A 144,179-nucleotide genomic window follows, 5' to 3' on the forward strand; every position below is an offset into this window, starting at 1 on the left:
TCTTCTAGGTTAAACCGTTCGTTGGCAGTAACTGTTTTAAATTTAGGTTTCACTCTGTTTTCTCCTATAGGGATACATGTAGTTGGAACACAAAATAAAACAAGGTTTGTGCTAGCTCTTTGAAACTTGACACTGTAAATTAGTTCCAAGTCCTGTATCTGTGGTGTGTTTCCTATTGATGTAGCCATAAGCAGAGACTGGTGCAAATCACTTTCATGGAAAGGGGTTGCCAAGCTTCCAAAAACTACGAGTTTCCTGAAATCTCAGCACACATTTTTTCACCCAATCTTGATGACAATTTCAGGTAATGATCAGTACAACAATCCCACTTGGCTCTCCAAATTTCGTTCTTCTAGGTTAAACCGTTCGTTGGCAGTAACAGTTTTAATTTTTAGGTTACACTCTGTTTTCTCCTATAGGGATACATGTATTTGGAACTCTAAATGAAACACAGTTTGTGCTAGCTCTTTGAAACTAGACGCAATAAAGTAGTTCCAAGTTCTATCTCTATGGTTTCTTTCCTATTGATATAGCCCTAAGCAGAGACTGGCGCAAATCACTTTCATGGAAAGGGGTTGCCAAGCTTCCAAAAAACTACGAGTTTCCTGAAATCTCAGCACACATTTTTTCACCCAATCTTGATGACACTTTCAGGAAATGATCAGTACCCCAATCCCACTTGGCTTACCAAATTTCGTTCTTCAACATTAAACCGTTCGTTGGCAGTAACAGTTTTAATTTTTAGGTTTCACTCTGTTTTCTCCTATAGGGATACATGTAGTTGGAACTCTAAATCAAACACGGTTTGTGCTAGCTCTTTGAAACTTGACACAATAAATTAATTCCAAGTTCTATCACTATGATTTGTTTCCTATTGCTGTAGCCCTAAGCAGAGACTGGCGCAAATCACTTTCATGGAAAGGGGTTGCCAAGCTTCCAAAAAACTACGAGTTTCCTGAAATCTCAGCACACATTTTTTCACTCAATCTTGATGACACTTTCAGGTGATGATCAGTACCCCAATCCCACTTGGCTCACCAAATTCCGTTCTTCTAGGTTAAACCGTTCGTTGGCAGTAACTGTTTTAATTTTTAGGTTTCACTCTGTTTTCTCCTATAGTGATACATGTAGTTGGAACTCTAAATCAAACACGGTTTGTGCTAGCTTTTTGAAACTTGACACAATAAAGAAGTTCCAAGATCTATCTCTATGGTTTGTTTCCTATTGATGTAGTGCTAAGCAGAGACTGGCGCAAATCACTTTCATGGAAAGGGGTTGCCAAGCTTCCAAAAAACTACGAGTTTCCTGAAATTTCAGCACACATTTTTTTCACCCAATCTTGATGACACTTTGAGGTAATGTCAGTACCCCAATCCCACTTGGCTAACCAAATTTCCTTCTTCTAGGTTAAACCGTTCGTTTGCAGTAACAGTTTTAAATTTAGCTTTCACTCTGTTTTCTCCTATATGGATACATGTAGTTGGAACTCTAAATCAAGCACGGTTTGTGCTAGCTCTTTGAAACTTGACACAATAAAGTAGTTCCAAGTTCTATCTCTATGGTTTGTTTCCTATTCATGTAGCCCTAAGCAGAGACTGGCGCAAATCACTTTCATGGAAAGGGGTTGCCAAGCTTCCAAAAAACTACGAGTTTCCTGAAATCTCAGCACACATTTTTTCACCCAATCTTGATGACACTTTCAGGAAATGATCAGTACCCCAATCCCACTTGGCTCACCAAATTTCGTTCTTCAAGTTTAAACCGTTCGTTGGCAGTAACAGTTTTAATTTTTAGGTTACACTCTGTTTTCTCCTATAGGGATACATGTAGTTGGAACTCTAAATCAAACACGGTTTGTGCTAGCTCTTTGAAACTTGACACAATAATTTAATTCCAAGTTCTGTCACTATGATTTGTTTCCTATTGCTGTAGCCCTAAGCAGAGACTGGCGCAAATCACTTTCATGGAAAGGGGTTGCCAAGCTTCCAAAAACTACGAGTTTCCTGAAATCTCAGCACACATTTTTTCACCCAATCTTGATGACACTTTCAGGTAATGATCAGTACCCCAATCTCACTTGGCTCACCAAATTTCGTTCTTCTAGGTTAAACCGTTCGTTGGCAGTAACAGTATTAATTTTTAGGTTTCACTCTGTTGTCTCCTATATGGATACATGTAGTTGGAACACTAAATCAAACACGGTTTGTGCTAGCTCTTGGAAACTTGACACAATAAAGTAGTTCCAAGTTCTATCTCTATGTTGTGTTTCCTATTGCTGTAGCCCTAAGCAGAGACTGGCACAAGTCACTTTCATGGAAAGGGTTTGCCAACCTTCCAAAAAACTACGTGTTTCCTGAAATCTCAGCCCACATTTTTTCAACCAAACTTGATGACACGTTCAGGTAATGATCAGTACCCCAATCCCACTTGGCTCACCAAATTTTGTTCTTCTACGTTAAACCGTTCGTTGGCAATAACAGTATTAATTTTTAGGTTTCACTCTGTTGTCTCCTATATGGATACATGTAGTTGGAACTCTAAATCAAACACGGTGTGTGCTAGCTCTCTGAAACTTGACACAATAAAGTAGTTCCAAGTTCTATCTCTATGGTATGTTTCCTATTGATGTAGCCCGAAGCAGAGACTGGCGCAAATCACTTTCATGGAAAGGGTTTGCCAACTTCCAAAAAACTACGTTTTCCTGAAATCTCAGCACACATTTTTTCACCCAATCTTGATGACACTTTCAGGTAATGATCAGTAACCCAATCCCACTTGGATCACCAAATTTCATTCTTATAAGTTAAACCGTTCATTGGCAGTAACTGTTTTAATTTTTAGATTTCACTCTGTTTTCTCCTATATGGATACATGTAGATGGAACTGTAAATCAAACACGTTGTGTGCTAGCTCTGTGAAACTTGACACAATAAAGTAGTTCCAAGTTATATCTCTATGGTTTGTTTCCTATTGATGTAGCCCGAAGCAGAGACTGGCGCAAATCACATTCATGAAAAGGGGTTGCCAAGCTTCCAAAAAACTACGAGTTTCCGGTAATCTCAGCACACATTTTTTCACCCAATCTTGATGACACTTTCAGATAATGATCAGTACCCCAATCCCACTTGGCTCACCAAATTTCGTTCTTCTAAGTTAAACCGTTCGTTGGCAGTAACTGTTTTAATTTTTAGGTTTCACTCTGTTTTCTCCTATAGGGATACATGTAGTTGGAACTCTAAATCAAACACGGTTTGTGCTAGCTTTTTGAAACTTGCACAATAAAGAAGTTCCAAGTCCTATATCTATGGTGTGTTTCCTATTGATGTAGCCATAAGCAGAGACTGGTGCAAATCACTTTCATGGAAAGGGGTTGCCAAGCTTCCAAAAAACTACGAGTTTCCTGAAATCTCAGCACACATTTTTTCACCCAATCTTGATGACACTTTCAGGTAATGATCAGTACCCCAGTCACACTTGGTGCACAAAATTTCGTTCTTCTAGGTTAAACTGTTTGTTGGCAGTAACAGTTTTAATTTTTAGGTTTCACTCTGTTTTCTCCTATAGGGATACATGTAGTTGGAACTCTAAATCAAACACGGTTTGTGCTAGCTTTTCGAAACTTGACACAAAAGAAGTTCCAAGTCCTGTATCTATGGTGTGTTTCCTATTGATGTAGCCCTAAGCAGAGAATGGCGCAAATCACTTTCATGGTAAGGTGTTGCCAAGCTTCTAAAAAACTACGAGTTTCCTGAAATCTTAGCACTCATTTTTTCACCCCATCTTGATGACACTTTCAGATAATGATCAGTACCCGAATCCCACTTGGCTCACCAAATTTCGTTCTTCTAGGTTAAACCGTTCGTTGGCAGTAACTGTTTTAATTTTTAGGTTTCACTCTGTTTTCTCCTATATGGATACATGTAGTTGGAACTCTAAATCAAACACGGTTTGTGCTAGCTTTTTGAAACTTGACACAATAAAGAAGTTCCAAGATCTATCTCTATGGTTTCTTTCCTATTGATGTAGCCCTAAGCAGAGACTGGCGCAAATCACTTTCATGGAAATGGGTTGCCAAGCTTCGAAAAACTACGAGTTTCCTGAAATCTCAGCACACATTTTTTCACCCAATCTTGATGACACTTTCAGGTAATGATCAGTACCTCAATCTCACTTGGCTCACCAATTTTCCTTCTTCTAGGTTAAACCGTTCGTTTGCAGTAACAGTTTTAATTTTTAGCTTTCACTCTGTTTTCTCCTATATCGATACATGTAGTTGGAACTCTAAATCAAACACGGTGTGTGCCTGCTCTGTGAAACTTGACACAATAAAGTAGTTCCTTGTTCTATCTCTATGGTTTGTTTCCTATTGATGTAGCCCTAATCAGAGACTGGCGCAAATCACTTTCATGGAAAGGGGTTGCCAAGCTTCCAAAAAACTAGCAGTTTCCTGAAATCTCAGCACACATTTTTTCACCCAATCTTGATGACACTTTCAGGTAATGATCAGTACCCCCATCCCACTTGGCTCACCAAATTTCCTTGTTCTAGGTTAAACCGTTCGTTGGAAGTAACAGTTTTAATTTTTAGGTTTCACTCTGTTTTCTCCTATAGGGATACATGTAGATGGAACTCTAAATCAAACACGGTTTGTGCTAGCTCTTTGAAACTTGACACAATACAGTAGTTCCAAGTTCTATCTCTATGGTTTGTTTTCTATTGATGTAGCCCTAAGCAGAGACTGGCGCAAATCACTTTCATGGAAAGGGTTTGCCAAGCTTCCAAAAAACTACGAGTTTCCTGAAATCTCAGCACACATTTTTTCACCCAATCTTGATGACACTTTCAGATAATGATCAGTACCCCAATCCCACTTGGCTCACCAAAATTCGTTCTTCTAGGTTAAACCGTTCGTTGGCAGTAACAGTATTAATTTTTAGGTTTCACTCTGTTTTCTCCTATATGTATACATGTAGTTGGAACACTAAATCAAACACGGTTTATGCTAGCTCTTGGAAACTTGACACAATAAAGTAGTTCCAAGTTCTATCTCTATGGTTTGTTTCCTATTGCTGTAGCCCTAAGCAGAGACTGGCGCAAATCACTTTCATGGAAAGGGTTTGCCAACCTTCCAAAAAACTACGTGTTTCCTGAAATCTCAGCACACATTTTTTCAACCAATCTTGATGACACTTTCAGGTAATGATCAGTACCCCAATCCCACTTGGCTCACCAAATTATGTTCTTCTAGGTTAAACTGTTTGTTGGCAGTAACAGTTTTAATTTTTAGGTTTCACTCTGTTTTCTCCTATAGGGATACATGTAGTTGGAACTCTAAATCAAACACGGTTTGTGCTAGCTTTTCGAAACTTGACACAAAAGAAGTTCCAAGTCCTGTATCTATGGTGTGTTTCCTATTGATGTAGCCCTAAGCAGAGAATGGCGCAAATCACTTTCATGGTAAGGTGTTGCCAAGCTTCTAAAAAACTACGAGTTTCCTGAAATCTTAGCACTCATTTTTTCACCCCATCTTGATGACACTTTCAGATAATGATCAGTACCCGAATCCCACTTGGCTCACCAAATTTCATTCTTCTAGGTTAAACCGTTCGTTGGCAGTAACTGTTTTAATTTTTAGGTTTCACTCTGTTTTCTCCTATATGGATACATGTAGTTGGAACTCTAAATCAAACACGGTTTGTGCTAGCTTTTTGAAACTTGACACAATAAAGAAGTTCCAAGATCTATCTCTATGGTTTGTTTCCTATTGATGTAGCCCTAAGCAGAGACTGGCACAAATCAGTTTCATGGAAATGGGTTGCCAAGCTTCGAAAAACTACGAGTTTCCTGAAATCTCAGCACACAGTTTTTTCACCCAATCTTGATGACACTTTGAGGTAATGATCAATACACCAATCCCACTTGGCTCACCAAATTTCCTTCTTCTAGGTTAAACCGTTCTTTTGCAGTAACAGTTTAAATTTTTAGCTTTCACTCTGTTTTCTCCTATAAGGATACATGTAGTTGGAACTCTAAATCAAACACGGTTTGTGCTAGCTCTGTGAAACTTGACACAATAAAGTAGTTCCAAGTTCTATCTCTATGGTTTGTTTCGTATTGATGTAGCCCGAAGCAGAGACTGGCGCAAATCACATTCATGGAAAGGGGTTGCCAAGCTTCCAAAAAACTATGAGTTTCCTGAAATCTCAGCACACATTTTTTCACCCAATCTTGATGACACTTTCAGGTAATGATCAGTACCCCAATCCCACTTGGCTCACCAAATTTCATTCTTCAAGTTTAAACCGTTCGTTGGCAGTAACAGTTTTAATTTTTAGGTTTCACTCTGTTTTCTCCTATAGGGATACATGTATTTGGAACTCTAAATCAAACACGGTTTGTGCTAGCTCTTTGAAACTTGACACAATAAATTAATTCCAAGTTCTGTCACTATGATTTGTTTCCTATTGCTGTAGCCCTAAAAAGAGACTGGCGCAAATCACTTTCATGGAAATCGGTTGCCAAGCTTCCAAAAAACTAGGAGTTTCCTGAAATCTCAGCACACATTTTTTCACCCAATCTTGATGACACTTTCAGGTAATGATCAGTACCCCAATCCCACTTGGCTCACCAAATTTCCTTGTTCTAGGTTAAACCGTTCGTTGGAAGTAACAGTTTTAATTTTTAGGTTTCACTCTGTTTTCTCCTATAGGGATACATGCAGATGGAACTCTAAATCAAACACGGTTTGTGCTAGCTCTTTGAAACTTGACACAATACAGTAGTTCCAAGTTCCATCTCTATGGTTTGTTTCCTATTGATGTAGCCCTAAGCAGAGACTGGCGCAAATCACTTTCATGGAAAGGGTTTGCCAAGCTTCCAAAAAACTACGAGTTTCCTGAAATCTCAGCACACATTTTTTCACCCTATCTTGATGACACTTTCAGATAATGATCAGTACCCCAATCCCACTTAGCTCACCAAATTTCGTTCTTCTAGGTTAAACCGTTCGTTGGCAGTAACAGTATTAATTTTTAGGTTTCACTCTGTTTTCTCCTATATGTATACATGTAGTTGGAACACTAAATCAAACACGGTTTGTGCTAGCTCTTGGAAACTTGACACAATAAAGTAGTTCCAAGTTCTATCTCTATGGTTTGTTTCCTATTGCTGTAGCCCTAAGCAGAGACTGGCGCAAATCACTTTCATGGAAAGGGTTTGCCAACCTTCCAAAAAACTACGTGTTTCCTGAAATCTCAGCACACATTTTTTCAACCAATCTTGATCACACTTTCAGGTAATGATCAGTTCCCCAATCCCACTTGGCTCACCAAATTATGTTCTTCTAGGTTAAACTGTTTGTTGGCAGTAACAGTTTTAATTTTTAGGTTTCACTCTGTTTTCTCCTATAGGGATTCATGTAGTTGGAACTCTAAATCAAACACGATTTGTGCTAGCTTTTTAAAACTTGACACAAAAGAAGTTCCAAGTCCTGTATCTATGGTGTGTTTCCTATTGATGTAGCCCTAAGCAGAGAATGGCGCAAATCACTTTCATGGTAAGGGGTTGCCAAGCTTCCAAAAAACTACGAGTTTCCTGAAATCTTAGCACTCATTTTTTCACCCCATCTTGATGACACTTTCAGATAATGATCAGTACCCGAATCCCACTTGGCTCACCAAATTTCGTTCTTCTAGGTTAAACCGTTCGTTGGCAGTAACTGTTTTAATTTTTAGGTTTCACTCTGTTTTCTCCTATATGGATACATGTAGTTGGAACTCTAAATCAAACACGGTTTGTGCTAGCATTTTGAAACATGACACAATAAAGAAGTTCCAAGTCCTGTATCTATGGTGTGTTTCCTATTGATGTAGCCATAAGCAGAGACTGGCGCATATCACTTTAATTGAAAGGGGATGACAAGCTTCCAAAAAACTACGAGTTTCTTGAAATCTCAGCACACATTTTTTCACCCAATCTTGATGACACTTTCAGATAATGATCAGTACCCCAATTGCACTTGGCTCACCAAATTTCGTTCTTCTAGTTTAAACCGTTCATTGGCAGTAACAGTTTTAATTTTTAGGTTTCACTCTGTTTTCTCCTATAGGGATACATGTAGTTGGAACACAAAATCAAACAAGGTTTGTGCTAGCTCTTTGAAACTTGACACTGTAAATTAGTTCCAAGTCCTGTATCTGTGGTGTGTTTCCTATTGATGTAGCCATAAGCAGAGACTGGCGCAAATCACTTTCATGGAAAGGGGTTGCCAAGCTTCCAAAAAACTACGAGTTTCCTGAAATCTCAGCACACATTTTTTCACCCAATCTTGATGACACTTTCAGATAATGATCAGTACCCCAGTCACACTTGGTGCACCAAATTTCCTTCTTCTAGGTTAAACCGTTCGTTGGCATTAACAGTTTTAATTTTTTGGTTACACTCTGTTTTCTCCTATATGGATACATGTAGTTGGAACTCTAAATCAAACACGGTGTGTGCTAGCTCTCTGAAACTTGACACAATAAAGTAGTTCCAAGTTCTATCTCTATGGATTGTTTCCTATTGATGTAGCCCGAAGCAGAGACTGGCGCAAATCACTTTCATGGAAAGGGTTTGCCAAGCTTCCAAAAAACTACGTTTTCCTGAAATCTCAGCACACATTTTTTCACCCAATCTTGATGACACTTTCAGGTAATGATCAGTAGCCCAATCCCACTTGGCTCACCAAATTTCCGTTCTTCCAGGTTAAACCATTCGTTGGCAGTAACAGTATTAATTTTTAGTTTTCACTCTGTTTTCTCCTATATGGATACATGTAGTTGGAACACTAAATCAAACACGGTTTGTGCTAGCTCTTGGAAACTTGACACAATAAAGTAGTTCCAAGTTCTATCTCTATGGTTTGTTTCCTATTGCTGTAGCCCTAAGCAGAGACTGGCGCAAATCACTTTCATGGAAAGGGTTTGCCAACCTTCCAAAAAACTACGTGTTTCCTGAAATCTCAGCACACATTTTTTCAACCGATCTTGATCACACTTTCAGGTAATGATCAGTACCCCAATCCCACTTGGCTCACCAAATTATGTTCTTCTAGGTTAAACTGTTTGTTGGCAGTAACAGTTTTAATTTTTAGGTTTCACTCTGTTTTCTCCTATAGGGATACATGTAGTTGGAACTCTAAATCAAACACGGTTTGTGCTAGCTCTTTGAAACTTGACACAATAAAGTAGTTCCAAGTCCTGTATCTATGGTGTGTTTCCTATTGATGTAGCCCTAAGCAGAGAATGGCGCAAATCACTTTCATGGTAAGGGGTTGCCAAGCTTCCAAAAAACTACGAGTTTCCTGAAATCTTAGCACTCATTTTTTCACCCCATCTTGATGACACTTTCAGATAATGATCAGTACCCGAATCCCACTTGGCTCACCAAATTTCGTTCTTCTAGGTTAAACCGTTCGTTGGCAGTAACTGTTTTAATTTTTAGGTTTCACTCTGTTTTCTCCTATATGGATACATGTAGTTGGAACTCTAAATCAAACACGGTTTGTGCTAGCATTTTGAAACTTGACACAATAAAGAAGTTCCAAGTCCTGTATCTATGGTGTGTTTCCTATTGATGTAGCCATAAGCAGAGACTGGCGCAAATCACTTTCATGGAAAGGGGTTGCCAAGCTTCCAAAAAACTACGAGTCTCCTGAAATCTCAGCACACATTTTTTCACCCAATCTTGATGACACTTTCAGATAATGATCAGTACCCCAATCCCACTTGGCTCACCAAATTTCGTTCTTCTAGTTTAAACCGTTCATTGGCAGTAACAGTTTTAATTTTTAGGTTTCACTCTGTTTTCTCCTATAGGGATACATGTAGTTGGAACACAAAATCAAACAAGGTTTGTGCTAGCTCTTTGAAACTTGACACTGTAAATTAGTTCCAAGTCCTGTATCTGTGGTGTGTTTCCTATCTATGTAGCCATAAGCAGAGACTGGCGCAAATCACTTTCATGGAAAGGGGTTGCCAAGCTTCCAAAAAAGTACGAGTTTCCTGAAATCTCAGCACACATTTTTTCACCCAATCTTGATGACACTTTCAGATAATGATCAGTACACCAGTCACACTTGGTGCACCAAATTTCGTTCTTCTAGGTTAAACCATTCGTTGGCAGTAACAGTTTTAATTTTTAGGTTACACTCTGTTTTCTCCTATAGAAATACATGTAGTTGGAACTCTAAATCAAACACGGTTTGTGCTGGCTCTTTGAAACTAGGCGCAATAAAGTAGTGGCAAGTTCTATCTCTATGGTTTCTTTCCTATTGATGTAGCCCTAAGCAGAGACTGGCGCAAAATACTTTCATGGAAATGGGTTGCCAAGCTTCCAAAAACTACGAGTTTCCTGAAATCTCAGCACACATTTTTTCACCCAATCTTGATGACACTTTCAGGTAATTATCAGTACCCCAATCCCACTTGGCTCACCAAATTTCGTTCTTCAAGTTTAAACCATTCGTTGGAAGTAACAGTTTTAATTTTTAGGTTTCACTCTGTTTTCTCCTATATCGATACATGTAGTTGGAACTCTAAATCAAACACGGTTTGTGCTAGCTCTTTGAAACTTGACACAATAAATTAATTCCAAGTTCTATCACTATGATTTGTTTCCTATTGCTGTAGCCCTAAGCAGAGACTGGCGCAAATCACTTTCATGGAAAGGGGTTGCCATGCTTCCAAAAAACTACGAGTTTCCCGAAATCTCAGCACACATTTTTTCACCCAATCTTGATGACACTTTCAGGTAATGATCAGTACCCCAATCCCACTTGGCTCACCAAATTTCCTTCCTCTAGGTTAAACCGTTCGTTGGAAGTAACAGTTTTAATTTTTAGGTTTCACTCTGTTTTCTCCTATAGGGATTCATGTAGTTGGAACTCTAAATCAAACACGGTTTGTGCTAGCTTTTTGAAACTTGACACAAAAAAGAAGTTACAAGTCCTTTATCTATGGTGTGTTTCCTATTGATATAGCCCTAAGCAGAGACTGGCGCAAATCACTTTCATGGAAAGGGGTTGCCAAGCTTCCAAAAAACTACGAGTTTCCTGAAATCTCAGCACTCATTTTTTCACCCCATCTTGATGACACTTTCAGATAATGATCAGTACCCCAATCCCACTTGGCTCACCAAATTTCGTTCTTCTAGGTTAAACCGTTCGTTGGAAGTAACAGTTTTAATTTTTAGGTTTCACTCTGTTTTCTCCTATAGGGATACATGTAGATGGAACTCTAAATCAAACACGGTTTGTGCTAGCTCTTTGAAACTTGACACAATACAGTAGTTCCAAGTTCCATCTCTATGGTTTGTTTCCTATTGATGTAGCCCTAAGCAGAGACTGGCGCAAATCACTTTCATGGAAAGGGTTTGCCAAGCTTCCAAAAAACTGCGAGTTTCCTGAAATCTCAGCACACATTTTTTCACCCTATCTTGATGACACTTTCAGATAATGATCAGTACCCCAATCCCACTTAGCTCACCAAATTTCGTTCTTCTAGGTTAAACCGTTCGTTGGCAGTAACAGTATTAATTTTTAGGTTTCACTCTGTTTTCTCCTATATGTATACATGTAGTTGGAACACTAAATCAAACACGGTTTGTGCTAGCTCTTGGAAACTTGACACAATAAAGTAGTTCCAAGTTCTATCTCTATGGTTTGTTTCCTATTGCTGTAGCCCTAAGCAGAGACTGGCGCAAATCACTTTCATGGAAAGGGTTTGCCAACCTTCCAAAAAACTACGTGTTTCCTGAAATCTCAGCACACATTTTTTCAACCAATCTTGATCACACTTTCAGGTAATGATCAGTACCCCAATCCCACTTGGCTCACCAAATTATGTTCTTCTAGGTTAAACTGTTTGTTGGCAGTAACAGTTTTAATTTTTAGGTTTCACTCTGTTTTCTCCTATAGGGATTCATGTAGTTGGAACTCTAAATCAAACACGATTTGTGCTAGCTTTTTAAAACTTGACACAAAAGAAGTTCCAAGTCCTGTATCTATGGTGTGTTTCCTATTGATGTAGCCCTAAGCAGAGAATGGCGCAAATCACTTTCATGGTAAGGGGTTGCCAAGCTTCCAAAAAACTACGAGTTTCCTGAAATCTTAGCACTCATTTTTTCACCCCATCTTGATGACACTTTCAGATAATGATCAGTACCCGAATCCCACTTGGCTCACCAAATTTCGTTCTTCTAGGTTAAACCGTTCGTTGGCAGTAACTGTTTTAATTTTTAGGTTTCACTCTGTTTTCTCCTATATGGATACATGTAGTTGGAACTCTAAATCAAACACGGTTTGTGCTAGCATTTTGAAACATGACACAATAAAGAAGTTCCAAGTCCTGTATCTATGGTGTGTTTCCTATTGATGTAGCCATAAGCAGAGACTGGCGCATATCACTTTAATTGAAAGGGGATGACAAGCTTCCAAAAAACTACGAGTTTCTTGAAATCTCAGCACACATTTTTTCACCCAATCTTGATGACACTTTCAGATAATGATCAGTACCCCAATCCCACTTGGCTCACCAAATTTCGTTCTTCTAGTTTAAACCGTTCATTGGCAGTAACAGTTTTAATTTTTAGGTTTCACTCTGTTTTCTCCTATAGGGATACATGTAGTTGGAACACAAAATCAAACAAGGTTTGTGCTAGCTCTTTGAAACTTGACACTGTAAATTAGTTCCAAGTCCTGTATCTGTGGTGTGTTTCCTATTGATGTAGCCATAAGCAGAGACTGGCGCAAATCACTTTCATGGAAAGGGGTTGCCAAGCTTCCAAAAAACTACGAGTTTCCTGAAATCTCAGCACACATTTTTTCACCCAATCTTGATGACACTTTCAGATAATGATCAGTACCCCAGTCACACTTGGTGCACCAAATTTCCTTCTTCTAGGTTAAACCGTTCGTTGGCATTAACAGTTTTAATTTTTTGGTTACACTCTGTTTTCTCCTATATGGATACATGTAGTTGGAACTCTAAATCAAACACGGTGTGTGCTAGCTCTCTGAAACTTGACACAATAAAGTAGTTCCAAGTTCTATCTCTATGGATTGTTTCCTATTGATGTAGCCCGAAGCAGAGACTGGCGCAAATCACTTTCATGGAAAGGGTTTGCCAAGCTTCCAAAAAACTACGTTTTCCTGAAATCTCAGCACACATTTTTTCACCCAATCTTGATGACACTTTCAGGTAATGATCAGTAGCCCAATCCCACTTGGCCACCAAATTTCCGTTCTTCCAGGTTAAACCATTCGTTGGCAGTAACAGTATTAATTTTTAGTTTTCACTCTGTTTTCTCCTATATGGATACATGTAGTTGGAACACTAAATCAAACACGGTTTGTGCTAGCTCTTGGAAACTTGACACAATAAAGTAGTTCCAAGTTCTATCTCTATGGTTTGTTTCCTATTGCTGTAGCCCTAAGCAGAGACTGGCGCAAATCACTTTCATGGAAAGGGTTTGCCAACCTTCCAAAAAACTACGTGTTTCCTGAAATCTCAGCACACATTTTTTCAACCGATCTTGATCACACTTTCAGGTAATGATCAGTACCCCAATCCCACTTGGCTCACCAAATTATGTTCTTCTAGGTTAAACTGTTCGTTGGCAGTAACAGTTTTAATTTTTAGGTTTCACTCTGTTTTCTCCTATAGGGATACATGTAGTTGGAACTCTAAATCAAACACGGTTTGTGCTAGCTCTTTGAAACTTGACACAATAAAGTAGTTCCAAGTCCTGTATCTATGGTGTGTTTCCTATTGATGTAGCCCTAAGCAGAGAATGGCGCAAATCACTTTCATGGTAAGGGGTTGCCAAGCTTCCAAAAAACTACGAGTTTCCTGAAATCTTAGCACTCATTTTTTCACCCCATCTTGATGACACTTTCAGATAATGATCAGTACCCGAATCCCACTTGGCTCACCAAATTTCGTTCTTCTAGGTTAAACCGTTCGTTGGCAGTAACTGTTTTAATTTTTAGGTTTCACTCTGTTTTCTCCTATATGGATACATGTAGTTGGAACTCTAAATCAAACACGGTTTGTGCTAGCATTTTGAAACTTGACACAATAAAGAAGTTCCAAGTCCTGTATCTATGGTGTGTTTCCTATTGATGTAGCCATAAGCAGAGACTGGCGCAAATCACTTTCATGGAAAGGGGTTGCCAAGCTTCCAAAAAACTACGAGTCTCCTGAAATCTCAGCACACATTTTTTCACCCAATCTTGATGACACTTTCAGATAATGATCAGTACCCCAATCCCACTTGGCTCACCAAATTTCGTTCTTCTAGTTTAAACCGTTCATTGGCAGTAACAGTTTTAATTTTTAGGTTTCACTCTGTTTTCTCCTATAGGGATACATGTAGTTGGAACACAAAATCAAACAAGGTTTGTGCTAGCTCTTTGAAACTTGACACTGTAAATTAGTTCCAAGTCCTGTATCTGTGGTGTGTTTCCTATCTATGTAGCCATAAGCAGAGACTGGCGCAAATCACTTTCATGGAAAGGGGTTGCCAAGCTTCCAAAAAAGTACGAGTTTCCTGAAATCTCAGCACACATTTTTTCACCCAATCTTGATGACACTTTCAGATAATGATCAGTACACCAGTCACACTTGGTGCACCAAATTTCGTTCTTCTAGGTTAAACCGTTCGTTGGCAGTAACAGTTTTAATTTTTAGGTTACACTCTGTTTTCTCCTATAGAAATACATGTAGTTGGAACTCTAAATCAAACACGGTTTGTGCTGGCTCTTTGAAACTAGGCGCAATAAAGTAGTGGCAAGTTCTATCTCTATGGTTTCTTTCCTATTGATGTAGCCCTAAGCAGAGACTGGCGCAAAATACTTTCATGGAAATGGGTTGCCAAGCTTCCAAAAACTACGAGTTTCCTGAAATCTCAGCACACATTTTTTCACCCAATCTTGATGACACTTTCAGGTAATTATCAGTACCCCAATCCCACTTGGCTCACCAAATTTCGTTCTTCAAGTTTAAACCATTCGTTGGAAGTAACAGTTTTAATTTTTAGGTTTCACTCTGTTTTCTCCTATATCGATACATGTAGTTGGAACTCTAAATCAAACACGGTTTGTGCTAGCTCTTTGAAACTTGACACAATAAATTAATTCCAAGTTCTATCACTATGATTTGTTTCCTATTGCTGTAGCCCTAAGCAGAGACTGGCGCAAATCACTTTCATGGAAAGGGGTTGCCATGCTTCCAAAAAACTACGAGTTTCCCGAAATCTCAGCACACATTTTTTCACCCAATCTTGATGACACTTTCAGGTAATGATCAGTACCCCAATCCCACTTGGCTCACCAAATTTCCTTCCTCTAGGTTAAACCGTTCGTTGGAAGTAACAGTTTTAATTTTTAGGTTTCACTCTGTTTTCTCCTATAGGGATTCATGTAGTTGGAACTCTAAATCAAACACGGTTTGTGCTAGCTTTTTGAAACTTGACACAAAAAAGAAGTTACAAGTCCTTTATCTATGGTGTGTTTCCTATTGATATAGCCCTAAGCAGAGACTGGCGCAAATCACTTTCATGGAAAGGGGTTGCCAAGCTTCCAAAAAACTACGAGTTTCCTGAAACCTCAGCACTCATTTTTTCACCCCATCTTGATGACACTTTCAGATAATGATCAGTACCCCAATCCCACTTGGCTCACCAAATTTCGTTCTTCTAGGTTAAACCGTTTGTTGGCAGTAACAGTTTTAATTTTTAGCTTTCACTCTGTTTTCTCCTATATGGATACATGTAGTTGGAACTCTAAAACAAACACGGTGTGTGCTAGCTCTCTGAAACTTGACACAATAAAGTAGTTCCAAGTTCTATCTCTATGGTTTGTTTCCTATTGATGTAGCCCGAAGCAGAGACTGGCGCAAATCACTTTCATTGAAAGGGTTTGCCAAGCTTCCAAAAAACTACGAGTTTCCTGAAATCTCAGCACACATTTTTTCACCCAATCTTGATGACACTTTCAGGTAATGATCAGTAGCCCAATCCCACTTGGCTCACCAAATTTCCGTTCTTGTAGGTTAAACCTTTCGTTGGCAGTAACAGTATTAATTTTTAGGTTTCACTCTGTTTTCTCCTATATGGATACATGTAGTTGGAACACTAAATCAAACACGGTTTGTGCTAGCTCTTGGATACTTGACACAATAAAGTAGTTCCAAGTTCTATCTCTATGGTTTGTTTCCTATTGATGTAGACCTAAGCAGAGACTGGCGCAAATCATTTTCATGGAAAGGGGTTGCCAAGCTTCCAAAAAACTACGAGTTTCCTGAAATCTCAGCACACATTTTTTCACCCAATCTTGATGACACTTTCAGGTAATGATCAGTACCCCATTCCCACTTGGCTCACCAAATTTCGTTCTTCTAGGTTAAACCGTTCGTTGGCAGTAACCGTTTTAATTTTCAGGTTTCACTCTGTTTTCTCCTATACGGATACATGTAGTTGGAACTCTAAATCAAACAGGGTTTGTGCTAGCTTTTTGAAACTTGACACAAAAAGATGTTCCAAGTCCTGTATCTATGGTGTGTTTCCTATTGATGTAGCCATAAGCAGAGACTGGCGCAAATCACTTTAATTGAAAGGGGTTGACAAGCTTCCAAAAAACTACGAGTTTCCTGAAATCTCAGCACACATTTTTTCTCCCAATCTTGATGACACTTTCAGATAATGATCAGTACCCCAATCCCACTTGGCTCACCAAATTTCGTTCTTCTAGGTTAAACCGTTCGTTGGCAGTAACAGTTTTAATTTTTAGGTTTCACTCTGTTTTCTCCTATAGTGATACATGTAGTTGGAACACAAAATCAAACAAGGTTTGTGCTAGCTCTTTGAAACTTGACACAATAAATTAGTTCCAAGTTCTATCTCTATGGTTCGTTTCCTATTGCTGTAGCCCTAAGCAGAGACTGGCGCAAATCACTTTCATGGAAAGGATTTGCCAAGCTTCCAAAAAACTACGTGGTTCCTAAAATCTTAGCACACATTTTTTCACCCAATCTTGATGACACTTTCAGGTAATGATCAGTACCCCAATCCCACTTAGCTCACCAAATTTCGTTCTTCTAGGTTAAACCGTTCGTTGGCAGTAACAGTATTAATTTTTAGGTTTCACTCTGTTTTCTCCTATATGTATACATGTAGTTGGAACACTAAATCAAACACGGTTTGTGCTAGCTCTTGGAAACTTGACACAATAAAGTAGTTCCAAGTTCTATCTCTATGGTTTGTTTCCTATTGCTGTAGCCCTAAGCAGAGACTGGCGCAAATCACTTTCATGGAAAGGGTTTGCCAACCTTCCAAAAAACTACGTGTTTCCTGAAATCTCAGCACACATTTTTTCAACCAATCTTGATCACACTTTCAGGTAATGATCAGTACCCCAATCCCACTTGGCTCACCAAATTATGTTCTTCTAGGTTAAACTGTTTGTTGGCAGTAACAGTTTTAATTTTTAGGTTTCACTCTGTTTTCTCCTATAGGGATTCATGTAGTTGGAACTCTAAATCAAACACGATTTGTGCTAGCTTTTTAAAACTTGACACAAAAGAAGTTCCAAGTCCTGTATCTATGGTGTGTTTCCTATTGATGTAGCCCTAAGCAGAGAATGGCGCAAATCACTTTCATGGTAAGGGGTTGCCAAGCTTCCAAAAAACTACGAGTTTCCTGAAATCTTAGCACTCATTTTTTCACCCCATCTTGATGACACTTTCAGATAATGATCAGTACCCGAATCCCACTTGGCTCACCAAATTTCGTTCTTCTAGGTTAAACCGTTCGTTGGCAGTAACTGTTTTAATTTTTAGGTTTCACTCTGTTTTCTCCTATATGGATACATGTAGTTGGAACTCTAAATCAAACACGGTTTGTGCTAGCATTTTGAAACATGACACAATAAAGAAGTTCCAAGTCCTGTATCTATGGTGTGTTTCCTATTGATGTAGCCATAAGCAGAGACTGGCGCATATCACTTTAATTGAAAGGGGATGACAAGCTTCCAAAAAACTACGAGTTTCTTGAAATCTCAGCACACATTTTTTCACCCAATCTTGATGACACTTTCAGATAATGATCAGTACCCCAATCCCACTTGGCTCACCAAATTTCGTTCTTCTAGTTTAAACCGTTCATTGGCAGTAACAGTTTTAATTTTTAGGTTTCACTCTGTTTTCTCCTATAGGGATACATGTAGTTGGAACACAAAATCAAACAAGGTTTGTGCTAGCTCTTTGAAACTTGACACTGTAAATTAGTTCCAAGTCCTGTATCTGTGGTGTGTTTCCTATCTATGTAGCCATAAGCAGAGACTGGCGCAAATCACTTTCATGGAAAGGGGTTGCCAAGCTTCCAAAAAACTACGAGTTTCCTGAAATCTCAGCACACATTTTTTCACCCAATCTTGATGACACTTTCAGATAATGATCAGTACCCCAGTCACACTTGGTGCACCAAATTTCCTTCTTCTAGGTTAAACCGTTCGTTGGCATTAACAGTTTTAATTTTTTGGTTACACTCTGTTTTCTCCTATATGGATACATGTAGTTGGAACTCTAAATCAAACACGGTGTGTGCTAGCTCTCTGAAACTTGACACAATAAAGTAGTTCCAAGTTCTATCTCTATGGATTGTTTCCTATTGATGTAGCCCGAAGCAGAGACTGGCGCAAATCACTTTCATGGAAAGGGTTTGCCAAGCTTCCAAAAAACTACGTTTTCCTGAAATCTCAGCACACATTTTTTCACCCAATCTTGATGACACTTTCAGGTAATGATCAGTAGCCCAATCCCACTTGGCTCACCAAATTTCCGTTCTTCCAGGTTAAACCATTCGTTGGCAGTAACAGTATTAATTTTTAGTTTTCACTCTGTTTTCTCCTATATGGATACATGTAGTTGGAACACTAAATCAAACACGGTTTGTGCTAGCTCTTGGAAACTTGACACAATAAAGTAGTTCCAAGTTCTATCTCTATGGTTTGTTTCCTATTGCTGTAGCCCTAAGCAGAGACTGGCGCAAATCACTTTCATGGAAAGGGTTTGCCAACCTTCCAAAAAACTACGTGTTTCCTGAAATCTCAGCACACATTTTTTCAACCGATCTTGATCACACTTTCAGGTAATGATCAGTACCCCAATCCCACTTGGCTCACCAAATTATGTTCTTCTAGGTTAAACTGTTTGTTGGCAGTAACAGTTTTAATTTTTAGGTTTCACTCTCTTTTCTCCTATAGGGATACATGTAGTTGGAACTCTAAATCAAACACGGTTTGTGCTAGCTCTTTGAAACTTGACACAATAAAGTAGTTCCAAGTCCTGTATCTATGGTGTGTTTCCTATTGATGTAGCCCTAAGCAGAGAATGGCGCAAATCACTTTCATGGTAAGGGGTTGCCAAGCTTCCAAAAAACTACGAGTTTCCTGAAATCTTAGCACTCATTTTTTCACCCCATCTTGATGACACTTTCAGATAATGATCAGTACCCGAATCCCACTTGGCTCACCAAATTTCGTTCTTCTAGGTTAAACCGTTCGTTGGCAGTAACTGTTTTAATTTTTAGGTTTCACTCTGTTTTCTCCTATATGGATACATGTAGTTGGAACTCTAAATCAAACACGGTTTGTGCTAGCATTTTGAAACTTGACACAATAAAGAAGTTCCAAGTCCTGTATCTATGGTGTGTTTCCTATTGATGTAGCCATAAGCAGAGACTGGCGCAAATCACTTTCATGGAAAGGGGTTGCCAAGCTTCCAAAAAACTACGAGTCTCCTGAAATCTCAGCACACATTTTTTCACCCAATCTTGATGACACTTTCAGATAATGATCAGTACCCCAATCCCACTTGGCTCACCAAATTTCGTTCTTCTAGTTTAAACCGTTCATTGGCAGTAACAGTTTTAATTTTTAGGTTTCACTCTGTTTTCTCCTATAGGGATACATGTAGTTGGAACACAAAATCAAACAAGGTTTGTGCTAGCTCTTTGAAACTTGACACTGTAAATTAGTTCCAAGTCCTGTATCTGTGGTGTGTTTCCTATCTATGTAGCCATAAGCAGAGACTGGCGCAAATCACTTTCATGGAAAGGGGTTGCCAAGCTTCCAAAAAAGTACGAGTTTCCTGAAATCTCAGCACACATTTTTTCACCCAATCTTGATGACACTTTCAGATAATGATCAGTACACCAGTCACACTTGGTGCACCAAATTTCGTTCTTCTAGGTTAAACCGTTCGTTGGCAGTAACAGTTTTAATTTTTAGGTTACACTCTGTTTTCTCCTATAGAAATACATGTAGTTGGAACTCTAAATCAAACACGGTTTGTGCTGGCTCTTTGAAACTAGGCGCAATAAAGTAGTGGCAAGTTCTATCTCTATGGTTTCTTTCCTATTGATGTAGCCCTAAGCAGAGACTGGCGCAAAATACTTTCATGGAAATGGGTTGCCAAGCTTCCAAAAACTACGAGTTTCCTGAAATCTCAGCACACATTTTTTCACCCAATCTTGATGACACTTTCAGGTAATTATCAGTACCCCAATCCCACTTGGCTCACCAAATTTCGTTCTTCAAGTTTAAACCGTTCGTTGGAAGTAACAGTTTTAATTTTTAGGTTTCACTCTGTTTTCTCCTATATCGATACATGTAGTTGGAACTCTAAATCAAACACGGTTTGTGCTAGCTCTTTGAAACTTGACACAATAAATTAATTCCAAGTTCTATCACTATGATTTGTTTCCTATTGCTGTAGCCCTAAGCAGAGACTGGCGCAAATCACTTTCATGGAAAGGGGTTGCCATGCTTCCAAAAAACTACGAGTTTCCCGAAATCTCAGCACACATTTTTTCACCCAATCTTGATGACACTTTCAGGTAATGATCAGTACCCCAATCCCACTTGGCTCACCAAATTTCCTTCCTCTAGGTTAAACCGTTCGTTGGAAGTAACAGTTTTAATTTTTAGGTTTCACTCTGTTTTCTCCTATAGGGATTCATGTAGTTGGAACTCTAAATCAAACACGGTTTGTGCTAGGTTTTTGAAACTTGACACAAAAAAGAAGTTACAAGTCCTTTATCTATGGTGTGTTTCCTATTGATATAGCCCTAAGCAGAGACTGGCGCAAATCACTTTCATGGAAAGGGGTTGCCAAGCTTCCAAAAAACTACGAGTTTCCTGAAATCTCAGCACTCATTTTTTCACCCCATCTTGATGACACTTTCAGATAATGATCAGTACCCCAATCCCACTTGGCTCACCAAATTTCGTTCTTCTAGGTTAAACCGTTTGTTGGCAGTAACAGTTTTAATTTTTAGCTTTCACTCTGTTTTCTCCTATATGGATACATGTAGTTGGAACTCTAAAACAAACACGGTGTGTGCTAGCTCTCTGAAACTTGACACAATAAAGTAGTTCCAAGTTCTATCTCTATGGTTTGTTTCCTATTGATGTAGCCCGAAGCAGAGACTGGCGCAAATCACTTTCATTGAAAGGGTTTGCCAAGCTTCCAAAAAACTACGAGTTTCCTGAAATCTCAGCACACATTTTTTCACCCAATCTTGATGACACTTTCAGGTAATGATCAGTAGCCCAATCCCACTTGGCTCACCAAATTTCCGTTCTTGTAGGTTAAACCTTTCGTTGGCAGTAACAGTATTAATTTTTAGGTTTCACTCTGTTTTCTCCTATATGGATACATGTAGTTGGAACACTAAATCAAACACGGTTTGTGCTAGCTCTTGGATACTTGACACAATAAAGTAGTTCCAAGTTCTATCTCTATGGTTTGTTTCCTATTGATGTAGACCTAAGCAGAGACTGGCGCAAATCATTTTCATGGAAAGGGGTTGCCAAGCTTCCAAAAAACTACGAGTTTCCTGAAATCTCAGCACACATTTTTTCACCCAATCTTGATGACACTTTCAGGTAATGATCAGTACCCCATTCCCACTAGGCTCACCAAATTTCGTTCTTCTAGGTTAAACCGTTCGTTGGCAGTAACTGTTTTAATTTTCAGGTTTCACTCTGTTTTCTCCTATACGGATACATGTAGTTGGAACTCTAAATCAAACACGGTTTGTGCTCGCTTTTTGAAACTTGACACAAAAAGATGTTCCAAGTCCTGTATCTATGGTGTGTTTCCTATTGATGTAGCCATAAGCAGAGACTGGCGCAAATCACTTTAATTGAAAGGGGTTGACAAGCTTCCAAAAAACTACGAGTTTCCTGAAATCTCAGCACACATTTTTTCTCCCAATCTTGATGACACTTTCAGATAATGATCAGTACCCCAATCCCACTTGGCTCACCAAATTTCGTTCTTCTAGGTTAAACCGTTCGTTGGCAGTAACAGTTTTAATTTTTAGGTTTCACTCTGTTTTCTCCTATAGTGATACATGTAGTTGGAACACAAAATCAAACAAGGTTTGTGCTAGCTCTTTGAAACTTGACACAATAAATTAGTTCCAAGTTCTATCTCTATGGTTCGTTTCCTATTGCTGTAGCCCTAAGCAGAGACTGGCGCAAATCACTTTCATGGAAAGGATTTGCCAAGCTTCCAAAAAACTACGTGGTTCCTAAAATCTTAGCACACATTTTTTCACCCAATCTTGATGACACTTTCAGGTAATGATCAGTACCCCAATCCCACTTATCTCACCAAATTTTTTTCTTCTAGGTTAAACCGTTCGTTGGCAGTAACAGTTTTAATTTTTAGGTTTCACTCTGTTTTCTCCTATAGGGATACATGTAGTTGGAACTCTAAATCAAACACGGTTTGTGCTAGCTCTTTGAAACTTGACACAATAAAGTAATTCCAAGTTCTATCTCTATGGTTTGTTTCCTATTGATGTAGCCCTAAGCAGAGACTGGTGCAAATCACTTTCATGGAAAGGGGTTGCCAAGCTTCCAAAAAACTACGAGTTTCCTGAAATCTCAGCACACATTTTTTCACCCAATCTTGATGACACTTTCAGGTAATGATCAGTACCCCAATCCCACTTGGCTCACCAAATTTCGTTCTTCTAGGACAAACTGTTCGTTTGCAGTAACAGTTTTAATTTTAGCTTTCACTCTGTTTTCTCCAATATGGATACATGTAGTTGGAACTGTAAATCAAACACGGTTTGTGCTAGCTCTGTGAAACTTCACACAATAAAGTAGTTCCAAGTTCTATCTCTATGGTTTGTTTCCTATTGATGTAGGCCGAAGCAGAGACTGGCGCAAATCACTTTCATGGAAAGGGGTTGCCCAGCTTCCAAAAAACTACGAGTTTCCTGAAATATCAGCACACATTTTTTCACCCAATCTTGATGACACTTTCTGATAATGATCAGTACCCCAATCCCACTTGGCTCACCAAATTTCGTTCTTCTAGGTTAAACCGTTCCTTGGCAGTAACTGTTTTAATTTTTAGGTTTCACTCTGTTTTCTCCTATAGGGATACATGTAGTTGGAACTCTAAATCAAACACGGTTTGTGCTAGCTTTTTGAAACTTGACAGAAAAAGATGTTCCAAGTCCTGTATCTATGGTGTGTTTCCTATTGATGTAGCTGTAAGCAGAGACTGGCGCAAAACACTTTAATTGAAAGGGGTTGACAAGCTTCCAAAAAACTACGAGTTTCTTGAAAACTCAGCGCACATTTTTTCACCCAATCTTGATGACACTTTCAGATAATGATCAGTACCCCATTCCCACTTGGCTCACCAAATTTCGTTCTTCTAGGTTAAACCGTTCGTTGGAAGTAACAGTTTTAATTTTTACGTTTCACTCTGTTTTCTCCTATAGGGATAAATGTAGTTGGAACACAAAATCAAACAAGGTTTGTGCTAGCTCTTTGAAACTTGACACAATAAATTAGTTCCAAGTCCTGTATCTGTGGTGTGTTTCCTATTGATGTAGCCATAAGCAGAGACTGGCGCAAATCACTTTCATGGAAAGGGGTTGCCAAGCTTCCAAAAAACTACGAGTTTCCTGAAATCTAAGGACATATTTTTTCACCCAATCTTGATGACACTTTCAGGTAATGATCAGTACCCCATTCCAACTTGGTGCACCAAATTTCGTTCTTCTAAGTTAAACCGTTCGTTGGCAGTAACAGTTTAAATTTTTAGGTTACACTCTGTTTTCTCCTATAGGGATACATGTATTTGGAACTCTAAATGAAACACGGTTTGTGCTAGCTCTTTGAAACTTGACACAATAAAGTAGTTCCAAGTTCTATCTCTATGGCTTTTTTCCTATTGATGTAGCCCCAAGCATAGACTGGCACAAATCACTTTCATGGAAAGGGGTTGCCAAGCTTCCAAATAACTACGTGTTTCCTGAAATCTCAGCACACATTTTTTCACCCAATCTTGATGACACTTTCAGGTAATGATCAGTACCCCAATCCCACTTGTCTCACCAAATTTTGTTCTTCTAGTTTAAACAATTCGTTGGCAGTAAGAGTTTTAATTTTTAGTTTTCACTCTGTTTTCTCTTATAAGGATACATGTAGTTGAACTCTAAATCAAACACGGTTTGTGCAAGCTCTTTGAAATTGACACAATAAATTAGTTCCAAGTTCTATCTCTATGGTTTGTTTCCTATTGATGTAGCCCTAAACAGAGACTGGCACAAATCACTTTCATGGAAAGGGGTTGCCAAGCTTCCAAAAAACTACGAGTTCACTGAAATCTCAGCACACATTTTTTCACCCAATCTTGATGACACTTTCAGGTAATGATCAGTACCCCAATCCCACTTGGCTCACCAAATTTCGTTCTTCTAGGACAAACCGTTCGTTTGCAGTAACAGTTTTAATTTTAGCTTTCACTCTGTTTTCTCCAATATGGATACATGTAGTTGGAACTCTAAATCAAACACGGTTTGTGCTAGCTCTGTGAATCTTGACACAATAAAGTAGTTCCAAGTTCTATCTCTATGGTTTGTTTCCTATTGCTGTAGCCCTAAGCAGAGACTGGCGCAAATCACTTTCATGGAAAGGGTTTGCCAAGCTTCCAAAAAACTATGTGTTTCCTGAAATCTCAGCACACATTTTTTCACCCAATCTTGATGATACTTTCAGGTAATGATCAGTACCCCAATCCCACTTGGCTCACCAAATTTTTTTCTTCTAGGTTAAACAGTTCGTTGGCAGTAACAGTTTTAATTTTTAGGTTTCACTCTGTTTTGTCCTATAGGGATACATGTAGTTGGAACTCTAAATCAAACACGGTTTGTGCTAGCTCTTTGAAACTTGACACAATAAAGTAGTTCCAAGTTCTATCTCTATGGTTTGTTTCCTATTGATGTAGCCCTAAGCAGAGACTGGCGCAAATCACTTTAATGGAAAGGGGTTGCCAAGCTTCCAAAAAACTACGAGTTTCCTGAAATCTCAGCACACATTTTTTCACCCAATCTTGATGACACTTTCAGGTAATGATCAGTACCCCAATCCCACTTGGCTCACCAAATTTCGTTCTTCTAGGACAAACCGTTCGTTTGCAGTAACAGTTTTAATTTTAGCTTTCACTCTGTTTTCTCCAATATGGATACATATATTTGGAACTCTAAATCAAATACGGTTTGTGCTAGCTCTGTGAAACTTGACACAATAAATTAGTTCCAATTTCTATGTCTATGGTTTGTTTCCTATTAATGTAGCCCTAAGCAGAGACTGGCGCAAATCACTTTCATGGAAAGGGGTTGCCAAGCTTCCAAAAAACTACGAGTTTCCTGAAATACCAGCACACATTTTTTCACCCAATCTTGATGACACTTTCAGATAATGATCAGTACCCCAATCCCACTTGGCTCACCAAATTTTGTTCTTGTAGGTTAAACCGTTCGTTGGCAGTAACTGTTTTAATTTTTAGGTTTCACTCTGTTTTCTGCTATAGGGATACATGTAGTTGGAACTCTAAATCAAACACGGTTTGTGCTAGCTTTTTGTAACTTGACACAAAAAGAAGTTCCAAGTCCTGTATCTATGGTGTTTTTCCGATTGATGTAGCCATAAGCAGAGACTGGCGCAAACCACTTTCATGGAAAGGGGTTGCCAAGCTTCCAAAAAACTACGAGTTTCCTGAAATCTAAGCACACATTTTTTCACCCAATTTTGATGACACTTTCAGGTAATGATCAGTATCCCATTCCCACTTGGTGCACCAAATTTCGTTCTTCTAGGTTAAACCGTTCGTTGGCAGTAATAGTTTAAATTTTTAGGTTACACTCTGTTTTCTCCTATAGGGATACATGTATTTGGAACTCTAAATGAAACACGGTTTGTGCTAGCTCTTTGAAACTTGACACAATAAAGTAGTTCCAAGTTCTATCTCTATGGCTTTTTTCCTATTGATGTAGCCCTAAGCATAGACTGGCGCAAATCACTTTCATGGAAAGGGGTTGCCAAGCTTCCAAAAAACTACGAGTTTCTGAAATCTCAGCACACATTTTTTCACCCAATCTTGATGACACTTTCAGATAAGGATCAGTACCCCAGTTCCACTTGTCTCACCAAACTTTGTTTTTCTGGGTTAAACCGTTCGTTGGCAGTAACAGTTTTAATTTTTAGGTTTCACTCTGTTTTCTCCTATATGGATACATGTAGTTGGAACTCTAAATAAAACACGGTTTGTGCTAGCTCTTTGAAACTTGACACAATAAAGTAGTTCCAAGTTCTATCTCTATGGTTTGTTTCCTATTGATGTAGGCCTTAGCAGAGACTGGCGCAAATCACTTTCATGGAAAGGGGTTGCCAAGCTTCCAAAAATCTACGAGTTTCTGAAATCTCAGCACACATTTTTTCACCCAATCTTGATGACACTTTCAGATAAGGATCATTACCCCAATTCCACTTGTCTCACCAAATTTCGTTCTTCTAGGTTAAACCGTTCGTTGGCAATAACTGTTTTAATTTTTAGGTTTCACTCTGTTTTCTCTTATAGGGATACATGTAGTTGGAACTCTAAAACAAACACGGTTTGTGCTAGCTTTTTGAAACTTGACACAAAAAGATGTTCCAAGTCCTGTATCTATGGTGTGTTTCCTATTGATGTAACCGTAAGCAAAGACTGGCGCAAATCCCTTTAATTGAAAGGGGTTGACAAGCTTCCAAAAAACTACGAGTTTCCTGAAATCTCAGCACACATTTTATCACCCAATCTTGATGACACTTTTAGATAATGATCAGTACCCCAATCCCACTTGGCTCACCAAATTTCGTTCTTCTAGGTGAAACCGTTCGTTGGCAGTAACAGTTTTAATTTTTAGGTTTCACTCTGTTTTCTCCTATAGGGATACATGTAGTTGGAACACAAAATAAAACAAGGTTTGTGCTAGCTCTTTGAAACTTGAAACAATAAATTAGTTCCAAGTCCTGTATCTATGGTGTGTTTCCTATTGATGTAGCCATAAGCAGAGACTGGCGCAAATCACTTTCATGGAAAGGGGTTGCCAAGCTTCCAAAAAACTACGAGTTTCCTGAAATCTAAGCACACATTTTTTCACACAATCTTGATGACACTTTCAGGTAATGATCAGTACCCCATTCCCACTTGGTGCACCAAATTTCGTTCTTCTAGGTTAAACCGTTCGTTGGCAGTAACAGTTTAAATTTTTAGGTTACACTTTGTTTTCTCCTATAGTGATACATGTATTTGGAACTCTAAATGAAACACGGTTTGTGCTAGCTCTTTGACTTGACACAATAAAGTAGTTCCAAGTTCTATCTCTATGGCTTTTTTCCAATTGATGTAGAGCTAAGCATAGACTGGCGCAAATCACTTTCATGGAAAAGGGTTGCCAAGCTTCCAAAAAACTACGAGTTTCCTGAATTCTCAGCACATGTTTTTTCACCCAATCTTGATGACACTTTCAGATAAGGATCAGTACCCCAATACGACTTGTCTCACCAAATTTCGTTCTTCTAGTTTAAACCGTTCGTTTGCAGTAACAGTTTTAATTTTTAGCATTCACTCTGTTTTCTCCTATATGGTTACATGTAGTTGGAACTCTAAATCAAACACGGTGTGTGCTAGCTCTGTGAAACTTGACACAATAAAGTAGTTCCAAGTTCTATCTCTATGGCTTTTTTCCTATTGATGTAGCCCTAAGCATAGACTGGCGCAAATCACTTTCATGGAAATGGGTTGCCAAGCTTCCAAAAAACTACGAGTTTCTGAAATCTCAGCACACATTTATTCACCCAATCTTGATGACACTTTCAGGTAATGATCAGTACCCCAATCCCACTTGGCTCACCAAATTTTGTTCTTCTAGTTTAAACCGTTCGTTGGCAGTAAGAGTTTTAATTTTAGCTTTCACTCTGTTTTCTCCAATATGGATACATGTAGTTGGAACTCTAAATCAAACACGATTTGTGCTAGCTCTTTGAAACTTGACACAATAAATTAGTTCCAAGTTCTATCTCTATGGTTTGTTTCCTATTGCTGTACCCCTAAGCAGAGACTGGCGCAAATCACTTTCATGGAAAGGGTTTGCCAAGCTTCCAAAAACTATGTGTTTCCTGAAATCTCAGCACACATTTTTTCACCCAATCTTGATGACACTTTCAGGAAATGATCAGTACCCCAATCCCACTTGGCTCACCAAATTTTGTTCTTCTAGTTTAATCCGTTCGTTGGCAGTAAGAGTTTTAATTTTTAGGTTTCACTCTGTTTTCTCCTTTAAGGATACATGTAGTTGAACACTAAATCAAACAAGGTTTGTGCTAGCTCTTTGAAACTTGACACAATAAAGTAGTTCCAAGTTCTATCTTTATGGTTTTTTTCCTATTGATGTAGCCCTAAGCAGAGACTGGCGCAAATCACTTTCATGGAAAGGGGTTGCCAAGCTTCCAAAAAACTACGAGTTTCCTGAAATCTCAGCACACATTTTTTCACCCAATCTTGATGACACATTCAGGTAATAATCAGTACCCCAATCCCACTTGGCTCACCAAATTTCCTTCTTCTTGGTTAAACCCTTCGTTTGCAATAACAGTTTTAATTTTTAGCTTTCACTCTGTTTTCTCCTATATAGATAAATGTAGTTGGAACTCTAAATCAAACACAGTGTGTGCTAGCTCTGTGAAACTTGACACAATAAAGTAGTTCCAAGTTCTATCTCTATGGCTTTTTTCCTATTGATGTAGCCCTAAGCATAGACTGGCGCAAATCACTTTCATGGAAAGGGGTTGCCAAGCTTCCAAAAAACTACGAGTTTCTGAAATCTCAGCACACATTTTTTCACCCAATCTTGATGACCATTTCAGGTAATGATCAGTACCCCAATCCCACTTGGCTCACCAAATATCGTTCTTCTAGGCTAAACCGTTCGTTGGCAGTAACAGTTTTAATTTTTAGGTTTCACTCTGTTTTCTCCTATATGGATACATGTAGTTGGAACTCTAAATCAAACATGGTTTGTGCTAGCTCTTTGAAACTTGACACAATAAATTAGTTCCAAGTTCTATCTCTATGGTTTGTTTCCTATTGCTGTAGCCCTAAGCAGAGACTGGTGCAAATCACTTTCATGGAAAGGGTTTGCCAAGCTTCCAAAAAACTACGTGTTTCCTGACATCTCAGCACACATTTTTTCACCCAATCTTGATGACACACTCAGATAATGATCAGTAACCCAATCCCACTTGGATCACCAAATTTCGTTCTTCTAATTTAAACTGTTCGTTGGCAGTAACTGTTTTAATTTTTAGGTTTCACCCTGTTTTCTCCTATATGGATACATGTAGTTGGAACTCTAAATCAAACACGGTTTCTGCTAGCTTTTTGAAACTTGACACAATAAAGAAGTTCCAAGTCCTGTATCTATGGTTTGTTTTTTATTGATGTAGCCCGAAGCAGAGACTGGCGCAAATCACTTTCATGGAAAGGTGTTGCCAAGCTTCCAAAAAACTACGAGTTTCCTGAAATCTCAGCACACATTTTTTCACCCAATCTTGATGACACTTTCAGGTAATGATCAGTAAGCCAATCCCACTTGGATCACCAAATTTCATTCTTGTAAGTTAAACCGTTCGTTCGCAGTAACTGTTTTAATTTTTAGGTTTCACCCTGTTTTCTCCTATACGGATACATGTAGTTGGAACTCTAAATCAATCTCGGTTTGTGCTAGCTCTTTGAAACTAGACGCAATAAAGTAGTTCCAAGTTCTATCTCTATGATTTGTTTCCTATTGATGTAGCCCTAAGCAGAGACTGGCGCAAATCACTTTCATGAAAATGGGTTGCCAAGCTTCCAAAAACTACGAGTTTCCTGAAATCTCAGCACACATTTTTTCACCCAATCTTGATGACACTTTCAGGTAATGATCACTACCCCAATCCCACTTGGCTCACCAAATTTCCTTCTTCTATGTTAAACCGTTCGTTTGCAGTAACAGTTTTAATTTTTAGATTTCACTATGTTATCTCCTATATGGATACATGTAGTTGGAACTCTAAATCAAACACGGTGTGTGCTAGCTCTGTGAAACTTGACACAATAAAGTAGTTCCAAGTTCTATCTCTATGGTTTTTTCCTATTGATGTAGCCCGAAGCAGAGACTGGCGCAAATCCCTTTCATGGAAAGGGGTTGCCAAGCTTCCAAAAAAATACGAGTTTCCTGAAATATCAGCACACATTTTTTCACCCAATCTTGATGACACTTTCAGATAAGGATCAGTACCCCAATCCCACTTGGCTCACCAAATTTCGTTCTTCTAAGTTAAAAAATTCGTTGGCAGTAGCTGTTTTAATTTTTAGGTTTCACGCTCTTTTCTCCTATATGGATACATGTAGTTGGAACTCTAAATCAAACACGGTGTGTGCTAGCTCTCTGAAACTTGACACAATAAAGTAGTTCCAAGTTCTATCTCTATGGTTTGTTTCCTATTGATGTAGCCCGAAGCAGAGACTGGCGAAAATCACTTTCATGGAAAGGGTTTGCCAATCTTCCAAAAAACTAAGTTTTCCTGAAATCTCGGCACACATTTTTTCACCCAATCTTGATGACACTCTCAGGTAATGATTAGTATCCCTATCCCACTTGGATAACCAAATTTCATTCCTGTAAGTTAAACCGTTCGTTGGCAGTAACTGTTTTAATTTTTAGGTTTCACCCTGTTTTCTCCTATATGGATACATGTAGTTGGAACTCTAAATCAATCTCGGTTTGTGCTAGCTCTTTGAAACTTGACACAATAAAGTAGTTCCAAGTTCTATGTCTATGGTTTGTTTCCTATTGATGTAGCCCTAAGAAGAGACTGGCGCAAATCACTTTCATGGAAATGGGTTGTCAAGCTTCCAAAAACGACGAGTTTCCTGAAATCTCAGCACACATTTTTTCACCCAATCTTGATGACACTTTCAGGTAATGATCACTACCCCAATCCCACTTGGCTCACCAAATTTCCTTCTTCTAGGTTAAACCGTTCGTTTGCAGTAACAGTTTTAATTTTTAGCTTTCACTCTGTTTTCTCCTATATGGATACATGTAGTTGGAACTCTAAATCAAACACGGTGTGTGCTAGCTCTGTGAAACATGACACAATAAAGTAGTTCCAAGTTCTATCTCTATGGTTTGTTTCATATTGATGTAGCCCAAAGCAGAGACAGGCGCAAATCACTTTCATGGAAAGGGGTTGCCAAGCTTCCAAAAAACTACGAGTTTCCTGAAATATCAGCACACTATTTTTCACAAAATCTTGATGACACTTTCAGATAATGATCAGTACCCCAATCCCACTTGGCTCACCAAATTTCGTTCTTCTAAGTTAAACCATTCGTTCGCAGTAACTGTTTTAATTTTTAGGTTTCACCCTGTTTTCTCCTATATGGATACATGTAGTTGGAACTCTAAATCAAACTCGGTTTGTGCTAGCTCTTTGAAACTTGACACAATAAATAGTTCCAAGTTCTATCTCTATGGTTTGTTTCCTATTGATGTAGCCCTAAGCAGAGACTGGCGCAAATCACTTTCATGGAAAGGGGTTGCCAAGCTTCCAAAAAACTACGAGTTTCCTGAAATCTCAGCACACATTTTTTCACCCAATCTTGATGACACTTTCAGGTAATGATCAGTACCCCAATCCCACTTGGCTCACCAAATTTCGTTCTTCAAGTTTAAACCGTTCGTTGGCAGTAACAGTTTTAATTTTTAGGTTTCACTCTGTTTTCTCCAATAGGGATGTATGTATTTGGAACTCTAAATCAAACACGGTTTGTGCTAGCTCTTTGAAACTTGACACAATAAATTAATTCCAAGTTCTATCTCTATGGTTTGTTTCCTATTGATGTAGCCCAAAGCAGAGACTGGCGCAAATCACTTTCATGGAAAGGGGTTGCCAAGCTTCCAAAAAACTACGAGTTTCCTGAAATCTCAGCACACATTTTTTCACCCAATCTTGATGACACTTTCAGATAATGATCAGTACCCCAATCCCACTTGGCGCACTAAATTTCGTTCTTCTAGGTTAAACCGTTCCTTGGCAGTAACAGTTTTAATTTTTAGCTTTCACTCTGTTTTCTCCTATATGGATACATGTAGTTGGAACTCTAAATCAAACACGGTTTGTGCTAGCTCTTTGAAACTTGACACAATAAAGTAGTTCCAAGTCCTATTTCTATGGTTTGTTTCCTACTGATGTAGCCCAAGCAGAGACTGGAGCAAATCACTTTCATGGAAAGGGGGTGCCAAGCTTCCAAAAAACTACGAGTTTCCTGAAATCTCAGCACACATTTTTTCACCCAATATTGATGACACTTTCAGGTAATGATCAGTACCCCAATCCCACTTGGCTCACCAAATTTCGTTCTTCTAGGTTTAACCGATCGTTGGCAGAAACTGTTTTAATTTTTAGGTTTCACTCTGTTTTCTCCTATAGGGATACATGTATTTGGAACTCTAAATCAAACAAGGTTTGTGCTAGCTCTTTGAAACTAGACGCAATAAAGTAGTTCCAAGTTCTATCTCTATGGTTTGTTTCCTATTGATGTAGCCCTAAGCAGAGACTGGCGCAAATCACTTCCATGAAAATGGGTTGCCAAGCTTCCAAAAACTACGAGTTTCCTGAAATCTCGCACACATTTTTTCACCCAATCTTGATGACACTTTCAGGTAATGATCAGTACCCCAATCCCACTTGGCTCACCAAATTTCCATCTTCCAGGTTAAACCGTTCGTTTGCAGTAACAGTTTTAATTTTTAGCTTTCACTCTGTTTTCTCCTATATGGATACATGTAGTTGGAAATCTAAATCAAACACGGTGTGTGCTAGCTCTGTGAAACTTGACACAATAAAGTAGTTCCAAGTCCTGTATCTGTGGTGTGTTTCCTATTGATGTAGCCCTAAGCAGAGACTGGCGCAAATCACTTTCATGGAAAGGGGTTGCCAAGCTTCCAAATAACTACGAGTTTCCTGAAATATCAGCACACATTTTTTCACCCAAACTTGATGACACTTTCAGATAATGATCAGTACCCCAATCCCACTTGGCTCACCAAATTTCGTTCTTCTAGGTTAAACCATTCGTTGGCAGTAACTGTTTTAATTTTTAGGTTTCACTCTGTTTTCTCCTATAGGGATACATGTAGTTGGAACTCTAAATCAAACACGGTTTGTGTTAGCTTTTTGAAACTTAACACAAAAAGAAGTTCCAAGTCCTGTATCTATGGTGTGTTTCCTAATGATGTAGCCGTAAGAAGAGACTGGCGCAAATCACTTTAATTGAAAGGGGTTGACAAGCTTCCAAAAAACTACGAGTTTCCTGAAATCTCAGCACACATTTTTTCACCCAATCTTGATGACACTTTCAGGTAATGATCAGTACCCCAATCCCACTTGGCTCACCAAATTTCGTTCTTCTAGGGTAAACCGTTCGTTGGCAGTAACAGTTTTAATTTTTTGGTTTCACTCTGTTTTCTCCTATAGGGATACATGTAGTTGGAACTCTAAATCAAACACGGTTTGTGCTAGCTCTTTGACTTGACAAAATAAAGTAGTTCCAAGTTCTATCTCTATGTTTTGTTTCCTATTGATGTAGCCCTAAGCAGAGACTGGCGCAAATCACTTTCATGGAAAGGGGTTGCCAAGCTTCCAAAAAACTACGAGTTTCCTGAAATCTCAGCACACATTTTTTCACCCAATCTTGGTGACACTTTCAGATAATGATCAGTAACCCAATCCCACTTGGCTCACCAAATTTCGTTCTTCTAGGTTAAACCGTTCGTTGGCAGTAACAGTTTTAATTTTTAGGTTTCACTCTGTTTTCTCCTATAGGGATACATGTAGTTGGAACACAAAATCAAACACGGTGTGTGCTAGCTCTGTGAAACTTGACACAATAAAGTAGTTCCAAGTTCTATCTCTATGGTTTGTTTCCTATTGATGTAGCCCTAAGCAAAGACTGGCGCAAATCACTTTCATGGAAAGGGGTTGCGAAGCTTCCAAAAAACTACGAGTTTCCTGAAATCTCAGCACATATTTTTTCATCCAATCTTGATGACACTTTCAGATAATTATCAGTACCCCAATCCCACTTGGCTCACCAAATTTCCTTCTTCTAGGTTAAACCCTTCGTTGGCAGTAACTGTTTTAATTTTTAGGTTTCACTCTGTTTTCTCCTATAGGGATACATGTATTTGGAACTCTAAATCAAACACGGTTTGTGCTAGCTCTTTGAAACTTGACACAATAAAGTAGTTCCAAGTTCTATCTCTATGGTTTGTTTCCTATTGATGTAGCCTTAAGCAGAGACTGGCGCAAATCACTTTTATGGAAAGGGGTTGCCAAGCTTCCAAAAAACTACGAGTTTTCTGAAATCTCAGCACACATTTTTTTACCCAATCTTGATGACACTTTCAGGTAATGATCAGTACCCCAATCCCACTTGGCTCACCAAATTTCGTTCTTCAAGTTTAAACCGTTCGTTGGTAGTTACAGTTTTAATTTTTAGGTTTCACTCTGTTTTCTCCTATAGGGATACATGTAGATGGAACTCGAAATCAAACACGGTTTGTGCTAGCTCTTTGAAACTTGACACAATAAATTAATTCCAAGTTCTATCTCTATGATTTGTTTCCTATTGCTGTAGCCCTAAGCAGAGACTGGCGGAAATCACTTTCATGGAAAGGGGTTGCCAAGCTTCCAAAAAACTACGAGTTTCCTGAAATCTCAGCACACATTTTTTCACCCAATCTTGATGACACTTTCAGATAAGGATCAGTACCCCAATCCCACTTGGCTCACCAAATTTCGTTCTTCTAAGTTAAAAAATTCGTTGGCAGTAGCTGTTTTAATTTTTAGGTTTCACGCTCTTTTCTCCTATATGGATACATGTAGTTGGAACTCTAAATCAAACACGGTGTGTGCTAGCTCTCTGAAACTTGACACAATAAAGTAGTTCCAAGTTCTATCTCTATGGTTTGTTTCCTATTGATGTAGCCCGAAGCAGAGACTGGCGAAAATCACTTTCATGGAAAGGGTTTGCCAATCTTCCAAAAAACTAAGTTTTCCTGAAATCTCGGCACACATTTTTTCACCCAATCTTGATGACACTCTCAGGTAATGATTAGTATCCCTATCCCACTTGGATAACCAAATTTCATTCCTGTAAGTTAAACCGTTCGTTGGCAGTAACTGTTTTAATTTTTAGGTTTCACCCTGTTTTCTCCTATATGGATACATGTAGTTGGAACTCTAAATCAATCTCGGTTTGTGCTAGCTCTTTGAAACTTGACACAATAAAGTAGTTCCAAGTTCTATGTCTATGGTTTGTTTCCTATTGATGTAGCCCTAAGAAGAGACTGGCGCAAATCACTTTCATGGAAATGGGTTGTCAAGCTTCCAAAAACGACGAGTTTCCTGAAATCTCAGCACACATTTTTTCACCCAATCTTGATGACACTTTCAGGTAATGATCAGTACCCCAATCCCACTTGGCTCACCAAATTTCGTTCTTCAAGTTTAAACCGTTCGTTGGCAGTAACAGTTTTAATTTTTAGGTTTCACTCTGTTTTCTCCAATAGGGATGTATGTATTTGGAACTCTAAATCAAACACGGTTTGTGCTAGCTCTTTGAAACTTGACACAATAAATTAATTCCAAGTTCTATCTCTATGGTTTGTTTCCTATTGATGTAGCCCAAAGCAGAGACTGGCGCAAATCACTTTCATGGAAAGGGGTTGCCAAGCTTCCAAAAAACTACGAGTTTCCTGAAATCTCAGCACACATTTTTTCACCCAAACTTGATGACACTTTCAGATAATGATCAGTACCCCAATCCCACTTGGCGCACTAAATTTCGTTCTTCTAGGTTAAACCGTTCCTTGGCAGTAACAGTTTTAATTTTTAGCTTTCACTCTGTTTTCTCCTATATGGATACATGTAGTTGGAACTCTAAATCAAACACGGTTTGTGCTAGCTCTTTGAAACTTGACACAATAAAGTAGTTCCAAGTCCTATTTCTATGGTTTGTTTCCTACTGATGTAGCCCAAGCAGAGACTGGAGCAAATCACTTTCATGGAAAGGGGGTGCCAAGCTTCCAAAAAACTACGAGTTTCCTGAAATCTCAGCACACATTTTTTCACCCAATATTGATGACACTTTCAGGTAATGATCAGTACCCCAATCCCACTTGGCTCACCAAATTTCGTTCTTCTAGGTTTAACCGATCGTTGGCAGAAACTGTTTTAATTTTTAGGTTTCACTCTGTTTTCTCCTATAGGGATACATGTATTTGGAACTCTAAATCAAACAAGGTTTGTGCTAGCTCTTTGAAACTAGACGCAATAAAGTAGTTCCAAGTTCTATCTCTATGGTTTGTTTCCTATTGATGTAGCCCTAAGCAGAGACTGGCGCAAATCACTTCCATGAAAATGGGTTGCCAAGCTTCCAAAAACTACGAGTTTCCTGAAATCTCGCACACATTTTTTCACCCAATCTTGATGACACTTTCAGGTAATGATCAGTACCCCAATCCCACTTGGCTCACCAAATTTCCATCTTCCAGGTTAAACCGTTCGTTTGCAGTAACAGTTTTAATTTTTAGCTTTCACTCTGTTTTCTCCTATATGGATACATGTAGTTGGAAATCTAAATCAAACATGGTGTGTGCTAGCTCTGTGAAACTTGACACAATAAAGTAGTTCCAAGTCCTGTATCTGTGGTGTGTTTCCTATTGATGTAGCCCTAAGCAGAGACTGGCGCAAATCACTTTCATGGAAAGGGGTTGCCAAGCTTCCAAATAACTACGAGTTTCCTGAAATATCAGCACACATTTTTTCACCCAATCTTGATGACACTTTCAGATAATGATCAGTACCCCAATCCCACTTGGCTCACCAAATTTCGTTCTTCTAGGTTAAACCATTAGTTGGCAGTAACTGTTTTAATTTTTAGGTTTCACTCTGTTTTCTCCTATAGGGATACATGTAGTTGGAACTCTAAATCAAACACGGTTTGTGTTAGCTTTTTGAAACTTAACACAAAAAGAAGTTCCAAGTCCTGTATCTATGGTGTGTTTCCTAATGATGTAGCCGTAAGAAGAGACTGGCGCAAATCACTTTAATTGAAAGGGGTTGACAAGCTTCCAAAAAACTACGAGTTTCCTGAAATCTCAGCACACATTTTTTCACCCAATCTTGATGACACTTTCAGGTAATGATCAGTACCCCAATCCCACTTGGCTCACCAAATTTCGTTCTTCTAGGGTAAACCGTTCGTTGGCAGTAACAGTTTTAATTTTTTGGTTTCACTCTGTTTTCTCCTATAGGGATACATGTAGTTGGAACTCTAAATCAAACACGGTTTGTGCTAGCTCTTTGACTTGACAAAATAAAGTAGTTCCAAGTTCTTTCTCTATGTTTTGTTTCCTATTGATGTAGCCCTAACCAGAGACTGGCGCAAATCACTTTCATGGAAAGGGGTTGCCAAGCTTCCAAAAAACTACGAGTTTCCTGAAATCTCAGCACACATTTTTTCACCCAATCTTGGTGACACTTTCAGATAATGATCAGTAACCCAATCCCACTTGGCTCACCAAATTTCGTTCTTCTAGGTTAAACCGTTCGTTGGCAGTAACAGTTTTAATTTTTAGGTTTCACTCTGTTTTCTCCTATAGGGATACATGTAGTTGGAACACAAAATCAAACACGGTGTGTGCTAGCTCTGTGAAACTTGACACAATAAAGTAGTTCCAAGTTCTATCTCTATGGTTTGTTTCCTATTGATGTAGCCCTAAGCAAAGACTGGCGCAAATCACTTTCATGGAAAGGGGTTGCGAAGCTTCCAAAAAACTACGAGTTTCCTGAAATCTCAGCACATATTTTTTCATCCAATCTTGATGACACTTTCAGATAATTATCAGTACCCCAATCCCACTTGGCTCACCAAATTTCCTTCTTCTAGGTTAAACCCTTCGTTGGCAGTAACTGTTTTAATTTTTAGGTTTCACTCTGTTTTCTCCTATAGGGATACATGTATTTGGAACTCTAAATCAAACACGGTTTGTGCTAGCTCTTTGAAACTTGACACAATAAAGTAGTTCCAAGTTCTATCTCTATGGTTTGTTTCCTATTGATGTAGCCTTAAGCAGAGACTGGCGCAAATCACTTTTATGGAAAGGGGTTGCCAAGCTTCCAAAAAACTACGAGTTTTCTGAAATCTCAGCACACATTTTTTTACCCAATCTTGATGACACTTTCAGGTAATGATCAGTACCCCAATCCCACTTGGCTCACCAAATTTCGTTCTTCAAGTTTAAACCGTTCGTTGGTAGTTACAGTTTTAATTTTTAGGTTTCACTCTGTTTTCTCCTATAGGGATACATGTAGATGGAACTCGAAATCAAACACGGTTTGTGCTAGCTCTTTGAAACTTGACACAATAAATTAATTCCAAGTTCTATCTCTATGATTTGTTTCCTATTGCTGTAGCCCTAAGCAGAGACTGGCGGAAATCACTTTCATGGAAAGGGGTTGCCAAGCTTCCAAAAAACTACGAATTTCCTGAAATCTCAGCACACATTTTTTCACGCATCTTGATGACACTTTCAGGTAATGATCAGTACCCCAATCCCACTTGGCTCACCAAATTTCCTTCTTCTTGGTTAAACCGTTTGTTGGAAGTAACAGTTTTAATTTTTAGGTTTCACTCTGTTTTCTCCTATAGGGATACATGTAGATGGATCTCTAAATCAAACATGGTTTGTGCTAGCACTTTGAAACTTGACACAATAAAGTAGTTCCAAGTTCTATCTCTATGGTTTGTTTCCTATTGATGTAGCCCTAAGCAGAGACTGGCGCAAATCACTTCCATAAAAATGGGTTGCCAAGCTTCCAAAAACTACGAGTTTCCTGAAATCTCAGCACACATTTTTTCACCCAATCTTGATGACACTTTCAGAAAATGATCAGTACCCCAATCCCACTTGGCTCACCAAATTTCGTTCTTCTAGGTTAAACCATTCGTTGGCAGTAACTGTTTTAATTTTTAGGTTTCACTCTGTTTTCTCCTATAGGGATACATGTAGTTGGAACTCTAAATCAAACACGGTTTGTGCTAGCTTTTTGAAACTTAACACAAAAAGAAGTTCCAAGTCCTGTATCTATGGTGTGTTTCCTAATGATGTAGCCGTAAGAAGAGACTGCGGCAAATCACTTTAATTGAAAGGGGTTGACAAGCTTCCAAAAAACTACGAGTTTCCTGAAATCTCAGCACACATTTTTTCACCCAATCTTGATGACACTTTCAGGTAATGATCAGTACCCCAATCACACTTGGCTCACCAAATTTCGTTCTTCTAGGGTAAACCGTTCGTTGGCAGTAACAGTTTTAATTTTTAGGTTTCACTCTGTTTTCTCCTATAGGGATACATGTAGTTAGAACACAAAATCAAACAAGGTTTGTGCTAGCTCTTTGAAACTTGACACAATAAATTAGTTCCAAGTTCTATCTCTATGGTTCGTTTCCTATTGCTCTAGCCCTAAGCAGAGACTGGCACAAATCACTTTCATGGAAAGGGTTTGCCAAGCTTCCAAAAAACTACGAGTTTTCTGAAATCTCAGCACACATTTTTTCACCCAATCTTGATGACACTTTCAGGTAATGATCAGTACCCCAATCCCACTTGGCTCACCAAATTTCGTTCTTCTAGGGTAAACCGTTCGTTGGCAGTAACAGTTTTAATTTTTAGGTTTCACTCTGTTTTCTCCTATAGGGATACATGTAGTTAGAACACAAAATCAAACACGGTTTGTGCTAGCTCTTTGAAACTTGACACAATAAATTAGTTCCAAGTTCTATCTCTGTGGATTGTTTCCTATTGCTGTAGCCCTAAGCAGAGACTGGCGCAAATCACTTTCATGGAAAGTGTTTGCCAAGCTTCCAAAAAACTACGAGTTTCCTGAAATCTCAGCACACATTTTTTCACCCAATCTTGATGACACTTTCAGAAAATTATCAGTACCCCAATCCCACTTGGCTCACCAAATTTCGTTCTTCTGGGTTAAACCGTTCGTTGGCAATAACAGTATTAATTTTTAGGTTTCACTCTGTTTTCTCCTATAGGGATACATGTAGTTTGAACTCTCAGTCAAACACGGTTTGTGCTAGCTTTTTGAAACTTGACACAATAAATTATTTCCAAGTTCTATCTCTATGGTTTGTTTCCTATTGCTGTAGCCCTAAGCAGAGACTGGCGCAAATCACTTTCATGGAAAGGGTTTGCCAAGCTTCCAAAAAACTACGTGTTTCCTGAAATCTCAGCACACTTTTTTTCACCCAATCTTGATGATACTTTCAGGTAATGATCAGTACCCCAATCCCACTTGGCTAACCAATTTTTTTTCTTCTAGTTTAAACCGTTCGTTGGCAGTAACAGTTTTAATTTTAGGGTTTCACTCTGTTTTCTCCTATAGGGATACATGTAGTTGGAACTCTAAATCAAACACGGTTTGTGCTAGCTCTTTGAAACTTGACACAATAAAGTAGTTCCAAGTTCTATCTCTATGGTTTGTTTCCTATTGATGTAGCCCGAAGCAGAGACTGGCGCAAATCACTTTCATGGAAAGGGGTTGCCAAGCTTCCAAAAAACTACGAGTTTCCTGAAATCTCAGCACACATTTTTTCACCCAATCTTGATGACACTTTCAGGTAATGATCAGTAACCCAATCCCACTTGGCTCACCAAATTTCGTTCTTCTAGGACAAACCGTACGTTTGCAGTAACAGTTTTAATTTTAGCTTTCACTCTGTTTTCTCCAATATGGATACATGTAGTTGGAACTCTAAATCAAACACGGTTTGTGCTAGCTCTGTGAAACTTGACACAATAAAGTAGTTCCAAGTTCTATTTCTATGGTTTGTTTCTTATTGATATAGCCCTAAGCAGAGACTGGCGCAAATCACTTTCATGGAAAGGGGTTGCCAAGCTTCCAAAAAACTGCGAGTTTTCTGAAATCTCAGCACACATTTTTTCACCCAATCTTGATGACACTTTCAGGTAATGATCAGTACCCCAATCCCACTTGACTCACCAAATTTCGTTCTTCAAGTTTAAACCGTTCGTTGGTAGTAACAGTTTTAATTTTCTGGTTTCACTCTGTTTTCTCCTATAGGGATACATGTAGTTGGAACTCTAAATGAAACACTGTTTGTGCTAGCTCTTTGAAACTTGACACAATAAAGTAGTTCCAAGTTCTATCTCTATGGCTTTTTTGCTATTGATATAGCCCTAAGCATAGACTGGAGCAAATCACTTTCATGGAAAGAGGTTGCCAAGCTTCCAAAAAACTACGTGTTTCCTGAAATCTCAGCACACAATTTTTCACCCAATCTCTATGACACTTTCAGATAAGGATCAGTACCCCAATTCCACTTGGGTCACCAACTTTCGTTCTTCTAGGTTAAAACGTTCGTTTGCAGGAAATGTTTTAATTTTTAGGTTACACTCTGTTTTCTCCTATATGGATACATGTAGTTGGAACTCTATATCAAACACGGTTTGTGCTAGCTCTTTGAAACTTGACACAATAAAGTAGTTCCAAGTTTTATCTCTATGGTTTGCTTCCTATTGATGTAGCCCAAAGCAGAGACTGGCGCAAATCACTTTCATGGAAAGGGGTTGCCAAGCTTCCAAATAACTAAGAGTTTCCTGAAATCTCAGCACACATTTTTTCAACCAATCTTGATGACACTTTCAGGTAATGATCAATACCCCAATCCCAGTTGGTTCACCAAATTTCGTTCTTCTAGGTTAAACCGTTCGTTGGCAGTAACAGTTTTAATTTTTAGGTTTCACTCTGTTTTTTCCTATAGGGATACATGTAGTTGGAACTCTAAATCAAACACGGTTTGTGCTAGCTCTTTGAAACTTGACACAATAAATTAGTTCCAAGTTCTATCTCTATGGATTGTTTCCTATTGCTGTAGCCCTAAGCAGAGACTGGCGCAAATCACTTTCATGGAAAGGGTTTGCCAAGCTTCCAAAAAACTACGTGTTTCCTGAAATCTCAGCACACTTTTTTTCACCCAATAATGATGACACTTTCAGGTAAAGATCAGTAACCCAATCCCACTTGGCTCACCAAATTTTGTTCTTCTAGTTTAAACCGTTCATTGGCAGTAAGAGTTTTAATTTTTAGGTTTCACTCTGTTTTCTCCTATATGGATACATGTAGTTGAACTCTAAATCAAACAAGGTTTGTGCTAGCTCTTTGAAACTTGACACAATAAAGTAGTTCCAAATCCTATCTCTATGGTTTGTTTCCTATTGATGTAGCCCTAAGCAGAGACTGGCGCAAATCACTTTCATGGAAAGTGTTTGCCAAGCTTCCAAAAAACTACGAGTTTCCTGAAATCTCAGCACACATTTTTTCACCCAATCTTGATGACACTTTCAGAAAATGATCAGTACCCCAATCCCACTTGGCTCACCAAATTTCGTTCTTCTGGGTTAAACCGTTCGTTGGCAGTAACAGTATTAATTTTTAGGTTTCACTCTGTTTTCCCCTATAGGGATACATGTAGTTTGAACTCTCAATCAAACACGGTTTGTGCTAGCTTTTTGAAACTTGACACAATAAATTATTTCCAAGTTCTATCTCTATGGTTTGTTTCCTATTGCTGTAGCCCTAAGCAGAGACTGGCGCAAATCACTTTCATGGAAAAGGTTTGCCAAGCTTCCAAAAAACTACGTGTTTCCTGAAATCTCAGCACACTTTTTTTCACCCAATCTTGATGATACTTTCAGGTAATGATCAGTACCCCAATCCCACTTGGCTAACCAATTTTTTTTCTCCTAGTTTAAACCGTTCGTTGGCAGTAACAGTTTTAATTTTAGGGTTTCACTCTGTTTTCTCCTATAGGGATACATGTAGTTGGAACTCTAAATCAAACACGGTTTGTGCTAGCTCTTTGAAACTTGACACAATAAGGTGGTTCCAAGTTCTATCTCTATGGTTTGTTTCCTATTGATGTAGCCCGAAGCAGAGACTGGCGCAAATCACTTTCATGGAAAGGGGTTGCCAAGCTTCCAAGAAACTACGAGTTTCCTGAAATCTCAGCACACATATTTTCACCCAATCTTGATGACACTTTCAGGTAATGATCAGTAACCCAATCCCACTTGGCTCACCAAATTTCGTTCTTCTAGGACAAACCGTACGTTTGCAGTAACAGTTTTAATTTTAGCTTTCACTCTGTTTTCTCCAATATGGATACATGTAGTTGGAACTCTAAATCAAACACGGTTTGTGCTAGCTCTGTGAAACTTGACACAATAAAGTAGTTCCAAGTTCTATTTCTATGGTTTGTTTCTTATTGATGTACCCTAAGCAGAGACTGGCGCAAATCACTTTCATGGAAAGGGGTTGCCAAGCTTCCAAAAAACTACGAGTTTTCTGAAATCTCAGCACACATTTTTTCACCCAATCTTGATGACACTTTCAGGTAATGATCAGTACCCCAATCCCACTTGGCTCACCAAATTTCGTTCTTCAAGTTTAAACCGTTCGTTGGTAGTAACAGTTTTAATTTTCTGGTTTCACTCTGTTTTCTCCTATAGGGATACATGTAGTTGGAACTCTAAATGAAACACTGTTTGTGCTAGCTCTTTGAAACTTGACACAATAAAGTAGTTCCAAGTTCTATCTCTATGGCTTTTTTCCTATTGATATAGCCCTAAGCATAGACTGGAGCAAATCACTTTCATGGAAAGAGGTTGCAAAGCTTCCAAAAAACTACGAGTTTCCTGAAATCTCAGCACACAATTTTTCACCCAATCTCTATGACACTTTCAGATAAGGATCAGTACCCCAATTCCACTTGGGTCACCAACTTTCATTCTTCTAGGTTAAAACGTTCGTTTGCAGTAAATGTTTTAATTTTTAGGTTACACTCTGTTTTCTCCTATATGGATACATGTTGTTGGAACTCTATATCAAACACGGTTTGTGCTAGCTCTTTGAAACTTGACACAATAAAGTAGTTCCAAGTTTTATCTCTATGGTTTGCTTCCTATTGATGTAGCCCTAAGCAGAGACTGGCGCAAATCACTTTCATGGAAAGGGGTTGCCAAGCTTCCAAATAACTAAGAGTTTCCTGAAATCTCAGCACACATTTTTTCAACCAATCTTGATGACACTTTCAGGTAATGATCAATACCCCAATCCCAGTTGGTTCACCAAATTTCGTTCTTCTAGGTTAAACCGTTCGTTGGCAGTAACAGTTTTAATTTTTAGGTTTCACTCTGTTTTTTCCTATAGGGATACATGTAGTTGGAACTCTAAATCAAACACGGTTTGTGCTAGCTCTTTGAAACTTGACACAATAAATTAGTTCCAAGTTCTATCTCTATGGATTGTTTCCTATTGCTGTAGCCCTAAGCAGAGACTGGCGCAAATCACTTTCATGGAAAGGGTTTGCCAAGCTTCCAAAAAACTACGTGTTTCCTGAAATCTCAGCACACTTTTTTTCACCCAATAATGATGACACTTTCAGGTAAAGATCAGTAACCCAATCCCACTTGGCTCACCAAATTTTGTTCTTCTAGTTTAAACCGTTCGTTGGCAGTAAGAGTTTTAATTTTTAGGTTTCACTCTGTTTTCTCCTATATGGATACATGTAGTTGAACTCTAAATCAAACAAGGTTTGTGCTAGCTCTTTGAAACTTGACACAATAAAGTAGTTCCAAATCCTATCTCTATGGTTTGTTTCCTATTGATGTAGCCCTAAGCAGAGACTGGCGCAAATCACTTTCATGGAAAGTGTTTGCCAAGCTTCCAAAAAACTACGAGTTTCCTGAAATCTCAGCACACATTTTTTCACCCAATCTTGATGACACTTTCAGAAAATGATCAGTACCCCAATCCCACTTGGCTCACCAAATTTCGTTCTTCTGGGTTAAACCGTTCGTTGGCAGTAACAGTATTAATTTTTAGGTTTCACTCTGTTTTCCCCTATAGGGATACATGTAGTTTGAACTCTCAATCAAACACGGTTTGTGCTAGCTTTTTGAAACTTGACACAATAAATTATTTCCAAGTTCTATCTCTATGGTTTGTTTCCTATTGCTGTAGCCCTAAGCAGAGACTGGCGCAAATCACTTTCATGGAAAAGGTTTGCCAAGCTTCCAAAAAACTACGTGTTTCCTGAAATCTCAGCACACTTTTTTTCACCCAATCTTGATGATACTTTCAGGTAATGATCAGTACCCCAATCCCACTTGGCTAACCAATTTTTTTTCTCCTAGTTTAAACCGTTCGTTGGCAGTAACAGTTTTAATTTTAGGGTTTCACTCTGTTTTCTCCTATAGGGATACATGTAGTTGGAACTCTAAATCAAACACGGTTTGTGCTAGCTCTTTGAAACTTGACACAATAAAGTGGTTCCAAGTTCTATCTCTATGGTTTGTTTCCTATTGATGTAGCCCGAAGCAGAGACTGGCGCAAATCACTTTCATGGAAAGGGGTTGCCAAGCTTCCAAAAAACTACGAGTTTCCTGAAATCTCAGCACACATATTTTCACCCAATCTTGATGACACTTTCAGGTAATGATCAGTAACCCAATCCCACTTGGCTCACCAAATTTCGTTCTTCTAGGACAAACCGTACGTTTGCAGTAACAGTTTTAATTTTAGCTTTCACTCTGTTTTCTCCAATATGGATACATGTAGTTGGAACTCTAAATCAAACACGGTTTGTGCTAGCTCTGTGAAACTTGACACAATAAAGTAGTTCCAAGTTATATTTCTATGGTTTGTTTCTTATTGATGTACCCTAAGCAGAGACTGGCGCAAATCACTTTCATTGAAAGGGGTTGCCAAGCTTCCAAAAAACTACGAGTTTCCTGAAATCTCAGCACACATTTTTGCACCCAATCTTGATGGCACTTTCAGATCATGATCAGTACCCCAATCCCACTTGTCTCACCAAATTTAGTTCTTCTATGTTAAACCACTGGTTGGCAGGAACAGTTTTGATTTTTAGGTTTCACTCTGTTTTCTCCTATAGGGATACATGTAGTTGGAAGTCTAAATCAAACACGGTTTGTGCTAGCTCTTTGAATCTTGACAAAATAAAGTAGTTCCAAGTCCTATCTCTATGGTTTGTTTCCTATTGATGTAGCCCAAGCAGAGACTGGTGCAAATCACTTTCATTAAAAGGGGTTGCCAAGCTTCCAAAAAACTACGAGTTTCGTGAAATCTCAGCACACATTTTTTCACCCAATCTTGATGACACTTTCAGGTAATGATAAGTACCCCAATCCCACTTGGCTCACCAAATTTCATTCTTCTATGTTAAACACTGCGTTGGCAGTAACTGTTTTAATTTTTAGGTTTCCCTCTCTTTTCTCCTATAGGGATACATGTATTTGGAACTCTAAATCAAACACGGTTTATTCTAGCTCTTTGAAACTTGACACAATAAAGTAGTTCCAAGTTCTATCTATATGGTTTGTTTCCTATTGAGGTAGCCCTAAGCAGAGACTGGCGCAAATCACTTTCATGGAAAGGGGTTGCCAAGCTTCCAAAAACTACGAGTTTCCTGAAACCTCAGCACACATTTTTTCACCGAATCTTGATGACAATTTCAGGTAATGATCAGTACCCCAATCTCAATTGGCTCACCAAATTTCGTTCTTCTAGGTTAAACCATTCCTTTGCAGTAACAGTTTTAATTTTTAGCTTTCACTCTGTTTTCTCCTATATGGATACATGTAGTTGGAACTCTAAATCAAACACGGTGTGTGCTAGCTCTGTGAAACTTGACACAATAAAGTAGTTCCAAGTTCTATCTCTATGGTTTGTTTCCTATGATGTAGCCCTAAGCAGAGACTGGCGCAAATCACTTTCATATAAAGGGGTTTCCAAGCTTCCAAAAAACTACGAGTTTCCTGAAATCTCAGCACACATTTTTTCACACAATCTTGATGACACTTTCAGGTAATGATCAGTAACCCAATCCCACTTGGATCACCAAATTTCGTTCTTCTAAGTTAAACCGTTCGTTGGCAGTAACTGTTTTAATTTTTAGGTTTCACTCTGTTTTCTCCTGTTGGGATACATGTTGTTGAAACTCTAAATCAAACACGGTTTGTGGTAGATCTTTGAAACTTGACACAATAAAGTAGTTCCAAGTTCTATCTCTATGGTTTCTTTCCAATTGATGTAGCCCTAAGCAGAGACTGGCGCAAATCACTTTCATGGAAATGGGTTGCCAAGCTTCCAAAAACTACGAGTTTCCTGAAATCTCAGCACACATTTTTTCACCCAATCTTGATGACACTTTCAGGTAATGATCAGTACCCCAATCCCACTTGGCTCACCAAATTTCCATCTTCCAGGTTAATCCGTTCGTTTGCAGTAACAGTTTTAATTTTTAGCTTTCACTCTGTTTTCTCCTATATGGATACATGTAGTTGGAACTCTAAATCAAACACGGTGTGTGCTAGCTCGGTGAAACTTGACACAATAAAGTAGTTCCAAGTTCTATCTCTATGGTTTGTTTCCTATTGATGTAGCCCTAAGCAGAGACTGGCGCAAATCACTTTCATGGAAAGGGGTTGCCAAGCTTCCAAAAAACTACGAGTTTCCTGAAATATCAGTACACATTTTTTCACCCAACCTTGATGGCACTTTCAGATCATGATCAGTACCCCAATCCCACTTGTCTCACCAAATTTAGTTCTTCTAGGTTAAACCACTGGTTGGCAGGAACAGTTTTAATTTTTAGGTTTCACTCTGTTTTCTCCTATAGGGATATATGTAGTTGGAAGTCTAATTCAAACACGGTTTATTCTAGCTCTTTTAAACTTGACACAATAAAGTAGTTCCAAGTTCTATCTGTATGGTTTGTTTCCTATTGAGGTAGCCCTAAGCAGAGACTGGCGCAAATCACTTTCATGGAAAGGGGTTGCCAAGCTTCCAAAAACTACGAGTTTCCTGAAACCTCAGCACACATTTTTTCACCGAAACTTGATGACACTTTTAGGTAATGATCAGTACCCCAATCTCAATTGGCTCACCAAATTTCCTTCTTCTAGGTTAAACCATTCCTTTGCAGTAACAGTTTTAATTTTTAGCTTTCACTGTGTTTTCTCTTATATGGATACATGTAGTTGGAACTCTAAATCAAACACGGTTTGCGCTAGCTCTTTGAAACTTGACACAATAAAGTAGTTCCAAGTTCTATCTCTATGGTTTGTTTCCTATTGAAGTAGCCCTAAGCAGAGACTGGCGCAAATCACTTTCATGGAAAGGGGTTTCCAAGCTTCCAATAAACTACGAGTTCCCTGAAATCTCAGCACACATTTTTTCACACAATCTTGATGACAGTTTCAGGTAATGATCAGTAACCCAATCCCACTTGGATCACGAAATTTCGTTCTTCTAAGTTAAACCGTTCGTTGGCAGTAACTGTTTTAATTTTCAGGTTTCACTCTGTTTTCTCCTATGTGGATACATGTTGTTGGAACTCTAAATTAAACACGGTTTGTGGTAGCTCTTTGAAACTTGACACAATAAAGTACTTCCATGTTCTATGTCTATGGTTTGTTTCCTATTGATGTAGCCCTAAGCAGAGACTGGCGCAAATCCCTTTCATGGAAAGGGGTTGCCAAGCTTCCAAAAAACTACGAGTTTTATGAAATCTCAGCACACATTTTTTCACACAATCTTGATGACAATTTCAGGTAATGATCAGTAACCCAATCCCACTTGGATCACCAAATTTCATTCTTCTAAGTTAAACCGTTCGTTGGCAGTAACTTTTTTAATTTTCAGGTTTCTCTCTGTTTTCTCCTATGTGGATACATGTTGTTGGAACTCTAAATCAAACACGGTTTTTGGTAGCTCTTTGAAACTTGACACAATAAAATACTTCCAAGTTCTCTCTCTATGGTTTGTTTCCTATTGATGTAGCCCGAAGCAGAGACTGGCGCAAATCACTTTCATGGAAAGGGGTTGCCAAGCTTCCAAAAAACTACGAGTTTCCTGAAATCTCAGCACACATTTTTTCACCCAATCTTGATGACACTTTTAGATAATGATCAGTACACCAATCCCACTTGGCTCACCAAATTTCGTTTTTCTAGTTTAAACCGTTCGTTGGCAGTAATAGTATAAATTTTTAGGTTTCACTCTGTTTTCTCCTATATGGATACATGTAGTTGGAACACTAAATCAAACACGGTTTGTGCTAGCTCTTGGAAACTTGACACAATAAAGTAGTTCCAAGTTCTATCTCTATGGTTTGTTTCCTATTGATGTAGACCTAAGCAGAGACTGGCGCAAATCATTTTCATGGAAAGGGTTTGCCAAGCTTCCAAAAACTACGTGTTTCCTGATCTCAGCACATATTTTTTCACCCAATCTTGATGACACTTTCAGGTAATGATCAGTACCCCAATCCCACTTGGCTCACCAAATTTTGTTCTTCTAGGTTAAACCGTTCGTTGGCAGTAACAGTGTTAATTTTTAGGTTTCACTCTGTTTTCTCCTATAGGGATACATGTAGTTGGAACTCTAAATCAAACACGGTTTGTGCTAGCTTTTTGAAACTTGACACAATAAAGAAGTTCCAAGTCCTGATTCTATGGTGTGTTTCCTATTGATGTAGCCATAAGCAGAGACTGGCGCAAATCACATTAATTGAAAGGGGTTGACAAGTTTCCAAAAAACTACGAGTTTCCTGAAATCTCAGCACACATTTTTGCACCCAATCTTGATGACACTTTCAGATAATGATCAGTACCCGAATCCCACTTGGCTCACCAAATTTCGTTCTTCTAGGTTAAACCGTTTGTTGGCAGTAACAGTTTTAATTTTTAGGTTTCACTCTGTTTTCTCCTATAGGGATACATGTAGTTGGAACACAAAATCAAACAAGGTTTGTGCTAGCTCTTTGAAACTTGACACAATAAATTAGTTCCAAGTCCTGTATCTGTGGTGTGTTTCCTATTGACGTAGCCCTAAGCAGAGACTGGCGCAAATCACTTTCATGGAAAGGGGATGCCAAGCTTCCAAAAATCTACGAGTTTCCTGAAATCTAAGCACACATTTTTTCAATCAATCTTCATGACACTTTCAGGTAATGATCAGTACCCCAATCCCACTTGGCTCACCAAATTTCGTTCTTCAAGTTTAAACCGTTCGTTGGCAGTAACTTTTTTAATTTTTAGGTTTCACTCTGTTTTCTCCTATAGGGATACATGTAGTTGGAACTCTAAATCAAACACGGTTTGTGCTAGCTCTTTGAATCTTGACAAAATAAAGTAGTTCCGAGTCCTATCTCTATGGTTTGTTTCCTATTGATTTAGCCCAAGCAGAGACTGGCGCAAATCACTTTTATGGAAAGGGGTTGCCAAGCTTCCAAAAAACTACGATTTTCCTGAAATCTCAGCATACATTTTTTCACACAATCTTGATGACACTTTCAGGTAATGATCAGTAACCCAATCCCACTTGGATCACCAAATTTCGTTCTTCAAAGTTAAACCGGGCGTTGGCAGTAACTGTTTTAATTTTTAGGTTTCCCTCTCTTTTCTCCTATAGGGATACATGTAGTTGGAACACTAAATCAAACACGGTTTGTGCTAGCTCTTGGAAACTTGACAAAATAAAGTAATTCCAAATACTATCTCTATGATTTGTTTCCTAATGATGTAGCCCTAAGCAGAGACTGGCGCAAATCACTTTCATGGAAAGGGGTTGCCAAGCTTCCAAAAAACTACGAGTTTCCTGAAATCTCAGCACACATTTTTTCACCCAACCTTGATGACACTTTCAGATCATGATCAGTACCCCAATCCCACTTGTCTCACCAAATTTAGTTATTCTAGGTTAAACCGTTCGTTTGCAGTAACAGTTTTAATTTTTAGGTTTCCCTCTCTTTTCTCCTATAGGGATACATGTAGTTGGAACTCTAAATCAAACATGGTTTATTCTAGCTCTTTGAAACTTGACACAATAAAGTAGTTCCAAGTTCTATCTCTATGGTTTGTTTCCTATTGAGGTAGCCCTAAGCAGAGACTGGCGCAAATCACTTTCATGGAAAGGGGTTGCCAAACTTCCAAAAACTACGTGTTTCCTGAAACCTCAGCACACATTTTTTCACCGAATCTTGATGACACTTTCAGGTAATGATCAGTACCCCAATCTCAATTGGCTCACCAAATTTCGTTCTTCTAGGTTAAACTATTCCTTTGCAGTAACAGTTTTAATTTTTAGCTTTCACTCTGTTTTCTCTTATATGGATACATGTAGTTGGAACTCTAAATCAAACACGGTTTGCGCTAGCTCTTTGAAATTTGACACAGTAAAGTAGTTAAAAGTTCTATCTTTATGGTTTGTTTCCCATTGCTGTAGCAGTAAGCAGAGACTGGCGCAAATCACTATCATGCAAAGGGGTTGCCAAACTTCCAAAAAACTAAGAGTTTCCTGAAATCTCAGCACACATTTTTTCACACAATCTTGATGACACTTTCAGGTAATGATCAGTAACCCAATCCCACTTGGATCACCAAATATAGTTCTTCTAGGTTAAACCGTTGGTTGGCAGTAACTGTTTTAATTTTTAGGTTTCACTCTGTTTTCTCCTATAGGGATACATGTAGTTGGAACTCTAAATCAAGCACGGTTTTTGCTAGCTCTGTGAAACTTGACACAATAAAAGAGTACCAAGTTCTATCTCTATGGTTTGTTTCCTATTGATGTAGCCATAAGCAGAGACTGGCGCAAATCACATTCCTGGAAAGGGGTTGCCAAGCTTCCAAAAAACTACGAGTTTCCTGAAATCTAAGCACACATTTTTTCAATCAATCTTCATGACACTTTCAGGTAATGATCAGTACCCCAATCCCACTTGGCTCACCAAATTTCGTTCTTCAAGTTTAAACCGTTCGTTGGCAGTAACAGTTTTAATTTTTAGGTTTCACTCTGTTTTCTCCTATAGGGATACATGTAGTTGGAACTCTAAATCAAACATGGTTTGTGCTAGCTCTTTGAAACTTGACACAATAAATTAATTCCAAGTTCTATCTCTATGATTTGTTTCCTATTGCTGTAGCCCTAATCAGAGACTGGCGCAAATCACTTTTATGGAAATGGGTTGCCAAGCTTCCAAAAAACTACGAGTTTCCTGAAATCTCAGCATACATTTTTTCACACAATCTTGATGACACTTTCAGGTAATGATCAGTAACCCAATCCCACTTGGATCACCAAATTTCATTCTTCTAAGTTAAACCGTGCGTTGGCAGTAACTGTTTTAATTTTTAGGTTTCCCTCTCTTTTCTCTTATAGGGATACATGTAGTTGGAACTCTAAATCAAACACGGTTTGTGCTAGCTCTTTGAAACTTCACAAAATAAAGTAGTTCCAAGTCCTATCTCTATGGTTTGTTTCCTATTGATGTAGCCCTAAGCAGAGACTGGCGCAAATCACTTTCATGGAAAGGGGTTGCCAAGCTTCCAAAAAACTACGAGTTTCCTGAAATCTCAGCACACATTTTTTCACCCAATCTTGATGACACTTTCAGGTAATGATCAGTACCCCAATCCCACGTGGCTCAACAAATTTCCTTCTTCTAGGTTAAACCGTTCGTTGGCAGTAACTGTTTTAATTTTTAGTTTTCACTCTGTTTTCTCCTATAGGGATACATGTAGTTGGAACTCTAAATCAAACACGGTTTGTGCTAGCTCTTTGAAACTTGACACAATAAAGTAGTTCCAAGTTCTATCTCTATGGTTTGTTTCCTATCGATGCAACCCTAAGAAGAGACTGGCGCAAATCACTTTCATGTAAAGGGATTGCCAAGCTTCCAAAAACTACGAGTTTCCTGAAACATCAGCACACATTTTTTCACCCAATCTTGATGACACTTTCAGGTAATGATCAGTACCCCAATCTCAATTGGCTCACCAAATTACGTTCTTCTAGGTTAAACCGTTCCTTTGCAGTAACAGTTTTAATTTTTAGCTCTCACTCTGTTTTCTCTTATATGGATACATGTAGTTGGAACTCTAAATCAAACATGGTTTTTGCTAGCTCTTTGAACCTTGACACAATAAAGTAGTTCCAAGTTCTATCTCTATGGTTTGTTTCCTATTGCTGTAGTCCTAAGCAGAGACTGGCACAAATCACTTTCATGGAAAGGGGTTGCCAAGCTTCCAAAAAACTACGAGTTTCCTGAAATCTCAGCACACATTTTTTCACCCAATCTTGATGACACTTTCAGATAATGATCAGTACCCGAATCCCACTTGGCTCACCAAATTTCGTTCTTCTAGGTTAAACCGTTTGTTGGCAGTAACAGTTTTAATTTTTAGGTTTCACTCTGATTTCTCCTATAGGGATACATGTAGTTGGAACACAAAATCAAACATGGTTTGTGCTAGCTCTTTGAAACTTGACACAATAAATTAGTTCCAAGTCCTGTATCTGTGGTGTGTTTCCTATTGATGTAGCCATAAGCAGAGACTGGCGCAAATCACTTTCATGGAAAGGGGTTGCCAAGCTTCCAAAAAACTACGAGTTTCCTGAAATCTAAGCACACATTTTTTCAATCAATCTTCATGACACTTTCAGGTAATGATCAGTACCCCAATCCCACTTGGCTCACCAAATTTCGTTCTTCAAGTTTAAACCGTTCGTTGGCAGTAACAGTTTTAATTTTTAGGTTTCACTCTGTTTTCTCCTATAGGGATACATGTAGTTGGAACTCTAAATCAAACATGGTTTGTGCTAGCTTTTTGAAACTTGACACAATAAATTAATTCCAAGTTTTATCTCTATGATTTGTTTCCTATTGCTGTAGCCCTAATCAGAGACTGGCGCAAATAACTTTTATGGAAATGGGTTGCCAAGCTTTCAAAAACTACATGTTTCCTGAAATCTCAACACACATTTTTTCACCCAATCTTGATGACACTTTCAGGTAATGATTGGTACCCAATCCCACTTGGCTCTCCAAATTTTGTTCTTCTAGGTTAAACCGTTCGTTGGCAGTAACAGTTTTAATTTTTAGGTTTCACTCTGTTTTCTCCTATATGGATACATGTAGTAGGAACTCTAAATCAAACACGGTTTGTGCTAACTCTTTGAAACTTGACACAATAAAGTAGTTCCATGTTCTCTCTCTATGGTTTGTTTCCTATTGATGTAGCCCTAAGCAGAGACTGGCGCAAATCACTTTCATGGAAAGTGGTTGCCAAGCTTTCGAAAACTACAAGTTTCCTGAAATCTCAGCACACATTTTTTCACCCAATCTTGATGACACTTTCAGGTAATGATCAGTACCCAATCCCACTTGGATCACCAAATTTCGTTCTTCTAGGTTAAACCGTTCGTTTGCAGTAACAGTTTTAATTTTTAGCTTTCACTCTGTTTTCTCCTATATGGATACATGTAGTTGGAACTCTAAATCAAACACGGTTTGTGCTAGCTCTTTGGAACTTGACACAATAAAGTAGTTCCAAGTTCTATCTCTATGGTTTGTTTCCTATTGATGTAGCCCTAAGCAGAGACTGGCGGAAATCACTTTCATGGAAAGTGGTTGCCAAGATTCCAAAAAACTAAGAGTTTCCTGAAATCTCAGAACACATTTTTTAAACCAATCTTGATGACACTTTCAGGTAATGATCAGTACCCCAATCCCACTTGAATCACCAAATTTCGTTCTTCTAGGTTAAACCGTTCGTTGGCAGTAACAGTTTTAATTTTTTGGTTTCACTCTGTTTTCTCCTATACGGATACATGCATTTGGAACTCTAAATCAAACACGGTTTGTGCTAGCTCTTTGAAACTTGACACAATAAAGTAGTTCCAAGTTCTATCTCTATGGTTTGTTTCCTATTTATGTATCCCTAAGCAGAGACTGGCGCAAATCACTTTCATCTAAAGGGGTTGCCAAGGTTCCAAAAACTACGAGTTTCCTGAAATCTCAGCACACATTTTGTCACCCAATCTTGATAACACTTTCAGGTAATGATCAGTACCCCAATCCCACTTGGCTCTCCAAATTTCGTTCTTCTAGGTTAAACTGTTCATTGGCAGTAACAGTTTTAATTTTTAGGTTACACTCTGTTTTCTCCTATAGGGATACATGTATTTGGAACTCTAAATCAAACACGGTTTGTGCTAGCTCTTTGAAACTTCACACAATATAGTAGTTCCAAGTCCTATCTCTATTTTTTGTTTCCTATTGATGTAGCCCTAAGCAGAGTCTGGCAAAAATCATTTTTATGGAAAGGGGTTGCCAGGCTTCCAAAAACTATGAGTTTCCTGAAATCTCAGCACACATTTTTTCACCCAATCTTGATGACACTTTCAGGTAATGAATGATCAGTACCACAATCCCACATGGATCACCAATTTTCGTTCTTCTAAGTTAAACCGTTCGTTTGCAGTAACAGTTTTAATTTTTAGCTTTCACACTGTTTAATCCTATTTGGATACATGTAGTTGGAACTCTAAATCAAACACGGTTTGTGCTAGCTCTTTGAAACTTGACACAATAAAGTAGTTCCAAGTTCTATCTCTATGGTTTGTTTCCTATTGATGTAGCCCTAAGCAGAGACTGGCGCAAATCACTTTCATGAAAAGGGGTTGCCAAGCTTCCAAAAACTACGAGTTTCCTGAAATCTCAGCACATATTTTTTCACCCAATCTTGATGACACTTTCAGGTAATGATCAGTATCCCAATCTCAATTGGCTCACCAAATTTCGTTCTTCTAGCTTAAACCATTCGTTTGCAGTAACAGTTTTAATTTTTAGGTTTCACTCTGTTTTCTCCTATATGGATACATGTAGTTGGAACTCTAAATCAAACACGGTTTGTGCTAGCTATTTGAAACTTGACACAATAAAGTAGTTCCAAGTTCTATCTCTATGGTTTGTTTCCTATTGATGTAGCCCTAAGCAGAGACTGGCGCAAATCACTTTCATGGAAATGGGTTGCCAAGCTACCAAAAACTACGAGTTCCCTAAAATCTCAGCACACATTTTTTCACCCAAACTTGTTGACACTTTCAGGTAATGATCAGTACCCAATCCCACTTGGCTCTCCAAATTTCGTTCTTCTAGGTTAAACTGTTCTTTGGCAGTAACAGTTTTAAATTTTAGGTTACACTCTGTTTTCTCCTATAGGGATATATGTAGTTGGAACTCTAAATTGAACACGGTTTGTGCTAGCTCTTTCAAACTTGACACAATAAAGTAGTTCCAAGTCCTATCCCTATGGTTTGTTTCCTATTGATGTAGCCCTAAGCAGAGTTTGCAACAAATCATTTTCATGGAAAGGGGTTGCCATGCTTCCAAAAACTACGAGTTTCCTGAAATCTCAGCACACATTTTTACACCCAATCTTGATGACACTTTCAGGTAATGAATGATCAGTACCCCAATCCCACTTGGATCACCAAATTTCATTCTTCTAGGTTAAACTGTTCGTTTTCAGTAACAGTTAAAAATTTTGGTTTCACTCTGTTTTCTCCTATAGGGATACATGTAGTTGGAACTCTAAATCAAACACGGTTTGCGCTAGCTCTTTGAAACTTGACACAAGAAAGTTGTTCCAAGTTCTGTCTCTATGGTTTGTTTCCTATTGAATTAGCATAAGCAGAGACTGGCGCAAATCATTTTCATGGAAAGGGGTCGCTAAGCTTCCAAAATCTACGAGTTTCCTGAAATCTCAGCACACATTTTTTCACCCAATCTTGATGACACTTTCAGGTAATGATCAGTAACCCAATCTCACTTGGATCACCAAATTTCGTTCTTCTAAGTTAAACCGTTCGTTTGCAGTAACAGTTTTAATTTATAGCTGTCACTCTGTTTTCTCCTATATGGATACATGTAGTTGGAACTCTAAATCAAACACGGTTTGTGCTAGCTCTTTGAAACTTGACACAATAAAGTAGTTCCAAGTTCTATCTCTATGGTTTGTTTCCTATTGATGTACCCTAAGCAGAGACTGGCGCAAATCACTTTCATGGAAAGGGGTTGCCAAGCTTCCAAAAAACTACGAGTTTTCTGAAATCTCAGCACACATTTTTTCACCCAATCTTGATGACACTTTCAGGTAATGATCAGTACCCCAATCCCACTTGGCTCCCCAAATTTCGTTCTTCAAGTTTAAACCGTTCGTTGGTAGTAACAGTTTTAATTTTCTGGTTTCACTCTGTTTTCTCCTATAGGGATACATGTAGTTGGAACTCTAAATGAAACACTGTTTGTGCTAGCTCTTTGAAACTTGACACAATAAAGTAGTTCCAAGTTCTATCTCTATGGCTTTTTTCCTATTGATATAGCCCTAAGCATAGACTGGAGCAAATCACTTTCATGGAAAGAGGTTGCAAAGCTTCCAAAAAACTACGAGTTTCCTGAAATCTCAGCACACAATTTTTCACCCAATCTCTATGACACTTTCAGATAAGGATCAGTACCCCAATTCCACTTGGGTCACCAACTTTCGTTCTTCTAGGTTAAAACGTTCGTTTGCAGTAAATGTTTTAATTTTTAGGTTACACTCTGTTTTCTCCTATATGGATACATGTTGTTGGAACTCTATATCAAACACGGTTTGTGCTAGCTCTTTGAAACTTGACACAATAAAGTAGTTCCAAGTTTTATCTCTATGGTTTGCTTCCTATTGATGTAGCCCTAAGCAGAGACTGGCGCAAATCACTTTCATGGAAAGGGGTTGCCAAGCTTCCAAATAACTAAGAGTTTCCTGAAATCTCAGCACACATTTTTTCAACCAATCTTGATGACACTTTCAGGTAATGATCAATACCCCAATCCCAGTTGGTTCACCAAATTTCGTTCTTCTAGGTTAAACCATTCGTTGGCAGTAACAGTTTTAATTTTTAGGTTTCACTCTGTTTTTTCCTATAGGGATACATGTAGTTGGAACTCTAAATCAAACACGGTTTGTGCTAGCTCTTTGAAACTTGACACAATAAATTAGTTCCAAGTTCTATCTCTATGGATTGTTTCCTATTGCTGTAGCCCTAAGCAGAGACTGGCGCAAATCACTTTCATGGAAAGGGTTTGCCAAGCTTCCAAAAAACTACGTGTTTCCTGAAATCTCAGCACACTTTTTTTCACCCAATAATGATGACACTTTCAGGTAAAGATCAGTAACCCAATCCCACTTGGCTCACCAAATTTTGTTCTTCTAGTTTAAACAGTTCGTTGGCAGTAAGAGTTTTAATTTTTAGGTTTCACTCTGTTTTCTCCTATATGGATACATGTAGTTGAACTCTAAATCAAACAAGGTTTGTGCTAGCTCTTTGAAACTTGACACAATAAAGTAGTTCCAAATCCTATCTCTATGGTTTGTTTCCTATTGATGTAGCCCTAAGCAGAGACTGGCGCAAATCACTTTCATGGAAAGTGTTTGCCAAGCTTCCAAAAAACTACGAGTTTCCTGAAATCTCAGCACACATTTTTTCACCCAATCTTGATGACACTTTCAGAAAATGATCAGTACCCCAATCCCACTTGGCTCACCAAATTTCGTTCTTCTGGGTTAAACCGTTCGTTGGCAGTAACAGTATTAATTTTTAGGTTTCACTCTGTTTTCTCCTATAGGGATACATGTAGTTGGAACTCTCAATCAAACACGGTTTGTGCTAGCTTTTTGAAACTTGACACAATAAATTATTTCCAAGTTCTATCTCTATGGTTTGTTTCCTATTGCTGTAGCCCTAAGCAGAGACTGGCGCAAATCACTTTCATGGAAAGGGTTTGCCAAGCTTCCAAAAAACTACGTGTTTCCTGAAATCTCAGCACACTTTTTTTCACCCAATCTTGACGATACGTTCAGGTAATGATCAGTACCCCAATCCCACTTGGCTAACCAATTTTTTTTCTTCTAGTTTAAACCGTTCGTTGGCAGTAACAGTTTTAATTTTAGGGTTTCACTCTGTTTTCTCCTATAGGGATACATGTAGTTGGAACTCTAAATCAAACACGGTTTGTGCTAGCTCTTTGAAACTTGACACAATAAAGTAGTTCCAAGTTCTATCTCTATGGTTTGTTTCCTATTGATGTAGCCCTAAGCAGAGACTGGCGCAAATCACTTTCATGAAAAGGGGTTGCCAAGCTTCCAAAAACTACGAGTTTCCTGAAATCTCAGCACATATTTTTTCACCCAATCTTGATGACACTTTCAGGTAATGATCAGTATCCCAATCTCAATTGGCTCACCAAATTTCGTTCTTCTAGCTTAAACCATTCGTTTGCAGTAACAGTTTTAATTTTTAGGTTTCACTCTGTTTTCTCCTATATGGATACATGTAGTTGGAACTCTAAATCAAACACGGTTTGTGCTAGCTATTTGAAACTTGACACAATAAAGTAGTTCCAAGTTCTATCTCTATGGTTTGTTTCCTATTGATGTAGCCCTAAGCAGAGACTGGCGCAAATCACTTTCATGGAAATGGGTTGCCAAGCTACCAAAAACTACGAGTTCCCTAAAATCTCAGCACACATTTTTTCACCCAAACTTGTTGACACTTTCAGGTAATGATCAGTACCCAATCCCACTTGGCTCTCCAAATTTCGTTCTTCTAGGTTAAACTGTTCTTTGGCAGTAACAGTTTTAAATTTTAGGTTACACTCTGTTTTCTCCTATAGGGATATATGTAGTTGGAACTCTAAATTGAACACGGTTTGTGCTAGCTCTTTCAAACTTGACACAATAAAGTAGTTCCAAGTCCTATCCCTATGGTTTGTTTCCTATTGATGTAGCCCTAAGCAGAGTTTGCAACAAATCATTTTCATGGAAAGGGGTTGCCATGCTTCCAAAAACTACGAGTTTCCTGAAATCTCAGCACACATTTTTACACCCAATCTTGATGACACTTTCAGGTAATGAATGATCAGTACCCCAATCCCACTTGGATCACCAAATTTCATTCTTCTAGGTTAAACTGTTCGTTTTCAGTAACAGTTAAAAATTTTGGTTTCACTCTGTTTTCTCCTATAGGGATACATGTAGTTGGAACTCTAAATCAAACACGGTTTGCGCTAGCTCTTTGAAACTTGACACAAGAAAGTTGTTCCAAGTTCTGTCTCTATGGTTTGTTTCCTATTGAATTAGCATAAGCAGAGACTGGCGCAAATCATTTTCATGGAAAGGGGTCGCTAAGCTTCCAAAATCTACGAGTTTCCTGAAATCTCAGCACACATTTTTTCACCCAATCTTGATGACACTTTCAGGTAATGATCAGTAACCCAATCTCACTTGGATCACCAAATTTCGTTCTTCTAAGTTAAACCGTTGGTTTGCAGTAACAGTTTTAATTTATAGCTGTCACTCTGTTTTCTCCTATATGGATACATGTAGTTGGAACTCTAAATCAAACACGGTTTGTGCTAGCTCTTTGAAACTTGACACAATAAAGTAGTTCCAAGTTCTATCTCTATGGTTTGTTTCCTATTGATGTACCCTAAGCAGAGACTGGCGCAAATCACTTTCATGGAAAGGGGTTGCCAAGCTTCCAAAAAACTACGAGTTTTCTGAAATCTCAGCACACATTTTTTCACCCAATCTTGATGACACTTTCAGGTAATGATCAGTACCCCAATCCCACTTGGCTCCCCAAATTTCGTTCTTCAAGTTTAAACCGTTCGTTGGTAGTAACAGTTTTAATTTTCTGGTTTCACTCTGTTTTCTCCTATAGGGATACATGTAGTTGGAACTCTAAATGAAACACTGTTTGTGCTAGCTCTTTGAAACTTGACACAATAAAGTAGTTCCAAGTTCTATCTCTATGGCTTTTTTCCTATTGATATAGCCCTAAGCATAGACTGGAGCAAATCACTTTCATGGAAAGAGGTTGCAAAGCTTCCAAAAAACTACGAGTTTCCTGAAATCTCAGCACACAATTTTTCACCCAATCTCTATGACACTTTCAGATAAGGATCAGTACCCCAATTCCACTTGGGTCACCAACTTTCGTTCTTCTAGGTTAAAACGTTCGTTTGCAGTAAATGTTTTAATTTTTAGGTTACACTCTGTTTTCTCCTATATGGATACATGTTGTTGGAACTCTATATCAAACACGGTTTGTGCTAGCTCTTTGAAACTTGACACAATAAAGTAGTTCCAAGTTTTATCTCTATGGTTTGCTTCCTATTGATGTAGCCCTAAGCAGAGACTGGCGCAAATCACTTTCATGGAAAGGGGTTGCCAAGCTTCCAAATAACTAAGAGTTTCCTGAAATCTCAGCACACATTTTTTCAACCAATCTTGATGACACTTTCAGGTAATGATCAATACCCCAATCCCAGTTGGTTCACCAAATTTCGTTCTTCTAGGTTAAACCATTCGTTGGCAGTAACAGTTTTAATTTTTAGGTTTCACTCTGTTTTTTCCTATAGGGATACATGTAGTTGGAACTCTAAATCAAACACGGTTTGTGCTAGCTCTTTGAAACTTGACACAATAAATTAGTTCCAAGTTCTATCTCTATGGATTGTTTCCTATTGCTGTAGCCCTAAGCAGAGACTGGCGCAAATCACTTTCATGGAAAGGGTTTGCCAAGCTTCCAAAAAACTACGTGTTTCCTGAAATCTCAGCACACTTTTTTTCACCCAATAATGATGACACTTTCAGGTAAAGATCAGTAACCCAATCCCACTTGGCTCACCAAATTTTGTTCTTCTAGTTTAAACAGTTCGTTGGCAGTAAGAGTTTTAATTTTTAGGTTTCACTCTGTTTTCTCCTATATGGATACATGTAGTTGAACTCTAAATCAAACAAGGTTTGTGCTAGCTCTTTGAAACTTGACACAATAAAGTAGTTCCAAATCCTATCTCTATGGTTTGTTTCCTATTGATGTAGCCCTAAGCAGAGACTGGCGCAAATCACTTTCATGGAAAGTGTTTGCCAAGCTTCCAAAAAACTACGAGTTTCCTGAAATCTCAGCACACATTTTTTCACCCAATCTTGATGACACTTTCAGAAAATGATCAGTACCCCAATCCCACTTGGCTCACCAAATTTCGTTCTTCTGGGTTAAACCGTTCGTTGGCAGTAACAGTATTAATTTTTAGGTTTCACTCTGTTTTCTCCTATAGGGATACATGTAGTTGGAACTCTCAATCAAACACGGTTTGTGCTAGCTTTTTGAAACTTGACACAATAAATTATTTCCAAGTTCTATCTCTATGGTTTGTTTCCTATTGCTGTAGCCCTAAGCAGAGACTGGCGCAAATCACTTTCATGGAAAGGGTTTGCCAAGCTTCCAAAAAACTACGTGTTTCCTGAAATCTCAGCACACTTTTTTTCACCCAATCTTGACGATACTTTCAGGTAATGATCAGTACCCCAATCCCACTTGGCTAACCAATTTTTTTTCTTCTAGTTTAAACCGTTCGTTGGCAGTAACAGTTTTAATTTTAGGGTTTCACTCTGTTTTCTCCTATAGGGATACATGTAGTTGGAACTCTAAATCAAACACGGTTTGTGCTAGCTCTTTGAAACTTGACACAATAAAGTAGTTCCAAGTTCTATCTCTATGGTTTGTTTCCTATTGATGTAGCCCGAAGCAGAGACTGGCGCAAATCACTTTCATGGAAAGGGGTTGCCAAGCTTCCAAAAAACTACGAGTTTCCTGAAATCTCAGCACACATTTTTTCACCCAATCTTGATGACACTTTCAGGTAATGATCAGTAACCCAATCCCACTTGGCTCACCAAATTTCGTTCTTCTAGGACAAACCGTACGTTTGCAGTAACAGTTTTAATTTTAGCTTTCACTCTGTTTTCTCCAATATGGATACATGTAGTTGGAACTCTAAATCAAACACGGTTTGTGCTAGCTCTGTGAAACTTGACACAATAAAGTAGTTCCAAGTTCTATTTCTATGGTTTGTTTCTTATTGATGTAGCCCTAAGCAGAGACTGGCGCAAATCACTTTCATGGAAAGGGGTTGCCAAGCTTCCAAAAAACTGCGAGTTTTCTGAAATCTCAGCACACATTTTTTCACCCAATCTTGATGACACTTTCAGGTAATGATCAGTACCCCAATCCCACTTGGCTCACCAAATTTCGTTCTTCAAGTTTAAACCGTTCGTTGGTAGTAACAGTTTTAATTTTCTGGTTTCACTCTGTTTTCTCCTATAGGGATACATGTAGTTGGAACTCTAAATGAAACACTGTTTGTGCTAGCTCTTTGAAACTTGACACAATAAAGTAGTTCCAAGTTCTATCTCTATGGCTTTTTTGCTATTGATATAGCCCTAAGCATAGACTGGAGCAAATCACTTTCATGGAAAGAGGTTGCCAAGCTTCCAAAAAACTACGTGTTTCCTGAAATCTCAGCACACAATTTTTCACCCAATCTCTATGACACTTTCAGATAAGGATCAGTACCCCAATTCCACTTGGGTCACCAACTTTCGTTCTTCTAGGTTAAAACGTTCGTTTGCAGGAAATGTTTTAATTTTTAGGTTACACTCTGTTTTCTCCTATATGGATACATGTAGTTGGAACTCTATATCAAACACGGTTTGTGCTAGCTCTTTGAAACTTGACACAATAAAGTAGTTCCAAGTTTTATCTCTATGGTTTGCTTCCTATTGATGTAGCCCTAAGCAGAGACTGGCGCAAATCACTTTCATGGAAAGGGGTTGCCAAGCTTCCAAATAACTAAGAGTTTCCTGAAATCTCAGCACACATTTTTTCAACCAATCTTGATGACACTTTCAGGTAATGATCAATACCCCAATCCCAGTTGGTTCACCAAATTTCGTTCTTCTAGGTTAAACCGTTCGTTGGCAGTAACAGTTTTAATTTTTAGGTTTCACTCTGTTTTTTCCTATAGGGATACATGTAGTTGGAACTCTAAATCAAACACGGTTTGTGCTAGCTCTTTGAAACTTGACACAATAAATTAGTTCCAAGTTCTATCTCTATGGATTGTTTCCTATTGCTGTAGACCTAAGCAGAGACTGGCGCAAATCACTTTCATGGAAAGGGTTTGCCAAGCTTCCAAAAAACTACGTGTTTCCTGAAATCTCAGCACACTTTTTTTCACCCAATAATGATGACACTTTCAGGTAAAGATCAGTAACCCAATCCCACTTGGCTCACCAAATTTTGTTCTTCTAGTTTAAACCGTTCATTGGCAGTAAGAGTTTTAATTTTTAGGTTTCACTCTGTTTTCTCCTATATGGATAAATGTAGTTGAACTCTAAATCAAACAAGGTTTGTGCTAGCTCTTTGAAACTTGACACAATAAAGTAGTTCCAAATCCTATCTCTATGGTTTGTTTCCTATTGATGTAGCCCTAAGCAGAGACTGGCGCAAATCACTTTCATGGAAAGTGTTTGCCAAGCTTCCAAAAAACTACGAGTTTCCTGAAATCTCAGCACACATTTTTTCACCCAATCTTGATGACACTTTCAGAAAATGATCAGTACCCCAATCCCACTTGGCTCACCAAATTTCGTTCTTCTGGGTTAAACCGTTCGTTGGCAGTAACAGTATTAATTTTTAGGTTTCACTCTGTTTTCCCCTATAGGGATACATGTAGTTTGAACTCTCAATCAAACACGGTTTGTGCTAGCTTTTTGAAACTTGACACAATAAATTATTTCCAAGTTCTATCTCTATGGTTTGTTTCCTATTGCTGTAGCCCTAAGCAGAGACTGGCGCAAATCACTTTCATGGAAAAGGTTTGCCAAGCTTCCAAAAAACTACGTGTTTCCTGAAATCTCAGCACACTTTTTTTCACCCAATCTTGATGATACTTTCAGGTAATGATCAGTACCCCAATCCCACTTGGCTAACCAATTTTTTTTCTCCTAGTTTAAACCGTTCGTTGGCAGTAACAGTTTTAATTTTAGGGTTTCACTCTGTTTTCTCCTATAGGGATACATGTAGTTGGAACTCTAAATCAAACACGGTTTGTGCTAGCTCTTTGAAACTTGACACAATAAAGTGGTTCCAAGTTCTATCTCTATGGTTTGTTTCCTATTGATGTAGCCCGAAGCAGAGACTGGCGCAAATCACTTTCATGGAAAGGGGTTGCCAAGCTTCCAAAAAACTACGAGTTTCCTGAAATCTCAGCACACATATTTTCACCCAATCTTGATGACACTTTCAGGTAATGATCAGTAACCCAATCCCACTTGGCTCACCAAATTTCGTTCTTCTAGGACAAACCGTACGTTTGCAGTAACAGTTTTAATTTTAGCTTTCACTCTGTTTTCTCCAATATGGATACATGTAGTTGGAACTCTAAATCAAACACGGTTTGTGCTAGCTCTGTGAAACTTGACACAATAAAGTAGTTCCAAGTTCTATTTCTATGGTTTGTTTCTTATTGATGTACCCTAAGCAGAGACTGGCGCAAATCACTTTCATGGAAAGGGGTTGCCAAGCTTCCAAAAAACTACGAGTTTCCTGAAATCTCAGCACACATTTTTGCACCCAATCTTGATGGCACTTTCAGATCATGATCAGTACCCCAATCCCACTTGTCTCACCAAATTTAGTTCTTCTATGTTAAACCACTGGTTGGCAGGAACAGTTTTGATTTTTAGGTTTCACTCTGTTTTCTCCTATAGGGATACATGTAGTTGGAAGTCTAAATCAAACACGGTTTGTGCTAGCTCTTTGAATCTTGACAAAATAAAGTAGTTCCAAGTCCTATCTCTATGGTTTGTTTCCTATTGATGTAGCCCAAGCAGAGACTGGTGCAAATCACTTTCATTAAAAGGGGTTGCCAAGCTTCCAAAAAACTACGAGTTTCGTGAAATCTCAGCACACATTTTTTCACCCAATCTTGATGACACTTTCAGGTAATGATAAGTACCCCAATCCCACTTGGCTCACCAAATTTCATTCTTCTATGTTAAACACTGCGTTGGCAGTAACTGTTTTAATTTTTAGGTTTCCCTCTCTTTTCTCCTATAGGGATACATGTATTTGGAACTCTAAATCAAACACGGTTTATTCTAGCTCTTTGAAACTTGACACAGTAAAGTAGTTCCAAGTTCTATCTATATGGTTTGTTTCCTATTGAGGTAGCCCTAAGCAGAGACTGGCGCAAATCACTTTCATGGAAAGGGGTTGCCAAGCTTCCAAAAACTACGTGTTTCCTGAAATCTCAGCACACATTTTTTCACCCAATCTTGATGACACTTTCAGGTAATGATCAGTACCCCAATCCCACTTGGCTAACCAAATTTCCTTCTTCTAGGTTAAACCGTTCGTTTGCAGTAACAGTTTAAATTTTTAGCTTTCACTCTGTTTTCTCCTATATGGATACATGTAGTTGGAACTCTAAATCAAACACGGTGTGTGCTAGCTCTGTGAAACTTGACACAATAAAGTAGTTCCAAGTTCTATCTCTATGGTTTGTTTCCTATTGATGTAGCCCTAAGCAGAGACTGGCGCAAATCACTTCCATGGAAAGGGGTTGCCAAGCTTCCAAAAAACTATGAGTTTCCTGAAATCTCAGCACACATTTTTTCACCCAATCTTGATGACACTTTCAGGTAATGATCAGTACCCCAATCCCACTTGGCTCACCAAATTTCGTTCTTCTAGGTTAAACCGTTCGTTGGCAGTAACAGTTTTAATTTTTAGGTTTCACTCTGTTTTCTCCTATAGGGATACATGTAGTTGGAACTCTAAATCAAACACGGTTTGTGCTAGCTTTTTGAAACTTGACACAATAAAGAAGTTCCAAGTCCTGATTCTATGGTGTGTTTCCTATTGATGTAGCCTTAAGCAGATACTGGCGCAAATCACATTAATTGAAAGGGGTTGACAAGCTTCCAAAAAACTACGAGTTTCCTGAAATCTCAGCACACATTTTTGCACCCAATCTTGATGACACTTTCAGATAATGATCAGTACCCGAATCCCACTTGGCTCACCAAATTTCGTTCTTCTAGGTTAAACCGTTTGTTGGCAGTAACAGTTTTCATGTTTAGGTTTCACTCTGTTTTCTCCTATAGGGATACATGTAGTTGGAACACAAAATCAAACAAGGTTTGTGCTAGCTCTTTGAAACTTGACACAATAAATTAGTTCCAAGTCCTGTATCTGTGGTGTGTTTCCTATTGATGTAGCCCTAAGCAGAGACTGGCGCAAATCACTTTCATGGAAAGGGGTTGCCAAGCTTCCAAAAAACTACGAGTTTCCTGAAATCTCAGCACACATTTTTTCACCCAACCTTGATGGCACTTTCAGATCATGATCAGTACCCCAATCCCACTTGTCTCACCAAATTTAGTTCTTCTATGTTAAACCACTGGTTGGCAGGAACAGTTTTAATTTTTAGGTTTCACTCTGTTTTCTCCTATAGGGATACATGTAGTTGGAAGTCTAAATCAAACACGGTTTGTGCTAGCTCTTTGAATCTTGACAAAATAAAGTAGTTCCAAGTCCTATCTCTATGGTTTGTTTCCTATTGATGTAGCCCAAGCAGAGACTGGTGCAAATCACTTTCATTAAAAGGGGTTGCCAAGCTTCCAAAAAACTACGAGTTTCGTGAAATCTCAGCACACATTTTTTCACCCAATCTTGATGACACTTTCAGGTAATGATAAGTACCCCAATCCCACTTGGCTCACCAAATTTCATTCTTCTATGTTAAACACTGCGTTGGCAGTAACTGTTTTAATTTTTAGGTTTCCCTCTCTTTTCTCCTATAGGGATACATGTATTTGGAACTCTAAATCAAACACGGTTTATTCTAGCTCTTTGAAACTTGACACAATAAAGTAGTTCCAAGTTCTATCTCTATGGTTTGTTTCCTATTGAGGTAGCCCTAAGCAGAGACTGGCGCAAATCACTTTCATTGAAAGGGGTTGCCAAGCTTCCAAAAACTACGAGTTTCCTGAAACCTCAGCACACATTTTTTCACCGAATCTTGATGACACTTTCAGGTAATGATCAGTACCCCAATCTCAATTGGCTCACCGATTTCGTTCTTCTAGGTTAAACCATTCCTTTGCAGTAACAGTTTTAATTTTTAGCTTTCACTCTGTTTTCTCTTATATGGATACATGTAGTTGGAACTCTAAATCAAACACGGTTTGCGCTAGCTCTTTGAAACTTGACACAATAAAGTAGTTCCAAGATCTATCTCTATGGTTTGTTTCCTATTGAAGTAGCCCTAAGCAGAGACTGGCGCAAATCACTTTCATATAAAGGGGTTTCCAAGCTTCCAAAAAACTACGAGTTTCCTGAAATCTCAGCACACATTTTTTCACACAATCTTGATGACACTTTCAGAAAATGATCAGTACCCCAATCCCACTTGGCTCACCAAATTTCGTTCTTCTGGGTTAAACCGTTCGTTGGCAGTAACAGTATTAATTTTTAGGTTTCACTCTGTTTTCTCCTATAGGGATACATGTAGTTGGAACTCTCAATCAAACACGGTTTGTGCTAGCTTTTTGAAACTTGACACAATAAATTATTTCCAAGTTCTATCTCTATGGTTTGTTTCCTATTGCTGTAGCCCTAAGCAGAGACTGGCGCAAATCACTTTCATGGAAAGGGTTTGCCAAGCTTCCAAAAAACTACGTGTTTCCTGAAATCTCAGCACACTTTTTTTCACCCAATCTTGACGATACTTTCAGGTAATGATCAGTACCCCAATCCCACTTGGCTAACCAATTTTTTTTCTTCTAGTTTAAACCGTTCGTTGGCAGTAACAGTTTTAATTTTAGGGTTTCACTCTGTTTTCTCCTATAGGGATACATGTAGTTGGAACTCTAAATCAAACACGGTTTGTGCTAGCTCTTTGAAACTTGACACAATAAAGTAGTTCCAAGTTCTATCTCTATGGTTTGTTTCCTATTGATGTAGCCCGAAGCAGAGACTGGCGCAAATCACTTTCATGGAAAGGGGTTGCCAAGCTTCCAAAAAACTACGAGTTTCCTGAAATCTCAGCACACATTTTTTCACCCAATCTTGATGACACTTTCAGGTAATGATCAGTAACCCAATCCCACTTGGCTCACCAAATTTCGTTCTTCTAGGACAAACCGTACGTTTGCAGTAACAGTTTTAATTTTAGCTTTCACTCTGTTTTCTCCAATATGGATACATGTAGTTGGAACTCTAAATCAAACACGGTTTGTGCTAGCTCTGTGAAACTTGACACAATAAAGTAGTTCCAAGTTCTATTTCTATGGTTTGTTTCTTATTGATGTAGCCCTAAGCAGAGACTGGCGCAAATCACTTTCATGGAAAGGGGTTGCCAAGCTTCCAAAAAACTGCGAGTTTTCTGAAATCTCAGCACACATTTTTTCACCCAATCTTGATGACACTTTCAGGTAATGATCAGTACCCCAATCCCACTTGGCTCACCAAATTTCGTTCTTCAAGTTTAAACCGTTCGTTGGTAGTAACAGTTTTAATTTTCTGGTTTCACTCTGTTTTCTCCTATAGGGATACATGTAGTTGGAACTCTAAATGAAACACTGTTTGTGCTAGCTCTTTGAAACTTGACACAATAAAGTAGTTCCAAGTTCTATCTCTATGGCTTTTTTGCTATTGATATAGCCCTAAGCATAGACTGGAGCAAATCACTTTCATGGAAAGAGGTTGCCAAGCTTCCAAAAAACTACGTGTTTCCTGAAATCTCAGCACACAATTTTTCACCCAATCTCTATGACACTTTCAGATAAGGATCAGTACCCCAATTCCACTTGGGTCACCAACTTTCGTTCTTCTAGGTTAAAACGTTCGTTTGCAGGAAATGTTTTAATTTTTAGGTTACACTCTGTTTTCTCCTATATGGATACATGTAGTTGGAACTCTATATCAAACACGGTTTGTGCTAGCTCTTTGAAACTTGACACAATAAAGTAGTTCCAAGTTTTATCTCTATGGTTTGCTTCCTATTGATGTAGCCCTAAGCAGAGACTGGCGCAAATCACTTTCATGGAAAGGGGTTGCCAAGCTTCCAAATAACTAAGAGTTTCCTGAAATCTCAGCACACATTTTTTCAACCAATCTTGATGACACTTTCAGGTAATGATCAATACCCCAATCCCAGTTGGTTCACCAAATTTCGTTCTTCTAGGTTAAACCGTTCGTTGGCAGTAACAGTTTTAATTTTTAGGTTTCACTCTGTTTTTTCCTATAGGGATACATGTAGTTGGAACTCTAAATCAAACACGGTTTGTGCTAGCTCTTTGAAACTTGACACAATAAATTAGTTCCAAGTTCTATCTCTATGGATTGTTTCCTATTGCTGTAGACCTAAGCAGAGACTGGCGCAAATCACTTTCATGGAAAGGGTTTGCCAAGCTTCCAAAAAACTACGTGTTTCCTGAAATCTCAGCACACTTTTTTTCACCCAATAATGATGACACTTTCAGGTAAAGATCAGTAACCCAATCCCACTTGGCTCACCAAATTTTGTTCTTCTAGTTTAAACCGTTCATTGGCAGTAAGAGTTTTAATTTTTAGGTTTCACTCTGTTTTCTCCTATATGGATAAATGTAGTTGAACTCTAAATCAAACAAGGTTTGTGCTAGCTCTTTGAAACTTGACACAATAAAGTAGTTCCAAATCCTATCTCTATGGTTTGTTTCCTATTGATGTAGCCCTAAGCAGAGACTGGCGCAAATCACTTTCATGGAAAGTGTTTGCCAAGCTTCCAAAAAACTACGAGTTTCCTGAAATCTCAGCACACATTTTTTCACCCAATCTTGATGACACTTTCAGAAAATGATCAGTACCCCAATCCCACTTGGCTCACCAAATTTCGTTCTTCTGGGTTAAACCGTTCGTTGGCAGTAACAGTATTAATTTTTAGGTTTCACTCTGTTTTCCCCTATAGGGATACATGTAGTTTGAACTCTCAATCAAACACGGTTTGTGCTAGCTTTTTGAAACTTGACACAATAAATTATTTCCAAGTTCTATCTCTATGGTTTGTTTCCTATTGCTGTAGCCCTAAGCAGAGACTGGCGCAAATCACTTTCATGGAAAAGGTTTGCCAAGCTTCCAAAAAACTACGTGTTTCCTGAAATCTCAGCACACTTTTTTTCACCCAATCTTGATGATACTTTCAGGTAATGATCAGTACCCCAATCCCACTTGGCTAACCAATTTTTTTTCTCCTAGTTTAAACCGTTCGTTGGCAGTAACAGTTTTAATTTTAGGGTTTCACTCTGTTTTCTCCTATAGGGATACATGTAGTTGGAACTCTAAATCAAACACGGTTTGTGCTAGCTCTTTGAAACTTGACACAATAAAGTGGTTCCAAGTTCTATCTCTATGGTTTGTTTCCTATTGATGTAGCCCGAAGCAGAGACTGGCGCAAATCACTTTCATGGAAAGGGGTTGCCAAGCTTCCAAAAAACTACGAGTTTCCTGAAATCTCAGCACACATATTTTCACCCAATCTTGATGACACTTTCAGGTAATGATCAGTAACCCAATCCCACTTGGCTCACCAAATTTCGTTCTTCTAGGACAAACCGTACGTTTGCAGTAACAGTTTTAATTTTAGCTTTCACTCTGTTTTCTCCAATATGGATACATGTAGTTGGAACTCTAAATCAAACACGGTTTGTGCTAGCTCTGTGAAACTTGACACAATAAAGTAGTTCCAAGTTCTATTTCTATGGTTTGTTTCTTATTGATGTACCCTAAGCAGAGACTGGCGCAAATCACTTTCATGGAAAGGGGTTGCCAAGCTTCCAAAAAACTACGAGTTTCCTGAAATCTCAGCACACATTTTTGCACCCAATCTTGATGGCACTTTCAGATCATGATCAGTACCCCAATCCCACTTGTCTCACCAAATTTAGTTCTTCTATGTTAAACCACTGGTTGGCAGGAACAGTTTTGATTTTTAGGTTTCACTCTGTTTTCTCCTATAGGGATACATGTAGTTGGAAGTCTAAATCAAACACGGTTTGTGCTAGCTCTTTGAATCTTGACAAAATAAAGTAGTTCCAAGTCCTATCTCTATGGTTTGTTTCCTATTGATGTAGCCCAAGCAGAGACTGGTGCAAATCACTTTCATTAAAAGGGGTTGCCAAGCTTCCAAAAAACTACGAGTTTCGTGAAATCTCAGCACACATTTTTTCACCCAATCTTGATGACACTTTCAGGTAATGATAAGTACCCCAATCCCACTTGGCTCACCAAATTTCATTCTTCTATGTTAAACACTGCGTTGGCAGTAACTGTTTTAATTTTTAGGTTTCCCTCTCTTTTCTCCTATAGGGATACATGTATTTGGAACTCTAAATCAAACACGGTTTATTCTAGCTCTTTGAAACTTGACACAGTAAAGTAGTTCCAAGTTCTATCTATATGGTTTGTTTCCTATTGAGGTAGCCCTAAGCAGAGACTGGCGCAAATCACTTTCATGGAAAGGGGTTGCCAAGCTTCCAAAAACTACGTGTTTCCTGAAATCTCAGCACACATTTTTTCACCCAATCTTGATGACACTTTCAGGTAATGATCAGTACCCCAATCCCACTTGGCTAACCAAATTTCCTTCTTCTAGGTTAAACCGTTCGTTTGCAGTAACAGTTTAAATTTTTAGCTTTCACTCTGTTTTCTCCTATATGGATACATGTAGTTGGAACTCTAAATCAAACACGGTGTGTGCTAGCTCTGTGAAACTTGACACAATAAAGTAGTTCCAAGTTCTATCTCTATGGTTTGTTTCCTATTGATGTAGCCCTAAGCAGAGACTGGCGCAAATCACTTCCATGGAAAGGGGTTGCCAAGCTTCCAAAAAACTATGAGTTTCCTGAAATCTCAGCACACATTTTTTCACCCAATCTTGATGACACTTTCAGGTAATGATCAGTACCCCAATCCCACTTGGCTCACCAAATTTCGTTCTTCTAGGTTAAACCGTTCGTTGGCAGTAACAGTTTTAATTTTTAGGTTTCACTCTGTTTTCTCCTATAGGGATACATGTAGTTGGAACTCTAAATCAAACACGGTTTGTGCTAGCTTTTTGAAACTTGACACAATAAAGAAGTTCCAAGTCCTGATTCTATGGTGTGTTTCCTATTGATGTAGCCTTAAGCAGATACTGGCGCAAATCACATTAATTGAAAGGGGTTGACAAGCTTCCAAAAAACTACGAGTTTCCTGAAATCTCAGCACACATTTTTGCACCCAATCTTGATGACACTTTCAGATAATGATCAGTACCCGAATCCCACTTGGCTCACCAAATTTCGTTCTTCTAGGTTAAACCGTTTGTTGGCAGTAACAGTTTTCATGTTTAGGTTTCACTCTGTTTTCTCCTATAGGGATACATGTAGTTGGAACACAAAATCAAACAAGGTTTGTGCTAGCTCTTTGAAACTTGACACAATGAATTAGTTCCAAGTCCTGTATCTGTGGTGTGTTTCCTATTGATGTAGCCCTAAGCAGAGACTGGCGCAAATCACTTTCATGGAAAGGGGTTGCCAAGCTTCCAAAAAACTACGAGTTTCCTGAAATCTCAGCACACATTTTTTCACCCAACCTTGATGGCACTTTCAGATCATGATCAGTACCCCAATCCCACTTGTCTCACCAAATTTAGTTCTTCTATGTTAAACCACTGGTTGGCAGGAACAGTTTTAATTTTTAGGTTTCACTCTGTTTTCTCCTATAGGGATACATGTAGTTGGAAGTCTAAATCAAACACGGTTTGTGCTAGCTCTTTGAATCTTGACAAAATAAAGTAGTTCCAAGTCCTATCTCTATGGTTTGTTTCCTATTGATGTAGCCCAAGCAGAGACTGGTGCAAATCACTTTCATTAAAAGGGGTTGCCAAGCTTCCAAAAAACTACGAGTTTCGTGAAATCTCAGCACACATTTTTTCACCCAATCTTGATGACACTTTCAGGTAATGATAAGTACCCCAATCCCACTTGGCTCACCAAATTTCATTCTTCTATGTTAAACACTGCGTTGGCAGTAACTGTTTTAATTTTTAGGTTTCCCTCTCTTTTCTCCTATAGGGATACATGTATTTGGAACTCTAAATCAAACACGGTTTATTCTAGCTCTTTGAAACTTGACACAATAAAGTAGTTCCAAGTTCTATCTCTATGGTTTGTTTCCTATTGAGGTAGCCCTAAGCAGAGACTGGCGCAAATCACTTTCATTGAAAGGGGTTGCCAAGCTTCCAAAAACTACGAGTTTCCTGAAACCTCAGCACACATTTTTTCACCGAATCTTGATGACACTTTCAGGTAATGATCAGTACCCCAATCTCAATTGGCTCACCAAATTTCGTTCTTCTAGGTTAAACCATTCCTTTGCAGTAACAGTTTTAATTTTTAGCTTTCACTCTGTTTTCTCTTATATGGATACATGTAGTTGGAACTCTAAATCAAACACGGTTTGCGCTAGCTCTTTGAAACTTGACACAATAAAGTAGTTCCAAGATCTATCTCTATGGTTTGTTTCCTATTGAAGTAGCCCTAAGCAGAGACTGGCGCAAATCACTTTCATATAAAGGGGTTTCCAAGCTTCCAAAAAACTACGAGTTTCCTGAAATCTCAGCACACATTTTTTCACACAATCTTGATGACACTTTCAGGTAATGATCAGTAACCCAATCCCACTTGGATCACCAAATTTCGTTCTTCTAAGTTAAACCGTTCGTTGGCAGTAACTGTTTTAATTTTTAGGTTTCACTCTGTTTTCTCCTGTTGGGATACATGTTGTTGAAACTCTAAATCAAACACGGTTTGTGGTAGATCTTTGAAACTTGACACAATAAAGTAGTTCCAAGTTCTATCTCTATGGTTTGTTTCCAATTGATGTAGCCCTAAGCAGAGACTGGCGCAAATCACTTTCATGGAAATGGGTTGCCAAGCTTCCAAAAACTACGAGTTTCCTGAAATCTCAGCACACATTTTTTCACCCAATCTTGATGACACTTTCAGGTAATGATCAGTACCCCAATCCCACTTGGCTCACCAAATTTCCATCTTCCAGGTTAATCCGTTCGTTTGCAGTAACAGTTTTAATTTTTAGCTTTCACTCTGTTTTCTCCTATATGGATACATGTAGTTGGAACTCTAAATCAAACACGGTGTGTGCTAGCTCGGTGAAACTTGACACAATAAAGTAGTTCCAAGTTCTATCTCTATGGTTTGTTTCCTATTGATGTAGCCCTAAGCAGAGACTGGCGCAAATCACTTTCATGGAAAGGGGTTGCCAAGCTTCCAAAAAACTACGAGTTTCCTGAAATATCAGTACACATTTTTTCACCCAACCTTGATGGCACTTTCAGATCATGATCAGTACCCCAATCCCACTTGTCTCACCAAATTTAGTTCTTCTAGGTTAAACCACTGGTTGGCAGGAACAGTTTTAATTTTTAGGTTTCACTCTGTTTTCTCCTATAGGGATATATGTAGTTGGAAGTCTAATTCAAACACGGTTTATTCTAGCTCTTTTAAACTTGACACAATAAAGTAGTTCCAAGTTCTATCTGTATGGTTTGTTTCCTATTGAGGTAGCCCTAAGCAGAGACTGGCGCAAATCACTTTCATGGAAATGGGTTGCCAAGCTTCCAAAAAACTACGAGTTTCCTGAAATCTCAGCACACATTTTTTCACCCAATCTTGATGACACTTTCAGAAAATGATCAGTACCCCAATCCCACTTGGCTCACCAAATTTCGTTCTTCTGGGTTAAACCGTTCGTTGGCAGTAACAGTATTAATTTTTAGGTTTCACTCTGTTTTCCCCTATAGAGATACATGTAGTTTGAACTCTCAATCAAACACGGTTTGTGCTAGCTTTTTGAAACTTGACACAATAAATTATTTCCAAGTTCTATCTCTATGGTTTGTTTCCTATTGCTGTAGCCCTAAGCAGAGACTGGCGCAAATCACTTTCATGGAAAAGGTTTGCCAAGCTTCCAAAAAACTACGTGTTTCCTGAAATCTCAGCACACTTTTTTTCACCCAATCTTGATGATACTTTCAGGTAATGATCAGTACCCCAATCCCACTTGGCTAACCAATTTTTTTTCTCCTAGTTTAAACCGTTCGTTGGCAGTAACAGTTTTAATTTTAGGGTTTCACTCTGTTTTCTCCTATAGGGATACATGTAGTTGGAACTCTAAATCAAACACGGTTTGTGCTAGCTCTTTGAAACTTGACACAATAAAGTGGTTCCAAGTTCTATCTCTATGGTTTGTTTCCTATTGATGTAGCCCGAAGCAGAGACTGGCGCAAATCACTTTCATGGAAAGGGGTTGCCAAGCTTCCAAAAAACTACGAGTTTCCTGAAATCTCAGCACACATATTTTCACCCAATCTTGATGACACTTTCAGGTAATGATCAGTAACCCAATCCCACTTGGCTCACCAAATTTCGTTCTTCTAGGACAAACCGTACGTTTGCAGTAACAGTTTTAATTTTAGCTTTCACTCTGTTTTCTCCAATATGGATACATGTAGTTGGAACTCTAAATCAAACACGGTTTGTGCTAGCTCTGTGAAACTTGACACAATAAAGTAGTTCCAAGTTCTATTTCTATGGTTTGTTTCTTATTGATGTACCCTAAGCAGAGACTGGCGCAAATCACTTTCATGGAAAGGGGTTGCCAAGCTTCCAAAAAACTACGAGTTTCCTGAAATCTCAGCACACATTTTTGCACCCAATCTTGATGGCACTTTCAGATCATGATCAGTACCCCAATCCCACTTGTCTCACCAAATTTAGTTCTTCTATGTTAAACCACTGGTTGGCAGGAACAGTTTTGATTTTTAGGTTTCACTCTGTTTTCTCCTATAGGGATACATGTAGTTGGAAGTCTAAATCAAACACGGTTTGTGCTAGCTTTTTGAAACTTGACACAATAAAGAAGTTCCAAGTCCTGATTCTATGGTGTGTTTCCTATTGATGTAGCCTTAAGCAGATACTGGCGCAAATCACATTAATTGAAAGGGGTTGACAAGCTTCCAAAAAACTACGAGTTTCCTGAAATATCAGTACACATTTTTTCACCCAAACTTGATGGCACTTTCAGATCATGATCAGTACCCCAATCCCACTTGTCTCACCAAATTTAGTTCTTCTAGGTTAAACCACTGGTTGGCAGGAACAGTTTTAATTTTTAGGTTTCACTCTGTTTTCTCCTATAGGGATATATGTAGTTGGAAGTCTAATTCAAACACGGTTTATTCTAGCTCTTTTAAACTTGACACAATAAAGTAGTTCCAAGTTCTATCTCTATGGTTTGTTTCCTATTGAGGTAGCCCTAAGCAGAGACTGGCGCAAATCACTTTCATGGAAAGGGGTTGCCAAGCTTCCAAAAACTACGAGTTTCCTGAAACCTCAGCACACATTTTTTCACCGAATCTTGATGACACTTTTAGGTAATGATCAGTACCCCAATCTCAATTGGCTCACCAAATTTCCTTCTTCTAGGTTAAACCATTCCTTTGCAGTAACAGTTTTAATTTTTAGCTTTCACTGTGTTTTCTCTTATATGGATACATGTAGTTGGAACTCTAAATCAAACACGGTTTGCGCTAGCTCTTTGAAACTTGACACAATAAAGTAGTTCCAAGTTCTATCTCTATGGTTTGTTTCCTATTGAAGTAGCCCTAAGCAGAGACTGGCGCAAATCACTTTCATGGAAAGGGGTTTCCAAGCTTCCAATAAACTACGAGTTTCCTGAAATCTCAGCACACATTTTTTCACACAATCTTGATGACAGTTTCAGGTAATGATCAGTAACCCAATCCCACTTGGATCACGAAATTTCGTTCTTCTAAGTTAAACCGTTCGTTGGCAGTAACTGTTTTAATTTTCAGGTTTCACTCTGTTTTCTCCTATGTGGATACATGTTGTTGGAACTCTAAATTAAACACGGTTTGTGGTAGCTCTTTGAAACTTGACACAATAAAGTACTTCCATGTTCTATGTCTATGGTTTGTTTCCTATTGATGTAGCCCTAAGCAGAGACTGGCGCAAATCCCTTTCATGGAAAGGGGTTGCCTAGCTTCCAAAAAACTACGAGTTTTCTGAAATCTCAGCACACATTTTTTCACACAATCTTGATGACAATTTCAGATAATGATCAGTAACCCAATCCCACTTGGATCACCAAATTTCATTCTTCTAAGTTAAACTGTTCGTTGGCAGTAACTTTTTTAATTTTCAGGTTTCTCTCTGTTTTCTCCTATGTGGATACATGTTGTTGGAACTCTAAATCAAACACGGTTTTTGGTAGCTCTTTGAAACTTGACACAATAAAATACTTCCAAGTTCTCTCTCTATGGTTTGTTTCCTATTGATGTAGCCCGAAGCAGAGACTGGCGCAAATCACTTTCATGGAAAGGGGTTGCCAAGCTTCCAAAAAACTACGAGTTTCCTGAAATCTCAGCACACATTTTTTCACCCAATCTTGATGACACTTTTAGATAATGATCAGTACACCAATCCCACTTGGCTCACCAAATTTCGTTTTTCTAGGTTAAACCGTTCGTTGGCAGTAATAGTATAAATTTTTAGGTTTCACTCTGTTTTCTCCTATATGGATACATGTAGTTGGAACACTAAATCAAACACGGTTTGTGCTAGCTCTTGGAAACTTGACACAATAAAGTAGTTCCAAGTTCTATCTCTATGGTTTGTTTCCTATTGATGTAGACCTAAGCAGAGACTGGCGCAAATCATTTTCATGGAAAGGGTTTGCCAAGCTTCCAAAAACTACGTGTTTCCTGAAATCTCAGCACATATTTTTTCACCCAATCTTGATGACACTTTCAGGTAATGATCAGTACCCCAATCCCACTTGGCTCACCAAATTTTGTTCTTCTAGGTTAAACCGTTCGTTGGCAGTAACAGTGTTAATTTTTAGGTTTCACTCTGTTTTCTCCTATAGGGATACATGTAGTTGGAACTCTAAATCAAACACGGTTTGTGCTAGCTTTTTGAAACTTGACACAATAAAGAAGTTCCAAGTCCTGATTCTATGGTGTGTTTCCTATTGATGTAGCCATAAGCAGAGACTGGCGCAAATCACATTAATTGAAAGGGGTTGACAAGTTTCCAAAAAACTACGAGTTTCCTGAAATCTCAGCACACATTTTTGCACCCAATCTTGATGACACTTTCAGATAATGATCAGTACCCGAATCCCACTTGGCTCACCAAATTTCGTTCTTCTAGGTTAAACCGTTCGTTGGCAGTAACAGTGTTAATTTTTAGGTTTCACTCTGTTTTCTCCTATAGGGATACATGTAGTTGGAACACAAAATCAAACAAGGTTTGTGCTAGCTCTTTGAAACTTGACACAATAAATTAGTTCCAAGTCCTGTATCTGTGGTGTGTTTCCTATTGACGTAGCCCTAAGCAGAGACTGGCGCAAATCACTTTCATGGAAAGGGGATGCCAAGCTTCCAAAAATCTACGAGTTTCCTGAAATCTAAGCACACATTTTTTCAATCAATCTTCATGACACTTTCAGGTAATGATCAGTACCCCAATCCCACTTGGCTCACCAAATTTCGTTCTTCAAGTTTAAACCGTTCGTTGGCAGTAACTTTTTTAATTTTTAGGTTTCACTCTGTTTTCTCCTATAGGGATACATGTAGTTGGAACTCTAAATCAAACACGGTTTGTGCTAGCTCTTTGAATCTTGACAAAATAAAGTAGTTCCGAGTCCTATCTCTATGGTTTGTTTCCTATTGATTTAGCCCAAGCAGAGACTGGCGCAAATCACTTTTATGGAAAGGGGTTGCCAAGCTTCCAAAAAACTACGATTTTCCTGAAATCTCAGCATACATTTTTTCACACAATCTTGATGACACTTTCAGGTAATGATCAGTAACCCAATCCCACTTGGATCACCAAATTTCGTTCTTCTAAGTTAAACCGGGCGTTGGCAGTAACTGTTTTAATTTTTAGGTTTCCCTCTCTTTTCTCCTATAGGGATACATGTAGTTGGAACACTAAATCAAACACGGTTTGTGCTAGCTCTTGGAAACTTGACAAAATAAAGTAATTCCAAATACTATCTCTATGATTTGTTTCCTAATGATGTAGCCCTAAGCAGAGACTGGCGCAAATCACTTTCATGGAAAGGGGTTGCCAAGCTTCCAAAAAACTACGAGTTTCCTGAAATCTCAGCACACATTTTTTCACCCAACCTTGATGACACTTTCAGATCATGATCAGTACCCCAATCCCACTTGTCTCACCAAATTTAGTTATTCTAGGTTAAACCACTGGTTGGCAGGAACAGTTTTAATTTTTAGGTTTCACTCTGTTTTCTCCTATAGGGATACATGTAGTTGGAAGTCTAAATCAAACACAGTTTGTGCTAGCTCTTTGAATCTTGACAAAATAAGGTAGTTCCAAGTCCTATCTCTATGGTTTGTTTCCTATTGATGTAGCCCAAGCAGAGACTGGCGCAAATCACTTCCATGAAAAGGGGTTGCCAAGCTTCCAAAAAACTACGAGTTTCCTGAAATCACAGCACACATTTTTTCAGCCAATCTTGATGACACTTTCAGGTAATGATAAGTACCCCAATCCCACTTGGCTCACCAAATTTCATTCTTCTATGTTAAACTCTGCGTTGGCAGTAACTGTTTTAATTTTTAGGTTTCCCTCTCTTTTCTCCTATAGGGATACATGTAGTTGGAACTCTAAATCAAACATGGTTTATTCTAGCTCTTTGAAATTTGACACAATAAAGTTGTTCCAAGTTCTATCTCTATGGTTTGTTTCCTATTGAGGTAGCCCTAAGCAGAGACTGGCGCAAATCACTTTCATGGAAAGGGGTTGCCAAACTTCCAAAAACTACGTGTTTCCTGAAACCTCAGCACACATTTTTTCACCGAATCTTGATGACACTTTCAGGTAATGATCAGTACCCCAATCTCAATTGGCTCACCAAATTTCGTTCTTCTAGGTTAAACTATTCCTTTGCAGTAACAGTTTTAATTTTTAGCTTTCACTCTGTTTTCTCTTATATGGATACATGTAGTTGGAACTCTAAATCAAACACGGTTTGCGCTAGCTCTTTGAAATTTGACACAGTAAAGTAGTTAAAAGTTCTATCTTTATGGTTTGTTTCCCATTGCTGTAGCAGTAAGCAGAGACTGGCGCAAATCACTATCATGCAAAGGGGTTGCCAAACTTCCAAAAAACTAAGAGTTTCCTGAAATCTCAGCACACATTTTTTCACACAATCTTGATGACACTTTCAGGTAATGATCAGTAACCCAATCCCACTTGGATCACCAAATATAGTTCTTCTAGGTTAAACCGTTGGTTGGCAGTAACTGTTTTAATTTTTAGGTTTCACTCTGTTTTCTCCTATAGGGATACATGTAGTTGGAACTCTAAATCAAGCACGGTTTTTGCTAGCTCTGTGAAACTTGACACAATAAAAGAGTACCAAGTTCTATCTCTATGGTTTGTTTCCTATTGATGTAGCCATAAGCAGAGACTGGCGCAAATCACATTCATGGAAAGGGGTTGCCAAGCTTCCAAAAAACTACGAGTTTCCTGAAATCTAAGCACACATTTTTTCAATCAATCTTCATGACACTTTCAGGTAATGATCAGTACCCCAATCCCACTTGGCTCACCAAATTTCGTTCTTCAAGTTTAAACCGTTCGTTGGCAGTAACAGTTTTAATTTTTAGGTTTCACTCTGTTTTCTCCTATAGGGATACATGTAGTTGGAACTCTAAATCAAACATGGTTTGTGCTAGCTCTTTGAAACTTGACACAATAAATTAATTCCAAGTTCTATCTCTATGATTTGTTTCCTATTGCTGTAGCCCTAATCAGAGACTGGCGCAAATCACTTTTATGGAAATGGGTTGCCAAGCTTCCAAAAAACTACGAGTTTCCTGAAATCTCAGCATACATTTTTTTCACACAATCTTGATGACACTTTCAGGTAATGATCAGTAACCCAATCCCACTTGGATCACCAAATTTCGTTCTTCTAAGTTAAACCGTGCGTTGGCAGTAACTGTTTTAATTTTTAGGTTTCCCTCTCTTTTCTCTTATAGGGATACATGTAGTTGGAACTCTAAATCAAACACGGTTTGTGCTAGCTCTTTGAAACTTCACAAAATAAAGTAGTTCCAAGTCCTATCTCTATGGTTTGTTTCCTATTGATGTAGCCCTAAGCAGAGACTGGCGCAAATCACTTTCATGGAAAGGGTTTGCCAAGCTTCCAAAAAACTACGAGTTTCCTGCAATCTCAGCACACATTTTTTCACCCAATCTTGATGACACTTTCAGGTAATGATCAGTACCCCAATCCCACGTGGCTCAACAAATTTCCTTCTTCTAGGTTAAACCGTTCGTTGGCAGTAACTGTTTTAATTTTTAGTTTTCACTCTGTTTTCTCCTATAGGGATACATGTAGTTGGAACTCTAAATCAAACACGGTTTGTGCTAGCTCTTTGAAACTTGACACAATAAAGTAGTTCCAAGTTCTATCTCTATGGTTTGTTTCCTATCGATGTAACCCTAAGAAGAGACTGGCGCAAATCACTTTCATGTAAAGGGATTGCCAAGCTTCCAAAAACTACGAGTTTCCTGAAACATCAGCACACATTTTTTCACCCAATCTTGATGACACTTTCAGGTAATGATCAGTACCCCAATCTCAATTGGCTCACCAAATTACGTTCTTCTAGGTTAAACCGTTCCTTTGCAGTAACAGTTTTAATTTTTAGCTCTCACTCTGTTTTCTCTTATATGGATATATGTAGTTGGAACTCTAAATCAAACATGGTTTTTGCTAGCTCTTTGAACCTTGACACAATAAAGTAGTTCCAAGTTCTATCTCTATGGTTTGTTTCCTATTGCTGTAGTCCTAAGCAGAGACTGGCACAAATCACTTTCATGGAAAGGGGTTGCCAAGCTTCCAAAAAACTACGAGTTTCCTGAAATCTCAGCACACATTTTTTCACCCAATCTTGATGACACTTTCAGATAATGATCAGTACCCGAATCCCACTTGGCTCACCAAATTTCGTTCTTCTAGGTTAAACCGTTTTTTGGCAGTAACAGTTTTAATTTTTAGGTTTCACTCTGATTTCTCCTATAGGGATACATGTAGTTGGAACACAAAATCAAACATGGTTTGTGCTAGCTCTTTGAAACTTGACACAATAAATTAGTTCCAAGTCCTGTATCTGTGGTGTGTTTCCTATTGATGTAGCCATAAGCAGAGACTGGCGCAAATCACTTTCATGGAAAGGGGTTGCCAAGCTTCCAAAAAACTACGAGTTTCCTGAAATCTAAGCACACATTTTTTCAATCAATCTTCATGACACTTTCAGGTAATGATCAGTACCCCAATCCCACTTGGCTCACCAAATTTCGTTCTTCAAGTTTAAACCGTTCGTTGGCAGTAACAGTTTTAATTTTTAGGTTTCACTCTGTTTTCTCCTATAGGGATACATGTAGTTGGAACTCTAAATCAAACATGGTTTGTGCTAGCTTTTTGAAACTTGACACAATAAATTAATTCCAAGTTTTATCTCTATGATTTGTTTCCTATTGCTGTAGCCCTAATCAGAGACTGGCGCAAATCACTTTTATGGAAATGGGTTGCCAAGCTTTCAAAAACTACATGTTTCCTGAAATCTCAACACACATTTTTTCACCCAATCTTGATGACACTTTCAGGTAATGATTGGTACCCAATCCCACTTGGCTCTCCAAATTTTGTTCTTCTAGGTTAAACCGTTCGTTGGCAGTAACAGTTTTAATTTTTAGGTTTCACTCTGTTTTCTCCTATATGGATACATGTAGTAGGAACTCTAAATCAAACACGGTTTGTGCTAACTCTTTGAAACTTGACACAATAAAGTAGTTCCATGTTCTCTCTCTATGGTTTGTTTCCTATTGATGTAGCCCTAAGCAGAGACTGGCGCAAATCACTTTCATGGAAAGTGGTTGCCAAGCTTTCGAAAACTACAAGTTTCCTGAAATCTCAGCACACATTTTTTCACCCAATCTTGATGACACTTTCAGGTAATGATCAGTACCCAATCCCACTTGGATCACCAAATTTCGTTCTTCTAGTTAAAACCGTTCGTTTGCAGTAAAACTTTTAATTTTTAGCTTTCACTCTGTTTTCTCCTATATGGATACATGTAGTTGGAACTCTAAATCAATCACGGTTTGTGCTAGCTCTTTGGAGCTTGACACAATAAAGTAGTTCCAAGTACTATCTCTATGGTTTGTTTCCTATTTATGTAGCCCTAAGCAGAGACTGGCGCAAATCACTTTCATGGAAAGGGGTTGCCAAGCTTCCAAAACTACGAGTTTCCTGAAATCTCAGCACACATTTTTTCACCCAATCTTGATGACACTTTCAGGTAATGATCAGTACCCCAATCCCACTTGGCTCTCCAAATTTCGTTCCTCTAGGTTAAACCGTTCATTGGCAGTAACAGTTTAAATTTTTAGGTTACACTCTGTTTTCTCCTATAGGGATACATGTATTTGGAACTCTAAATCAAACACGGTTTGTGCTAGCTCTTTGAAACTTGACACAATAAAGTAGTTCCAAGTTCTATCTCTATGGTTTTTCTCCTATTGATGTAGCCCTAAGCAGAGACTGGCGCAAATCACTTTCATGGAAAGGGGTTGCCAAGCTTCCAAAAACTACGAGTTCCCTGAAATCTCAGCACACATTTTTTCACCCAATCTTGATGACACTTGCAGGTAATGATCAGTATCCCAATCTCAACTGGCTCACCAAATTTCGTTCTTCTAGGTTAAACCTTTCGTTTGCAGTAACAGTTTTAATTTTTAGCTTACACTCTGTTTTCTCCTATGTGGATACATGTAGTTGGAACTCTAAATCAATCACGGTTTGTGCTAGCTCTTTGGAACTTGACACAATAAAGTAGTTCCAAGTACTATCTCTATGGTTTGTTTCCTCTTTATGTAGCCCTAAGCAGAGACTGGCGCAAATCACTTTCATGGAAAGGGGTTGCCAAGCTTCCAAAAACTATGATGTTCCTGAAATCTCAGCACACATTTTTTCACCCAATCTTGATGACACTTTCAGGTAATGATCAGTACCCAATCACACTTGGCTCTCCAAATTTTGGTCTTCTAGGTTAAACCGTTCGTTTGCAGTAACAGTTTTAATTTTTAGCTTTCACTCTGTTTTCTCCTATGTGGATACATGTAGTTGGAACTCTAAATCAAACACGGTTTGTGCTAGCTCTTTGAAACTTGACACAATAAAGTAGTTCCAAGTTCTATCTCTATGGTTTGTTTCCTATTGATGTAGCAGTAAGCAGAGACTGGCACAAATCACTTACATGGAAAGGGGTTGCCAAGCTTACAAAAAACTACGAGTTTCCTGAAATCTCAGCACACATTTTTTCACCCAATCTTGATGACACTTTCAGGTAATTATCAGTAACCCAATCCCACTTGGATCACAAATTTCTTTCTTCTAAGTTAAACCGTTCGCTGGCAGTAACTGTTTTAAATTTTCGGTTTCACTCTGTTTTCTCCTATACGGATACATGTAGTTGGAACTCTAAATCAAAACGGTTTGTGCTAGCTCTTTGAAACTTGACACAATAAAGTAGTTCCATGTTCTCTCTCTATGGTTTGTTTCCTATTGATGTAGCCCTAAGCAGAGACTGGCGCAAATCACTTTCATGGAAAGGGGTTGCCAAGCTTTGAAAAACTACAAGTTTCCTGAAATCTCAGCACACATTTTTTCACCCAATCTTGATGACACTTTCAGGTAATGATCAGTACCCCAATCCCACTTGGATCACCAAATTTCGTTCTTCTAGGTTAAACCGTTCGTTTGCAGTAACAGTTTTAATTTTTAGCTTTCACTCTGTTTTCTCCTATATGGATACATGTAGTTGGAACTCTAAATCAAACACGGTTTGTGCTAGCTCTTTGGAACTTGACACAATAAAGTAGTTCCAAGTTCTATCTCTATGGTTTGCTTCCTATTGATGTAGCCCTAAGCAGAGACTGGCGGAAATCACTTTCATGGAAAGTGGTTGCCAAGATTCCAAAAAACTAAGAGTTTCCTGAAATCTCAGAACACATTTTTTAAACCAATCTTGATGACACTTTCAGGTAATGATCAGTACCCCAATCCCACTTGAATCACCAAATTTCGTTCTTCTAGGTTAAACCGTTCGTTGGCAGTAACAGTTTTAATTTTTTGGTTTCACTCTGTTTTCTCCTATACGGATACATGCAGTTGGAACTCTAAATCAAACACGGTTTGTGCTAGCTCTTTGAAACTTGACACAATAAAGTAGTTCCAAGTTCTATCTCTATGGTTTGTTTCCTATTTATGTATCCCTAAGCAGAGACTGGCGCAAATCACTTTCATCTAAAGGGGTTGCCAAGGTTCCAAAAACTACGAGTTTCCTGAAATCTCAGCACACATTTTGTCACCCAATCTTGATAACACTTTCAGGTAATGATCAGTACCCCAATCCCACTTGGCTCTCCAAATTTCGTTCTTCTAGGTTAAACTGTTCATTGGCAGTAACAGTTTTAATTTTTAGGTTACACTCTGTTTTCTCCTATAGGGATACATGTATTTGGAACTCTAAATCAAACACGGTTTGTGCTAGCTCTTTGAAACTTCACACAATATAGTAGTTCCAAGTCCTATCTCTATTTTTTGTTTCCTATTGATGTAGCCCTAAGCAGAGTCTGGCAAAAATCATTTTTATGGAAAGGGGTTGCCAGGCTTCCAAAAACTATGAGTTTCCTGAAATCTCAGCACACATTTTTTCACCCAATCTTGATGACACTTTCAGGTAATGAATGATCAGTACCACAATCCCACATGGATCACCAATTTTCGTTCTTCTAAGTTAAACCGTTCGTTTGCAGTAACAGTTTTAATTTTTAGCTTTCACACTGTTTAATCCTATTTGGATACATGTAGTTGGAACTCTAAATCAAACACGGTTTGTGCTAGCTCTTTGAAACTTGACACAATAAAGTAGTTCCAAGTTCTATCTCTATGGTTTGTTTCCTATTGATGTAGCCCTAAGCAGAGACTGGCGCAAATCACTTTCATGAAAAGGGGTTGCCAAGCTTCCAAAAACTACGAGTTTCCTGAAATCTCAGCACATATTTTTTCACCCAATCTTGATGACACTTTCAGGTAATGATCAGTATCCCAATCTCAATTGGCTCACCAAATTTCGTTCTTCTAGGTTAAACCATTCGTTTGCAGTAACAGTTTTAATTTTTAGGTTTCACTCTGTTTTCTCCTATATGGATACATGTAGTTGGAACTCTAAATCAAACACGGTTTGTGCTAGCTATTTGAAACTTGACACAATAAAATAGTTCCAAGTTCTATCTCTATGGTTTGTTTCCTATTGATGTAGCCCTAAGCAGAGACTGGCGCAAATCACTTTCATGGAAATGGGTTGCCAAGCTACCAAAAACTACGAGTTCCCTAAAATCTCAGCACACATTTTTTCACCCAAACTTGTTGACACTTTCAGGTAATGATCAGTACCCAATCCCACTTGGCTCTCCAAATTTCGTTCTTCTAGGTTAAACTGTTCTTTGGCAGTAACAGTTTTAAATTTTAGGTTACACTCTGTTTTCTCCTATAGGGATATATGTAGTTGGAACTCTAAATTGAACACGGTTTGTGCTAGCTCTTTCAAACTTGACACAATAAAGTAGTTCCAAGTCCTATCCCTATGGTTTGTTTCCTATTGATGTAGCCCTAAGCAGAGTTTGCAACAAATCATTTTCATGGAAAGGGGTTGCCATGCTTCCAAAAACTACGAGTTTCCTGAAATCTCAGCACACATTTTTACACCCAATCTTGATGACACTTTCAGGTAATGAATGATCAGTACCCCAATCCCACTTGGATCACCAAATTTCATTCTTCTAGGTTAAACTGTTCGTTTTCAGTAACAGTTAAAAATTTTGGTTTCACTCTGTTTTCTCCTATAGGGATACATGTAGTTGGAACTCTAAATCAAACACGGTTTGCGCTAGCTCTTTGAAACTTGACACAAGAAAGTTGTTCCAAGTTCTATCTCTATGGTTTGTTTCCTATTGAATTAGCATAAGCAGAGACTGGCGCAAATCATTTTCATGGAAAGGGGTCGCTAAGCTTCCAAAATCTACGAGTTTCCTGAAATCTCAGCACACATTTTTTCACCCAATCTTGATGACACTTTCAGGTAATGATCAGTAACCCAATCTCACTTGGATCACCAAATTTCGTTCTTCTAAGTTAAACCGTTCGTTTGCAGTAACAGTTTTAATTTATAGCTGTCACTCTGTTTTCTCCTATATGGATACATGTAGTTGGAACTCTAAATCAAACACGGTTTGTGCTAGCTCTTTGAAACTTGACACAATAAAGTAGTTCCAAGTTCTATCTCTATGGTTTGTTTCCTATTGGTGTAGCCCTAAGCAGAGACTGGCGCAAATCACTTTCATGGAAAGGGGTTGCCAAGCTTCCAAAAATTACAAGTTTCCTGAAATCTCAGCACACATTTTTTCACCCAATCTTGATGACATTTTCAGGTAATGATCAGTATCCCAGTCTCAATTGGCTCACCAAATTTTGTTCTTCTAGGTTAAACCGTTCCTTTGCAGTAACAGTTTTAATTTTTAGCTTTCACTCTGTTTTCTCCTATATGGATACATGTAGTTGGAACTCTAAATCAAACACGGTTTGTGCTAGCTCTTTGAAACTTGACACAATAAAGTAGTTCCAAGTTCTATCTCTATGGTTTCTTTCCTATTGATGTAGGCCTAAGCAGAGACTGGCGCAAATCACTTTCATAAAAAGGGGTTGCCAAGATTCCAAAAAACAACAAGTTTCATGAAATCTCAGCACACATTTTTTCACCCAATCTTGATGACACTTTCAGGTAATGATCAGTTCCCCAATCCCACTTGGATCACCAAATTTCGTTTTTCTAGGTTAAACCCTTCGTTGGCAGTAACAGTTTTAATTTTTTGGTTTCACTCTGTTTTCTCCTATAGGGATACATGTAGTTCGAACTCTAAATCAAACATGGTTTTTGCTAGCTCGTTGAAACTTGACACAATAAAGTAGTTCCAAGTTCTATCTCTATGGTTAGTTTCCTATTGATGTAGCCCTAAGCAGAGACTGGCGCAAATCATTTTCATGGAAAGGGGTTGCCAAGCTTCCATAAACTACGAGTTTCCTGAAATCACATCACACATTTTTTCACCCAATCTTGATGACACTTTCAGGTAATGATCAGCACCCCAATCTCACTTGGATCACCAAATTTCGTTTTTCTAGGTTAAACCCTTCGTTGGCAGTAACAGTTTTAATTTTTAACTTTCACTCTGTTTTCTCCTATATGGATACATGTAGTTGGAACTCTAAATAAAACACGGGTTGTGCTAGCTCTTTGAAACTTGACACAATAAAGTAGTTCCAAGTTCTATCTCTATGGTTTGTTTCCTATTTATGTAGCCCTAAGCAGAGACTGGCGCAAATCACTTTCATGGAAAGGGGTTGCCAAGCTTCCAAAAAACTACGAGTTTCCTGAAATCTCAGCACACATTTTTTCACCCAATCTTGATGACACTTTCAGGTAATGATCAGTACCCCAATCCCACTTGGATCAACATATTTCGTTCTTCTAAGTTAAACCGTTCGTTGGCTGTAACAGTTTTAATTTTTAACTTTCATTCTGTTTTCTCCTTTATGGATACATGTAGTTGGAAATCTAAATCAAAATGGTTTGTGCTAGCTCTTTGAAACTTGACACAATAAAGTAGTTCCAAGTTCTATCTCTATGGTTTGTTTCCTATTGATATAGCCCTAAGAAGAGTGGCGCAAATCACTTTCAAGGAAAGGGGTTGCCAAGCTTCCAAAAACTACGAGTTTCCTGAAATCTCAGCACACATTTTTTCACCCAATCTTGATGACACTTTCAGGTAATGATCAATATCCCAATCTCAATTGGCTCACCAAATTTTGTTCTTCTAGGTTATACTGATCATTTGCAGTAACACTTTTAATTTTTAGCTTTCACTCTGTTTTCTCCTATATGGATACATGTAGTTGGAACTCTAAATCAAACACAGTTTGTGCTAGCTCTTTGAAACTTGACACAATAAAGTAGTTCCAAGTTCTATCTCTATGGTTCGTTTACTATTGATGTAGGACTAAGCAGGGACTGGCGCAAATCACTTTCATGGAAAGGGGTTTCCAAGCTTCCAAAAAACTACGAGTTTCCTGAAATCTCAGAATACATTTTTTCAACCAATTTTGATGACACTTTCAGATAATGATCAGTACCCCAATCCCACTTGGATCACCAAATTTCGTTCTTCTGGGTTAAACCGTTCATTGGCAGTAACAGTTTTAATTTTTAGGTTTCACTCTGTTTTCTCCTATAGGGATACATGTATTTGGAACTCTAAATCAAACACGGTTTGTGCTAGCTCTTTGAAACTTGACACAATAAAGTAGTTCCAAGTTCTATCTCTATGGTTTGTTTCCTATTGATGTAGCCCTAAGCAGAGACTGGCGCAAATCACTTTCATGAAAAGGGGTTGCCAAGCTTCCAAAAACTACGAGTTTCCTGAAATCTCAGCACATATTTTTTCACCCAATCTTGATGACACTTTCAGGTAATGATCAGTATCCCAATCTCAATTGGCTCACCAAATTTCGTTCTTCTAGGTTAAACCATTCGTTTGCAGTAACAGTTTTAATTTTTAGGTTTCACTCTGTTTTCTCCTATATGGATACATGTAGTTGGAACTCTAAATCAAACACGGTTTGTGCTAGCTATTTGAAACTTGACACAATAAAGTAGTTCCAAGTTCTATCTCTATGGTTTGTTTCCTATTGATGTAGCCCTAAGCAGAGACTGGCGCAAATCACTTTCATGGAAATGGGTTGCCAAGCTACCAAAAACTACGAGTTCCCTAAAATCTCAGCACACATTTTTTCACCCAAACTTGTTGACACTTTCAGGTAATGATCAGTACCCAATCCCACTTGGCTCTCCAAATTTCGTTCTTCTAGGTTAAACTGTTCTTTGGCAGTAACAGTTTTAAATTTTAGGTTACACTCTGTTTTCTCCTATAGGGATATATGTAGTTGGAACTCTAAATTGAACACGGTTTGTGCTAGCTCTTTCAAACTTGACACAATAAAGTAGTTCCAAGTCCTATCCCTATGGTTTGTTTCCTATTGATGTAGCCCTAAGCAGAGTTTGCAACAAATCATTTTCATGGAAAGGGGTTGCCATGCTTCCAAAAACTACGAGTTTCCTGAAATCTCAGCACACATTTTTACACCCAATCTTGATGACACTTTCAGGTAATGAATGATCAGTACCCCAATCCCACTTGGATCACCAAATTTCATTCTTCTAGGTTAAACTGTTCGTTTTCAGTAACAGTTAAAAATTTTGGTTTCACTCTGTTTTCTCCTATAGGGATACATGTAGTTGGAACTCTAAATCAAACACGGTTTGCGCTAGCTCTTTGAAACTTGACACAAGAAAGTTGTTCCAAGTTCTATCTCTATGGTTTGTTTCCTATTGAATTAGCATAAGCAGAGACTGGCGCAAATCATTTTCATGGAAAGGGGTCGCTAAGCTTCCAAAATCTACGAGTTTCCTGAAATCTCAGCACACATTTTTTCACCCAATCTTGATGACACTTTCAGGTAATGATCAGTAACCCAATCTCACTTGGATCACCAAATTTCGTTCTTCTAAGTTAAACCGTTCGTTTGCAGTAACAGTTTTAATTTATAGCTGTCACTCTGTTTTCTCCTATATGGATACATGTAGTTGGAACTCTAAATCAAACACGGTTTGTGCTAGCTCTTTGAAACTTGACACAATAAAGTAGTTCCAAGTTCTATCTCTATGGTTTGTTTCCTATTGGTGTAGCCCTAAGCAGAGACTGGCGCAAATCACTTTCATGGAAAGGGGTTGCCAAGCTTCCAAAAATTACAAGTTTCCTGAAATCTCAGCACACATTTTTTCACCCAATCTTGATGACATTTTCAGGTAATGATCAGTATCCCAGTCTCAATTGGCTCACCAAATTTTGTTCTTCTAGGTTAAACCGTTCCTTTGCAGTAACAGTTTTAATTTTTAGCTTTCACTCTGTTTTCTCCTATATGGATACATGTAGTTGGAACTCTAAATCAAACACGGTTTGTGCTAGCTCTTTGAAACTTGACACAATAAAGTAGTTCCAAGTTCTATCTCTATGGTTTCTTTCCTATTGATGTAGGCCTAAGCAGAGACTGGCGCAAATCACTTTCATAAAAAGGGGTTGCCAAGATTCCAAAAAACAACAAGTTTCATGAAATCTCAGCACACATTTTTTCACCCAATCTTGATGACACTTTCAGGTAATGATCAGTTCCCCAATCCCACTTGGATCACCAAATTTCGTTTTTCTAGGTTAAACCCTTCGTTGGCAGTAACAGTTTTAATTTTTTGGTTTCACTCTGTTTTCTCCTATAGGGATACATGTAGTTCGAACTCTAAATCAAACATGGTTTTTGCTAGCTCGTTGAAACTTGACACAATAAAGTAGTTCCAAGTTCTATCTCTATGGTTAGTTTCCTATTGATGTAGCCCTAAGCAGAGACTGGCGCAAATCATTTTCATGGAAAGGGGTTGCCAAGCTTCCATAAACTACGAGTTTCCTGAAATCACATCACACATTTTTTCACCCAATCTTGATGACACTTTCAGGTAATGATCAGCACCCCAATCTCACTTGGATCACCAAATTTCGTTTTTCTAGGTTAAACCCTTCGTTGGCAGTAACAGTTTTAATTTTTAACTTTCACTCTGTTTTCTCCTATATGGATACATGTAGTTGGAACTCTAAATAAAACACGGGTTGTGCTAGCTCTTTGAAACTTGACACAATAAAGTAGTTCCAAGTTCTATCTCTATGGTTTGTTTCCTATTTATGTAGCCCTAAGCAGAGACTGGCGCAAATCACTTTCATGGAAAGGGGTTGCCAAGCTTCCAAAAAACTACGAGTTTCCTGAAATCTCAGCACACATTTTTTCACCCAATCTTGATGACACTTTCAGGTAATGATCAGTACCCCAATCCCACTTGGATCAACATATTTCGTTCTTCTAAGTTAAACCGTTCGTTGGCTGTAACAGTTTTAATTTTTAACTTTCATTCTGTTTTCTCCTTTATGGATACATGTAGTTGGAAATCTAAATCAAAATGGTTTGTGCTAGCTCTTTGAAACTTGACACAATAAAGTAGTTCCAAGTTCTATCTCTATGGTTTGTTTCCTATTGATATAGCCCTAAGAAGAGTGGCGCAAATCACTTTCAAGGAAAGGGGTTGCCAAGCTTCCAAAAACTACGAGTTTCCTGAAATCTCAGCACACATTTTTTCACCCAATCTTGATGACACTTTCAGGTAATGATCAATATCCCAATCTCAATTGGCTCACCAAATTTTGTTCTTCTAGGTTATACTGATCATTTGCAGTAACACTTTTAATTTTTAGCTTTCACTCTGTTTTCTCCTATATGGATACATGTAGTTGGAACTCTAAATCAAACACAGTTTGTGCTAGCTCTTTGAAACTTGACACAATAAAGTAGTTCCAAGTTCTATCTCTATGGTTCGTTTACTATTGATGTAGGACTAAGCAGGGACTGGCGCAAATCACTTTCATGGAAAGGGGTTTCCAAGCTTCCAAAAAACTACGAGTTTCCTGAAATCTCAGAATACATTTTTTCAACCAATTTTGATGACACTTTCAGATAATGATCAGTACCCCAATCCCACTTGGATCACCAAATTTCGTTCTTCTGGGTTAAACCGTTCATTGGCAGTAACAGTTTTAATTTTTAGGTTTCACTCTGTTTTCTCCTATAGGGATACATGTATCTGGAACTCTAAATCAAACACGGTTTGTGCTAGCTCTTTGAAACTTGACACAATAAAGTAGTTCCAAGTTCTATCTCTATGGTTTGTTTCCTATTGATGTAGCCCTAAGCAGAGACTGGCGCAAATCACTTTCATGAAAAGGGGTTGCCAAGCTTCCAAAAACTACGAGTTTCCTGAAATCTCAGCACATATTTTTTCACCCAATCTTGATGACACTTTCAGGTAATGATCAGTATCCCAATCTCAATTGGCTCACCAAATTTCGTTCTTCTAGGTTAAACCATTCGTTTGCAGTAACAGTTTTAATTTTTAGGTTTCACTCTGTTTTCTCCTATATGGATACATGTAGTTGGAACTCTAAATCAAACACGGTTTGTGCTAGCTATTTGAAACTTGAAACAATAAAGTAGTTCCAAGTTCTATCTCTATGGTTTGTTTCCTATTGATGTAGCCCTAAGCAGAGACTGGCGCAAATCACTTTCATGGAAATGGGTTGCCAAGCTACCAAAAACTACGAGTTCCCTAAAATCTCAGCACACATTTTTTCACCCAAACTTGTTGACACTTTCAGGTAATGATCAGTACCCAATCCCACTTGGCTCTCCAAATTTCGTTCTTCTAGGTTAAACTGTTCTTTGGCAGTAACAGTTTTAAATTTTAGGTTACACTCTGTTTTCTCCTATAGGGATATATGTAGTTGGAACTCTAAATTGAACACGGTTTGTGCTAGCTCTTTCAAACTTGACACAATAAAGTAGTTCCAAGTCCTATCCCTATGGTTTGTTTCCTATTGATGTAGCCCTAAGCAGAGTTTGCAACAAATCATTTTCATGGAAAGGGGTTGCCATGCTTCCAAAAACTACGAGTTTCCTGAAATCTCAGCACACATTTTTACACCCAATCTTGATGACACTTTCAGGTAATGAATGATCAGTACCCCAATCCCACTTGGATCACCAAATTTCATTCTTCTAGGTTAAACTGTTCGTTTTCAGTAACAGTTAAAAATTTTGGTTTCACTCTGTTTTCTCCTATAGGGATACATGTAGTTGGAACTCTAAATCAAACACGGTTTGCGCTAGCTCTTTGAAACTTGACACAAGAAAGTTGTTCCAAGTTCTATCTCTATGGTTTGTTTCCTATTGAATTAGCATAAGCAGAGACTGGCGCAAATCATTTTCATGGAAAGGGGTCGCTAAGCTTCCAAAATCTACGAGTTTCCTGAAATCTCAGCACACATTTTTTCACCCAATCTTGATGACACTTTCAGGTAATGATCAGTAACCCAATCTCACTTGGATCACCAAATTTCGTTCTTCTAAGTTAATCCGTTCGTTTGCAGTAACAGTTTTAATTTATAGCTGTCACTCTGTTTTCTCCTATATGGATACATGTAGTTGGAACTCTAAATCAAACACGGTTTGTGCTAGCTCTTTGAAACTTGACACAATAAAGTAGTTCCAAGTTCTATCTCTATGGTTTGTTTCCTATTGGTGTAGCCCTAAGCAGAGACTGGCGCAAATCACTTTCATGGAAAGGGGTTGCCAAGCTTCCAAAAATTACAAGTTTCCTGAAATCTCAGCACACATTTTTTCACCCAATCTTGATGACATTTTCAGGTAATGATCAGTATCCCAGTCTCAATTGGCTCACCAAATTTTGTTCTTCTAGGTTAAACCGTTCCTTTGCAGTAACAGTTTTAATTTTTAGCTTTCACTCTGTTTTCTCCTATATGGATACATGTAGTTGGAACTCTAAAGCAAACACGGTTTGTGCTAGCTCTTTGAAACTTGACACAATAAAGTAGTTCCAAGTTCTATCTCTATGGTTTCTTTCCTATTGATGTAGGCCTAAGCAGAGACTGGCGCAAATCACTTTCATAAAAAGGGGTTGCCAAGATTCCAAAAAACAACAAGTTTCATGAAATCTCAGCACACATTTTTTCACCCAATCTTGATGACACTTTGAGGTAATGATCAGTTCCCCAATCCCACTTGGATCACCAAATTTCGTTTTTCTAGGTTAAACCCTTCGTTGGCAGTAACAGTTTTAATTTTTTGGTTTCACTCTGTTTTCTCCTATAGGGATACATGTAGTTCGAACTCTAAATCAAACATGGTTTTTGCTAGCTCGTTGAAACTTGACACAATAAAGTAGTTCCAAGTTCTATCTCTATGGTTAGTTTCCTATTGATGTAGCCCTAAGCAGAGACTGGCGCAAATCATTTTCATGGAAAGGGGTTGCCAAGCTTCCATAAACTACGAGTTTCCTGAAATCACATCACACATTTTTTCACCCAATCTTGATGACACTTTCAGGTAATGATCAGCACCCCAATCTCACTTGGATCACCAAATTTCGTTTTTCTAGGTTAAACCCTTCGTTGGCAGTAACAGTTTTAATTTTTAACTTTCACTCTGTTTTCTCCTATATGGATACATGTAGTTGGAACTCTAAATAAAACACGGGTTGTGCTAGCTCTTTGAAACTTGACACAATAAAGTAGTTCCAAGTTCTATCTCTATGGTTTGTTTCCTATTTATGTAGCCCTAAGCAGAGACTGGCGCAAATCACTTTCATGGAAAGGGGTTGCCAAGCTTCCAAAAAACTACGAGTTTCCTGAAATCTCAGCACACATTTTTTCACCCAATCTTGATGACACTTTCAGGTAATGATCAGTACCCCAATCCCACTTGGATCAACATATTTCGTTCTTCTAAGTTAAACCGTTCGTTGGCAGTAACAGTTTTAATTTTTAACTTTCATTCTGTTTTCTCCTTTATGGATACATGTAGTTGGAAATCTAAATCAAAATGGTTTGTGCTAGCTCTTTGAAACTTGACACAATAAAGTAGTTCCAAGTTCTATCTCTATGGTTTGTTTCCTATTGATATAGCCCTAAGAAGAGTGGCGCAAATCACTTTCAAGGAAAGGGGTTGCCAAGCTTCCAAAAACTACGAGTTTCCTGAAATCTCAGCACACATTTTTTCACCCAATCTTGATGACACTTTCAGGTAATGATCAATATCCCAATCTCAATTGGCTCACCAAATTTTGTTCTTCTAGGTTATACTGATCATTTGCAGTAACACTTTTAATTTTTAGCTTTCACTCTGTTTTCTCCTATATGGATACATGTATTTGGAACTCTAAATCAAACACAGTTTGTGCTAGCTCTTTGAAACTTGACACAATAAAGTAGTTCCAAGTTCTATCTCTATGGTTCGTTTACTATTGATGTAGGACTAAGCAGGGACTGGCGCAAATCACTTTCATGGAAAGGGGTTTCCAAGCTTCCAAAAAACTACGAGTTTCCTGAAATCTCAGAATACATTTTTTCAACCAATTTTGATGACACTTTCAGATAATGATCAGTACCCCAATCCCACTTGGATCACCAAATTTCGTTCTTCTGGGTTAAACCGTTCATTGGCAGTAACAGTTTTAATTTTTAGGTTTCACTCTGTTTTCTCCTATAGGGATACATGTATTTGGAACTCTAAATCAAACACGGTTTGTGCTAGCTCTTTGAAACTTGACACAATAAAGTAGTTCCAAGTTCTATGTCTATGGTTTGTTTCCTATTGATGTAGCCCTAAGCAGAGACTGGCGCAAATCACTTTCATGGAAAGGGGTTGCCAAGCTTCCAAAAACTACGTTGTTCCTGAAATCTCAGCACACATTTTTTCACCCAATCTTGATGACACTTTCAGGTAATGATCAGTACCCAATTTCACTTGGCTCTCCTAATTTTGTTCTTCTAGGTTAAACCGTTCGTTGGCAGTAACAGTTTTAATTTTTAGGTTACACTCTGTTTTCCTATAGGGATACATGTATTTGGAACTCTAAATCAAACACGGTTTGTGCTAGCTCTTCGAAACTTGGCACAATAAAGTAGTTCCAAGTTCTGTCTCTATGGTTTGTTTCCTATTGATGTAGCAGTAAGCAGAGACTGGCGCAAATCACTTTCATGGAAAGGGGTTGCCAAGCTTCCAAAAAACTACGAGTTTCCTGAAATCTCAGCACACATTTTTTCACCCAATCTTGATGACACTTTCAGGTAATGATCAGTACCCCAATCCCACTTGGCTCAACATATTTCGTTCTTCTAAGTTAAACCGTTCTTTTGCGGTAACAGTATTAATTTTTAACTTTCACTCTGTTTTCTCCTATATGGATACATGTAGTTGGAACTCTAAATCAAAACGGTTTGTGCTAGCTCTTTGAAACTTTACACAATAAAGTAATTCCAAGTTCTATCTCTATGGTTTGTTTCCTACTGATATAGCCCTAAGCAGAGACTGGCGCAAATCACTTTCATGGAAAGGGGTTGCCAAGCTTCCTAAAAATTAGGAGTTTCCTGAAATCTCAGCACACATTTTTTCACCCAATCTTGATGACATTTTCAGGTAATGATCAGTATCCCAGTCTCAATTGGCTCACCAAATTTTGTTCTTCTAGGTTAAACCGTTCCTTTGCAGTAACAGTTTTAATTTTTAGCTTTCACTCTGTTTTCTCCTATATGGATACATGTAGTTGGAACTCTAAATCAAACACGGTTTGTGCTAGCTCTTTGAAACTTGACACAATAAAGTAGTACCAAGTTCTATCTCTATGGTTTGTTTCCTATTAATGTAGGCCTAAGCAGAGACTGGCGCAAATCACTTTCATAAAAAGGGGTTGCCAAGATTCCAAAAAACAACAAGTTTCATGAAATCTCAGCACACATTTTTTCACCCAATCTTTATGACACTTTCAGGTAATGATCAGTACCCCAATCCCACTTGGATCACCAAATTTCGTTTTTCTAGGTTAAACCCTTCGTTGGCAGTAACAGTTTTAATTTTTTGGTTTCACTCTGTTTTCTCCTATAGGGATACATGTATTTGGAACTCTTAATCAAACACGGTTTGTGCTAGCTCTTTGAAACTTGACACAATAAAGTAGTTCCAAGTTCAATCTCTATGGTTTGTTTCCTATTGATGTAGCAGTAAGCAGAGACTGGCACAAATCACTTACATGGAAAGGGGTTGCCAAGCTTCCAAAAAACTACGAGTTTCCTGAAATCTCAGCACATATTTTTTCACCCAATCTTGATGACACTTTCAGGTAATGATCAGTACCCCAATCCCACTTGGCTCAACATATTTCGTTCTTCTAAGTTAAACCGTTCGTTTGCGGTAACAGTATTAATTTTTAACTTTCACTCTGTTTTCTCCTATATGGATACATGTAGTTGGAACTCTAAATCAAAACGGTTTGTGCTAGCTCTTTGAAACTTGACACAATAAAGTAGTTCCAAGTTCTATCTCTATGGTTTGTTTTCTATTGATGTAGCCCTATGCAGAGACTGGCGCAAATCACTTTGATGGAAAGGAATTGCCAAGCTTCCAAAAAACTACGAGTTTCCTGAAATCTCAGCACACATTTTTTCACCCAATCTTGATGACACTTTCAGTAATGATCAGTACCCCAATCCCACTTGGCTCACCAAATTTCGTTCTTCTAAGTTAAACCGTTCGTTGGCTGTAACTGTTTAAATTTTTAGGTTTCACTCTGTTTTCTCCTATAGGGATATATGTAGTTGGAACTCTAAATCAAACACGGTTTGTGCTAGCTCTTTGAAACTTGACACAATAAAGTAGTTCCAAGTTCTATCTCTATGGTTTGTTTCCTATTCATGTAGCCCCAAGCAGAGACTGGCGCAAATCACTTTCATGGAAAGGGGTTGCCAAGCTTCCAAAAACTACTAGTTTCCTGAAATCTCAGCACATATTTTTTCACCCAATCTTGATGACACTTTCAGGTAATGATCAGTACCCAATCCCACTTGGCTCTCCAAATTTCGTTCTTCTAGGTTAAACCATTCATTGTCAGTAACAGTTTTAAATTTTCGGTTACACTCTGTTTTCTCCTATAGGGATACATGTAGTTGGAACTCTAAATCAAAACGGTTTGTGCAAGCTCTTTGAAACGTGACACAATAAAGTAGTTCCAAGTTCTATCTCTATGGTTCGTTTCCTATTGATATATCCCTAAGCATAGACTGGCGCAAATCACTTTCATGGAAAGGGGTTGCCAAGATTCCAAAAAACTCCAAGTTTCCTGAAATCTCAGAATACGTTTTTTCAACCAATCTTGATGACACTTTCAGATAATGATCAGTACCCCAATCCCACTTGGATATCCAAATTTCGTTCTTCTAGGTTAACCCGTTTGTTGGCAGTAACAGTTTTAATTATTAGGTTTCACTCTGTTTTCTCCTATAGGGATACATGTAGTTGGAACTCTAAATTAAACACAGTTTGTGCTAGCGCTTTGAAACATGATACAATAATGTAGTTCCAAGTCCTATATCTATGGTTTGTTTAATATTGATGTAGCCATAAGCAGAGACTGGCACAATCACTTTCATGGAAAGGGGTTGCCATGCTTCCAAAAACTACAATTTTTCTGAAATCTCAGCACACATTTTTTCACCCAATCTTGATGACACTTTCAGGTAATGATCAGTACCCTAAACTCAATTGGCTCACCATATTTTGTTCTTCTAGGTTAAACCGTTTGTTTGCAGTAACAGTTTTAATTTTTAGCTTTCACTCTGTTTTCTCCTATAGGGATACATGTAGTTGGAACTCTAAATCAATCATGGTTTGTGCTAGCTCTTTGAAACTTGAAACAATAAAGTAGTTCCAAGTTCTATCTCTATGGTTTGTTTCCTATTGATGTAGCCCTAAGCAGAGACTGGCTTAATCACTTTCATTGAAAGGGGTGCCAAACTTCCAAAAAACTAAGAGTTTCCTGAAATCTCAGCACACATTTTTTCACCCAAACTTGATGACACTTTCAGGTAATGATCAGTACCCCAATCCCACTTGGCTCACCAAATTTCCTTTTTCAATGTTAAACCGTACGTTGGCAGTAACTGTTTTAATTTTTAGGTTTCACTCTGTTTTCTTCTATAGGGATACATGTATTTGGAACTCTAAATCAAACACGGTTTGTGCTAGCTCTTTGAAACTTGACACAATAATGTAGTTCCAAGTTCTATCTGTATGATTTGTTTCCTATTGATGTCGCCCTATGCAGAGACTGGCGCAAATCACTTTCATAAAAAGGGGTTGCCAAGCTTCCAAAAATCTACGAGTTTCCTGAAATCTCAGCACACATTTTTTCACCCAATCTTGATGACACTTTCAGATAACGATCAGTAGCCCATTCCCACTTGTCTCAACAAATTTCGTTTTTCTAGGTTAAACTGTTGGTTGGCAGTAACAGTTTTAATATTTAGGTTTCACTCTGTTTTCTCCTATACGGATACATGTAGTTGGAACTCTAAATCAAACACGGTTTGTGCTACCTTGTTGAAACTTGACACAATAATGTAGTACCAAGTTCTATCTCTATGGTTTTTTTCCTATTGATGTAGCCCTAAGCAGAGACTGGCGCAAATCACTTTCATGGAAAGGGGTTGCCAAGCTTCCAAAAAATTAAGAGTTTCCTGAAATCTCAGCACAAATTTTTTCAACCAATCTTGATGACACATTCAGATAATGATCAGTCCCCAATCCCACTTGGCTCACCAAATTTCGTTCTTCTAGGTTAAACCGTTTGTTGGCAGTAACAGTTTTCATTTTTAGGTTATACTCTGTTTTTTCCTACAGGGATACACGTAGTTGGAACTCTAAATCAAACACAGTTTGTGCTAGCTCTTTGAAACTTGACACAATAAAGTAGTTCCAAGTTCTATCTCTATGGTTTGTTTCCTATTGATGTAGCCCTAAGCAGAGACTGGCGCAAATCACTTTCAACAAAGGGGTTGCCAAGCTTCCAAAAAACTACGAGTTTCCAGAAATCTCAGCACACATTTTTTCACCCAATCTGGATGACACTTTCAGATAATGATCAGTACCCCAATCCCACTTGTCTCACCAAATTTTGTTCTTCTAGGTTAAACCGTTTGTTGGCAGTAACAGTTTTAATTTTTAGGTTTCACTCTGTTTTCTCCTATAGGGATACATGTAGTTGGAACTCTAAATTAAACACGGTTTGTGCTAGCTCTTTGAAACATGATACAATAAAGTAGTTCCAAGTCCTATATCTATGGTTTGTATAATATTGATGTAGCCATAAGCAGAGACTGGCGCAATCACTTTCATGGAAAGGGGTTGCCATGCTTCCAAAAACTACAAGTTTTATGAAATCTCAGCGCACATTTTTTCACCCAATCTTGATGACACTTTCAGGTAATGATCACTACCCCAATCCCACTTGGCTCACCAAATTTCCTTCTTCTAGGTTAAACTTTTCATTGTCAGTAACAGTTTTAATTTTTAGGTTTCACTCTGTTTTCTCCTATATGGATACATGTAGTTGGACCTCTAAATCAAAGACGGTTTATGCTAGCTCTTTGAAACTTGAAACAATAAAGTACTTCCAAGTTCTATCTCTATGGTTTGTTTCCTATTGATGTAGCCCTAAGCAGAGACTGGCGCAAATCACTTTCATGGAAAGGGGTTGCCAAGCTTCCAAAAAACTACGAGTTTCCTGAAATCTCAGCACACATTTTTTCACCCAATCTTGATGACACTTTCAGGTAATGATCAGTAGCCGATTCCCACTTGTCTCAACAAATTTCGTTCTTGTAGGTTAAACTGTTGGTTGGCAGTAACAGTTCTAATATTTAGGTTTCACTCTGTTTTCTCCTATAGGGATACATGTAGTTGGAACTCTAAATCAAACACGGTTTGTGCTACCTTGTTGAAACTTGACACAATAATGTAGTTCCAAGTTCTATCTCTATGGTTTGTTTCCTATTGATGTAGCCCTAAGCAGAGACTGGCGCAAATCACTTTCATGGAAAGGGGTTGCCAAGCTTCCAAAAAACTAAGAGTCTCCTGAAATCTCGGCACAAATTTTTTCACCAAATCTTGATGACACATTCAGATAATGATCAGTCCCCAATCCCACTTGGCTCACCAAATTTCGTTCTTCTAGGTTAAACCGTTCGTTGGCAGTAACAGTTTTAATTTTTAGGTTATACTCTGTTTTCTCCTATAGGGATACATGTAGTTGGAACTCTAAATCAAACACGTTTTGTGATAGCTCCTTGAAACTTGACACAATAAAGTAGTTCCAATTTCTATCTCTATGGTTTGTTTCCTATTGACATAGCCCCAAGCAGAGACTGGCGCAAATCCCATTAACCGAAAGGGGTTGCCAAGTTTCCAAAAAACTACGAATTTCCTGAAATCTCGGCACACATTTTTTCACCCAATCTTGATGACACTTTCAGGTAATGATCAGTACCCCAATTCCACTTGTCTCACCCAATTTCGTTCTTCTATGTTAAACCGTTGGTTGGAAGGAACAGTATTAATTTTTAGGTTTCACTCTGTTTTCTCCTATATGGATACATGTAGTTGGAACACTAAATCAAACACGGTTTTTGCTAGCTCTTTGAAACTTGACACAATAAAGTAGTTCCAATTTCTATCTCCATGGTTTGTTTCCTATTGATGTAGCCCAAGGAGAGACTGGCGCAAATCAGTTTCATGGAAAGGTGTTGACAAGCTTCCAAAAAATTACGAGTATCCTGAAATCTCAGCACACATTTTTTCACCCAATCTTGATGACACTTTCAGGTAATGTACCCCAATCCCTCTTGGCTCACCAAATTTTGTTCTTCTAGGTAAAACCGTTCGTTGGCAGTAACAGTTTTAATTTTTAGGTTTCACTCTGTTTTCTCCTATAGGGATATATGTAGTTGGAACTCTAAATCAAACACTGTTTGTGGTCGCTCTTTGAAACTTGACACAATAAAGGAGTTCCAAGTTCTATCTCTATGGTTGTTTCCAAATGATGTAGCCCTAAGCAGTGACTGGCGCAAATCACTTTCATGGAAAGGGGTTGCCAAGCTTCTAAAAAACTACGAGTTTCCTGAAATCTCAGCACACATTTTTTCACCCAATCTTGATGACACTTTCAGATAATGATCAGTACCCCAATCCCAATTGTCTCACCAAATTTTGTTCTTCTAGGTTAAACCGTTTGTTGGCAGTAACAGTTTTAATTTTTAGGTTTCACTCTGTTTTCTCCTATAGGGATACATGTAGTTGGAACTCTAAATTAAACACGGTTTGTGCTAGCTCTTTGAATCATGATACAATAAAGTAGTTCCAAGTCCTATATCTATGGTTTGTTTAATATTGATGTAGCCATAAGCAGAGACTTGCACAATCACTTTCATGGAAAGGGGTTGCCATGCTTCCAAAAACTACAAGTTTCCTGAAATCTCAGCACACATTTTTTCACCAAATCTTGATGACACTTTCAGGTAATGATCAGTACCCTAAACTCAATTGGCTCACCATATTTTGTTCTTCTAGGTTAAACCGTTTGTTTGCAGTAACAGTTTTAATTTTTAGCTTTCACTCTGTTTTCTCCTATAGGGATACATGTAGTTGGAACTCTAAATCAATCATGGTTTGTGCTAGCTCTTTGAAACTTGAAACAATAAAGTAGTTCCAAGTTCTATCTCTATGGTTTGTTTCCTATTGATGTAGCCCTAAGCAGAGACTGGCTTAATCACTTTCATTGAAAGGGGTTGCCAAACTTCCAAAAAACTAAGAGTTTCCTGAAATCTCAGCACACATTTTTTCACCCAAACTTGATGACACTTTCAGGTAATGATCAGTACCCCAATCCCACTTGGCTCACCAAATTTCCTTTTTCAAGGTTAAACCGTACGTTGGCAGTAACTGTTTTAATTTTTAGGTTTCACTCTGTTTTCTTCTATAGGGATACATGTATTTGGAACTCTAAATCAAACACGGTTTGTGCTAGCTCTTTGAAACTTGACACAATAATGTAGTTCCAAGTTCTATCTGTATGATTTGTTTCCTATTGATGTCGCCCTATGCAGAGACTGGCGCAAATCACTTTCATAAAAAGGGGTTGCCAAGCTTCCAAAAATCTACGAGTTTCCTGAAATCTCAGCACACATTTTTTCACGCAATCTTGATGACACTTTCAGATAACGATCAGTAGCCCATTCCCACTTGTCTCAACAAATTTCGTTTTTCTAGGGTAAACTGTTGGTTGGCAGTAACAGTTTTAATATTTAGGTTTCACTCTGTTTTCTCCTATACGGATACATGTAGTTGGAACTCTAAATCAAACACGGTTTGTGCTACCTTGTTGAAACTTGACACAATAATGTAGTTCCAAGTTCTATCTCTATGGTTGTTTTCCTATTGATGTAGCCCTAAGCAGAGACTGGCGCAAATCACTTTCATGGAAAGGGGTTGCCAAGCTTCCAAAAAATTAAGAGTTTCCTGAAATATCAGCACAAATTTTTTCAACCAATCTTGATGACACATTCAGATAATGATCAGTCCCCAATCCCACTTGGCTCACCAAATTTCGTTCTTCTAGGTTAAACCGTTCGTTGGCAGTAACAGTTTTAATTTTTAGGTTATACTCTGTTTTCTCCTACAGGGATACACGTAGTTGGAACTCTAAATCAAACACATTTTGTGCTAGCTCTTTGAAACTTGACACAATAAAGTAGTTCCAAGTTCTATCTCTATGGTTTGTTTCCTATTGATGTAGACCTAAGCAGAGACTGGCGCAAATCACTTTCAACAAAGGGGTTGCCAAGCTTCCAAAAAACTACGAGTTTCCAGAAATCTCAGCACACATTTTTTCACCCAATCTTAATGACACTTTCAGATAATGATCAGTACCCCAATCCCACTTGTCTCACCAAATTTTGTTCTTCTAGGTTAAACCGTTTGTTGGCAGTAACAGTTTTAATTTTTAGGTTTCACTCTGTTTTCTCCTATAGGGATACGTGTAGTTGGAACTCTAAATTAAACACGGTTTGTGCTAGCTCTTTGAAACATGATACAATAAAGTAGTTCCAAGTCCTATATCTATGGTTTGTATAATATTGATGTAGCCATAAGCAGAGACTGGCGCAATCACTTTCATGGAAAGGGGTTGCCATGCTTCCAAAAACTACAAGTTTTATGAAATCTCAGCGCACATTTTTTCACCCAATCTTGATGACACTTTCAGGTAATGATCAGTACCCCAAACTCAATTGGCTCACGATATTTCGTTCTTCTAGGTTAAACCGTTTGTTTGCAGTAACAGTTTTAATTTTTAGCTTTCACTCTGTTTTCTCCTATAGGGATACATGTAGTTGGAACTCTAAATCAAACACGGTTTGTGCTAGCTCTTTGAAACTTGAAACAATAAAGTACTTCCAAGTTCTATCTCTATGGTTTGTTTCCTATTGATGTAGCCCTAAGCAGAGACTGGCTTAATCACTTTCATGGAAAGGGGTTGCCAAGCTTCCAAAAACTACGAGTTTCCTGAAATCTCAGCACACATTTTTTCACCCAATCTTGATGACACTTTCAGGTAATGATCAGTACCCCAATCCCACTTGGCTCTCCAAATTTCGTTCTTCTAGGTTAAACCGTTCGTTTGCAGTAACAGTTTAAATTTTTAGCTTTCACTCTGTTTTCACCTATGTGGATACATGTAGTTGGAACTCTAAATCAAACACGGTTTGTGCTAGCTCTTTGAAACTTGACACAATACAGTAGTTCCAAGTTCTATCTCTATGGTTCGTTTCCTATTGATGTAGCCCTAAGCAGAGACTGGCGCAAATCACTTTCATGGAAAGGGGTTGCCAAGATTTCAAAAAACTACGAGTTTCCTGAAATCTCAGAATACATTTTTTCAACCAATCTTGATGACACTTTCAGGTAATGATCAGTACCCCAATCCCACTTGGATCACCAAATTTCGTTCTTCTAGGTTAAACCGTTCGTTGGCAGTAACAGTTTTAATTTTTTGGTTTCACTCTGTTTCCTCCTATAGGGATACATGCAGTTGGAACTCTAAATCAAACACGGTTTGTGCTAGCTCTTTGAAACGTGACATAATAAAGTAGTTCCAAGTTCTATCTCTATGGTTTGTCTCCTATTGATGTAGCCCTAAGCAGAGACTGGCGCAAATCACTTTCATGGAAAGGGGTTGCCAAGCTTCCAAAAACTACGAGTTCCCTGAAATCTCAGCACACATTTTTTCACCCAATTTGATGACACTTTCAGGTAATGATCAATACCAAAATCCCACTTGGCTCACCAAATTTCGTTTCTAGGTCAAACAGTTCTTTGGCAGTAACAGTTTTAATTTTTAGGTTTCACTCTATTTTCTCCTATATGGATATATGTATTTGGAACTCTAAATCAAACACGGATTGTGCTAGCTCTTTGAAACTTGACACAATAAAGTAGTTCCAAGTTCTATCTCTATGGTTTGTTTCCTATTTATGTAGCCCTAAGCAGAGACTGGCGCAAATCACTTTCATGGAAAGGGGTTGCCAAGCTTCCAAAAACTACGAGTTTCCTGAAATCTCAGCACACATTTTTTCACCCAATCTTGATGACACTTTCAGGTAATGATCAGTACCCCAATCCCACTTTGCTCTCCAAATTTCGTTCTTCTAGGTTAAACCGTTCATTGGCAGTAACAGTTTTAATTTTTAGGTTACACTCTGTTTTCTCCTATAGGGATACATGTAGTTGGAATTCTAAATCAAACACGGTTTGTGCTAGCTCTTTGAAACTTGTCACAATAAAGTAGTTCCAAGTTCTATCTCTATGGTTTGTCTCCTATTGATGTAGCCCTAAGCAGAGACTGGCGCAAATCACTTTCATGGAAAGGGGTTGCCAAGCTTCCAAAAACTACGAGTTCCCTGAAATCTCAGCACACATTTTTTCACCCAATCTTGATGACACTTTCAGGTAATGATCAGTATCCCAATCTCAATTGTCTCACCAAATTTCGTTCTTCTAGGTTAAACCGTTCGTTTGCAGTAACAGTTTTAATTTTTAGCTTTCACTCTGTTTTCTCCTATATCGATACATGTAGTTGGAACTCTAAATCAAACACGGTTTGTGCTAGCTCTTTGAAACTTGACACAATACAGTAGTTCCAAGTTCTATCTCTATGGTTCGTTTCATATTGATGTAGCCCTAAGCAGAGACTGGCGAAAATCACTTTCATGGAAAGGGGTTGCCAAGATTTCAAAAAACTACGAGTTTCCTGAAATCTCAGAATACATTTTTTCAACCAATCTTGATGACACTTTTAGGTAATGATCAGTACCCCAATTCCACTTGGATCACCAAATTTCGTTCTTCTAGGTTAAACTGTTCGTTGGCAGTAACAGTTTTAATTTTTTGGTTTCACTCTGTTTCCTCCTATAGGGATACATGTATTTGGAACTCTAAATCAATCACGGTTTGTGCTAGCTCTTTGAAACTTGACACAATAAAGTAGTTCCAAGTTCTAACACTATGGTTTGTTTCCTATTGATGTAGCCCTAAGCAGAGACTTGCGCAAATCACTTTCATGGAAAGGGGTTGCCAAGCTTCCAAAAACTACGATGTTCCTGAAATCTCAGCACACATTTTTTCACCCAATCTTGATGACACTTTCAGGTAATGAATGATCAGTACCCCAATCCCAGTTCGATCACCAAATTTCGTTCTTCTAGGTTAAACCGTTCGTTTGCAGTAACAGTTTTAATTTTTAGCTTTCACACTGTTTTCTCCTATTTGGATACATGTAGTTGGAACTCTAAATCAAACACGGTTTGTGCTAGCTCTTTGAAACTTGACACAGTAAAGTAGTTCCAAGTTCTATCTCTATGGTTTGTTTCCTATTGATGTAGCAGTAAGCAGACACTGGCGCAAATCACTTACTTGGAAAGGGTTTGCCAAGCTTCCAAAAAACTACATGTTTCCTGAAATCTCAACACACATTTTTTCACCCAATCTTGATGACACTTTCAGGTAATGATCAGTACCAAATCCCACTTGGCTCTCCAAATTTTGTTCTTATAGGTTAAACCGTTCGTTGGCAGTAACAGTTTTAATTTTTAGGTTTCACTCTGTTTTCTCCTATATGGATACATGTAGTTGGAACTCTAAATCAAACATGGTTTGTGCTAGCTCTTTGAAACTTGACACAATAAAGTAGTTCCAAGTTCTATCTCTATGGTTTGTTTCCTATTGATGTAGCCCTAAGCAGAGACTGGCACAAATCACTTTCATGGAAAGGGGTTGCCAAGATTCCAAAGAACTATGAGTTTCCTGAAATCTCAGAACACATTCTTTCAACCAATCTTGATGACACTTTCAGGTAATGATCACTACCCCAATCCCACTAGGCTCTCCAAATTTTGTTCTTCTAGGTTAAACCGTTCGTTGGCAGTAACAGTTTTAATTTTTAGGTTTCACTCTGTTTTTTTCCTATATGGATACATGTAGTTGGAACTCTAAATCAAACACGGTTTGCGCTAGCTCTTTGAAACTTGACACAATAAAGTAGTTCCAAGTTCTATCTCTATGGTTTGTTTCCTATTGATGTAACCCTAATCAGAGACTGGCGCCAATCACTTTCATGGTAAGGGATTGCCAAGCTTTAAAAAACTACGAGTTTCCTGAAATCTCAGCACACATTTTTTCAAGCAATCTTGATGACACTTTCAGGTAATGATCAGCACCCCAATCCCACTTGGCACACCAAATTTCGTTTTTCTAAGTTAAACCGTTCGTTGGCAGAAATAGTTTTAGTTTTTAGGTTTCACTCTGTTTTGTCCTATATGGATACATGTTGTTGGAACTCTAAATCAAACACCGTTTGTGCTAGCTCTTTGAAACTTGACACAATAAAGTAGTTCCAAGATCTATCTCTATGGTTTGTTTCCTATGGATATAGCCCTAAGCAGAGACTGGCACAAATCTCTTTCATGGAAAAGGGTTGCCAAGCTTCCTAAAAACTACGAGTTTTGTGAAATCTCAGCACACATTTTTTCACCCAATTTGATGACACTTTAAGGTAATGATCAATACCAAAATCCCACTTGGCACTCCAAATTTCGTTTCTAGGTTAAACCGTTCTTTGGCAGTAACAGTTTTAATTTTTAGGTTTCACTCTATTTTCTCCTATATGGATATATGTATTTGGAATTCTAAATCAAACACGGATTGTGCTAGCTCTTTGAAACTTGACACAATAAAGTAGTTCCAAGTTCTATCTCTATGGTTTGTTTTCTATTGACGTAGCCCTTAGCAGAGACTGGCACAAATCACTTTCATGGAAATGGGTTGCCAAGCTTCCAAAAAACTATGAGTTTCCTGAAATCTCAGCACACATTTTTTCACCCAATCTGGATGACACTTTCAGGTAATGATCAGTACCCCAATCCCACTTGGATCACCAAATTTCATTATTCTAGGTAAAACTGTTCGTTGGCAGTAACTGTTTTAATTTTTAGGTTTCACTCTGTTTTCTCCTATAGAAATACATGTAGTTGGAACTCTAAATCAAACACGGTTTCTGCTAGCTCTTTGAAACTTGACACAATAAAGTAGTTCCAAGTTCTATCTCTATGGTTTGTTTCCTATTGATGTAGCCCTAAGCAGAGACTGGCACAAATCACTTTCATGGAAAGGGGTTGCCAAGATTCCAAAGAACTACGAGTTTCCTGAAATCTCAGAACACATTCTTTCAACCAATCTTGATGACACTTTCAGGTAATGATCACTACCCCAATCCCACTTGGCTCTCCAAATTTTGTTCTTCTAGGTTAAACCGTTCGTTGGCAGTAAGAGTTTTAATTTTTAGGTTTCACTCTGTTTTTTCCTATATGGATACATGTAGTTGGAACTCTAAATCAAACACGGTTTGCGCTAGCTCTTTGAAACTTGACACAATAAAGTAGTTCCAAGTTCTATCTCTATGGTTTGTTTCCTATTGATGTAGCCCTAAGCAGAGACTGGCGCAAATCACTTTCATGGAAAGGGGTTGCCAAGCTTCCAAATACTACAATTTTCCTGAAATCTCAGCACACATTTTTTCACCCAATCTTGATGACACTTTCAGGTAATGATCAGTACCCAATCCCACTTGGGTCTCCAAATTTCGTTCTTCTAGGTTAAACGGTTCATTGGCAGTAACAGTTTTAATTTTTAGGTTACACTCTGTTTTCTCCTATAGGGATAAATGTAGTTGGAACTCTAAATCAAACACGGTTTGTGCTAGCTCTTTGAAACTTGACACAATAAAGTAGTTCCCAGTTCTATCTCTATGCTTTGTTTCCTATTGATGTAGCCCTAAGCAGAGACTGTCACAAATCACTTTCCTGGAAAGGGGTTGCCAAGCTTCCAAAAAACTACGAGTTTTCTGAAATCTCAGCACACATTTTTTCACCAAATCTTGATGACACTTTCAGGTAATGATCAGTACCCCAATCCCACTTGATTCACCAAATTTCGTTCTTCTAGGTTAAACCGTTCTTTGGCAGTAACAGTTTTAATTTTTAGGTTTCACTCTGTTTTCTCCTATATGGATACATGTATTTGGAACTCTAAATCAAACACGGTTTTGCTAGCTCTTTGAAACTTGACACAATAAAGTAGTTCCACGTTCCATCTCTATGGTTTGTTTCCTATTGACGTAGCCCTAAGCAGAGACTGGAGCAAATTGCTTTCATGGAAAGGGGTTGCCAAGCTTCCGAAAACTACGAGTTTCCTGAAATCTCAGCACACATTTTTCACCCAATTGTGATGACACTTTCAGGTAATGATCAGTACCCCAATCCCACTTGGCTCACCAAATTTCGTTCTTCTAGGTTAAACCGTTCGTTGGCAGTAACTGTTTTAATTTTTAGCTTTCACCCTGTTTTCTCCTATATGGATACATGTAGTTGGAACTCTAAATCAAACACGGTTTGTGCTAGCTCTTTGAAACTTGACACTGTAAATTAGTTCCAAGTCCTGTATCTGTGGTGTGTTTCCTATTGATGTAGCCATAAGCAGAGACTGGTGCAAATCACTTTCATGTAAAGGGGTTGCCAAGCTTCCAAAAACTACGAGTTTCCTGAAATCTCAGCACACATTTTTTCACCCAATCTTGATGACAATTTCAGGTAATAATCAGTACAACAATCCCACTTGGCTCTCCAAATTTCGTTCTTCTAGGTTAAACCGTTCGTTGGCAGTAACAGTTTTAATTTTTAGGTTACACTCTGTTTTCTCCTATAGGGATACATGTATTTGGAACTCTAAATCAAACACGGTTTGTGCTAGCTCTTTGAAACTAGACGCAATAAAGTAGTTCCAAGTTCTATCTGTATGGTATGTTTCCTATTGATGTAGCCCGAAGCAGAGACTGGCGCAAATCACTTTCATGGAAAGGGTTTGCCAACTTCCAAAAAACTACGTTTTCCTGAAATCTCAGCACACATTTTTTCACCCAATCTTGATGACACTTTCAGGTAATGATCAGTAACCCAATCCCACTTGGATCACCAAATTTCATTCTTATAAGTTAAACCGTTCGTTGGCAGTAACTGTTTTAATTTTTAGATTTCACTCTGTTTTCTCCTATATGGATACATGTAGATGGAACTCTAAATCAAACACGTTGTGTGCTAGCTCTGTGAAACTTGACACAATAAAGTAGTTCCAAGTTCTATCTCTATGGTTTGTTTCCTATTGATGTAGCCCGAAGCAGAGACTGGCGCAAATCACATTCATGGAAAGGGGTTGCCAAGCTTCCAAAAAACTACGAGTTTCCTGTAAACTCAGCACACATTTTTTCACCCAATCTTGATGACACTTTCAGATAATGATCAGTACCCCAATCCCACTTGGCTCACCAAATGTCGTTCTTCTAGGTTAAACCGTTCGTTGGCAGTAACTGTTTTAATTTTTAGGTTTCACTCTGTTTTCTCCTATAGGGATACATGTAGTTGGAACTCTAAATCAAACACGGTTTGTGCTAGCTTTTTGAAACTTGCACAATAAAGAAGTTCCAAGTCCTATATCTATGGTGTGTTTCCTATTGATGTAGCCATAAGCAGAGACTGGTGCAAATCACTTTCATGGAAAGGGGTTGCCAAGCTTCCAAAAAACTACGAGTTTCCTGAAATCTCAGCACACATTTTTTCACCCAATCTTGATGACACTTTCAGGTAATGATCAGTACCCCAGTCACACTTGGTGCACAAAATTTCGTTCTTCTAGGTTAAACCGTTCGTTGGCAGTAACAGTTTTAATTTTTAGGTTACACTCTGTTTTCTCCTATAGGGATGCATGTATTTGGAACTCTAAATCAAACACGGTTTGTGCTAGCTCTTTGAAACTAGACGCAATAAAGTACTTCCAAGTTCTATCTCTATGGTTTGTTTCCTATTGATGTAGCCCTAATCAGAGACTGGCGCAAATCACTTTCATGGAAAGGGGTTGCCAAGCTTCCAAAAAACTACGAGTTTCCTGAAATCTCATCACACATTTTTTCACCCAATCTTGATGACACTTTCAGGTAATGATCAGTACCCCAATCCCACTTGGCTCACCAATTGTCCTTCTTCTAGGTTAAACCGTTCGTCGGAAGTAAGAGTTTTAATTTTTAGGTTTCACTCTGTTTTCTCCTATAAGGATATATGTAGATGGAACTCGAAATCAAACACGGTTTGTGCTAGCTCTTTGAAACTTGACACAATAAAGTAGTTCCAAGTTCTATCTCTATGGTTTGTTTCCTATTGCTGTAGCCCTAAGCAGAGACTGGCGCAAATCACTTTCATGGAAAGGGTTTGCCAACCTTCCAAAAAACTACGTGTTTCCTGAAATCTCAGCACACATTTTTTCAACCAATCTTGATGATACTTTCAGGTAATGATCAGTACCCCAATCCAACTTGTCTCACCAAATTATGTTCTTCTAGGTTAAACTGTTTGTTGGCAGTAACAGTTTTAATTTTTAGGTTTCACTCTGTTTTCTCCTATAGGGATACATGTAGTTGGAACTCTAAATCAAACACGGTTTGTGCTAGCTTTTTGAAACTTGACACAAAATAAGTTCCAAGTCCTGTATCTATGGTGTGTTTCCTATTGATGTAGCCCTAAGCAGAGAATGGCACAAATCACTTTCATGGTAAGGGGTTGCAAAGCTTCCAAAAAACTACGAGTTTCCTGAAATCTTAGCACTCATTTTTTCACCCCATCTTGATGACACTTTCAGATAATGATCAGTACCCGAATCCAACTTGGCTCACCAAATTTCGTTCTTCTAGGTTAAACCGTTCGTTGGCAGTAACAGTTTTAATTTTTAGCTTTCACTCTGTTTTCTCCTATATGGATATATGTAGTTGGAACTCTAAATCAAACACGGTGTGTGCTAGCTCCCTGAAACTTGACACAATAAAGTAGTTCCAAGTTCTATCTCTATGGTTTGTTTCCTATTGATGTAGCCCGAAGCAGAGACTGGCGCAAATCACTTTCATGTAAAGGGTTTGCCAAGCTTCCAAAAAACTACGTTTTCCTGAAATCTCAGCACACATTTTTTCACCCAATCTTGATGACACTTTCTGGTAATGATCAGTAACCCAATCCCACTTGGATCACCAAATTTCTTTCTTGTAAGTTAAACCGTTCGTTGGCAGTAACTGTTTTAATTTTTAGGTTTCACCCTGTTTTCTCCTATACGGATACATGTAGTTGAAACTCTAAATCAATCTCGGTTTGTGCTAGCTCTTTGAAACTAGACGCAATAAAGTAGTTGCAAGTTCTATCTCTATGATTTGTTTCCTATTGATATAGCCCTAAGCAGAGACTGGCACAAATCACTTTTATGGAAATGGGTTGCCAAGCTTCCAAAAACTACGAGTTTCCTCAAATCTCAGCACACATTTTTTCACCCAATCTTGATGACACTTTCAGGTAATGATCAGTACCCCAATCCCACTTGGCTCACCAAATTTCGTTCTTCAAGTTTAAACCGTTCGTTGGCAGTAACAGTTTTAATTTTTAGGTTTCACTCTGTTTTCTCCAATAGGGATATATGTATTTGGAACTCTAAATCAAACACGGTTTGTGCTAGCTCTTTGAAACTTGACACAATAAATTAATTCCAAGTTCTATCTCTATGGTTTGTTTCTATTGATGTAGCCCAAAGCAGAGACTGGCGCAAATCACTTTCATGGAAAGGGGTTGCCATGCTTCCAAAAAACCCCGAGTTTCCCGAAATCTCAGCACACATTTTTTCACCCAATCTTGATGACACTTTCAGGTAATGATCAGTACCCCAATCCCACTTGGCTCACCAAATTTCCTTCCTCTAGGTTAAACCGTTCGTTGGAAGTAACAGTTTTAATTTTTAGGTTTCACTCTGTTTTCTCCTATAGGGACACATGTAGTTGGAACTCTAAATCAAACACGGTTTGTGCTAGCTTTTTGAAACTTGACACAATAAAGAAGTTCCAAGTCCTGTATCTATGGTGTGTTTCCTATTGATGTAGCCCTAAGCAGAGACTGGCGTAAATCACTTTCATGGAAAGGGGTTGCCAAGCTTCCAAAAAACTTCGTTTTCCTGAAATCTCAGCACACATTTTTTCACCCAATCTTGATGACACTTTCAGGTAATGATCAGTAGCCCAATCCCACTTGGCTCACCAAATTTCCGTTCTTCTATGTTAAACCGTTCGTTGGCAGTAACAGTATTAATTTTTAGGTTTCACTCTGTTTTCTCCTATATGGATACATGTAGTTGGAACACTAAATCAAACACGGTTTGTGCTAGCTCTTGGAAACTTGACACAATAAATTAGTTCCAAGTTCTATCTCTATGGTTGGTTTCCTATTGATGTAGCCCTAAGCAGAGACTGGCGCAAATCACTTTCATGGAAAGGGGTTGCCAAGCTTCCAAAAAACTACGTGTTTCCTGAAATCACAGCACACATTTTTTCACCCAATCTTGAAGATACTTTCAGGTAATGATCAGTACCCCAATCCCACTTGGCTCACCAAATTTTTTTCTTCTAGGTTAAACCGTTCGTTGGCAGTAACAGTTTTAATTTTAGGTTTCACTCTGTTTTCTCCTATAGGGATACATGTAGTTGGAACTCTAAATCAAACACGGTTTGTGCTAGCTCTTTGAAACTTGACACAATAAAGTAGTTCCAAGTTCTATCTCTATGGTTTGTTTCCTATTGATGTAGACCTAAGCAGAGACTGGCGCGAATCATTTTCATGGAAAGGGGTTGCCAAGCTTCCAAAAAACTACGAGTTTCCTGAAATCTCAGCACACATTTTTTCACCCAATCTTGATGACAATTTCAGGTAATGATCAGTACCCCAATCCCACTTGGCTCACCAAATATCGTTCTTCTAGGTTAAACCGTTCATTGGCAGTAACAGTTTTAATTTTTAGGTTTCACTCTGTTTTCTCCTATAGCGATACATGTAGTTGGAACTCTAAATCAAACACGGTTTGGGCTAGCTCTTTGAAACTTGACACAATAAAGTAGTTCCAAGTTCTATCTCTATGGTTTGTTTTGTATTGATGTAGCCCGAAGCAGAGACTGGCGCAAATCACATTCATGGAAAGGGGTTGCCAAGCTTCCAAAAAACTATGAGTTTCCTAAAATCTTAGCACTCATTTTTTCACCCCATCTTGATGACACTTTCAGATAATGATGAGTACCCAATCCCACTTGGCTCACCAAATTTCGTTCTTCTAGGTTAAACCGTTCGTTGGCAGTAACTGTTTTAATTTTTAGGTTTCACTCTGTTTTCTCCTATATGGATACATGTAGTTGGAACTCTAAATCAAACACGGTTTGTGCTAGCATTTTGAAACTTGACACAATAAAGAAGTTCCAAGTCCTGTATCTATGGTGTGTTTCCTATTGATGTAGCCATAAGCAGAGACTGGCGCATATCACTTTAATTGAAAGGGGATGACAAGCTTCCAAAAAACTACGAGTATCTTGAAATCTCAGCACACATTTTTTCACCCAATCTTGATGACACTTTCAGATAATGATCAGTACCCCAATCCCACTTGGCTCACCAAATTTCGTTCTTCTAGTTTAAACCGTTCATTGGCAGTAACAGTTTTAATTTTTAGGTTTCACTCTGTTTTCTCCTATAGGGATACATGTAGTTGGAACACAAAATCAAACAAGGTTTGTGCTAGCTCTTTGAAACTTGACACTGTAAATTAGTTCCAAGTCCTGTATCTGTGGTGTGTTTCCTATTGATGTAGCCATAAGCAGAGACTGGCGCAAATCACTTTCATGGAAAAAGGTTGCCAAGCTTCCAAAAAAGTACGAGTTTCCTGAAATCTCAGCACACATTTTTTCACCCAATCTTGATGACACTTTCAGATAATGATCAGTACCCCAGTCACACTTGGTGCACCAAATTTCGTTCTTCTAGGTTAAACCGTTCGTTGGCAGTAACAGTTTTAATTTTTAGGTTACACTCTGTTTTCTCCTATAGGGATACATGTAGTTGGAACTCTAAATCAAACACGGTTTGTGCTGGCTCTTTGAAACTAGACGCAATAAAGTAGTTGCAAGTTCTATCTCTATGGTTTCTTTCCTATTGATGTAGCCCTAAGCAGAGACTGGCGCAAATCACTTTCATGGAAAGGGGTTGCCAAGCTTCCAAAAACTACGAGTTTCCTGAAATCTCAGCACACATTTTTTCACCCAATCTTGATGACACTTTCAGGTAATGATCAGTACCCCAATCCCACTTGGCTCACCAAATTTCGTTCTTCAAGTTTAAACCGTTCGTTGGCAGTAACAGTTTTAATTTTTAGGTTTCACTCTGTTTTCTCCAATAGGGATATATGTATTTGGAACTCTAAATCAAACACGGTTTGTGCTAGCTCTTTGAAACTTGTCACAATAAATTAATTCCAAGTTCTATCTCTATGGTTTGTTTCTATTGATGTAGCCCAAAGCAGAGACTGGCGCAAATCACTTTCATGGAAAGGGGTTGCCAAGCTTCCAAAAAACTACGAGTTTCCTGATTTTAGCACACATTTTTTCACCCAATTTGAAGACACTTTCAGGTAATGATCAGTAACCCAATCCCACTTGGATCACCAAATTTCGTTCTTCTAAGTTAAACCGTTCGTTGGCAGTAACTGTTTTAATTTTTAGGTTTCACCCTGTTTTCTCCTATATGTATACATGTAGTTGGAACTCTAAATCAAACTCGGTTTGTGCTAGCTCTTTGAAACTTGACACAATAAAGTAGTTCCAAGTTCTATTTCTATGGTTTGTTTCCTATTGATGTAGCCCTAAGCAGAGACTGGCGCAAAATACTTTCATGGAAATGGGTTGCCAAGCTTCCAAAAACTACGAGTTTCCTGAAATCTCAGCACACATTTTTTCACCCAATCTTGATGACACTTTCAGGTAATGATCAGTACCCCAATCCCACTTGGCTCACCAAATTTCGTTCTTCAAATTTAAACCGTTCGTTGGAAGTAACAGTTTTAATTTTTAGGTTTCACTCTGTTTTCTCCTATATCGATACATGTAGTTGGAACTCTAAATCAAACACGGTTTGTGCTAGCTCTTTGAAACTTGACACAATAAATTAATTCCAAGTTCTATCACTATGATTTGTTTCCTATTGCTGTAGCCCTAAGCAGAGACTGGCGCAAATCACTTTCATGGAAAGGGGTTGCCATGCTTCCAAAAAACTACGAGTTTCCCGAAATCTCAGCACAAATTTTTTCACCCAATCTTGATGACACTTTCAGGTAATGATCAGTACCCCAATCCCACTTGGCTCACCAAATTTCCTTCCTCTAGGTTAAACCGTTCGTTGGAAGTAACAGTTTTAATTTTTAGGTTTCACTCTGTTTTCTCCTATAGGGATTCATGTAGTTGGAACTCTAAATCAAACACGGTTTGTGCTAGCTTTTTGAAACTTGACACAATAAAGAAGTTCCAAGTCCTTTATCTATGGTGTGTTTCCTATTGATGTAGCCCTAAGCAGAGACTGGCGCAAATCACTTTCATGGAAAGGGGTTGTTAAGCTTCCAAAAAACTACGAGTTTCCTGAAATCTCAGCACTCATTTTTTCACCACATCTTGATGACACTTTCAGATAATGATCAGTACCCCAATCCCACTTGGCTCACCAAATTTCATTCTTCTAGGTTAAACCGTTCGTTGGCAGTAACAGTTTTAATTTTTAGCTTTCACTCTGTTTTCTCCTATATGGATACATGTAGTTGGAACTCTAAAACAAACACGGTGTGTGCTAGCTCTCTGAAACTTGACACAATAAAGTAGTTCCAAGTTCTATCTCTATGGTTTGTTTCCTATTGATGTAGCCCTAAGCAGAGACTGGCGCAAATCACTTTCATGGAAAGGGTTTGCCAAGCTTCCAAAAAACTACGAGTTTCCTGAAATCTCAGCACACATTTTTTCACCCAATCTTGATGACACTTTCAGGTAATGATCAGTAGCCCAATCCCACTTGGCTCACCAAATTTCCGTTCTTGTAGGTTAAACCTTTCGTTGGCAGTAACAGTATTAATTTTTAGGTTTCACTCTGTTTTCTCCTATATGGATACATGTATTTGGAACACTAAATCAAACACGGTTTGTGCTAGCTCTTGGAGACTTGACACAATAATGTAGTTCCAAGTTCTATCTCTATGGTTTGTTTCCTATTGATGTAGCCCTAAGCAGAGACTGGCGCAAATCATTTTCATGGAAAGGGGTTGCCAAGCTTCCAAAAAACTACGAGTTTCCTGATTTTAGCACACATTTTTTCACCCAATCTTGATGACAATTTCAGGTAATGATCAGTACCCCAATCCTACTTGGCTCACCAAATATCGTTCTTCTAGGTTAAACCGTTCGTTGGCAGTAACAGTTTTAATTTTTAGGTTTCACTCTGTTTTCTCCTATACCAATACATGTAGTTGGAACTCTAAATCAAACACGGTTTGGGCTAGCTCTTTGAAACTTGACACAATAAAGAAGTTCCAAGTCCTGTATCTATGGTGTGTTTCCTATAGATGTAGCCATAAGCAGAGACTGGCGCATATCACTTTAATTGAAAGGGGATGACATGCTTCCAAAAAACTACGAGTTTCCTGAAATCTCAGCACACATTTTTTCACCCAATCTTGATGACACTTTCAGATAATGATCAGTACCCCAGTCACACTTGGTGCACCAAATTTCGTTCTTCTAGGTTAAACCGTTCGTTGGCAGTAACAGTTTTAATTTTCAGGTTACACTCTGTTTTCTCCTATAGGGATACATGTATTTGGAACTCTAAATCAAACACGGTTTGTGCTGGCTCTTTGAAACTAGACGCAATAAAGTAGTTGCAAGTTCTATCTCTATGGTTTCTTTTCTATTGATGTAGCCCTAAGCAGAGACTGGCGCAAAATACTTTCATGGAAATGGGTGGCCAAGCTTCCAAAAACTACGAGTTTCCTGAAATCTCAGCACACATTTTTTCACCCAATCTTGATGACACTTTCAGGTAATGATCAGTACCTCAATCTCACTTGGCTCACCAATTTTCCTTCTTCTAGGTTAAACCGTTCGTTTGCAGTAACAGGTTTAATTTTTAGCTTTCACTCTGTTTCCTCCTATATCCATACATGTAGTTGGAACTCTAAATCAAACACGGTGTGTGCCTGCTCTGTGAAACTTTACACAATAAAGTAGTTCCTTGTTCTATCTCTATGGTTTGTTTCCTATTGATGTAGCCCTAATCAGAGACTGGCGCAAATCACTTTAATTGAAAGGGGTTGACAAGCTTCCAAAAAACTACGAGTTTCCTGAAATCTCAGCACACATTTTTTCTCCCAATCTTGATGACACTTTCAGATAATGATCAGTACCCCAATCCCACTTGGCTCACCAAATTTCGTTCTTCTAGGTTAAACCGTTCGTTGGCAGTAACAGTTTTAATTTTTAGGTTTCACTCTGTTTTCTCCTATAGTGATACATGTAGTTGGAACACAAAATCAAACAAGGTTTGTGCTAGCTCTTTGAAACTTGACACAATAAATTAGTTCCAAGTTCTATCTCTATGGTTCGTTTCCTATTGCTGTAGCCCTAAGCAGAGACTGGCGCAAATCACTTTCATGGAAAGGGTTTGCCAAGCTTCCAAAAAACTACGTAGTTCCTAAAATCTTAGCACACATTTTTTCACCCAATCTTGATGACACTTTCAGGTAATGATCAGTACCCCAATCCCACTTGCTCACCAAATTTTGTTCTTCTAGGTTAAACCGTTCGTTGGCAGTAACAGTTTTAATTTTTAGGTTTCACTCTGTTTTCTCCTATAGGGATACATGTAGTTGGAACTCTAAATCAAACACTGTTTGTGCTAGCTCTTTGAAACTTGACACAATAAAGTAGTTCCAAGTTCTATCTCTATGGTTTGTTTCCTATTGATGTAGCCCTAAGCAGAGACTGGTGCAAATCACTTTCATGGAAAGGGGTTGCCAAGCTTCCAAAAAACTACGAGTTTCCTGAAATCTCAGCACAAATTTTTTCACCCAATCTTGATGACACTTTCAGGTAATGATCAGTACCCCAATCCCACTTGGCTCACCAAATTTCGTTCTTCTAGGACAAACTGTTCGTTTGCAGTAACAGTTTTAATTTTAGCTTTCACTCTGTTTTCTCCAATATGGATACATGTAGTTGGAACTGTAAATCAAACACGGTTTGTGCTAGCTCTGTGAAACTTGACACAATAAAGTAGTTCCAAGTTCTATCTCTATGGTTTGTTTCCTATTGATGTAGGCCGAAGCAGAGACTGGCACAAATCACTTTCATGGAAAGGGGTTGCCCAGCTTCCAAAAAACTACGAGTTTCCTGAAATCTCAGCACACATTTTTTCACCCAATCTTGATGACACTTTCTGATAATGATCAGTACCCCAATCCCACTTGGCTCACCAAATTTCGTTCTTCTAGGTTAAACCGTTCGTTGGCAGTAACTGTTTTAATTTTTAGGTTTCACTCTGTTTTCTCCTATAGGGATACATGTAGTTGGAACTCTAAATCAAACACGGTTTTTGCTAGCTTTTTGAAACTTGACAGAAAAAGATATTCCAAGTCCTGTATCTATGGTGTGTTTCCTATTGATGTAGCCGTAAGCAGAGACTGGCGCAAATCACTTTAATTGAAAGGGGTTGACAAGCTTCCAAAAAACTACGAGTTTCCTGAAACCTCAGCGCACATTTTTTCACCCAATCTTGATGACACTTTCAGATAATGATCAGTACCCCAATCCCACTTGGCTCACCAAATTTCGTTCTTCTAGGTTAAACCGTTCGTTGGAAGTAACAGTTTTAATTTTTACGTTTCACTCTGTTTTCTCCTATAGGGATAAATGTAGTTGGAACACAAAATCAAACAAGGTTTGTGCTAGCTCTTTGAAACTTGACACAATAAATTAGTTCCAAGTCCTGTATCTGTGGTGTGTTTCCTATTGATGTAGCCATAAGCAGAGACTGGCGCAAATCACTTTCATGGAAAGGGGTTGCCAAGCTTCCAAAAAACTACGAGTTTCCTGAAATCTAAGGACATATTTTTTCACCCAAACTTGATGACACTTTCAGGTAATGATCAGTACCCCATTCCCACTTGGTGCACCAAATTTCGTTCTTCTAAGTTAAACCGTTCGTTGGCAGTAACAGTTTAAATTTTTAGGTTACACTCTGTTTTCTCCTATAGGGATACATGTATTTGGAACTCTAAATGAAACACGGTTTGTGCTAGCTCTTTGAAACTTGACACAATAAAGTAGTTCCAAATTCTATCTCTATGGCTTTTTTCCTATTGATGTAGCCCCAAGCATAGACTGGCGCAAATCACTTTCATGGAAAGGGGTTGCCAAGCTTCCAAAAAACTACGAGTTTCTGAAATCTCAGCACACATTTTTTCACCCAATCTTGATGACACTTTCAGATAAGGATCAGTACCCCAATTCCACTTGGCTCACCAAATTTCGTTCTTCTAGGTTAAACCGTTTGTTGGCAGTAACAGTTTTAATTTTTAGGTTTCACTCTGTTTTCTCCTATAGGGATACATGTAGTTGGAACTCTAAATCAAACACGGTTTGTGCTAGCTCTTTGAAACTTGACACAATAAATTAGTTCCAAGTTCTATCTCTATGGTTTGTTTCCTATTGCTGTAGCCCTAAGCAGAGACTGGCGCAAATCACATTCATGGAAAGGGTTTGCCAAGCTTCCAAAATCTATGTGTTTCCTGAAATCTCAGCACACATTTTTTCACCCAATCTTGATGATACTTTCAGGTAATGATCAGTACCCCAATCCCACTTGGCTCACCAAATTTTTTTCTTCTAGGTTAAACAGTTCGTTGGCAGTAACAGTTTTAATTTTTAGGTTTCACTCTGTTTTGTCCTATAGGGATACATGTAGTTGGAACTCTAAATCAAACACGGTTTGTGCTAGCTCTTTGAAACTTGACACAATAAAGTAGTTCTAAGTTCTATCTCTATGGTTTGTTTCCTATTGATGTAGCATTAAGCAGAGTCTGGCGCAAATCACTTTAATGGAAAGGGGTTGCCAAGCTTCCAAATCTACGAGTTTCCTGAAATCTCAGCACACATTTTTTCACCCAATCTTGATGACACTTTCAGGTAATGATCAGTACCCCAATCCCACTTGGCTCACCAAATTTCGTTCTTCTAGGACGAACCGTTCGTTTGCAGTAACAGTTTTAATTTTAGCTTTCACTCTGTTTTCTCCAATATGGATACATATAGTTGGAACTCTAAATCAAACACGGTTTGTGCTAGCTCTGTGAAACTTGACACAATAAATTAGTTCCAATTTCTATCTCTATGGTTTGTTTCCTATTAATGTAGCCCTAAGCAGAGACTGGCGCAAATCACTTTCATGGAAAGGGGTTGCCAAGCTTCCAAAAAACTATGAGTTTCCTGAAATACCAGCACACATTTTTTCACCCAATCTTGATGACACTTTCAGATAATGATCAGTACCCCAATCCCACTTGGCTCACCAAATTTTGTTCTTGTAGGTTAAACCGTTCGTTGGCAGTAACTGTTTTAATTTTTAGGTTTCACTTGTTTTCTGCTATAGGGATACATGTATTTGGAACTCTAAATGAAACACGGTTTGTGCTAGCTCTTTGAAACTTGACACAATAAAGTAGTTCCAAGTTCTATATCTATGGCTTTTTTCCTATTGATGTAGCCCTAAGCATAGACTGGCGCAAATCACTTTCATGGAAAGGGGTTGCCAAGCTTCCAAAAAACTACGAGTTTCTGAAATCTCAGCACACATTTTTTCACCCAATCTTGATGACACTTTCAGATAAGGATCAGTACCCCAGTTCCACTTGTCTCACCAAACTTCGTTTTTCTAGGTTAAACCGTTCGTTGGCAGTAACAGTTTTAATTTTTAGGTTTCACTCTGTTTTCTCCTATATGGATACATGTAGTTGGAACTCTAAATCAAACACGGTTTGTGCTAGCTCTTTGAAACTTGACACAATAAAGTAGTTCCAAGTTCTATCTCTATGGTTTGTTTCCTATTGATGTAGGCCTTAGCAGAGACTGGCGCAAATCACTTTCATGGAAAGGGGTTGCCAAGCTTCCAAAAAACTACGAGTTTCTGAAATCTCAGCACACATTTTTTCACCCAATCATGATGACACTTTCAGATAAGGATCAGTACCCCAATTCCACTTGTCTCACCAAATTTCTTTCTTCTAGGTTAAACCGTTCGTTGGCAATAACTGTTTTAATTTTTAGGTTTCACTCTGTTTTCTCTTATAGGGATACATGTAGTTGGAACTCTAAAACAAACACGGTTTGTGCTAGCTTTTTGAAACTTGACACAAAAAGTAGTTCCAAGTCCTGTATCTATGGTGTGTTTCCTATTGATGTAACTGTAAGCAAAGACTGGCGCAAATCCCTTTAATTGAAAGGGGTTGACAAGCTTCCAAAAAACTACGAGTTTCCTGAAATCTCAGCACACATTTTATGACCCAATCTTGATGACACTTTTAGATAATGATCAGTACCCCAATCCCACTTGGCTCACCAAATTTCGTTCTTCTAGGTGAAACCGTTCGTTGGCAGTAACAGTTTTAATTTTTAGGTTTCACTCTGTTTTCTCCTATAGTGATACATGTATTTGGAACTCTAAATGAAACACGGTTTGTGCTAGCTCTTTGAAACTTGACACAATAAAGTAGTTCCAAGTTCTATCTCTATGGCTTTTTTCCTATTGATGTAGCCCTAAACATAGACTGGCGCAAATCACTTTCATGGAAAGGGGTTGACAAGCTTCCAAAAAACTACGAGTTTCCTGAAATCTCAGCACACATTTTATCACCCAATCTTGATGACACTTTTAGATAATGATCAGTACCCCAATCCCACTTGGCTCACCAAATTTCGTTCTTCTAGGTGAAACCGTTCATTGGCAGTAACAGTTTTAATTTTTAGGTTTCACTCTGTTTTCTCCTATAGTGATACATGTATTTGGAACTCTAAATGAAACACGGTTTGTGCTAGCTCTTTGAAACTTGACACAATAAAGTAGTTCCAAGTTCTATCTCTATGGCTTTTTTCCTATTGATGTAGCCCTAAACATAGACTGGCGCAAATCACTTTCATGGAAAGGGGTTGACAAGCTTCCAAAAAACTACGAGTTTCCTGAAATCTCAGCACACATTTTATCACCCAATCTTGATGACACTTTTAGATAATGATCAGTACCCCAATCCCACTTGGCTCACCAAATTTCGTTCTTCTAGGTGAAACCGTTCGTTGGCAGTAACAGTTTTAATTTTTAGGTTTCACTCTGTTTTCTCCTATAGTGATACATGTATTTGGAACTCTAAATGAAACACGGTTTGTGCTAGCTCTTTGAAACTTGACACAATAAAGTAGTTCCAAGTTCTATTTCTATGGCTTTTTTCCTATTGATGTAGCCCTAAGCATAGACTGGCGCAAATCACTTTCATGGAAATGGGTTGCCAAGCTTCCAAAAAACTACGAGTTTCTGAAATCTCAGCACACATTTTTTCACCCAATCTTGATGACAATTTCAGGTAATGATCAGTACCCCAATCCCACTTGGCTCACCAAATATCGTTCTTCTAGGTTAAACCGTTCGTTGGCAGTAACAGTTTTAATTTTTAGGTTTCACTCTGTTTTCTCCTATTGGGATACATGTAGTTGGAACTCTAAATCAAACACGATTTGTGCTAGCTCTTTGAAACTTGACACAATAAATTAGTTCCAAGTTCTATCTCTATGGTTTGTTTCCTATTGCTGTACCCCTAAGCAGAGACTGGCACAAATCACTTTCATGGAAAGGGTTTGCCAAGCTTCCAAAAACAATGTGTTTCCTGAAATCTCAGCACATATTTTTTCACCCAATCTTGATGACACTTTCAGGTAATGATCAGTACCCCAATCCCACTTGGCTCACCAAATTTTGTTCTTCTAGTTTAAACCGTTCGTTGGCAGTAAGAGTTTTAATTTTTAGGTTTCACTCTGTTTTCTCCTTTAAGGATCCATGTAGTTGAACTCTAAATCAAACAAGGTTTGTGCTTGCTCTTTGAAACTTGACACAATAAAGTAGTTCCAAGTTCTATCTCTATGGTTTGTTTCCTATTGATGTAGGCCTAAGCAGAGACTTGCGCAAATCACTTTCATGGAAAGGGGTTTCCAAGCTTCCAAAAATCTACGAGTTTCCTGAAATCTCAGCACACATTTTTTCACCCAATCTTGATGACACTTTCAGGTAATGATCAGTACCCCAAGCCCACTTGGCTCACCAAATTTCGTTCTTCTAGGACAAACCGTTCGTTTGCAGTAACAGTTTAAATTTTAGCTTTCACTCTGTTTTCTCCTATATGGATACATGTAGTTGGAACTCTAAATCAAACACGGTTTGGGCTAGCTCTGTGTAACTTGACACAATAAAGTAGTTCCAAGTTCTATCTCTATGGTTTGTTTCCTATTGATGTAGCCCTAAGCAGAGACTGGCGCAAATCACTTTCAAGGAAAGGGTTTGCCAAGCTTCCAAAAAACTACGAGTTTCCTGAAATCTCAGCACACATTTTTTCACCCAATCTTGAGGACACTTTCAGGTAATGATCAGTACCCCAATCCCACTTGGCTCACCAAATTTTGTACTTCTAGTTTAAACCGTTCGTTGGCAGTAAGAGTTTTAATTTTTAGGTTTCACTCTGTTTTCTCCTATAAGAATACATGTAGTTGAACTCTAAATCAAACAAGGTTTGTGCTAGCTCTTTGAAACTTGACACAATAAAGTAGTTCCAAGTTCTATCTCTATGGTTTGTTTCCTATTGATGTAGCCCTAAGCAGAGACTGGCGCAAATCACTTTCATGGAAAGGGGTTGCCAAGCTTCCAAAAAACTAATAATCCTGAAATCTCAGCACACATTTTTTCACCCAATCTTGATGACACTTTCAGGTAATGATCAGTACCCCAATCCCACTTGGCTCACCAAATTTCCTTCTTCTAGGTTAAACCGTTCGTTTGCAATAACAGTTTTAATTTTTAGCTTTCACTCTGTTTTCTCCTATAGGGATAAATGTAGTTGGAACTCTAAATCAAACACGGTGTGTGCTAGCTCTGTGAAAATTGACACAATAAAGTAGTTCCAAGTTCTACCTCTATGGCTTTTTTCCTATTGATGTAGCCCTAAGCATAGACTGGCGCAAATCACTTTCATGGAAAGGGGTTGCCAAGATTCCAAAAAACTACGAGTTTCCTGAAATATCAGCACACTATTTTTCACAAAATCTTGATGACACTTTCAGGTAATGATCACTACCCCAATCCCACTTGGCTCACCAAATTTCCTTCTTCTAGGTTAAACCGTTCGTTTGCAGTAACAGTTTTAATTTTTAGATTTCACTCTGTTTTCTCCTATATGGATACATGTAGTTGGAACTCTAAATCAAACACGGTGTGTGCTAGCTCTGTGAAACATGACACAATAAAGTAGTTCCAAGTTCTATCTCTATGGTTTGTTTCATATTGATGTAGCCCAAAGCAGAGACAGGCGCAAATCACTTTCATGGAAAGGGGTTGCCAAGCTTCCAAAAAACTACGAGTTTCCTGAAATATCAGCACACTATTTTTCACAAAATCTTGATGACACTTTCAGATAATGATCAGTACCCCAATCCCACTTGGCTCACCAAATTTCGTTCTTCAAGTTTAAACCGTTCGTTGGCAGTAACAGTTTTAATTTTTAGGTTTCACTCTGTTTTCTCCAATAGGGATGTATGTATTTGGAACTCTAAATCAAACACGGTTTGTGCTAGCTCTTTGAAACTTGACACAATAAATTAATTCCAAGTTGTATCTCTATGGTTTGTTTCCTATTGATGTAGCCCAAAGCAGAGACTGGCGCAAATCACTTTCATGGAAAGGGGTTGCCAAGCTTCCAAAAAACTACGAGTTTCCTGAAATCTCAGCACACATTTTTTCACCCAATCTTGATGACACTTTCAGATAATGATCAGTACCCCAATCCGACTTGGCTCACTAAATTTCGTTCTACTAGGTTAAACCGTTCCTTGGCAGTAACAGTTTTAATTTTTAGCTTTCACTCTGTTTTCTCCTATATGGATACATGTAGTTGGAACTCTAAATCAAACACGGTTTGTGCTAGCTCTGTGAAACTTGACACAATAAAGTAGTTCCAAGTCCTATCTCTATGGTTTGTTTCCTACTGATGTAGCCCAAGCAGAGACTGGCGCAAATCACTTTCATGGAAAGGGGTTGCCAAGCTTCCAAAAAACTACGAGTTTCCTGAAATCTCAGCACACATTTTTTCACCCAATCTTGAGGACACTTTCAGGTAATGATCAATACCCCAATCACACTTGGCTCACCAAATTTCGTTCTTCTAGGTTTAACCGTTCGTTGGCAGAAACTGTTTTAATTTTTAGGTTTCACTCTGTTTTCTCCTATAGGGATACATGTATTTGGAACTCTAAATCAAACAAGGTTTCTGCAAGCTCTTTGAAACTAGACGCAATAAAGTAGTTCCAAGTTCTATCTCTATGGTTTGTTTCCTATTGATGTAGCCCTAAGCAGAGACTGGCGCAAATCACTTCCATGAAAATGGGTTGCCAAGCTTCCAAAAACTACGAGTTTCCTGAAATCTCAGCACACATTTTTTCACCCAATCTTGATGACACTTTCAGGTAATGATCAGTACCCCAATCCCACTTGGCTCACCAAATTTCCATCTTCCAGGTTAAACCGTTCGTTTGCAGTAACAGTTTTAATTTTTAGGTTTCACTCAGTTTTCTCCTATATGGATACATGTAGTTGGAAATCTAAATCAAACACGGTGTGTGCTAGCTCTGTGAAACTTGACACAATAAAGTAGTTCCAAGTTCTATCTCTATGGTTTGTTTCCTATTGATGTAGCCCTAAGCAGAGACTGGCGCAAATCACTTTCATGGAAAGGGGTTGCCAAGCTTCCAAATAACTACGAGTTTCCTGAAATATCAGCACACATTTTTTCACCCAATCTTGATGACACTTTCAGATAATGATCAGTACCCCAATCCCACTTGGCTCACCAAATTTCGTTCTTCTAGGTTAAACCATTCGTTGGCAGTAACTGTTTTAATTTTTAGGTTTCACTCTGTTTTCTCATATAGGGATACATGTAGTTGGAACTCTAAATCAAACACGGTTTGTGCTAGCTTTTTGAAACTTGACACAAAAAGAAGTTCCAAGTCCTGTATCTATGGAGTGTTTCCTAATGATGTAGCCGTAAGAAGAGACTGGCGCAAATCACTTTAATTGAAAGGGGTTGACAAGCTTCCAAAAAACCACGAGTTTCCTGAAATCTCAGCACACATTTTTTCACCCAATCTTGATGACACTTTCAGGTAATGATCAGTACCCCAATCCCACTTGGCTCACCAAATTTCGTTCTTCTAGGGTAAACCGTTCGTTGGCAGTAACAGTTTTAATTTTTAGCTTTCACTCTGTTTTCTCCTATATGGATACATGTAGTTGGAACTCTAAATTAAACACGGTGTGTGGTATCTCTCTGACACTTGACACAATAAATTAGTTCCAAGTTCTATCTCTATGGTTTGTTTCCTATTGATGTAGCCCGAAGCAGAGACTGGCGAAAATCACTTTCATGGAAAGGGTTTGCCAAGCTTCCAAAAAACTAAGTTTTCCTGAAATCTCAGCACACATTTTTTCACCCAATCTTGATGACACTCTCAGGTAATGATTAGTATCCCAATCCCACTTGGATCACCAAATTTCATTCCTGTAAGTTAAACCGTTCGTTGGCAGTAACTGTTTTAATTTTTAGGTTTCACCCTGTTTTCTCCTATATGGATACATGTAGTTGGAACTCTAAATCAATCTCGGTTTGTGCTAGCTCTTTGAAACTTGACACAATAAAGTAGTTCCAAGTTCTATCTCTATGGTTTGTTTCCTATTGATGTAGCCCTAAGCAGAGACTGGCGCAAATCACTTTCATGGAAATGGGTTGTCAAGCTTCCAAAAACTACGAGTTTCCTGAAATCTCAGCACACATTTTTTCACCCAATCTTGATGACACTTTCAGGTAATGATCACTACCCCAATCCCACTTGGCTCACCAAATTTCCTTCTTCTAGGTTAAACCGTTCGTTTGCAGTAACAGTTTTAATTTTTAGATTTCACTCTGTTTTCTCCTATATGGATACATGTAGTTGGAACTCTAAATCAAACACGGTGTGTGCTAGCTCTGTGAAACATGACACAATAAAGTAGTTCCAAGTTCTATCTCTATGGTTTGTTTCATATTGATGTAGCCCAAAGCAGAGACAGGCGCAAATCACTTTCATGGAAAGGGGTTGCCAAGCTTCCAAAAAACTACGAGTTTCCTGAAATATCAGCACACTATTTTTCACAAAATCTTGATGACACTTTCAGATAATGATCAGTACCCCAATCCCACTTGGCTCACCAAATTTCGTTCTTCAAGTTTAAACCGTTCGTTGGCAGTAACAGTTTTAATTTTTAGGTTTCACTCTGTTTTCTCCAATAGGGATGTATGTATTTGGAACTCTAAATCAAACACGGTTTGTGCTAGCTCTTTGAAACTTGACACAATAAATTAATTCCAAGTTCTATCTCTATGGTTTGTTTCCTATTGATGTAGCCCAAAGCAGAGACTGGCGCAAATCACTTTCATGGAAAGGGGTTGCCAAGCTTCCAAAAAACTACGAGTTTCCTGAAATCTCAGCACACATTTTTTCACCCAATCTTGATGACACTTTCAGATAATGATCAGTACCCCAATCCCACTTGGCTCACTAAATTTCGTTCTACTAGGTTAAACCGTTCCTTGGCAGTAACAGTTTTAATTTTTAGCTTTCACTCTGTTTTCTCCTATATGGATACATGTAGTTGGAACTCTAAATCAAACACGGTTTGTGCTAGCTCTGTGAAACTTGACACAATAAAGTAGTTCCAAGTCCTATCTCTATGGTTTGTTTCCTACTGATGTAGCCCAAGCAGAGACTGGCGCAAATCACTTTCATGGAAAGGGGTTGCCAAGCTTCCAAAAAACTACGAGTTTCCTGAAATCTCAGCACACATTTTTTCACCCAATCTTGATGACACTTTCAGGTAATGATCAATACCCCAATCCCACTTGGCTCACCAAATTTCGTTCTTCTAGGTTTAACCGTTCGTTGGCAGAAACTGTTTTAATTTTTAGGTTTCACTCTGTTTTCTCCTATAGGGATACATGTATTTGGAACTCTAAATCAAACAAGGCTTCTGCAAGCTCTTTGAAACTAGACGCAATAAAGTAGTTCCAAGTTCTATCTCTATGGTTTGTTTCCTATTGATGTAGCCCTAAGCAGAGACTGGCGCAAATCACTTCCATGAAAATGGGTTGCCAAGCTTCCAAAAACTACGAGTTTCCTGAAATCTCAGCACACATTTTTTCACCCAATCTTGATGACACTTTCAGGTAATGATCAGTACCCCAATCCCACTTGGCTCACCAAATTTCCATCTTCCAGGTTAAACCGTTCGTTTGCAGTAACAGTTTTAATTTTTAGGTTTCACTCAGTTTTCTCCTATATGGATACATGTAGTTGGAAATCTAAATCAAACACGGTGTGTGCTAGCTCTGTGAAACTTGACACAATAAAGTAGTTCCAAGTTCTATCTCTATGGTTTGTTTCCTATTGATGTAGCCCTAAGCAGAGACTGGCGCAAATCACTTTCATGGAAAGGGGTTGCCAAGCTTCCAAATAACTACGAGTTTCCTGAAATATCAGCACACATTTTTTCACCCAATCTTGATGACACTTTCAGATAATGATCAGTACCCCAATCCCACTTGGCTCACCAAATTTCGTTCTTCTAGGTTAAACCATTCGTTGGCAGTAACTGTTTTAATTTTTAGGTTTCACTCTGTTTTCTCCTATAGGGATACATGTAGTTGGAACTCTAAATCAAACACGGTTTGTGCTAGCTTTTTGAAACTTGACACAAAAAGAAGTTCCAAGTCCTGTATCTATGGAGTGTTTCCTAATGATGTAGCCGTAAGAAGAGACTGGCGCAAATCACTTTAATTGAAAGGGGTTGACAAGCTTCCAAAAAACCACGAGTTTCCTGAAATCTCAGCACACATTTTTTCACCCAATCTTGATGACACTTTCAGGTAATGATCAGTACCCCAATCCCACTTGGCTCACCAAATTTCGTTCTTCTAGGGTAAACCGTTCGTTGGCAGTAACAGTTTTAATTTTTAGGTTTCACTCTGTTTTCTCCTATAGGGATACATGTAGTTAGAACACAAAATCAAACAAGGTTTGTGCTAGCTCTTTGAAACTTGACACAATAAATTAGTTCCAAGTTCTATCTCTATGGTTCGTTTCCTATTGCTCTAGCCCTAAGCAGAGACTGGCGCAAATCACTTTCATGGAAAGGGTTTGCCAAGCTTCCAAAAAACTATGTGTTTCCTGAAATCTCAGCACTCATTTTTTCACCCAATCATGATGACACTTTCAGGTAATGATCAGTATGCCAATCCCACTTGGCTTCAGATTTTGTTCTTCTAGGTTAAACCGTTCGTTTGCAGTAACAGTTTTAATTTTTAGGTTTCACTCTGTTTTCTCCTATAGGGATACATGTAGTTGGAACTCTAAATCAAACACGGTTTTTGCTAGCTCTTTGACTTGACAAAATAAAGTAGTTCCAAGTTCTATCTCTATGGTTTGTTTCATATTGATGTAGCCCAAAGCAGAGACAGGCGCAAATCACTTTCATGGAAAGGGGTTGCCAAGCTTCCAAAAAACTACGAGTTTCCTGAAATATCAGCACACTATTTTTCACAAAATCTTGATGACACTTTCAGATAATGATCAGTACCCCAATCCCACTTGGCTCACCAAATTTCGTTCTTCAAGTTTAAACCATTCGTTGGCAGTAACAGTTTTAATTTTTAGGTTTCACTCTGTTTTCTCCAATAGGGATGTATGTATTTGGAACTCTAAATCAAACACGGTTTGTGCTAGCTCTTTGAAACTTGACACAATAAATTAATTCCAAGTTCTATCTCTATGGTTTGTTTCCTATTGATGTAGCCCAAAGCAGAGACTGGCGCAAATCACTTTCATGGAAAGGGGTTGCCAAGCTTCCAAAAAACTACGAGTTTCCTGAAATCTCAGCACACATTTTTTCACCCAATCTTGATGACACTTTCAGATAATGATCAGTACCCCAATCCCACTTGGCTCACTAAATTTCGTTCTTCTAGGTTAAACCGTTCCTTGGCAGTAACAGTTTTAATTTTTAGCTTTCACTCTGTTTTCTCCTATATGGATACATGTAGTTGGAACTCTAAATCAAACACGGTTTGTGCTAGCTCTGTGAAACTTGACACAACAAAGTAGTTCCAAGTCCTATCTCTATGGTTTGTTTCCTACTGATGTAGCCCAAGCAGAGACTGGCGCAAATCACTTTCATGGAAAGGGGTTGCCAAGCTTCGAAAAACTACGAGTTTCCTGAAATCTCAGCACACATTTTTTCACCCAATCTTGATGACACTTTCAGGTAATGATCAGTACCCCAATCCCACTTGGCTCACCAAATTTCGTTCTTCTAGGTTTAACCGTTCGTTGGCAGAAACTGTTTTAATTTTTAGGTTTCACTCTGTTTTCTCCTATAGGGATACATGTATTTGGAACTCTAAATCAAACAAGGTTTGTGCTAGCTCTTTGAAACTAGACGCAATAAAGTAGCTCCAAGTTCTATCTCTATGGTTTGTTTCCTATTGATGGAGCCCTAAGCAGAGACTGGCGCAAATCACTTCCATGAAAATGGGTTTCCAAGCTTCCAAAAACTACGAGTTTCCTGAAATCTCAGCACACATTTTTTCACCCAATCTTGATGACACTTTCAGGTAATGATCAGTACCCCAATCCCACTTGGCTCACCAAATTTCCATCTTCCAGGTTAAACCGTTCGTTTGCAGTAACAGTTTTAATTTTTAGCTTTCACTCTGTTTTCTCCTATATGGATACATGTAGTTGGAAATCTAAATCAAACACGGTGTGTGCTAGCTCTGTGAAACTTGACACAATAAAGTAGTTCCAAGTTCTATCTCTATGGTTTGTTTCCTATTGATGTAGCCCTAAGCAGAGACTGGCGCAAATCACTTTCATGGAAAGGGGTTCCAAGCTTCCAAATAACTACGAGTTTCCTGAAATATCAGCACACATTTTTTCACCCAATCTTGATGACACTTTCAGATAATGATCAGTACCCCAATCCCACTTGGCTCACCAAATTTCGTTCTTCTAGGTTAAACCATTCGTTGGCAGTAACTGTTTTAATTTTTAGGTTTCACTCTGTTTTCTCCTATAGGGATACATGTAGTTGGAACTCTAAATCAAACACGGTTTGTGCTAGCTTTTTGAAACTTGACACAAAAAGAAGTTCCAAGTCCTGTATCTATGGTGTGTTTCCTAATGATGTAGCCGTAAGAAGAGACTGGCGCAAATCACTTTAATTGAAAGGGGTTGACAAGCTTCCAAAAAACTACGAGTTTCCTGAAATCTCAGCACACATTTTTTCACCCAATCTTGATGACACTTTCAGGTAATGATCAGTACCCCAATCCCACTTGGCTCACCAAATTTCGTTCTTCTAGGGTAAACCGTTCGTTGGCAGTAACAGTTTTAATTTTTAGGTTTCACTCTGTTTTCTCCTATAGGGATACATGTAGTTAGAACACAAAATCAAACAAGGTTTGTGCTAGCTCTTTGAAACTTGACACAATAAATTAGTTCCAAGTTCTATCTCTATGGTTCGTTTCCTATTGTTCTAGCCCTAAGCAGAGACTGGCGCAAATCACTTTCATGGAAAGGGTTTGCCAAGCTTCCAAAAAACTATGTGTTTCCTGAAATCTCAGCACTGATTTATTCACCCAATCATGATGACACTTTCAGGTAATGATCAGTATGCCAATCCCACTTGGCTCATCAGATTTTGTTCTTCTAGGTTAAACCGTTCGTTGGCAGTAACAGTTTTAATTTTTAGGTTTCACTCTGTTTTCTCCTATATGGATACATGTAGTTGGAACTCTAAATCAAACACGGTTTGTGCTAGCCCTTTGACTTGACAAAATAAAGTAGTTCCAAATTCTATCTCTATGGTTTGTTTCCTATTGATGTAGCCCTAAGCAGAGACTGGCGCAAATCACTTTCATGGAAAGGGTTTGCCAAGCTTCCAAAAACTACGAGTTTCCTGAAATCTCAGCACATATTTTTTCACCCAATCTTGGTGACACTTTCAGATAATGATCAGTAACCCAATCCCACTTGGCTCACCAAATTTCGTTCTTCTAGGTTAAACCGTTCGTTGGCAGTAACAGTTTTAATTTTTAGGTTTCACTCTGTTTTCTCCTATAGGGATACATGTAGTTGGAACACAAAATCAAACACGGTTTGTGCTAGCTCTGTGAAACTTGACACAATAAAGTAGTTCCAAGTTCTATCTTTATGGTTTGTTTCCTATTGATGTAGCCCTAAGCAAAGACTGGCGCAAATCACTTTCATGGAAACGGGTTGCGAAGCTTCCAAAAAACTACGAGTTTTCTGAAATCTCAGCACACATTTTTTCACCCAATCTTGATGACACTTTCAGGTAATGATCAGTACCCCAATCCCACTTGGCTCACCAAATTTCGTTCTTCAAGTTTAAACCGTTCGTTGGTAGTTACAGTTTTAATTTTTAGGTTTCACTCTGTTTTCTCCTATAGGGATACATGTAGTTGGAACTCGAAATCAAACACGGTTTGTGCTACCTCTTTGAAACTTGACACAATAAATTAATTCCAAGTTCTATCTCTATGATTTGTTTCCTATTGCTGTAGCCCTAAGCAGAGACTGGCGGAAATCACTTTCATGGAAAGGGGTTGCCAAGCTTCCAAAAAACTACGAGTTTCCTGAAATCTCAGCACACAATTTTTCACCCAATCTCTATGAGACTTTCAGATAAGGATCAGTACCCCAATCCCACTTGGGTCACCAACTTTCGTTCTTCTAGGTTAAAACGTTCGTTTGCAGTAAATGTTTTAATTTTTAGGTTACACTCTGTTTTCTCCTATAGGGATACATGTAGTTGGAACTCTAAATCAAACACGGTTTGTGCTAGCCCTTTGACTTGACAAAATAAAGTAGTTCCAAGTTTTATCTCTATGGTTTGCTTCCTATTGATGTAGCCCTAAGCAGAGACTGGCGCAAGTCACTTTCATGGAAAGGGGTTGTCAAGCTTCCAAATAACTAAGAGTTTCCTGAAATCTCAGCACACATTTTTTCAACCAATCTTGATGACACTTTCAGGTAATGATCAGTACCCCAATCCCAGTTGGTTCACCAAATTTCGTTCTTCTAGGTTAAACCGTTCGTTGGCAGTAACAGTTTTAATTTTTAGGTTTCACTCTGTTTTCTCCTATAGGGATACATGTAGTTGGAACTCTAAATCAAACACGGTTTGTGCTAGCTCTTTGAAACTTGACACAATAAATTAGTTCCAAGTTCTATCTCTGTGGATTGTTTCCTATTGCTGTAGCCCTAAGCAGAAACTGGCGCAAATCACTTTCATGGAACTGGTTTGCCAAGCTTCCAAAAAACTACGTGTTTCCTGAAATCTCAGCACACATTTTTTCAACCAATCTTGATGACACTTTCAGGTAATGATCAGTACCCCAATCCCAGTTGGTTCACCAAATTTCGTTCTTCTAGGTTAAACCGTTCGTTGGCAGTAAGAGTTTTAATTTTTAGGTTTCACTCTGTTTTCTCCTATATGGATACATGTAGTTGAACTCTAAATCAAACAAGGTTTGTGCTAGCTCTTTGAAACTTGACAGAATAAAGTAGTTCCAAGTCCTATCTCTATGGTTTGTTTCCTATTGATGTAGCCCTAAGCAGAGACTGGCGCAAATCACTTTCATGGAAAGGGTTTGCCAAGCTTCCAAAAAACTACTAGTTTCCTGAAATCTCAGCACACATTTTTTCACCCAATCTTGATGACACTTTCAGAAAATGATCAGTACCCCAATCCCACTTGGCTCACCAAATTTCGTTCTTCTGGGTTAAACCGTTCGTTGGCAGTAACAGTATTAATTTTTAGGTTTCACTCTGTTTTCTCCTATAGGGATACATGTAGTTTGAACTCTCAATCAAACACGGTTTGTGCTAGCTTTTTGAAACTTGACACAATAAATTATTTCCAAGTTCTATCTCTATGGTTTGTTTCCTATTGCTGTAGCCCTAAGCAGAGACTGGCGCAAATCACTTTCATGGAAAGGGTTTGCCAAGCTTCCAAAAAACTACGTGTTTCCTGAAATCTCAGCACACTTTTTTTCACCCAATCTTGATGATACTTTCAGGTAATGATCAGTACCCCAATCCCACTGGGCTAACCAATTTTTTTTCTTCTAGGTTAAACCGTTCGTTGGCAGTAACAGTTTTAATTTTAGGGTTTCACTCTGTTTTCTCCTATAGGGATACATGTAGTTGGAACTCTAAATCAAACACGGTTTGTGCTAGCTCTTTGAAACTTGACACAATAAAGTAGTTCCAAGTTCTATCTCTATGGTTTGTTTCCTATTGATGTAGCCCGAAGCAGAGACTGGCGCAAATCACTTTCATGGAAAGGGGTTGCCAAGCTTCCAAAAAACTACAAGTTTCCTGAAATCTCAGCACACATTTTTTCACCCAATCTTGATGACACTTACAGGTAATGATCAGTACCCCAATCCCACTTGGCTCACCAAATTTCGTTCTTCTAGGACAAACCGTTCGTTTGCAGTAACAGTTTTAATTTTAGCTTTCACTCTGTTTTCTCCAATATGGATACATGTAGTTGGAACTCTAAATCAAACACGGTTTGTGCTAGCTCTGTGAAACTTGACACAATAAAGTAGTTCCAAGTTCTATTTCTATGGTTTGTTTCTTATTGATGTAGCCCTAAGCAGAGACTGGCGCAAATCACTTTCATGGAAAGGGGTTGCCAAGCTTCCAAAAAACTACGAGTTTTCTGAAATCTCAGCACACATTTTTTCACCCAATCTTGATGACACTTTCAGGTAATGATCAGTACCCCAATCCCACTTGGCTCACCAAATTTCGTTCTTCAAGTTTAAACCGTTCATTGGTAGTAACAGTTTTAATTTTCTGGTTTCACTCTGTTTTCTCCTATAGGGATACATGTAGTTGGAACTCTAAATCAAACACTGTTTGTGCTAGCTCTTTGAAACTTGACACAATAAAGTAGTTCCAAGTTCTATCTCTATGGCTTTTTTCCTATTGATATAGCCCTAAGCATAGACTGGAGCAAATCACTTTCATGGAAAGAGGTTGCCAAGCTTCCAAAAAACTACGAGTTTCCAGAAATCTCAGCACACAATTTTTCACCCAATCTCTATGACACTTTCAGATAAGGATCAGTACCCCAATCCCACTTGGGTCACCAACTTTCGTTCTTCTAGGTTAAAACGTTCCTTTGCAGTAAATGTTTTAATTTTTAGGTTACACTCTGTTTTCTCCTATATGGATACATGTAGTTGGAACTCTATATCAAACACGGTTTGTGCTAGCTCTTTGAAACTTGACACAATAAAGTAGTTCCAAGTTTTATCTCTATGGTTTGCTTCCTATTGATGTAGCCCTAAGCAGAGACTGGCGCAAATCACTTTCATGGAAAGGGGTTGCCAAGCTTCCAAATAACTAAGAGTTTCCTGAAATCTCAGCACACATTTTTTCAACCAATCTTGATGACACTTTCAGGTAATGATCAGTACCCCAATCCCAGTTGGTTCACCAAATTTCGTTCTTCTAGGTTAAACCGTTTGTTGGCAGTAACAGTTTTAATTTTTAGGTTTCACTCTGTTTTCTCCTATAGAGATACATGTAGTTGGAACTCTAAATCAAACACGGTTTGTGCTAGCTCTTTGAAACTTGACACAATAAATTAGTTCCAAGTTCTATCTCTATGGATTGTTTCCTATTGCTGTAGCCCTAAGCAGAGACTGGCGCAAATCACTTTCATGGAAAGGGTTTGCCAAGCTTCCAAAAAACTACGTGTTTCCTGAAATTTCAGGACACTTTTTTTCACCCAATAATGATGACACTTTCAGGTAAAGATCAGTAACCCAATCCCACTTGGCTCACCAAATTTTGTTCTTCTAGTTTAAACAGTTCGTTGGCAGTAAGAGTTTTAATTTTTAGGTTTCACTCTGTTTTCTCCTATATGGATACATGTAGTTGAACTCTAAATCAAACAAGGTTTGTGCTAGCTCTTTGAAACTTGACACAATAAAGTAGTACCAAGTTCTATCTCTATGGTTTGTTTCCTATTGATGTAGCCCTAAGCAGAGACTGGCGCAAATCACTTTCATGGAAAGGGGTTGCCAAGCTTCCAAAAATCTACGAGTTTCCTGAAATCTCAGCACACATTTTTTCACCCAATCTTGATGACACTTTCAGGTAATGATCAGTACCCCAAACCCACTTGGCTCACCAAATTTCGTTCTTTTAGGTTAAACCATTCGTTTGCAGTAACAGTTTTAATTTTTAGCTTTCACTCTGTTTTCTCCTATATGGATACATGTAGTTGGAACTCTAAATCAAACACGGTGTGTGCTAGCTCTGTGAAACTTGACAAAATAAAGTAGTTCCAAGTTCTATCTCTATGGTTTGTTTCCTATTGATGTAGCCCTAAGCAGAGACTGGCGCAAATCACTTTCATGGAAAGGGGTTGCCAAGCTTCAAATAAACTACGAGTTTCCTGAAATCTCAGCACACATTTTTTCACCCAATCTTGATGACACTTTCAGGTAATGATCAGTAACCCAATCCCACTTGGATCACCAAATTTCGTTCTTCTATGTTAAACCGTTCGTTGGCAGTAACTGTTTTAATTTTTAGGTTTCACCCTGTTTTCTCCTATATGGATACATGTAGTTGGAACTCTAAATCAAACTCGGTTTGTGCTAACTCTTTGAAACTAGATGCAATAAAGTAGTTCCAAGTTCTATCTCTATGGTTTGTTTCCTATTGATGTAGCCCTAAGCAGAGACTGGCGCCAATCACTTTCATGGAAAGGGGTTGCCAAGCTTCCAAAAACTACGAGTTTCCTCATATCTCAGCACACATTTTTTCACCCAATCTTGATGACACTTTCAGATAATTATCAGTACCCCAATCCCACTTGGCTCACCAAATTTCGTTCTTCTAGGTTGAACCGTTCGTTGGCAGTAACTGTTTTAATTTTTAGGTTTCACTCTGTTTTCTTTTATAGGGATACATGTATTTGGAACTCTAAATCAAACACGGTTTGTGCTAGCTCTTTGAAATTAGATGCAATAAAGTAGTTCCAAGTTCTATCTCTATGGTTTGTTTCCTATTGATGTAGCCCTAAGCAGAGACTGGCGCAAATCACTTTCATGGAAATGGGTTGCCAAGCTTCCAAAACTACGAGTTTCCTGAAATCTCAGCACACATTTTTTCACCCAATCTTGATGACACTTTCAGGTAATGATCAGTACCCCAATCCCACTTGGCTCACCAAATTTCGTTCTTCTAGGTTAAACCGTTCGTTGGCAGTAACAGTTTTAATTTGTAGGTTTCACTCTGTTTTCTCCTATAGGGATACATGTAGTTGGAACTCTAAATCAAACACGGTGTGTGGTAGCTCTCTGACACTTGACACAATAAATTAATTCCAAGTTCTATCTCTATGGTTTGTTTCCTATTGATGTAGCCCGAAGCAGAGACTGGCGAAAATCACTTTCATTTAAAGGGGTTGCCAAGCTTCCAAAAAACTACGAGTTTCCTGAAATCTCAGCACACATTTTTTCACCCAATCTTGATGACAATTTCAGGTAATGATCAGTACCCCAATCCCACTTGGCTCACCAAATATCGTTCTTCTAGGTTAAACCATTCGTTGGCAGTAAAAGTTTTAATTTTTAGGTTTCACTCTGTTTTCTCCTATAGGGATACATGTAGTTGGAACTCTAAATCAAACACGGTTTGTGCTAGCTCTTTGAAACTAGACGCAATAAAGTAGTTCCAAGTTCTATCTCTATGATTTGTTTCCTATTGATGTAGCCCTAAGCAGAGACTGGCGCAAATCACTTTCATGGAAAGGGGTTGCCAAGCTTCCAAAAAACTACGAGTTTCCTGAAATCTCAGCACACATTTTTTCACCCAATCTTGATGACACTTTCAGGTAATGATCAGTACCCCAAACCCACTTGGCTCACCAAATTTCGTTCTTTTAGGTTAAACCGTTCGTTTGCAGTAACAGTTTTAATTTTTAGCTTTCACTCTGTTTTCTCCTATATGGATATATGTAGTTGGAACTCTAAATCAAACACGGTGTGTGCTAGCTCTGTGAAACTTGACACAATAAAGTAGTTCCAAGTTCTATCTCTATGGTTTGTTTCCAATTGATGTAGCCCTAATCAGAGACTGGCGCAAATCACTTTCATGGAAAGGGGTTGCCAAGCTTCCAAAAAACTACGAGTTTCCTGAAATCTCAGCACACATTTTTTCACCCAATCATGATGACACTTTCAGGTAATGATCAGTACCCCAATCCCACTTGGCTCACCGAATTTTGTGCATCTAGGTTAAACCGTTTGTTGGCAGTAACAGTTTTAATTTTTAGGTTTCACTCTGTTTTCTCCTATAGGGATACATGTAGTTGGAACTCTAAATCAAACATGGTTTGTGCTAGCTCTTTGAAACTTGACACAATAAATTAATTCCAAGTTCTATCACTATGATTTGTTTCCTATTGCTGTAGCCCTAAGAAGAGAGTGGCACAAATCACTTTCATGGAAAGGGGTTGCGAAGCTTCCAAAAAACTACGAGTTTCCTGAAATCTCAGCACACATTTTTTCACCCAATCATGATGACACTTTCAGGTAATGATCAGTACCCCAATCCCACTTGGCTCACCAAATTTCGTTCTTCAAGGTTAAACAGTTCGTTGGCAGTAACAGTTTAAATTTTTAGGTTTCACTCTGTTTTCTCCTATAGGGATACATGTATTTGGAACTCTAAATCAAACACGGTTTGTGCTAGCTCTTTGAAACTTGACACAATAAATTAATTCCAAGTTCTATCTCTATGGTTTGTTTCCTATTGCTGTAGCCCTAAGCAGAGACTGGCGCAAATCACTTTCATGGAAAGGGGTTGCCAAGCTTCCAAAAAACTACGAGTTTCCTGAAATCTCAGCACACATTTTTTCACCCAATCTTGATGACACTTTCAGGTAATGATCAGTACGCCAATCCCACTTGGCTCACCAAATTTCCTTCTTCTAGGTTAAACCATTCGCTGAAAGTAACAGTTTTAATTTTTAGGTTTCACTCTGTTTTCTCCTATAGGGATACATGTAGATGGAACTCTAAATCAAACACGGTTTGTGCTAGCTCTTTGAAACTTGACACAATAAAGTAGTTCCAAGTTCTATCTCTATGGTTTGTTTCCTATTGATGTAGACCTAAGCAGAGACTGGCGCAAATCTTTTTCATGGAAAGGGGTTGCCAAGCTTCCAAAAAACTACGAGTTTCCTGAAATCTCAGCACACATTTTTTCACCCAATCTTGATGACACTTTCAGATAATGATCAGTACCCCAATCCCACTTGGCTCACCAAATTTCGTTCTTCTAGGTTAAACCGTTCGTTGGCATTAACAGTTTTAATTTTTAGGTTTCACTCTGTTTTCTCCTATAGGGATACATGTAGTTGGAACACAAAATCAAACAAGGTTTGTGCTAGGTCTTTGAAATTCACACTGTAAATTAGTTCCAAGTCCTGTATCTGTGTTGTGTTTCCTATTGATGTAGCCATAAGCAGAGACTGGCGCAAATCACTTTCATGGAAAGGGGTTGCCAAGCTTCCAAAAAACTACGTGTTTCCTGAAATCTCAGCACACATGTTTTCACCCAATCTTGACGACACTTTCAGGTAATTATCAGTACCCCAATCCCACTTGGCTCACCAAATTTCGTTCTTCTAGGTTAAACCGTTCGTTGGCAGTAACTGTCTTAATTTTTAGGTTTCACCCTGTTTTCTCCTACTTGGATACATGTAGTTGGAACTCTAAATCAAACTCGGTTTTTTTCTAGCTCTTTGAAACTTGACACAATAAAGTAATTCCAAGTTCTATCTCTATGGTTTGTTTCCTATTGCTGTAGCCCTAAGCAGAGACTGGCGCAAATCACTTTCATGGAAAGGGGTTGCCAAGCTTCCAAAAA

This window comes from Spermophilus citellus (genome assembly GCF_964194105.1).
Source record: "Spermophilus citellus genome assembly, chromosome: 10".
Classification (NCBI taxonomy): Eukaryota; Metazoa; Chordata; class Mammalia; order Rodentia; family Sciuridae; genus Spermophilus; species Spermophilus citellus.